This window comes from Ornithodoros turicata, chromosome 2, assembly GCF_037126465.1.
Source record: "Ornithodoros turicata isolate Travis chromosome 2, ASM3712646v1, whole genome shotgun sequence".
Classification (NCBI taxonomy): Eukaryota; Metazoa; Arthropoda; class Arachnida; order Ixodida; family Argasidae; genus Ornithodoros; species Ornithodoros turicata.
In genome coordinates, this window is record NC_088202.1 from 25,634,547 (window position 1) to 25,778,725 (window position 144,179).

The window sequence follows — 144,179 nt, forward strand, 5'->3', positions numbered from 1 at the left end:
TGAGGTTTTTCTGGCGCATGAGCGACTAGGGCTATTATGCGCCAAGACAATGATAAAATGTTATCTATTTAAAAATGGGAATAGTTCAGTTAAAATTTAGTTCCAAGGTACTTGATGCAACCAACATCGTTTAAAAAACTGTGTACACAATTAAAAGTAACCAGGGCTCATCACCCAGCAAAAGTGTGGGATGGAAAGGAATGTTGTATTTGTAAGAGACGGGAAAGTGGCGGCGACGGTGAACTTCGTGCAGTGGGCACGTTATCAGAATATGCAAAACAGAAAACGGTTCCCTGCAAGGCACACACTGGGAAGGGTCCTCCTCCCGTAAAAGGAATCCGTGTGCAAGGTAGGTGTGGCCGATACGTAACAGAGCTGACAGGATTTCGTGAAGCCAGTTACTGAAAGCATGTGTGGGCTTGCCTATGTCATGTTTGATTAGATGGAGCTTATTAGTGTTCTGTGTGTTCCATTGTTTTTGCCATTTGTCATTAATCGTCTTTCGTATCACTGAGCACATGTCTTCAGCTGCCACTTCTGTAAATGCGAGGTCGCCGAACAGTGCCTCGACAGCGGCCTTGTCGGCTTGCTCGTTGCCACGTATACCTACGTGACTTGGCACCCAGCAGAGTGTTAGAGAGAAACATTTGCTTGTAATTTGGCTGGGGGTAGGCCCATTTCTGCAGACACGGGAAAGAACGAGTTGTTAGATCTAGAGAACTGCTACCAACTGGATTCGTTTTCTAATGGCAGCGCCTATACAACTTCCCAAGTGCCATCTTCGTTGTAATCCTCGTAATTAAAAAGCGAGGAAATTAATTTCCACTTATTACTTAGTCAATTGCGGTACAAAAATATTCTGAAACACTTTAGGCTACTAGTAATACTATGCAGTTGGTTTCCTTGCGATGCAATGAGTCGTTATTTTTTTAAGGTGGGGTTCGGGGCTACAACCTAGCTATGTGCGAAAGACAGCTGTAGCCCACAATTAACAGGCTGACTAAATAGGCTAGCTAAATAGTCCAGTGAAAATGGCTTTAAATTCTCCCGAGACAGGACCATATGTGTACCATTTTCAAAAGCTATAGGAATGTCTCCCGAGCCGTCACTTAAAATAAACGGCAGTGATCTTGTTGTAGGGATAGAATATAAATTTCTAGGTCTAGTCTTTGTCAAAAAGCTTACTTTCCTTCTTCACATAAAAACCTTGAAGGCTAAATGCATGAAATGGGGTGTACCCTGTTGCCCACTCTTAACAATAAATCTTTTGAAATCCACGCTAAGAACTCCACCCTGCAAAATCCATCCCTTTGAAATCCACGCTGTCAACATAAATCACATCGGGTCTATGCAGTCCAGTGTCAAGCATGGTTTCACTTGATAAAATCAGTGTTTAAGAGGGTCACATTCCAGATTAACGGGCCTTTATGCTAATTCTGTGTCCTATTAAGCATGTATTTCTAAATTAATCATTAATTTAATTAAGTTATATGCGTAAATAACTACGCGTACGAATACCTAGGAAAACAACTCTTCGGCGATTCGGCTACCATTGGGAACGAGGCTATCTGAGAAAATGGAGTAACGACGGAGCCGTATGGTTCGTATGGTGCTGCATAAAAAGGATAATCACTGCAACCTCTAATAAAGCTTATGTTTCTTCTGCCGATTTCGTCAGGTATTATTCAGACGTGTAACGACTTCGTGTTCTAACACAGCTACATGTCCTGTGTAACCTAGTAATGCCTGTCCGTGGCTGAAGTGGCTAGTTTGCCACAGTACCGCAAATAGGGACACACATGGCCGATAAATCTGCTACAGAATCTGGTGCAAGAGGATGAGCACTTGAAATGATCACAGGTTTTAGAACCATGCAGAGGAAGATAGAGTACCTACAAGTTTTGTACTAATTTTTCTTAATTAGTTGTAATTATGCTGCAGCTACATAGGCAGTAGTTAAAATGCTACTCACAATTGCACATCAGTGGTTGCCCAAACTTCATGCTAGCACTCAATTCTGTTTAGAAACTTTGGTTGGTGATGTGATCTTAGTTCAGATCTTAGTTCATATTAGTTCAGATGCTAACAGGTTGGTGAAACTGGGTCATTTTGTAGCCTTTCTGTTCTGGTGCTGTGCAATGGTTTTTCAAGGGATTTAAATTACAAAAAGGTTAATAATAAAACATTTCTTGACATAACTATTTACACCTACATACATACATGTCCCGGACATCACGTAAAAGACTCAACAGAATGTAAATGTCATCGTGACGTTGGTAGACAGACTGAAACCGAAACAAGTCGGAAGGGGAGAGCTGAGTTCCACGCATGGGCACTTGTTGAAAGAAAGTAGGACCGAAGGTCGCGTGCCCTTTCAGAGACCACCGTAATCCCCTCAAGACCGTGGCCTTTAGGCGCAGCTTTGTCCGCGCCTAGCTCTGAGCGTAGCTCAACTCTACCAAGTTGGTGGCGCTTTTGAACAGTATGATGTCGTTTGTTTACAAACCGGGAGATATCTATTGATGCAGCAGTATATAAAGTCCACATACTTCTGTGCAGTTCTGTCCATTTCCTTAAGCTCTCTGTGTTTCCTGTGCTACTTCTGCAGCTGTCCTGGGGGAGATTCAGCCCATAATTTTGGAAAGGGTACTTATTTCCCGCCCATTCACCATACCCAAATCACAATATGACAATATGTGTTGCCTGTTTGTTCAGCCTTCTACAAACTTATTTATACACACTGCAACGATTATTATGGCTGTGGCAGGAGCGAGCATACAGTCTGCAAAGATTTGTTGAAAGTATGTTCATTGTTTCCACCACCAATAGCATTACGTTTGGCAATTGCAAAAAACCTGTACTTAAAAATGTTGATACCTGAAAAGACGGCACAATATTCAGATAATTCGCACAGCCTAGTGAAGAGGATCTTAGGAGAAAAAAGTATGGATCCTCTAAGCTGATCTTCAGCATACTGTTTAGTGATAAACCTAACAGCCTTCAACTGAACCGTTTCCAAACCGTTTCCAAGCACTTTGTACACGGGTTTTGTATGTCAGCAGAGTAGTGTCTGCAAAAGGCAGTGTTCGTGTGCACTTCAAGAGGACGTTTTTATAAGAGCCTTAGAAGACACGTAACTAATGTGTGATTTCCACTAAACATCGGGAGAGAGGTGCACACCTAAATACCTGAATCCCTCAACTCAATTAATGGTAGGATCAAAATTACAAGGGAATATATTGAGGTTTGTCTTGTTCACAAAAGACACCATTGCACACTCTGCAAAGTTCATCTGTAGTTCCCATGGCCTACATCAATCATAAACACTACAAACGACTCATTGAGCGTAGTCTGTACGCGGAAAGTGAAACGCGTCATTGCCCATTGTGGACATGGCCATGCAACAGTGCTTGCGGCTTTGCATTTGTCACTAGTTTCTTTCATCACTTTGTTATGATATGACTAATGCTTTGCCAATTCAACACGACCATCATTATACTTTGGAACAACTTGTTTGCAAAGCATATGTACTCGTATACACGTTCTTTAATCGCTCCAGGAGGCTTCCTCTCCCGTAACATATCTCAGCAGATGCAGCATGTCGTATAGGTAACACAATTTTTGCACAATATTTTCTTGATATATCCAACACGCAGAGATATCAAATCTTTGTGCCAAAATGGATGTGCCACGTGTCCGTGTAAAGACAAATCACTTACATGGAATATGTATAGCACATTATTGTTGAATGCAAGAAGTTACAATGTTTGACAACATGTATGTCATTCGTTAAATAAAGCAGTATATCACATGCATGAGAAGAATGCCAACATTTCAGTGCGTTACATTTACCTGTTATTCCAATCTTTACTCTCCCTTCTATTGGAATGATGTATTTTAGCCTCATATCTGTATTATTAAATTTTAATTGAGCAATCCTTTCACTTGTCCTGTGATACAGGTTATCAATGTAAGCAGTGTTTATGTGCCTCTCACAACCTGCATTTTTATGTCTGACGCCCTTTTTGCGACAAGAGGGCAAGGGTGCCGGCAACATGGCACACATTCACAAAAATGCAGAACCATAGGCACCACACACAAATTTACAGCACAACACAGTCCCAATCATGTTGTCATGTCCGTTTTTCTGTGTCGTCTGTTCTACATTTGTTCAATTTTTTCGTGTGTAGTTTCAGGATTTTTAGCCCAACAGCACTTGACAGCAACCAGAGGATGCTGAGAACATGTGAAGCATACATTTTCTCATTCTCACATTATGCAGAAAGAGAAAACAGATGAAGTAAACGCAGTATGCGACCAAGCCAAGGAAACTGTCTCGTTACAACTGCAATATATTCAAGTTGTTTTACAAAAATGCAGTTTCAGTGCAGCGCACAAACACTCGGGAACCGAGCTAACGTGCAGTAATGCTTTCCATCAGGTCGTCGCATTATTTCGCACTGTATCATAACGAGACCTCCGAACCTACAGCATACATCACTTGCGCACAGTAATATAACATTTATATTATTTTATATGTGTCCGGGCGGAGCTCAAGCTTCCCAAACAAGCGCACGCGCACACACATATGCACAGACGCAGAAAGATATCAGCTGCCGCACACACAGCCATGCGCATGCTGGTTCAGCGGGGAGAGCTCAGCAGAAGGGAACGTGAAAAAGAGCAACGTTTAGCACGAACCACCATAAGATGACTGCCGCAAGGCAGGTCCCGACCCTCATAAGCTAGCAACGTGTGTAATGCTGGTTACTACGGCCATGACTGGTTTCCATGCCTCCTTCCCTTGTGGAAAGCCTGAACTATTCCGCACCTCCTTTTTTTTCTACATTCCACAGCGGCTTTCCGCTCTAGCAAATTTTCCCACCACTGACAGTGAATACATGCAGTGAAAAGCAGTCGGAGGTGCGAAAGGCAAAGGAACCACTGACAACTTCCCAATCCGTTGAGCAGCTACAAAGGGAGCTTTACTCAATCGTTTTTACCCGAACGAAACGACCGACACCACCTATACGAAAGCAAACGAATGAGCGAGGCGAGGCGACTTTTATTGGGTCGGTATGAATCGTTCCTTTCGAAATGGTGCGGTGGCGCTTTGAACTAGATTTCAGCGCCGGATTTGGGTGGAGCACTGCACAGCATCTAACTGTTTAAGTGGAAAATTCGCAATTACGAGATGAATGTGCCGTATCGCAGCGTTCTTCGCGACCCGCTGTTGGCCGAATGTTTAAGCTGGGACGAGATTGAAGATGTCATTTTGCGATCCCGATTGCGCGAACGGCGGGCGAAACAGACTTCAACATATGGCCGACTGGAGCTGACGGCAATGGATGCAGACGATGTTAGAAAACAGTTTCGTTTCGAGAAAGAGGACATCATGCGACTAGAAGCAGCTCTACACGTGCAGGACGTGAAAGCACAAGGAAGCACTCTAAAAGGGGACGAGGCGCTTTGCATAGCCTTAAGACGGCTTGCCTACCCGAACAGACTTTGCGACCTAGAGAGAATGTTCGGCCGCCACTATTCGACGCTTTCTATTGTCTCCAACGTCGTTATTGAACATATCGCCGAAACGTTCGGGCATCTTTTGAACAACCCGCTATCGCACTCGTGGCTGGAGCTGAAGAACTTTGCACTGAAGAACTTTGCACTGGTAAGCATCTCAAATGAGAGTGCATGCACCAGCGCCTATGTGTTGTAAACATGTTTACGAATTTTAAAACGACATTTCCAAGCAATCTACGAAAAGGGTGCTCCTGTAAAGAATTGTTGGGGCTTTATTGACGGTACCGCGAGGCCCATATGTCGTCCATCTTCGAGTCAAAGAATTTACTTTTCGGGACACAAGCGCGTCCATGCCGTTAAGTATCAGAGCGTTATGTGCCCAAACGGCATCATCGCACAGCTCGACGGTCCCTATCCCGGAAGCAGACACGATGCAGGTGTGATGCAGAGAGAGAGAGAGAGAGAACTCTCCTCCAAGATGAATTTTCTCCTTGTGTGCATGTGCAGCAATGATTTGCACGTAGATATGCTCTAGCTGTCACTTACCAGCTATCACTGGCATAGCCAAAGGTGAGTGGTTTCTGGGGGTTGCAAAATGGTACCTAAGGTAGTGCATTTAGGAGAGGGAAACAAGAGGGAAATCATCCTCTCCCATGTGAAGTCCCTGCAGAACACCTCCCAAAATATTTTTTCTGGCTACGCCACTGCCACTGTAGCCCAACTCAGTTTTGTACATTTTGTTAAGACATTTATGTTTATTTAATTTTCAGGAACCTTCCGTGACAGTGGTCTGTATGGGAGACTGGAACATCTTGTGGATGGACGCACATTCGTTCTGTATGGGGACCCTGCCTACCCGCTGCTACCGCTCCTTTTTCGACCATATTCTGGTGCTGCACTGTCTCTTCAACAGGAGGCATTTAACAAACAGATGAGCACTGTTAGGCAGTGTGTGGAATGGGGTTTCGGAAAAATCATTTCGGAATTCGCATTCCTAGATTTCAAGAAAAACCAAAAGCTGCTCTTACAAAATGTAGCATCTATGTACAAGGCAGGAGTAATATTAACAAATTGCCACACATGCTTGTACGGGAGTCAGACATCTGATTACTTTAACCTTCCACCACCGTCCCTAGAGGAATATCTCAGGTAGGTAGGTGATACATGTCTATACATTTTTTTTTGGCAAACTCCATGAGCAAATTTCAGCAGCTGGAGTTAATTCATTTTAAAGCAACAGTTATTTGCTTCCCCAACAATGGGGTAGAGTACCACACTTGGTGATGAAACTCCCCATTCACCATCTCCAAATAAAGTTGTTGTTGTTGTAACATCTTACCGCATAATAAGAGTGCATCAATTCCTTATGTGTGCAGTATACCAGTCTGGATCACAGGCTTGTATTAAACAAGGTAGAGAGCAGTCTACCAGAAAAGTTCAGTTTAACCTGCTGTTAAAGAAGGTGTTTATTCAAGTAAATATCACAGCATGAACATCCCACCGTGTGGTTGTTGCATCTTTTCTGAGGCAGTGTAACATATCACAGTGTACAGTATATATGTCTTAATCCATAAACATCCAGCTATGTGGCGATCGAATCTTTTTTCTAGGCCTAATGTATCACAAATATAGAGCACTGTTTACTGTATTGTTATTGCAGTACACTAGCAAAAATGAGCAGTTGAACATGAGACTGGTTTACGTGCGTAAAATCAGAACAATTGCAAGGTCGGAGCTTGCAGAAAAAACAAACAAACAAATCAGATTTAATAACAACATCTATGCGGGGGCAGTGAGCATTTTAACAGCAGTGCTGCCTTCAATAGGACATGTCCTCGCAATGGTAGCACTGCTGTCATAACGTTGACTCCTTTGCCGTAGTTGGTGTTAATTGATGATGTCTCTCCTGTTTTTCCTGTAGACATTAACTCCATTCCATTCCGAAGCTCAGCAAGCCTTCAACTGAACCCCTGGGTGCAATAAGGGGAGAAGTCAAAAAATCAAAAACCGAGAAAAGGGACCTGCTCTGATGGTACGTCCCATTGACACACATGCATTTCCCATTTCTTACCCTCCTGAGGCGGGCAAATAAATTGCAATACAGTCCTAAATTTTCTTTGGCAGGTACATACTGGTATGTAGATGTCATTGTAGGAAAAATAGTAAAAAGGGGATTAGTCGACATATCCTCTTATTGCATACAGAGGTTCAATTATAGTGCCCAGTCAACATAACCACCTGCTCCAAAGCAACACTGAAGTCAATTAAAATTAAATACTAAATAAGACAAAAATAGAAAATGCTTCCTTATCAAAGATATACTAGAGCTATATAAAAAACTTAATATACAGAGAAAAGGACTAGACAACCACAATGCACTTGTTAGGTGCACCCTTCATATTGCACACAGTATTGCACATTTCAGTGTGAACTGACCTATTCAGTGCATTCATTCGTCAAAAACAGTTTCAGTAATGCATTTAAAGCTCTCGAGCAAAAAGGAAGAGTAAACATTCTAAATATCACAGACAAGTTAAATTACATACAGTAGAGCCGAACTACAGTGAGTTAGTCGGGACACAAAATATTTACTACGTGAGTATCTTGAAGTTATGGGTCAGTCTCTAGAAACTGTAACTAAGTTACAGTTACTGGTAGCCTGCAATATTAGTACCTCGGTTAGAGACACAGTTACGCTTTTCAAGATGTAGCTATACCACAGTTACTGCTATAGTTACCACACCAAGGGAACTCAGTTACTCTGCGGTTACATCTAAAGGATGTCGAATAAACATAATTTTCTAAAATTCTTTCAGTATTTGTACAGTACAAGCATAGTTATGCACAGGTGAATTCGTACCAGTCAGTCTGAGGTCATCTTTGCTGCATGCGTTATATAAAAATTCGTTAAATTCCTGAGAGAGACAGAGGTTCTACTGTATACACTTGTGTAGAGTACTGTAATCAGAAGGGATTATTAAACTTTGCAATGCTGCATTAAATTTACAAAATGCATTTTCACATCCCTGTAATATGATGAAAGAATTATTTGTTCTTAGGTACTTGAGGCTTTCTCTGTTTGTCCTTCTCTGTGTTCCAGCCTCAGAACATCAATTTCCTTCGTGCCCCTGTAATACGCACTATACACTGACAATTACATAGCTGCTCTACACTTTTAAAAATGAACTTCACCGCATAGCACGCTCCTAGCCAACCATCATCCCGAATGACAACGTTCTCGCCCCTGATTTGTTGAAAACGGGAGGCGTACGCCTTTTTTGTGACACTTATGTTGTTCATAATTGTCACAAAAAAGGCGTACGCCTCCGTTTTCAACAAATCAGGGGCGAGGACGTTGTCATTCGGGATGATGGTTGGCTAGGAGCGTGCTATGCGGTGAAGTTCATTTTTAAGAGTGTATGACAGATACTTCTGGTGATAAGATTCTACAGTGGACCTGACCTTTGGAGCAAATGGTTAAGAAGTGTTTCTAAGATGTGTGCTTGAGAACGAATCCTCTCCTCTTCTAACTGCATTCTGGAAATCTCAATTTCTCGGAAACGTTCTCTATCAAATGCGTGTCTGTCCTCTTCCAGCCGAAGCCTTCTTTCTTCAAGCTGGGTCCTCCTTTCCTCCAGGTTCAGCTGCCTTTCCTTGATTGTGAATTCACGTTCTGCTCTTCTCTCAATGAAGTCCAGGTCCTGGTCCTCAATTCTCCTTTTTCCTACAAAAGGATCACAAAGATTACTGACCCATTTCATACAGCTTCATAGCTTGTGTAATTTGAATACCCCATATGCTATTTATTCTGCATTAGCAATCACCAGCACTATGCATGGGACTTATTGGCCAGATTTATACCAGACACTAAATTGGATAAATAGGTTTAATGGTGTTTAATTGCACAACAAAATTTCTTACTGCGTCGGGTAGCCTGTCCCAGTGAAGTGTCTGGCGCAGTAAGCACGGCATCTTGGGCAGGATGTATGGCGTCTTGGGCAACAGGCTGTGTGTCATGAGTGGCACTGCGCTCTTCTTCATGTGTCACATGCTGTGTGTCGTCTTCGAGCATGTCGTCCATGTGGTCATGTGACTGCCCATCGTACATCCGTGCGAAAGCTGCTTGTGCAGTGGAAGCTGCACACTCAAAAACAGAAAAACAAGAGTCATGAGAAAACTGAAGCAAGTGTGCTGGTTACTAGAATACACGGGGAAAAAACCCTGCCACTTAGGGAGACAATGAAAAAGTTGTCTGCGTGAGCCAGTTTTCCATCGTCTCCCTAGTCTAAGGGTTTTTTCATCATGTATGAAAATTATAGTTCCAATCTAGTCTCATATATTTAGTTCTAGGTTTCATTAGGTTCCTTCCCCAAGTACAATGCGGCTCATGCAACATTGCAACATACAAAGAAAAATCACTGTATAAAAAAAAGTGAGCCATGCTTCAACACAGTCGTTGCATACTGCACAGCAACAAATTGGACCTGAAACAGCAAGTTACTACAAGCAAGCGACTCAGCACAACATTACAAAACCACATCAACACTGCCGGTGTCGTCCATTTCTGGCACTGCTACCAATTACATCAGCAACATACCCAGAAAGTGACCGCTAGAGGAATGCAGAGCTTCAGGGGACACAATATGGATATATTATATATGTTATATCTGGGAATATGGGTACCCTTATGGGTATATGCATTGACACCCAAGCTGTTTTGAGTCATCTCAAACGTTATGGTGGGCATTGCTAACAACCAGGAAGTGTGTACAACACCCTGGGTTGGGATGAACTTACGGGGGTCAACTTCAGCAAGAGCAGCATCACGTGCGGCACTAGCTACGGCTTTCGGTCGTGGTGCTCGTCGTCGAAAATGGCCAAACTCGGTGGCGATGTCGACCACCTCTTGCAGCAGCTTCTCCTTCTCGTCGTACTGCTCCTCCGTGCCTGATCTACGAGTAAAAAAAAATCTAAATTAGTACTTTTCCACCTATGACATGTCAACTCATGCTGTGTGGTCTGAGTTAAACAGAAACATGTTCAACAGATCTAGCGTGACGTAATATACACAGTTATGGCTTCAGACATACCCTAAACGCCGTGTAGCTTACACTTTATGACGATTAGGAAATGCCGGCCTGGTGATTTATGACATAAGTACGATAGCTTACGCGTTAACCGACACCAATAAAACACTTCACGTGTACAAGCATAGATCCTCCGCATGTTCTACCTTGCAAACTGGGAACTGCAACGTTTTTATGTACTTACTTTCTCAAGTTTTCTGTATCTTCCCTTCGAAAGAGCTTCAGCAGGTACTCCGTACGTTCACGCACGGCACGGACGCTGTAACCTATATCCGTCAGCGAGTTCACAGCGCTCGCCACGTCTTGCCATTTTGAGGGATCACGGTAGGGGTTGCAGCCAACAACTTCCCGCAGAAGGTTTAAATCATCCGCCACAGCGAACCTTTTTTTCTTCTGAGAAGTCGCAGCTGCGCTCGCACTCCCACTGGTCGCCGCCATCTTGTTTATCGATGTCAATCGGTCGTGCTCGCCGAATGCAACGAAACGACTCAGAGCGAGTGGGTCGTTAGAACGAAATCGCGCGTCCTACGACTCGCTCACCGATTCGTACAGCGCATGCGCGACGTTTGAGTCGGTCGTTTCGGTCGGAGAAAATGGACGCAGTAAAACTCCCTAATATGTAGTTCCGGACCGCCGACGCTGTCGGTAGGCGAAGCGATCGAGGCGGCGGGAACGATACATGCCACTTTTGGTATTTCGGGTTACGTCTAACGATCGCGTGCTTGGGTTATTTACCATCGTTCAGCTCGTCGACTTGTTGAACGACACCATCACGAGCATCCCAGGCGACGACGACGAAGCGATTGCACGAGCGCGTTCGCAAGTATTTGAAAGAAAAGCAAATACAGGCAATAAAAGATGACGAAAAAAAAACGGCTTCTCTTTTTCGTTTAATTCCTTCTATCTGCGATGAATTCACCGGTCCGCGCTTCACGTCCCACCTCGGAGCAGCTTCACATTATGCTCGACTATATGGGTGAGCACCGTAATCTCTTTACGGGTGGGCTGTCCGCTGGCTACATATCGCAAGACCGAGCTGGCTGAACGTGTGAACGCCAGCGGGGGTGAATTGAAACCTGCCGAGAGGTGGAGAAAGGTGCGTATATTAGTATCAGATACGAAACACCAACAAAAATATCCAAATTCGCGGCAGCAGTGACGACTACAGTATCCCACTGCTTGATTGAAATTGTGTTCAATGGGAACTTTTAGACGTGGACCGACTGGAAAAGCGCCACCAAAGCCAAGGCAGCTCGCATCTCACACCATACGCGGGGGACGGGAGGAGGTCCTCCTCCGAAAGAATCGCTCTCAGAGCTGGAAGAGCGACTCGCCTCTATGATAGGACAAGTGGCGACGACCGGGATGCAGGAGACTCAGGAGTTCGGGATACGGGCACCGCCGGCCTCGGAGTCCGCATCAACAGTCATTTATATGGCACCGCAGGAGGCCCCTTCTGCCTCACAGAGTGATGAAGGCAGGTCTAATCACGATGATGTAAGTCACTAGTAACCTATAAACAATTGTTCCTGTACCACACGTATTTTAAGGATCACGAGATTAGCACCTAATGACACGGATGTGCCATATATTGACATTCTCCCTCGTTCTACTTTTTCTTGTTTGCTAGTTAGCGAAATCACAGCAGGAGCACACTGCTCGTGAGGAATACGTGAGGACCACTTGCAAAGTATGTTACCCGCATGCTTATGGCGCGCAGCGCGCGATGTTATGAAGGGTGGGCACCCGAATTTTTGTCTTCTTCCTGCTAGGACGGCATAGACAAGCCCGGCAACAGGCGCCGGTAGAGTACGGGCAGGAATTCTTGAGAATGCATCAGGAGCAGCACCAGGGTTTGGCTTCACTTGCTCACTCCATGGAGCGTGTGGCCGCAGCTGCAGAAAGGCAAGCAGCAGCGCTAGAAGCCCTCGGATTCATGCAGTATCCTCCAGCAGTCCAAGGTACGTAACGCGCGAGATGCATTCAAAAGTATTTCATAGTACACGTGATAGCTTTTAAATTCCTTTATTAAGAAATGTACGGAGCTATTATCGCAAATGTCACGCGCAGGCGATTGTACTAAATACTGTACTTAATAAATACTGTCACGCAAGTGTTGTGCTTCGTAAGCGCCACTTGGGAAACCTCTTGGGCAGGCCCAGTGTCAAACAGCTCATCTTGCACACGTTCGTCGCTGAGATGGATGTTGTTCCGCACGCAAATATTGTGTAGCGCTGCGCACGCATTGACTATCTTTGAAGCAAACGTAGGGTGGTAGTGCAGTGTCCTGTGCCTCAGAAGGCATCTGAACCGAGCCTTCAGTACGCCGTTGCACCTTTCTATAACGCTTCTTGCCGACCGGTGTACTCGATTGTACCGTGCAATGTCCCCATCAGTCTCGCTAGGTGAGGGGTATGGCTCCAGTGGGTATCCGCTGTCGCCTGGGTCAGGAAGTTCATTAGAAGGGAAGAAATGATTAACTGCGCTGTTATGTCACATAAAGGAGGTGCTTTCCCCCCAGAAGCCCCTTAGAGAGGTGCAGAAACCCCCTTATCACTTGGTAAATTCTTTATAAACGCGCACGCGCTCTCTTGTACAGGCCATCGCGAATCGCATGCAAATAAGGCAGCAAAACCAAGAAGCCGTGAGTACGCGCGTACTCACAGTCACAAAATTTCCTCCATGCCGTATATACCGTATAGAGAAACATAATTCACAACCCCCTTATACTTACGAAATTAGAAATCTATATTGAATTAAGTAAAATGCCTTGTATAAGTGCAAGTATCATATATAAGTGTAAGCCTGCCTATGAGCCAGCACCCTCTCTGTGGTATCATCCCGGCAGCAAATGCCCTCCTGAGGGCGCTATTCCGCCAGATATGTGCGTCATGTATTCGCCCTGGGTATTTCGCGTTAATGCTCAATATTTCGAGATCCGCATCGCATACCTGTGAGGGGATTGATATATGTCACTGATATGCAAAGTCACAGTGTGATGACTCGGTGTGAACGTCTGCAGTCTGTGCCGTTCGTGTCGTCCGAATTAGTGCATCTTGACTACAGTTGCTGGCTGTGTTAGGTGCTCAACCAACGAAATGCGCTCTTTCCACGTCTCCACTAATATCTCATTACTGACCTACATTGTTTTGTTTCGAGATACCTAGAACGAAAACGGGAGTAGACTATTGTACCTCTTCAACTTGCTGTAATCCGTGTTTAATAAAATAACAGCAGTTCTGCCATTTGCTCCTATTTTGTGTTTGAGGCTTACTCACCAACTGCACGTTTAGAGAGTAATAGCCAATTCGGTTGAGGAATAGCTGCTCTGGGCACTCAGGGTCGTTCTTTGGAGGTGCAACTATGGCAACATGGGTGCAGCCAATGGCACCCACAACACCAGGGAATCGATTCCGTTTATAAAAGCCCTCCTTGCCCTCCTGAAGGCCCACCAGATCAACTGGGGACCGTATCCACCTCTCGACAACGTGCGTCTGGATAGCTTCTGTAACTTCATGCAGGAATTTGCTGACTGTTCCTTGGGATATAACGATCCGCATGTCAGGAGCCGTTTCCGAAAAAAATTAAGGCACATATCACCTATTTGTCAACGAGAAGGAACATTAAGGAAATAGTGAACCCGTAGCAGTACTACTTAGCACAAGTTGCGGCCATAAAGGGACGGAAATATGCTATAACCTTTGTTTCGAGAGACAAGCTGATAAGCACCTGCGACCGTGCGCTCAAGTATGGACGTAGATCCTCACATAGCTCCCGCGCTGCGGACTTCGACACACGGAACAGCTCCATAAGAGATGCCTCGTCGAGTTCAAACGCATTATCCCGCGACCTGTACATAGGTTCCGACCGCTTTGGCCTCGATAGCAGCCACGCGAAGTAGCTTGCAGCCATTTCCGTTGAGTGCTCTCGGCTAATCGAGAGGCCAAAGGACTGGGTCCGAGAAACCACTCGTGCACCGACACTCAGCCGACAGCGTCGTTCACAAGCGACACGTTTAGAAGGCAAGGAAATACCAAATGCTCGGTGCCGTCGATACGTGACATCACGTGCCATCGATTGCAAACAACTCGCTTGCTCGTGCGGTGCACCTCGCGATTCAAGCACGCTATCGTTAGACGCGCCGTCGGAATATCAAAAGTTGCATGGGTCGTTCCGCAAGGTCGATCGAGAGCGAGCGATCCTCGCCTACCGACAGTGTCGGTCACGCGCAATCGGTAGCTCGGAATAGGGCCTGGCTTGAAAAGCTGCTCCCGTTTAGTTTCGGTATCGTCGGAAATTGGGATAATGAGGGGCGTCGGAATGGGGGGCAGGAGGGACAGTCCACCTCCCCTTGAGTTTTCACTGTGGCTCTGCTCCCCACGCCCACCCCCGAACTTTCGATTTGAGGATCCCGCCACCCCATTTTTCGTCCGCAAGTCTCATCCGAGACAGATTTCCTTTCAGATCTTTTACCGCAGAATGAAAATGAACACCTGTTGAAAAAGTAGTGCGTAAAAGGCGAGTAAAAACGAAATTCACCCGAATGGGTACTATATCCCCAATTATTATACGTGATACTGCATGTGTCAACGTTACTAGATATATAACGTTGGTATGTGCATACCAACTATGCGGAGAGCTGTGACGTGCCATGGAGTAGCCTTGCTTATAGATGGTACAAGAAAACACAGATTTGCTCTCCATCAAACGACACTGCCTTGTTTTTGGTCAACGCGGGGAAGCCTTCGGTGGAAGCTCTTATCCTGCAGCAAGGGGTTCGCTGGCACGTTTGATGACTCGTGCAGCTTATCTGGCTGTTTTTACCACAACCATGGCTAGAATAATCGATAGAGGTATAGTGCAGCAATAAACACCATTTGCCGAAGAAATAACTGTACTTTTCATGATAACATGAGCTATAAAAAAATGAAGAAACACGCCATCGCTCTCTCACTTCTCTAAATTTGTCTTACCACCTTTACTGAAACCATCAACAAGCATTGCAGTTTCTGCTGGTCTAGTGCGAGTTTTTTCGCCTCAAAGTAATCAAGAACGAGAGATGACTTTCCCAATCAGCATTACAAAGTCCACCGTCATCAGATCACTTGGACGAGGCATTGCTAGTGGATCCTATTTTTGTATATGCCGCAGTTCTAAATCTCTAACTCCATGTCCCGCAGTGCTCTCCTCCAGGTTAGGTTAGGTTAGGTTAGGGCTCGCTCCCCCTTGCCGTGAAGGAATTCCGACGCCCCTACGGATAATAAGGAAAGCAGAATAGTGCTAGTGAGATGTCTCCGTAATGGGAAACCTGATACGGTGCACTACAAAAAGAGGTACATTTGCTTGAGCTTGTTTCTTTCTCAAACTCAAACAAGAGCTCCCTCTGCGGATAATAATTTAATTTGAAGCATGCAGACAGAGCCGTAGCAACAGGGGTGCGAGAGGCGCACTGCTGCGCGTTAGCTTGGTTACCGGCTGATTGTGCGCAGAACTGAAACTGCATTTTTGTAAAAGACTTCAATATAATACAGTTGTAGCGAGATAGTTTCCTTGGTTTTGTCGCCATCTTGCGCTCACTTCATCTGCTTTCTCTTGGGCCCCATTTGGGCTATCGCGGCGTCAATGGGGGTCCTGACACAAGGTTTGGGAAACACTGAGGTATACTACATATTGTGTCATGTGACATATTGTAGTGTACTGAAGCCAGCCCCTTCACTGTTCTATAGTTTCTTCGCACAGTTACTTCTTCAACTTTATTTGAATGAGGAATGCGGAGAATGAGGAAATGTATACCTCGCATGTTCTGAACGTTCTCTAATTGCTGACCCCTGCTGTTGGGCTAAACTACAGCAACTACACAAAAAGATTAACAAATATAGAACAGGAGGCGGAGAAACACGGACACAATGACATGATTGAGATCATGATATGCTGTCAGTTTTTTTCTGTGTCTCTGGTACTACATTTTATGAACATGTGCCACATTGCCAGCACCCTTGCCCTCTTGCTACGAAGAGACCCTCTCGGTAATAAAAATGCAGGTTGTCAAATGCACGCAAACAGTGCTTACATTTTTTGGGGGGTCTTCACTCATTTAATGTTTATGCCGGAAAATGCTCCCCTAGTTCACATGGCATACTGAATATGAGCATGCTCCCCAGCCACGAACTACATTTTAAATTAGCACTGCAGTATGTTCATCGGCACACATGAAACTACCCTTCATAAGTGCATCGATGCAAGCTCATTGATTCTGATGCTAACTGCTCATGGAATAACATGGGGTTGGGTGAAAGACACTGGCATTACATGTTAAGTCACTAGCAGTTACGATCTTTCACTGTATCCTGCAATTCAACGACGTAATTCACATCTTGATTGCACAAAAAGTAAGCACATGTTTGTTGTTACAGTTGAAACTTGTTAATGTGATGACGGTCATTCTCGTTGATTTTGGCAATAAAATCATTTTAGGATCAAGAACACCCGTCAGGTGTAAGCCATGAAATGTAGTAAATTAAGGAAGCTGGCTATAGAATACTCATAGTGAGGCATTTTAAAATACTTTTTTTTTCATTCATCTTTTCAATGTTGACAGACATCTGATTGTGTAACTGTCACTCTGGGCTATTCCAGCCAAAACCAGCCACAGGTGTAGCTTGACTCTCTTAAATATCACTGAAAAAAAATGTGTGGATCTGTTGTGCGATACATATATAGAATGCAAACCTTTCTTTTTTCTTTTTTTTTCTCATCATTTTGTTTTCTTGAAAAATGGGGGTGCATTAAACTGTGCCAAAATATGAACAAGTTGTCCCTTACGAGCTTGCTTCTGACATCTACATATACATCATTTGTGCGCTTTCCTTACCTGGTGTTAGTGGGAAAGCATGGGTCTGCCATCCCAAAGGGCATGTAGAACGAGAATAAATCTGGTGACGTGGTGAGAACTCAAGAACGGAGCACATTTTGGGTCAAGTTTACGATAAATTTCCGGCAAGTTGGCATTCTTGAAGAAGCCCCAAATTATTTATGCTTGTGAACCGCTGCATGGAGATGAGGTTCACATAAGCATATCAAGGTGATCTGTATTCATTGTTTAACCAAGCGTTTGGGAATATAAATACTTGCAAGAAATTACACGTTTCTCCGATAGGATATTCACATATAGGTCGTCTAAAAGAATTCTTCCCCTATTTATATAACTAGTTCTCTCCTATAACATACTGAAAATCTACAGGTTTATTTTTCTTTACAAAAACAGAAAATTTCGTCAACATAATCTGCCGCAGCTTGTTCGTCAGTTGAGGTTAACTAGGAAGTAAAAAAAAAAAAAAAAAAAAAAGGTGCCGTTGTGGCTGTCTTCTGCGAAAATCTTCACAGGTGTATTTGTTCTCACGCAAGGAACATGTTTCATCAGCTCGTTCATGTCCCTCCGTATGACGCTATAGCACAGTTTGAACTATTTTTGCAATCTACTCCTCTGTCCGGTTCTACAGATTAGTTGCGGTCACTGCTTCATAACAGCTTTGTCAACATTTACGTTGACGACATTTATGATTGTTTCCACATACATGAAGTCATCTGAAAAGTGAACAAATCTCATCATTTGAAGCACAGACCCTCACCTATAGCATGTTCAAAATCTGCTGGCATGTGTTTTCTGTTGATCTTATTGCATCAGCTGACCATACTGGCTCGCATCATGTCAGAATGCAACGTAACAGCTTTTGGAAACCATTTATCTTGTTTGCCCTTCTCCCACAACAGAAAAAAAGCACAATCTTTATTTCATTGGAAATAGGTGTTTTTGCTGCATTAAGAGAATGTGGTTCAAAGTAATACTACATCCGTGTGGCCTGGGTGGAGCATGGCTCACTGTGCTTTATGTCCAGTAGTTTCTTCGCGAACCGTACGTCTTTGGCAGTGAGCCACAACGTATGCAGTCTTCAAGCTTTCTTACACCCGGAAGAACAGCTTACAGCTCTGCAGGCACTAGAATATCTGCACGTAGTAGGGAGCAGCGATCTAGCCCTATAGGTGCCAGCTTTTTAAATGGTACTGGGAACACAGTCATAATCTCTATATCTTGGCACAAAGCATTTATGCCGAAGTCATGCTTGTGAAGGCGAAGGTTATCAATTAAATTTTCTGTTTTTGTATGCCGTGTCCGTGCTTTTCTTACGCCCTGTTGCTCAGTGTATGGCTTCTGCCTTTAGCTGGAAGAAACCAATAAGAAAAAATTGTGAGAAAAGAAATATGGGACCTTTGGTCGCCACCGACCAAGCAAGATAAGTCAATAAAGGTGGTGGTGGTTCACTCTGCTATATGATTGCGTTCATGTTATGTGACCTGTTTGGATCTGGTAGTACCACCTAGCTTCCTTGTAATATAACATGTATGTGACCGGATGGAGGACAAAGAGGAAGACTTAGCTAGTCTGGGTAGGAGCTCTCACACTGGCATAACTTGAACAAAAAGAAAATGTGGGCCATACATCACATAAAACACAAACACCAGTATATTTTCAGCAACCACTAGTTAATTTATACTAGGCGCGGTGCATATAGCGTGTCCATGGACTGATTTTTTTATTCTTGGAGAAATCGTATTTTTGCAGTTATAAGGGATGACAACATGTTCGACATCCGAAGTGCATGTATAATTTAGGTTTCGTTTAATTATTGGAAATATAGTGTCGGTTCAAATGCAACGGCGGTTCCCCTATGTGCCGCTATAGTTTTTAAAAGCACGCTCGTAGTCATTTAGAGCGAGGACATGGCCCCGAAATAATGGTTGTGTGAGAGTCAGTCTCAGAGCACTCTTTTTTCTTTTTCACATGAACGTGTGGGAGAAACAACGCTACAGAACTGCAACCAGCACATTTAATGTAATGTCGCGCAGGATGCAAGTTTCATAGGGATTTCATATTTTAGCACCATCTTTATGAGCTGTAAAATTAGGTGCAAGGATACCATTACACACAATGAAGTAGCTGGTACCGTAAATTTTATATGTCTTCTTGTCGTGGGTGCTTAGCATAAAGAGTGACCTGTTAATAAACGTACTTGGGGATATCTGAATGTGAAGATCATAGGAGAGAAAGGAAAGCAAACAAATAGAACAGAGGGTGCCGTTCATCTCTCGCACTTCTCATTTCAGTTACTTGCTTTTCTTCAGTTCCGACATCAGATAACCCGAATTTGCACTGTATATCCATGCGAATAGAGAAGATGCAAAGATTTGTGTGAGAAAATTTCATCGTTTTTAAGACCTTGAAAATGGCATTCTCAGGTTCCAGGGTGTTCAAAGACCAGTGAAAACAAAGTGCTTGAAATATTATGTCTAGGTAAATCCCTTGCAGCTTTTGCATGGCAAATCGTTGTCTAGAACGGTGTAAGAATCAATGTGGATGTTTCTGAAATCCGAATGCTATTTCGTTATAATTCGAGATTACCGTATGCTGGTTACAGAAAATGAGGGCACCTCTGCTGACTTAAGTTATTCATTCGAGAGAAAATTGTTTCTACTTGCAAACAAACAAACAGTTTCTTAAGTCGAACAGTGTACCTCGATAAATTGGTCGTTGTTCCAAAATATATAAAAAAGAAAACTTGGAAATATACACACTACACAAACGCTGTGAAACAGCGCGCTCGATCCCGAAAGTAGTTGAGTAGTAGATTTCTGTCAGTAGTAGAAAGTAGTTCAGTTCGATCCCGAAAGTAGTAGTAGTAGAAAGTAGCTCGTAGCTAGCATCCTCTTTACACGGAAGCCGCTAATTGGATTATCGCAGTTATAAAACAGGACGCAGATGTCAAAGTATGTACATACTTTTTATTTCCAGACGTTGTCACAACAGTATATTGGCGTAAAAATGTTGTTTTTTACAGAAAGTTGCTGTTGTAGTGCTTGATCACGTGACGGCATTCTGCGAGCTGATTGCATGGGCGACTAACGTCATGCCAGTGGGATGACGACATGAGTTTTCTATATATGCGTACGTTTTCTTGGTTTGACGCTATAGGTGTGCCAGCGTCGGCGTGAACCGCGATGTTCAAAATTCGAGTTTACGAAAGCTACAAGGTGCTGAGGCACGCATTTTAGTATGTGAAGTTGCTTTTGTGTATTCTATCGGTAGCCACTGCGGAAAAGTCTCTCCAGCTTCTGGTCAGAGACGCTTTAATGAACTGTGAATTTACACTGAGCTACGAATGCAGCAACTCAGGGAAAAGAGGCGCCGACGCCAGGAATCGAACCCGGGTCTTCTGATTTCCGGTCAGATATGCTACCACTTCCCAACACCAACACGCCGTTTCCCATGAGCCATTGAGTGCCTCAAGTACGGGGGGGGGGGACGTACAACCAACCACCGCTGTTCCCATTCTCTCTTACATCTTTCTCACTCACTCGCTCATTCATACTCGGCCAGGGCAATCTGTAAACGACGAGATTTGGCCGAGGCAGACCACACTTAGGGACGACACGAACATGTAAGCCTCATACGCCCGGAAAGCAACGAATGCAACAACTCAAGGAAAAGCGGCGCTGACGCCAAGAATCGAACCTGGGTCTTCTGATTTCCGGTCAGATATGCTACCACTACACCACACCAGCACGCCATTTCCTATGAATCCTGGCGATCCGACTCCTCGCGTCAGCGCCTCTTTTCCCTGAGTTGTTGCATTCGTTGATTTCCTGGCGTATGAGGCTTACATGTTTGTGTCGTCCCTAAGTGTGGTCTGCCTCGGCCAAATCTCGTTGTTTACGTCGTTTACAGATCGCCCTGGCCGTGTATGAATGAGAGAGTGAGTGAGAAAGATGTAAGAGAGAATGGGAATGGCGTGGTTGGTTGTCCGTCCCCCCGTACTTGAGGCACTCAATGGCTCATGGGAAACGGCGTGTTGGTGTGGTGTAGTGGTAGCATATCTGACCGGAAATCAGAAAACCCAGGTTCGATTCCTGGCGTCAGCCTCTTTTCCCTGAGTTGTTGCATTCGTTGATTTCCGGGCGCATGAGGCTTACATGTTTGTGTCGTCCCTAATTGTGGTCTGCCTCGGCCAAATCTAGTTGTTTACACTGAGGTGTTTTGTTACCCTTTCATGTTTTTTAAGCCACCACTCACCGAAGTTGTTTAAATATGAGCGTTTCAAGTTTTAATTACATTCATCATATTACCTTGTTGTTTGGCGCATTATAGCCCTAATAGCTTTTGCGCAAAAAAAAAGCTCAAATCATCATCATCATCACCGGACTTTGCCATCCTTGTCTTGCGACTCTTGTGAAGGGCAATGATCTGTACTGTCTTCCAGCATTGCCAGGGCGCTCACTCTTCCTGGAGACAGTGCTTGGTCTCCTAACTTCAATGAGTGGCAGATTTTGGGTGTACAAGGGTGTACTGACCTCAGCTGAAGTAGGTATTCAGTTCGTCATCTCTTCTAGAAGTTGTCAGACACACGTTGTCTGTGGTACCACTGTCAAGAAAGGTCAGTCGAAGTTGAAGCCGAACGGTTCACTTGGCATGTTCGTAAGTCACCAAGTAAATAAGGCCGTGTGAGAGCGGCTGGCTCATCCGGGGAGCCGTGCAGATACGTAAGAGGACGAGAGTGTACCGATCCCTCGGCCTCCTGCAAAACTCGTCGTCATTTCCTCAAGCGTGAAAGTGTCCGGGTACCCTACGGAGTGTATTCGTGATTAGACGCACCAGCCGCTTCCACCTGCCACGCACCACACTGCCCTCTCAACTAGGAATCTTCAGGTACGCCACTATTGGCGAACTGGTCTTGCACTTTGTCTTTTCGGATGATGGCCTGTAGTTCTTGAATTTCTTTGAAGGCTTTTTTAAAAGTCAGTACACTGTCTGACTATACAGGAATGGGCAAACCCGGGCGAGCCGTAAAACGGCGAAATGACATGAGGAGTGACTTGACAATAATACTCCACCAGCTCCAACTGACTCTACTGACACCAGCTCCAAGTGCACCGCGCGCGAAGTCGCGGGCATGAAGAATGCAATATCTCGTATATACGACGGGTGTTCAAGTCAAATCGGGACTTTTCATTTTTTGCAAAAGTAAAATGAACTTACAGCCGAGAAATTAGTTTTATTTTTCAACGTAATCTCAGGCTGCACTAATGCCCTTGTCCCAGCGTTTCACGAGGGCTTGGATGCCAGCAGCGTAGAAATCCTTACCGGCGCGTAGCACCCATAATCGGACCACATTCTTGACCTCGTTGTCGCAGCCGAAATGGCGGCCCGCAAGGAACGCCTTCAGTGGCCTGAAGAGATGGGAATCGCTGGGGGCGAGGTCTGGACTGTAAGATGGATGTGGCAGCAACTCCCAGCCAAGTTCCTGTAAGATGCGTGTCGTGAGATGCGCGCTATGTGGTCGTGCATTGCCTATAGGAGGAGGACTCCTTTCGTGATGAGGCCCGGCTTTCCGAAACTGGAGGTGTTCATGAATGATAGTGTTCAACGTTCCCACACAAAGGTCCGTCTTTCGAGCCAGTTCGAGACATGTTATCCGTAGGCCCTTGAGGATCGGGCGCTCCACAAGTTGGATGTTCTCAGGAACTCTGACACTGGGCTCTGAGCCGGCCCGGCCGGGATCGTCCTGCACTGATGTACGCCCGTCTCGGAACCGTTTGCACCACTCAAACGCTTTGCTGCGGCTAAGTGTATCGTGGCCATACTGAGCCTGAAGTCTTCTGTAAATCTCAGATGACTTTACGCCTTCATTCACGAAAAACTTCATGACAATTCGCGCGCGCTCACCTCGTTGTCGGCCATCTTGTCCAGCACGTGTCTTCTGTTTTGCACAAGCTTTGGACCGCCACGTGATGAACGCGGAGGTCTGTCCCGTGCGAAAATGACGGAAAACGAGCAGCGCGAGCCATTTGTACACTCAGGAGACAGAAAGTCCCAGTTTGACTTGAACGCCCCTCGTATTTTGAGATGCGCTTCCAGACAGGATCAGTACTGGACCAAAACCAGACCGAAAACCTCCGGACCGAACACTGGACATTGGACACGACTGGACACTGGACCGAAAACCACCCCTACTATTTGGAAGGACTCCGTGCGTGTCATCCTATCTGTCGCCAATGGGGCCGTTGATGCTGTTGCGACCCTGATACGAAATCTTGCATATGTGCTGCATCGGTGAATTAGTCTTTTTGTCAGTTGTCGAGCACGTGGTATCCACCGCGTTTCCCTTATTTCTGCAAATGTGTTCTGAAGCCCAACGTGCATTGATTTGCGATGAAAGGACTCTGCCACCAGTTTGGTGAAGTGATACTCGGAGGTAGTATAATCGTGCACTTTTGCAGATTCTGCCTCAGGTCAAAGCTGTAGTCTCGTCCTCACACGTATGATGCATTCGTCATCAATGAAGGGCTGTAGATCACGCACCTCTAGTGGGAATGGCTGACCTGTTGTGATCTGCCTGATTTCTTTGCAGTTGTGTTCCGACAGTGGCCGCTTTGCCCAATGCAATTCTACATTCCAAAGTTCTTCGGCCGCTAAAGCCTCCAAAGTTTTTGCGCCGATGTTTACCAGTCCACCTGCGTTGTGAATGAAATGGAAGGTCCAAGCAGGGGCCTTGATCAGGTTCAGATGGGTGCTGAATATCGTTATGTCGCTCAAGGGTGACTCAGGCTCTATATGAATTCGTAGAACGTTGGCCGTTATACTTTTGTCGTCATCCGCCTTGTCATCCCACTGGATACCTGTGTCCGGCCATGTCAGTGGATCGTTTAAGAATCAATGTGGTCCATGCCACCAGATGTACCTTGTCTCTAATGTTGCCGCTTTCAAGCCCCTCGTCAAACCGCCAGCCGGATTCCGCTTACGTGGCTAGTGTTTCCACCTAAGAGGATCCGCCCTCCGTCGGATTTCTTGTACCTGATTGCTGACAAACTGATCCACTGATCCTTTCGAAGACCACGATAGTGCAATCCTGGAGTCCGACCACTGGACCAAGTGGAAGCAATGAGGAATTTGTTCCAAGTAGCTCAGTATTCTTGACCCGATCAGTGCTCTGAGCCTGGCAACGTCAGTTGCTTGAGGGGAGCCACCAGAGACTTCAATGATACAGTTCCGGAGGTCCGTCTTCATTCACCGCCCTGAAGTACGCTACTGCACCGTAGCACCTTGGACTGGCGTCACAGAAGATGTGAACCTATGCGTGCTTGGAGCCATGTGGAAGTAAACAACGACTCACTGCGACATCCTACAGTTGCGCCTTGTCTCGTGGTACCGCCTTATCCCAACCGACCTGCTGGACCCATAGCGATAGGAATAGAAATTTGGCCCGGATCCTAAACGGATTTAGGAGCCAAAGTGGGACAAAGATTGACACTGATGCTTGCAGGGCAGCTCGTTTCGTTCCGTGGACGTTTTATACGAACTGTATTGCATTGAAGTTACATGCGAGTTTGTCGTTCCATATGTCCCACAAGATGCCCAGCAGCTTTGTCGTCGCAGTGCCGCCGTCACTAGCGGTTCCTCGCTCATCTCGTAAGCTGAGATTTTCAACGCCGAGGAAATTTGAAGATCAACTTCTCAGTCGCATCCGTGTACCCTCCACAACAGAGTCAGCGTCCGTGTATAATTCCAGCGCTGTCTTGACATCTCATGCACCGGTGAGCAAGTCGTCGACATAAAATGACTTCGCTAAGATGTCCACGGCGTCTTTCTGCTCCTCGGTAACAGCAGTGAAGTGACGATTCAGGGTAGCTGACAAGAGGAACGGGCTGGCCGTTGTCCCGAAAGGCACACGCGGGATGCGCCATTCGACGACACTGCAGTGATATTGGAGGGGACCTCCAAAATCGCTTAACAATGAACGCTGTCAAACGATAAGAAAGGTAGGGCATCTCTGTCATCCTCGTTTGCAGGAACGCTTTTTCGATATCTGCTGTCATTCCAACCGGCTGTGTTCTGTACATCCAGTAAATCAGGCTGCATCCTTTGCCCCTTGTAGAGGTCATCGTTCAGCGATGCGCCGTTAGCAGAGCGAGATGATAATAGGCATTTTCGATGACGGTGAACTTGGTCGCATGACTTCACGGTATACGTGATTAGCGGCCTTGCCTTGCCTTGTTGGGACCAATTCAGCATGTCCGTTCACCATGTACTGACGAATATTTCAGTCGTACTCTTTCATGAGGGCGTCATTAGCAACGAGAGGGCTAACCAACCGGAAGAGCCTTTTTTTCTGCAACAAGACGGTTGTCGGTCGCGCAGGGGCACAGTTACTTGCTTCCACGGGAAGCCAACCTCAGACGTCCGTCCACTGTGCTTGCGGTACGGCGGAACTCAATAAGGCGGCGTCATCCGCTATCGCTGAAGTGTAGGGTCTTCGCTGACTCCGATGCCCTCGGTCTCCCACATTAGTCTCATTAGTTCCTCTTCTTGCTGGGTCATGAAGTCAACGCCAGTCTTGAGAACGGTGATCTGGCGGCCAGCCAGACGAGCAACGACTGATTTCACAGTGCTTAGGTCCTGGCATGCCCATCTAAGCTTGGAGTTGACGGCAATCAGTTCCTGATGGCTCCATCAACGGCGAACTTTCCCAGAGAAGAACAGCTTCCATACATGATCACAGCTATCGAAGAGGCTGATGCCGTCTACCTGTCGAATTTCAGGAAACGCCATCATGACGGCGACGTGTTCAACGCTGCCCTGCATTGCCCACTACTGCTACTGCCCACTAGTGTCGTGTTACAAGTAACACGACACAACAAGTAACACGACACGCAACCAATTATTATTATCGCAACAAGCTGACCACAGCTCACACACACAGGAGGTATCCCTGTCGCAACCACGCCACCCCTATGGAGGCACCGGTTCTTTTTCACAACTTAAACCAAGACACAAAACAATACGAATACATGAAAAATGGAGGCCCTCTTGGTCTGATTTCGACGTAATACTGAACTTGTGCGCGGGGCTAATTCAGAGAAATGACTGTGCACTTCCTACTGCATAGAACACAGTGTGCCGGGCAAGCAATGCATGCAGTATAGCGCTCGAGTGCCCGCACATACACTCTAAGAAAAAAGGGTGCACACGGTACTCTTTTCGGGGTGTTCACGCCCGTCACATATTTCACTCTCCCATGGGTGATGAGGGTACACCACTACAGCAGGTGTTCGCGTTACACCGTAGATGAGAGTGTACTCGGGACGCTCCTGCTGTAAGTGCTGTACTGAGACCCCTTCCGAAAAGGTCTCCACTGCTCTTTAAGTGAAAGAGGTCTCAGGACGCTATCATGCTTTGTTTCCTTCCAAATCCCCACACGACCGTGCCCCATGGCCATCTTCTTTCAGGTGTTGCAATTACACCCCTAGTATAGGTGTCCTCTGGCACACTATTGGACGGTGCTCCCGATCCTCTTTTCTTTGAAGTGCTCTAATGACATTAAGAGCGTTGCCTTTGGTCCCGATATATGGGCGTACGGAAAGCGCGCCTGGTTCTGGTGTTCTCCCGACTCCCCACTAGACGGTGATTCCCGCTCCTCTTGTCTTTGAAGTGCTCTACTGACATTATTATTAAGGGCGTTTCCTTTGCTCCCAATATAAGGGCGTACTGAAAACGCCAGTTGTTCAGGTCTTCTTCTGACTACCCAGTAGACTGTGCTCCCGCTTCTCTTTTCTTTGAAGTGCTCTACTGACACTCTTATTAAGAGCGTTGCCTTTGCTCTCAATATATGGGTGTACGGAAGCGCCCCTGGTTCAGGTATTCTTCTCACTCCCCACTAGACGGTGCTCCCGCTCCTCTTTTCCTTGAAGTGCTCTACTGACACTCTGATTCAGGCCGCTGCCTTTGCTCCCAATATATGGGAGTGCGGAAAGTGCCTCTGGTTTGGGTGTCCTTCTGATTCTCCACTAGACGGTGCTTCCGCTCCTCTTTTCTTTAAAGTGCTCCGGCGACTCTCAGATTAAGGGCGTTGCTTTTACTACCAATTTTAGGCATGCACAAAGCATCCGTAATTTAGGTGTCTTTCTGACTCCCTATTGGGCGGTGCTCCCGCACCCCTTTTCTTTGCAGTATTCCACTGACATTCCGATTCAAGGCCTTGCTTTTACTCCCAATATTAGGGCATGCGGAAAGCACCTCCATGTTGGGTGTCCAGACTTCCCATTTAGTTGTGCTCCCACGCTCCTTCCATTGACATCCGGCTAAGGACGTTACTTTTACTTCCAGTATTATAGTTTGAATCTACAGGCTGACACACAGGCAGGGGTTAACAGCTTGGTAGCTGTTCATATATAGGGTGTCTCTCCGAAAAAGGGCAGTGGCTAAAGCAAAACGGAGTGCTCTTCACAAATGGAGCCAACTGTACGTGCTTGGCAGTTGTGTGGTCTATCCATTTTTTTTTTTCGCCCCTTGTCAATTAATTATCGGTTTTAGCTCTCAGACGTCAATGAGGAAGTTGTAATACATGTCGAAAAAGACGCATCTGAAGTGGTTCGAGGTCGCTATGGCTTGCGGTTTCGTTTTTTCGCTTGTGTAAAAGTCGGTTTCGGATTCCGGGCGGACCGCAGATCGCTGCCCACAATCCCGCACCCGCGCGCGACGATTCCAGCGCCCTCCGGCGTACATTGGCCTTGAGATTAGCGCTTGTAGACCATCCTTCGGCCACGTCACACACGAGGAAGATATTTCACCGGTTTCACGGCACACCTATCAGAGTGCACTGCAATCATCGCGCGCGGGCGCCGAATTATGGGGAGCGCTCCGTGGTGCGCGCGGCTTCTGAAACCAATTTTTAAACCCGGGAAAAAACGAAACCAGAAGCCATAGCAACCTAGAACCACTTCAGTTGCGTCTTTTTCGATATGTACTACAACTTCCTCATTGACATCTGAGAGCTAAAACCGATAATAAAAAAGTTAGAAAATTAATTACCGCTAATTAATTGACAAGAGATACGAAAAAAATATTTTTTGATAGACCACGCAACTGGGCCAAGCACGTACAGTTGGTTCAATTTCCGTCCGTTTTTCCTTTAGTCTCTGACCCTTTTTCGTTGGGACACCCTCTATACAGTGTGTCCACGCTCAATGTGAAAGGGATCTCTGAAATGATGTGCTGTCATAGGTTAACTGATACACTTCCTGAGAAGCTTGTATAAAGAAACACGTAGATCTTGCAATGCAGCATCTGTTTCTTACACAAGTGTTCAAGCAACGGCATCAGTTTTTCCGCGGCAGGCCGAGTTATGAGAAGTTCTGTTCACATTTAGCGTGGACACCCTGTATAAGGACATAGTGACCCATCATAGCATGTAGAGCACAACAGTTGCATTATGCGTGCACTGTATGCATGATCAACACAGTTAACGTGCAAACATTTAATAACACGTGTTTCGGCTACACATTATAGCATATTAAAACAAGAATTAGAAAATATAGAACAAGCAAAAATGTTAAAAGTGTTCTGCACAGTCCGAAAAACACTGTTACTGTTTTATGCATCTCATAAAGTCCCCGGAGGGGAACGACTCTGCAAAGTTTCGTCAGATTTGATAGACGCAAACATATTTTAAAAACATTCCCAAGTATGTGAAAACTCGCTGGCTCTCCGCTGTCGACAACCTGTTCTGCACGAACGGAAGCTTTCGTGTCTTCGCATTCGGCCACAACCGGCTATTTGGCTCTGCTGCGACTTCGACTCGCGGCATTCTCTTGCGAAATGCTCTTGCAGCGCGGCTCACCTTGACCGAAACCGGCTACCCCCAGTTCGAAAGGGCGCGCGCATGACACGGCTGGCACGGAGGTGTGACGTCGTATTACACACGAAAATGGCGCTTCTCTTTAAACGGCGAAAGCGAAACCGAACGGTTAAACACAATTAATTATCAGTGTTCCGTAACAACCACGGAAACCGATCGTAGCGGGCTATGAGATTTGAGTTCACGCACGCATTATACACCCAACATTACGAAAGTTTCGGTCTCTCTGTGCAGAACTCCTTTAAGTGAAAACACGCGTTACAGTGAAGGAGCATTTTCTCTTTAGCACTCGTAGTGCAATTAGAAAATAATACGCGTGATGATGTAAGTCCACAATCATCTTCTGCAGGAATAAAACGAAAATGTCTTTGAACAAAGATACAATGCGCTGCTTACACGCCAGTCTCATAAGGAAATTGTTCCGGAAAGGCAAAAAAGAAAGAAATAATGTTACAGTAAATGCGCAGTATGCGTTTCGCGCTTTTAATGGCATTAGAAACACGCGTCCGGGCATGAATATCCACCGTCCTGTGCAATATGTCCTGTGCAAATAAAATAAATTGTTAATGAACAAAGCTACAATCTGGTGGCGCCTCATTAGAACATCTTTCTTTTGCGTCTTTCCTGGGTTCCAAAGTGATCTTCTTGTCATTGATGTGGTGAAAGAACGCGTACCCTATGTATGAACCCTATATACGGACGGCTACCAAGCTATTAACCCCTGTCTGTGTGTCAGCCTGTAGATTCAAACTATAATACTGGAAGTAAAAGTAACGTCCTTAGCCGGAGGTCAATAGAAGGGGTGTGGGAGTTCAGCTAAATGGGGAGTCAGGACACCCAACATGGAGGTGCTTTCCTCATGCCCTAATATTGGGAGTAAAAACAAGGCCTTTAATCGGAATGTCAATCGCGTACGTAACGCGTTACGTAACGCGCTCCCCACCCATCATCCTGAAATAAAGTTGTTTGTTGTGGTGAATAGAAAAAAATCGGGGATTTTCCCGGATTCTGTAGGAACAGTCCTTGCTCAAGCTTTTAAGTTTAGGCGATGAAGCAATGTTCCTGAACACGCAGTAACGCATAACGCCGTTATGCGTTAGTTATTAAAAATGTAATGGCATTACGTTACCCATTACTTTTCTCCCATATTTCACTACTCGAATGTAACGCGCTACCGGTAATGCACTACTTTGGAACGCGTTATTCCCCACCTACACTACCAAGTGTGGTTCCTAAAGGGAGAGCACTCAGTGGTAAAACGCCATTGACGATGTTCAAGGCAGTATTTGATAATGAACTCATTCAGCTTATGACAGCTGAATCCAACAGATACAGACTGTGTAACCGCACAAAAAGGAAGCCCACTACGCATAATGAGATGGAAGTCTTCCTTGGAAAGGTACATGTCCGTCGTTCACGTGCCACACAGGCTTTGGTAATCACCAAGCACAAGACAAGACACCATTGCTAATGACACTCAATCGGTGAGAAAAAATCCTGTCTCCCTTCATTTGAGTGACCCTGCATTTTAGAAAAAAAAGTACAGACCCTGGGATTGACGGGCTGCAGAAAGTAAGGCCCATAATAAACATGCTCAATCTCAGCTTCAGCAGCTTGGCAGAAGCAGAGAAGTGCCAAGCTGTTAATGAGCAGATTATAGTGTTCAAAGGCAAGTCACTCGTTGAAAGTGTACATGGCACAGTATGCAAGGCACTCTTTGAAATGTACATGGCTAAGAAACCGACCAAACCGGGCTACAAGGTTTGGGTCAGAGCCGGACATCAGGGTATGTTCACAAACTAGAACTTCATGGTGACAACCCGAAGCGTGAAGCAACTGATGCACCTCCAGCAATAGGAGAATCTGATCGGGTTGTCACCACAGATGTTCCAGTTGGCACGTACCTTTTTTTTTCGACAATTTATTTTTTTTTCGTCGCCACTCACTTGCTTGAATTGTTGGCGTTGGCTGACTTGCTTGAAGCAGAGAGGACTGCATGCGACGTGCACAATGCCCATGGACAGCGTTGCGCAGTGCCCTGAAGGCAGATGTTCATATGGTCGGAGAAGGGCCTGAAGGCTCAAGGCTTAGGTTCTTAGGATCAAAGAGTGAAGACGGGGGCAAGTTGAGGACAGTTTGGTTTTTTCGCGTGGCATTTTCTTAGCAATAATTTTTTCTCGTCTGTGTCACCAGGGTGAGCACAGCCGTTGTCTGGGCTTTGAAGTAACGTGTTAGCGTTCTGCACTTGGCTTTTTAGAAAGACGTCAGACGCTGATTTGCAGATGTGGTCGAGGTAAGAGGGGCCTTTTTTTGTCTCATCTGTAACCTTCGCGAGCATTGACTTCCAGTTGGCTCACTTCTGCTCTTCGGCTAATAAAATATGACATCAGCGTTATGATGCTGTGTCACTGCCCAGTGTTTCATTCTGCATTACTCGTGACTCACCGTTTCGGCTGGCCCATACAAAAGACAAAATTTGAATCCCGCATTAATTTTTTGATGTCCTTAATTTGCCCAAAGGATGGGGTAAGTTGATGAAAATATGTAGCCTGTCTTTTTTGGCTCGTACGAAATAAATACCTGGTTTAGCACCACAATAATTTGTGGATCATTTCTCAAAGGTTTGGGGATTCAGTGAACGAATTATTGTACAATTTAGGCAATTATTCTGACTGCTATTAACAAAATAGTTCAACTGTCTTCAACATAGACCGCCTTACCTAATAACCGGTAGGAGCAACTTATTTATTTACACATGGTAACAAGACTTTCGCGCACGAGACTGGGTAGAATGGCATCATTGTGTGCGAGTGGTACGACAACAGGCTTGCCATCATGGGGTCAAATGTGCACGGAGTTGAGCCAGTTGTAGAGCCATGGTAGATATAGTGGCACTACAGATTTAGTGTTGACCGAAGTGCAGCCTTGTACGTAACGCGTTACAAGTAATACTGTTAATGTAGTTAACTGGTAATCGACTACCTTCGCTTACCCCAAGAAGCAGACTTTTGTAGAAGGGGTCGTCACTGTATGTGAACGGAAGCTGTGGCTATTACAGTGTTCTTGGAATGCGGTGTCGGACGCACAGTGTTTTTTCAGTCGGGCATATGTGACTGGGCCAGACTGTGACATGGTGTGGAGGAGGCTATATACATGGATAACCTCAAGGAGAGAGAGAGAGAGTGAGATAGTACCCAAGTTAGTCGGAGTTGTCAAGAGTTGGAAGCAGCGAGGAGCCATCGACGTGTGATCGAGAGCGAGGGCACGGACCCGGCGAAAAATACTAGTACACTTATATGAACGTTAAATAGAGTGGCGATTTTTAAAAAGTTCACCGATACCGCCCACGAACGGCTCAGCAATTACTAAACTTGCGAGGAATGTTGTGCTGTCCACATTTAGAGCATACATGTGGATTTAATCACAAACTTCAGGTTGATTCAAGACCCGAAGAAAAAATTGCAAGAAAAATTCGAACCTAACGATTGAGTTCTACTGTAGGCCTTGTAGCGACTGGGAATTCAGCGGTTGTCTGCTGCTGTCGACACCAGTTGAAAACTCGCCCTCCCTCCCCACCCCAGACGGCGTAGGGTACCTACTAGGCTCAGTCATGGTGTCGGTACCCTGCGCCATCCGGGGACAGATTTTTCAACTGGTCCCAACAGTCACAGCATTACCTGCCGCCAGCAACGCCTCCGGTTTAGCTCTGTCGTTGGGTTTGAACATTAGCTACTGAAACATTTTCTTGCGACCTTGAATCAATCTCAAGTTTATGTGGGTTAAATCCACTTGTATGCTCTACGCATTGGCAGCACAACGTACCTGCGAGTTTACTAACTGCGAAGCAATTTGTGACGGTTGTCTGTGAACTTTTTGAAGTCGCCACCCTGTATAAGAAAGAGAAAAGGTACACTTCAGTTTCCGATGGTCTTAGCATCTTACGGCTGCAATAGCTCGTGAGCAGAGCACACCTATATGTTGATTTTCAATCCCAATATATGCTTCAGCAACCACAATGTTTTAGCAACTTGTATTGCATATCTGATGTTAAAAGCCAGGTAGGGTGCCATAAGGGAGGAGATGGCGCTAGTGACATCAAGTACGTCAATCTTCAGTGACTCATCTTGGATATGTACGGAGTCGCTGCTGAAGACGTCGTGTCCGCTGTAGACAAGAACCGGATGAACGCGTTCTTGTGCATTGTTTTTGGAAGCAGAATGGAAACATAAACCGGGTGACAATGCCTCATTTTGCTAGTAATCAATAATTAGTGACCAGAAGAAATTAAGATGTGATCAACCCAAGCGTTTCAAATATGCCCAAAATTTCTGACATAGCCTTTCTGTGCGAAAGGACTGGGGGGATCGTTCTTTTTACACCGTCACCGTGAAATACACAGGAATTATAGGAATGCTGCACGTTATATAGGCATACACCACTCGTACCATTTTTGTAAAAGTACACCGGCTTTCTCCCGCACAAGCAATGGCGAGAAATACAGCACCCCCGCAGCAATGACATCGGGCAGAGATGGTGAGATGGCGGAGAAATATGCACAATCATGTTAACTTAAACACAAGCTTTAAGCCTTACAATTTTTAGTTTCATCTGTTATATCGTGAGCTCTGCAGTATATTCAAGACAACCTAGAAAGTATAACTGGATTTAATCATAGCGCACATACAAGCAAGTCCTGCATATGATGCCCGCTGCCACACCCGTCTCCTTTCTCCTCTGCTTCTCCTGTTACCCTACGCAGCGCTCTACAACCGCCGCCGCGCTCTAGTCGCGCCAGTAACCGGCCTGTAACACTCGGCCATCCTAAATGTCGACCGTCCCGGGAGACAAACCATACCGCTCTGGCTTTCCCTTGACGCGCGAAGAACGGCGAGGCACAGCCACGTCGTCATCTTCCGATTCACAGTCCTTGGACGGAACGAGTTCGTCGTCACTGTCCTGAGCAACCTGATAACGCCGGAGTCTGTCCACGGGTGCCACATTGCTATAAAAGCGGGTCGTCCGCTGTATCTCGGGGATGTCCTCTATGCGGTAGCAATCATTAGGCAAAGCCTCAGTTATGACATATGGGCCTTTGTAACACTCCTTCAACTTTCGAGATTCTCCCGTCGACTCTGGATTATGTCGTAAGAGAACCAGATCACCAGGAGCGTAGTGCGGGGCTTCAGCTCTCTTCCGGTTGTAGCGTTCCCTTTGTTTTCGCTGATCCTCTCTGATGTAGTCGATTGCTTTCAAGCGTTTGTTCAACAGATCCGCATCGAACATCTCGTGCATAGCATCCAGCGTATCATCCCCTGATGCAGAGCGCGGTCTGTAGTTCAAAAGCAAACCAAACGGTGTGGTGCGTGTCGCTTTGTGATATGTGTTGTTAATTCCCCACTGTATCTGAGGGAGCTTGTCATCCCAGTCTTTTCCCTTGGGGTCGTCACACAAGCTGGCAATTGCTGGGGTGATCATTCTGTTATATCGCTCCACCTGGCCATTGGCACGAGGAGTCGCAGTCGCATTCTTGATGTGGACAATGTTGAGGTCTCGACAACACTGCTGAAAACTTGAACCGGTATATGACGTGCCCTGATCAGTGATCAAACGTTTCGGTGCCCCGAAGATAGCGACTATGTCCATTAAAAAGCGTCGAGCGCCGTTTGCACATGTATTTCGGACAGCGCGTAGTAGCACGAACTTGGTGAAGGCGTCTACTGCAACGATGATGTACATGTTGCCGCTTTTACTCTTAACGAACGGGCCCAAATGGTCCATATGAAGGGTGTGAAACGGCTCACCCACTTTGTCGATGCTGTGCAATGAACCTGGCTGTTTCCCCGAATGTTTCTTGTAAAACAAACACTGTAGGCACCCAGCGATGTAACGTCGCACGTAGCGTTTCATTCGCGGGAACCAGTAATCACGGCGCAAGAGTTCAAGAGTCTTCTCAACAGCAAAATGCCCAACGTCGTCGTGGCACTTGCGGACGATTTGATGTCTCGCCGCCTTGGGCACCACCCAACGCAGGTGTTCGCCATCGTCGATGTGAACTCTCCGGTACAGTCGTCCGTTGATTATTTTATATTCGCGGTGCAAACATTCACTGTTTCCGTCTTTCGGATGGGCCTGGAGGCCTTCTATAATGCTCCGCAACTCAGCATCCGTCTTCTGTGCCGTTATGAGCCAGTCTTCCGTAGTCAACGTAGTAGCGAGCACATGTACTCCATCAGTAGAGTCGGTTTCCTCCGGTTCTCCATGAGGCATTCGGCTTAAAGCATCAACATGTGGTATGCTTGTACCAGGTCTATGTTCGATGTCGAACTGGAATTCCTGCAACTTCATGTACCACCTACCAATACGTGGCACCAAATCTCTCTTTGCCAATGCCGTTCGCAGGGCACTGCAATCCGTAATAAGAAGAAATTTCATCCCCAAGAGGTACGGCCTCAACTTCTCGATCGTCCAAACAACAGCAAGCGCTTCCAGTTCGTAAGAGTGATAACGTTGCTCTTCTGGTGTCGTCTTGCGGCTGACGTACATGACCGGATGCAGGTGTGTATCATATTGCTCTTGAAGCAGAACACCGCCAAGGCCGTCTTTACAAGCATCAGTGTGCACCTCTGTGCGGGATTGGTATGAGAATAAAGCTAGCGTTGGACTTTCAGTCAATTTCCGTCGTAGTTCCTCAAAGCTATGCTGTTCTTCTTTTTCCCATCGCCATGGTTGCTGCTTTGACATAAGCTTCGTGAGAGGCTTGGCGATACATGAGAAGCCTTTGATAAAGCGTCGAAAGTAGCTTGCAAGTCCGATGAACTGTCTTAGTTCCTGCAAGGTAGTGGGGGTAGGAAACTCCAACACGCTTGCAAGTTTTCGAGGACTAGGTGAAATACCATCTGCCGATATGTGATATCCAAGATAGTCGATATGATTTTGAAAGAAGTAGCACTTCGTAAGCCGCAATGTCAGTCCAGCTTCTCTAAGAACTTCTAGTACTTCTCTCAGATTTCGTAGTCCCTCCTCGACGGTCGCAGAAGGTAGAAGTATGTCGTCCATGTACGCCATGGCAATCGTGTGACGGAGAGGCCCTAATACCGTGTTTACCATTCGCTGGAAGACGGCTGGCGCGTTTACCAAACCAAAGGGCATCCTCGTAAACTCGAAATGACCATCCGGAGTGATGAAAGCAGTTTTCTTCTGCGACGTTTGGGCCATGGGTACTTGGTAGTATCCTGACGCTAAGTCCAAGCTAGTAAAACACATCTTTCCTTGGAGCCTGTCGAGTTGATCGTCAATCAACGGAAGCGGGTACTTGTCTGGTTTTGTGATACGGTTCAAGGCACTGTAGTCAATACAAAGTCTCTCTTCACTTGTCTTTTTGCGTACTAATAGGACTGGGCTGGCATACTCAGAGCTTGAGTCAGTCACAATCCCTGCACTCCTTAGCTCATCGACGATGTTTCGGACATTCTCCCTTTCCTTATACGAAAGCCGGTAAGGTCTGTACGTAACTGGCTTGTCTGTTATCAGTTCTATATTCATTTGTGACGCAGTAGTTAGTCCGATTTCAGACAGTGATTTCGCAAAACAATCACGATACTCCTCAATGAGTCGAAGCAGTTGCTGGCGTTCCTCCGACGATGCCATCTCTCCAACATTGAGCTCATGCACGTCGATGGGCTCGTACTTGTTAGGATGAACGTGCAGTACGGCAGGCAGACCAATGCACGTATCTTCGCTGCATTTATCTCCACGAGTGACTACTTGTCCCTTTCGTATACTCAAGTCTGAGCCGGACACGTTCGCGATGGGCACAACACACTGCGAGTCATCGGTAACGCGCACAACGCAACTTGGAATACAGTGTTCTTTACCCTCGTTTGGTCTGTACTGTGTATCTACAAAGAGGTCCGTTTCCGCTGTATTCTGCGTAAAACATCCAACGAAACCGATGTAGTTCGGTGGTATGACGGTAGAGTCATTTGCCCATAGGCTAACTCGTCTCTGTGGTAATGTTGGGATCTGTATTCTACTAAGCGTATTATCATCTTCGTCTATATCTTGACATTCTTCAAACAGGCGCAGCGTATCCCGCCTACGAACGACGGTTACGTGACGTTGCTCAGTGAAAGGCTGTCCTACCAAAAGCGGTATGGACTGAGAGTGATCTGGAACAATGTAGACTGGGACCTGTGCTTTCGCCTCGTCGATCTTGATATTAGCGTTCGCAATACCACATACAGGTACACTTCCTGACCCGTATCCGCCGATGTTGATCTTTTCTTTAGGAGGCGAGTACACGACACCTAACTCCTCGGCGTCAGAGCGTCTCAAGGCCACGCATTGGCTTCCTAGATCTACGTACGCCTTTACCGGCACGTCGTTTATGACCGTACCTGTTGCAATTAAAGCAAAGAGGTTCCTTCTTCTCATTAAATATCGGCTTGCGCTTCGTCTTCACCTTTGCTGAAGCTTGATTATCAGATGCCCTCGAACGAACGCCGTCTGCTGATTTGTGTTCGTCACGCTTCGATGCACTTCTAACAGCAACAAGTCTGTCGTCCAGTTTTTTGATACACTTGAGAAGGTCTTGAAGCGATGTAAAGGAGGTCACACTGAGACAACGAACTGCCTCTTCATCGTCTAGTCCAGTTATCACGTACTCCATAATATTTTCGTCAGTCAATCCGCATCGCCTAGCTCGGCTCACTTTATCGTGAAAATACTCGTCAACCGTTTCATCCTTTTTCTTTGTTCTCTCAACCATTTCGTGGTGCAGCTTCGGAAGACTTCTTATGACTGGGAATGCGCTCCGCAGGTGTGTTTTCCATTCCTGCCATGTCGTCGGCACTTCCTGAAGTCCTTCATGCCACGTTTTGGCCGGTCCCTCTAACTTTGACACAGCGTGACAGACTGTTTGTGCGTCAGTCCATCCGTACATTGTTGCAATACTGTCCACTCGCTTTAGCCACGTTTCGATTGTGACATTCGTATCACTGACAGGGTTGAATACTGGGACCAGATTCCCGCCATCCGCTAATCGTCCCATCGCTGAGGGTTGTCCGCCTGTCGCAGTCGTTCGAAACAATGAAGCAGCACCCGTGATAGCCTCGCTGACTGCAGCCCGTATAGCCGCTTGCATTACATCATGGAAATCATAGGCGCCGTAGCTACTGCTTACTTGTTGTTCGGTGCGGTGCTCTTCGTTTTGAATGGTGCGCTGTGTGCCGTTTGCATGCGACAAATTCGTCTCTCCTACGTTGTGCTGTTGGTCCTCCTGAGACTCCCGATCGACGTCTTCGTTGTCGTCGGCTACGTTAGTCCCTTGTGAAACAACTGCATCCCTCGAGACACTCTCATCATGCTGTTTTGGGTTCGTGTTCGCACGGGTGGTCGTGGTAGGATGTCGTCGCGGCATGGTCACAAAAATCCAGTTACATCCGCTGCTATGGCCGTCAGAATTGCACTGTGGACTTCGTAATCCCACTTCTGAATTTGTTAGATCGTGAGCTCTGCAGTATATTCAAGACAACCTAGAAAGTATAACTGGATTTAATCATAGCGCACATAAAAGCAAGTCCTGCATATGATCCGCCCGCTGCCACACCCGTCTCCTTTCTCCTCTGCTTCTCCTGTTACCCTACGCAGCGCTCTACAACCGCCGCCGCGCTCTAGTCGCGCCAGTAACCGGCCTGTAACACATCCTTCTGAGCTTCTACTAGTTTCCAGAAGTCTGCGGTGGGCTGTATTCCTACACTTTTGAGCGAGGCCAGAGTCAGCGCCTTTTCGCCATATTGGTTTATGAACCCTGTAACTGCATTGTCGATGTTAACACCAGTGTGCCTGAGGAATTCCTGTGAGAGCTTTACACACGAGGAAGAGAGGGAGCAGTACATCGGAACATGTGAACTACAGTTTTGCGCAAGGCGCAAGAATGGACAGAGAAGTTAGTATGTATACCTGTTCCTCACTTCTTAGCACGGGGTACTTCTCCAGAACTTTCCCGACCACAGGCTTCTCTTCCCTCAGCCAGCACTTGCGGAAAGTGAAAGTCCTGTCCACCGAATGTGCAACCTTTTCCATATCAGGCACAGTTTTCCTCAATTCTTTGTTCAGTATGTGAAGGTGGACTTCAATAGTTCCCGTATCTTCGCCATCGCCCACTTCATTCATGCCGTTTGCCTGTAGCCGTGAACCCAATATGCATATGACTTTATTCCTTAATGGCAACCGCATTTTTCACTTAAAATACGGAGGAAAACAACGCTGTTTTTGCAAAGCGCTTTAAGGTAATTCAGAAGCTCCTTATGAACGGCCCGTGCCTACCACCCGCCTAAATAAGTAAGGTCACATCAATGCAGCATGAGAGCTGTCCTTACGTTTCTCGCTCGGTGAAATGGAGACGGTGACGATGAAGGTGTGCATTGCTTCTTCGATTTTTGACGAGCGTCTTCAAGGGCGGGGTTACCTGGTGGCATGCGCCTTCTTGTGTTTTTAGCCTTGTATCTCAGGGACATAACCCAGGTGTCCTGGAAAAAGAATGTGTTGAGGTGCAACCGCCTTATGTTAAGGCAAAGGTGTGGCGTTCACTGAGGACGAAATATCGAAAGGGTCAGGTTCTCGAAGCGATAGTTGTCGAGTTCGTGCTGCGCAGTCGTCCTCATGTCATTACAAACGATATGGTAACGTTACTTTTATTATTATTATTCCAAAAACCGTCTTCCCCCACCCCCGATACCAACCACATACACCCAGTGCGGGATCGCAATTGCAACCGCCGTCGCAAAATGCGTGCAGCTTGACAATCACTGGTCAGGTATGAAAGCTCAGTAGGGGGATATGTTTAGGACCAAATGAGCTTATACGAAACATGTGTTTTTAATCGCCGTTAAGGAGCGAAGTATCCCTTTCACTGGGAACTGCTGAGAGTCACGGAAGGCTGGAGGTGCAATGCGTTGTACTCACATTGCCAGTCTTCGTGTTGTCCTTGAGTTGAGGATACTTGCGTACAAGGTGTTGCGTGCAAATGGAATACAGTTTTCCAGGAAACCTGCATTAGGCAACGCACCATGAGAAGAGTACAACGTTTGTCGATGCATACGTACAGACTGTACCTTGACAGATCATAGAACAGCCAGTTCACAATGTCCGACTTTAGCCGCACTGACGGCAAGCCATCTTTCAGACTTGTAAGCACTGCACGTATATGTTGGGGGACGATAGGTATGCGGTAACTGGCTGTAGGAATGTCCATTGCTGCTGGAAGGTGTGATACCTGAATCGGACTATAATATTCGCGACATTGCATACTATGTGCAAACGGGATGGTCAACCGTATCAGGATTATACCAGAGGGCTCACCTGCATAATGCTTCTCCAGAGGAAGGTGGATCAACACAGCTACAGGGGTCAAATATTGCGAGCATTATCCCTTATCGCGAAAAAAGTATTTCAGTATGGTCGTGCGTTGGGGGTTTTATGGTGACCACCATACCTTTCATAAGGCGGGTTCCCACTTCCATCAAGCACAGTGCCGCTGGACTGCACCAGCCTCAGGTTTGTCGATTCTAGAACATCTCTTTCCTCAAAGTCGATGAAACCGTTCACCACTGTGTCAAACTCCTAGAATGTGCGCATAGCGTTACACGCAGTACAGGTGCGACATAAGCAAAGTACCTGAACTATAAGTTTGCCGTTGACAAGATAACTGAATGTGGATTGCAGCAAATCTTCTTTGACATCGGACAGCCTCCTCTTCCCTTTTACAACCAGCTTCTTTTGTGAGGCTCCATGCTCCACAATGCACATGATTTCAGAAGCATTAGATATGCTTCCTGTGCGCTCTATAGAGTCAATTGTAAAGGTGGGCAAACTAAGCATTGGAATTGCTAAACTTTTCTTGCATGTGTGCTGACGCCTAGACAAACACATATAGGATCAACTACCATTGGACACACCGAATTGAGGCCACACTAAAAAAACAGCGCGCGCACCTAACGCACCTGCAGCCTCCATGGAAATCGTGGTACTGGCGACCGCAATTCAGCTCACTTAAAGGACAACGGAAACGAAATTTGTCCATTGCAAAAAAGGGACCGAACAAAGTGTAAATATTTTGTAAGTACGCTGTACGGATGGGCATATTTTTGACGATTACGAGCGCGCTGGGCCGCCCACCCGACACGATCGCCCATGGAGCGGGCCAAGCATTGCGGGAAAATCTGAGGAGCGCGTGACGTCAAAAATCTCTCGCGCTCCATGTGCGGCTGCCCGGTAAACGGCACAAACAATGCGAATTCTTAATAACGCCTGAAGATGTTCGATACGGAGATCTCGTGAAAGTCTGAAGGCGATATATCCTATGAGAGATGGGTTCGTACATGCTTCTTCGTCTCCGTTCTTTCCCCGTAGCGGGAATTAGACGTACGCCGAAACGCCAAATGAAAGTCAGGAACTCCAACAGGAGAGCCAACGTGCGTCACTTCCGTGGTCTGCTACGGCGGCGCGGCGACGCTCACCAGGGGCTCAGAGTGCACCACGGCCGAATGTTATATCGAGATTGTGGCGGCATTTCAACTAATATACGCAAATCTAAGTCGAATTCCGGATTGTTTTGGTACACATCGCAATATGAGGCAAATAGCTTTGCAGCCTATTTTCGCTTCCGTCGTCCTTTAAAGATAACCAAGAGTACAGGGGAGTGAACGGAAGAACGAAGATAACAGAGCCTTCGTTATTTTAGATGCTAGACTTACCTAATGTGCTGTATGTCTACAGCTATGAACAACCTGGTCACTCAACGCGCGAACATGGTGAAAACTTTTATCAACGGAAAAGCGCCGCAAACTTGTCCAATGGGGAGGGAGGTTCGGGTGAGGGTGATCGCCCGTCCAACAGGTTCATAACGTACTTTCGGTCATGCTCATCGTCTTCTTACATACACTGATAGTAAACGGCGCGATACGTAGTTGTACGTACGAAACATAAACAGCGGTCTTGAACTGCAAGTTGCAGACGACGTTTTATCAGCTGACGTTGTTGCACGGAGGCATGTTGTTATACACACGACGCACAAGACTTTAATTCTGAACAAAAATGTCTGACTGTGTGTTCCAATGTCCGACGTGCCCGTATTTCACGTGTACACGGCAACGTGTTGCTTTGCATTTGCCAATCGCTCACAGCGGTGAAACGAACTTCAACGTTGTTTGTGATGTGGGTGATTGCAAGAAAACCTACTCCCATATGAATTCCTACAGGGAACACCTCTACAATGTATACATAAACAAGGCATCGGGAGACGCCGTCCCAGATGTGAACCTAGAGAGCGATACCAGCGACTACACTATACGCGACGAAATCCTGGACCGTCCCGATATGGGCAGTGAGGGGGACTGGACACATAAAGGGCCGTCGTATGAATTCTTTGATCTCGTCGAGGATGCTACGAGAAACGTGTGTCGGCTCTTTGTCCGCCTGACACAAGAGCATAAAGTTCTCGAGTCAGCCTGTGAAACTGCGTTTAGGGACTTGGAATGTCTGATGAGTTCCCTCTGGGAGCAGTTTACAAACACGGTAGGCTGCAAAATCGGTGACGAACTTCTGACTACACATGACGACCTAAGACAGCTCCTAAAGTGTGACTTCATGAAACAACTTTTTGCTCCAGTTCGCAAAGAGACACCTTCATTCCGTGGAACCCGTTCAGTGTCACTACGCTGCCGACAGGAACGAATCGTTTCAGTACGTTCCAGTTGCAAGTGTCATCAGAAACCCCAGTGCGATCCACAAATCATTAGCAGTTTCCGTGATGGCACACTATACAGCAACGACGCCGAGACACAAGGGATCCATCCACCATATACATCATTCTGTACTCAGATGAACCGGAAGTAGTGGACCCCATTGGTCTCAAACGGGGTGTGCACAAACTACTAGTGGTATATTTTACCTTCTTGGAACTCCATCCAAGATTTCGGTCCCAGGTAAAGCATATACATTTAGCCATGGTCGCAAAGTACCCAGACACCAAGTGTCATCTTGACGTGGTTCTAGCACCACTGCCCAGACAACACGAAATGATCCCAGCAACATCAGCGGGATGCGAATTAAGGGCTGTTGGGGACGTCACCAAGACATCCGCAACTCAGCCCACAGTGATCCCCATAAAGTAAAAATGAGACACCCAGATATGTCTCGCGGAGGTCCCCTGAACGTCCCCTGCGATGTTTTAGGGATGAGGAGCGGCAATGAATGGAACGTGCGAGGAGGACGCCCTCCTCCCCTCACTAGCCGCAGGTTCTCCCCCCACCCACCCCTACGTGTGAAATTATGGTGGTTAAAAGGCTCACCAGATAATTTAACACAAGAAAATACTTTATTGCACTTCATTCAAAGTAGAATACATAACACAACAGTTTGCAGCCGTACTCCTGCTATATGGTCTAAACTAGCTAAATATGGCGTCGTATTTATTGGGTTTAGTGCAGCCTATGAGGTACAAAACAAGAGGCCAACAATATCACAATATATTTATCTCAAATATATGGGGAATAAATGCTCTCTCAACTTACTACAAGCCTACCTAAAGCTTACATAAGATACAAGTAAAGGAATAGCTATATGCTATAATGACACATGTTCAAATGAAAAAAAAAACAGAACATTAAAATGAACTAAATGAGTAAAATAATGCTCATTACAATACGGGTTCTCATTGAGTACTGCACCCTTCGGGCGTGATTGGCAGGGTACAGTATGAACATGGGTAAACGCTAGTGAAACACGCTCAAGATGACGGCAAATTGTTACGGTGAACTAAGTGGGTAACATAATGCTCATTATAAGGCTAGAAGAGCTCTCCCTGAGTATTGCACACCTGTGTGTGATTGACATGGCACAAACGTCCACAAGTAAATGCTATAATGACACTTGAATATTGTTTATCTTGTGAGCTCTGCACAATGAAAATCTTGCAAAGTAAAAACCCTTAAAACATGGGATAAACATACACTTGGCACGATACAATGTAATTAGTATGATGGGACATCCAAAATACAGACTAGAATGGCATAAGCCTGATGATGGCAGTTATCAAATCACTGCTATATCACAAACTCTTACAAACAATTTGTACTTTGTAGTTTAGTACTTTCGCATACCACCCTATAAATGCAGCAATGCACACTTCCACAATAATATACTATCACAATGTTGCAAAATGCCTCGGAGAACAGGACTCCTATCAAAAGAACATACACGAATAGCTCAACCGGCAGTAGCTGTTTGCACATCAACCAGAAAGTCTGGCACAACTGTAAAAAAGGCATGTATTGTCCTGGCCACTGTTAACCAATCTCCAGTTTCCGTTGCCTCAATCCAATAAGCGCTCGACTATCGGGAAACAGTTAAAACAGCATTGGACCGGTCGGTAGTCATTTTGGGAATGGCCTGGCGCTGGCGTGGTATCACTTTTTGACAACACGTGCGAAAAAAAAAAAAAAAACTGCTGAAGCGCAATGAAAGAAGACTGCTCATCTGAGACTTGCCCGAATGATTTCCTGGGGCTTGTTTCATTGCGCTTGGGCCGTTGTTCTTACAGGTGATGTCAATAGAGAGTTTTAGTGTATCGTACGATATCGCCTTTGCGTACGTAGGGGATAGCGTAGTGGTTCTGCGCAGTGCGCGAAGCTCTCTTTATGTTTTGCGCGTGCGCATAACCACCAACGGTATTCCTTACGTACGCAAAGGCGATAGCGTACGATCCAATAAAACTCACTAGTGTGTGATACCATACCGGCAACAGGCTATCCCCAAAGTGACAGTCGGCTGCTCTCTGGTAGTCAGGCTCTTACTGGAGCGAGGTCACGGAAACGGGACGTGGGTTAACGACAGCCACAACAGTACATTAATGCATTAAAGCTGCCTTATGTTAGTTCAAACAAGGCTTTGAAAATGGTGCCCTGTAAAAGTAAAAAGGTACTCTTGGCACCACTTCCAACAGCACATTCATTCTTGTGACCTTGGTTTGGTAGGCGCAGAACTTCTGGCTAGGCATGAAATCATGTGAGAACTTGTCAAGTGGAGGCAAAGTGTGTACATGCTACAGTGCTGGACAAAAGTTTACGGAACACGCTCAGGCACATTCCTTCTTCAGAGTGACACACTAGCAACGAATGGGACCGTACGGACTTGCAAACAGGTGGCTGGGTTACCTAGGCACATGTGTAAGTCCGCACGGTACTATTAGCTGCTAGCATCTAAGTGAGGAACGAATGCGCCGGAGCCTGTTCCGTAAACTTTTGTCCTCTTGTCTCACCGATACAGAAGCTGCCAAAATGTGGGAACCTGGGCTATAGCTTCATTTATTTTTGTCCGCATGCTGCAAAATTGTGCCAAATTTATAAACTGATCATCATTAAAACATTTTTCTTCGTTCCTATATGTACACTTCATGAAGTTATCCTGTGCAAACGCACTGCTAGACCTCGAGAAGTCCACATATGATTTCGTGTTAGGTCATCAGTTCTGCGCTTGTCAGAGCAAAGTCACGAAGCGAATGCGCGATTACAAGTGGTGCTCAAAACACAAACCAGAAAGACAAACAGATACACTGAATTGCAGAACAGCTCAGTTCACTTGGCTTACGAACAGAGGAGGAGATGCTTCACTGGTCACAACTTTGATTCCCTTGAGTGGCTTGATTCACATCTTTGCGTTGGTGCCTCGCATTCGCCTGCGGAGCATGACGCAGCCAGGACATTGTAGCGTTCTCTACATCCTTCATGTTGCCTGATGAAGAACTACAATTTTCTGCTAGGCAGCCTGCATAATGAAAGGATGACACAAAACAATTAAGGTTGTGTGCATATCCTAGGTTTCCTAATACTGAGGTGGATAGCTGTATACTCGATTCAAATTGAATATTAAATTTCATATTGAATTTCAATTGCAATGAAATCGCTCTTGCGAATCGAATGTGCAAATAAACCTAAATGCTATGTGCGAGCCAAATTACGTAGACATCAAAATCACCCACATGTTACATATTTCCCACAGAATGCAATGGAAGTGTATTGAAATGGACTTTGTTAAGAAGAATTAAGTGTATTATCATAGCTTTGCACACTTTCCTAAGTTCGGGCGTGGCGACTTGCAGTTGCATTTGGCCTAGGGTGCCTCAATACTAGGAAGCTAGTATTCAGGCACCCTATTTTGACCAGATAATTCATTTTCTTTTCTACTATTTCGCCGTGAGGTTTGTTCACTAGCTCACGTCAGCATTTTACCAGTATTCTTGAAAACTGTTTTTTGTGGACACTTGACAGTCTTGAATTCTTTCCTACTACAGTGAAACCCGCGTATACCGATATTGACGGTAATCGCGAATTTCATCGTTATACGGGGTACATCGTTAAACGAGGGCTGACCTAAATAGCGCGTCCCGAAAAGTCTCGCGCCACCCCGCGTGTAGCAAAAGAAAAAAAAACATATGCTAAAAAATAAAAAAATAAAAACACGAAGCTGTGTGACATCGCAGTGGCTTGAGAAAATAGCGAACAGACTCGTGGAGGGAACCAGACAACATAGCAGGACTTCTGGCAACACTACACGTCACCATTCCGCAAGTCGGCTTTACCTAACGCCTGCGTGCTCTAGGAGAAGCTCGCTTTAGAACACTATCGCGCGACTCGCGGGTGGAAAGCATGTGCTAGGCCTTTTGAATGATCTCGCGAATTTGAGCAACATTGGCCAAATACGGAGACATAAAAGTGTTACCACCTACCTCTTTGACTGAAAGTATTGGAAAATGAACAGTCGCTGTCTACTTTCTTGCCTCAATTTTTATTTTGGTTTAATTCTTTTGATGTGAATTTCAGATTATACGAATTTTTTCCGCTACCCCGTGAGATTCGTAGCATCGAGACTCTACTGTATCTTATCGCGGCGAAAATCGCCGCGTGGTTACGCGCACAGGACAGCGTCCAACATAGTTATACGAATACTCGGAACCGCGGTTTCCATCGCTATACGCGGGTTTTACTGTATTTTTTGCACATGTCAAGTATTCACTGCATCAAAGCTAGAGTTCCTTTCTGCCTCACTTTCACTGTGCCTGTTGCATGCCTGTTCCGCTCTGCATGCAGTGTGGTATTCACTTCAGCTCTCCTCGGTTGTACAACAATCCACTTGAGTTTCAAACATCACAATTCACACAGCCCTCGATACAATTAGGACTATTTGTGTGCACAGCGGAGCCAGGTAATGTGACGAGTGCAACAGATAGGAAATGTAGTATAACGGGAAAGTGCAGAGCTCGGTACATACAGCACATAATCTTCCAGATCCTCAAGTCACAAAATCGTCGTTTTCCTTTAGCGCCGTAAAGGCTATACTCCTTTCCAACAGAAGGGTCCAGCAGACGAGCCATAATCCGGAGTGTCCTTTCTCGGCTGGTAGTTCCTCCAATAGATTTCATGTACGTCATCTGAAGTATTTATTTATTTCATTTCATTTATTGATAATGCTGACCGTCTACTGATGGTCTAAGCATGACACAGAACAAAAACAAATGACACAAAGCATAGTGAAAAGCATGGAAGATACAAATTTAGATTATATCAAAATAAATTCAAGGCTACAATGGCGTGGTGTTACAACGGTAGAATTGATAGGGAGAAGACTATGCATACAAATATTAGTAAACAAGCCAAACGACTCATGATGCGCGACATGAACTGGCTGCCAAACTAAGGCTCAGGAGTTGAAAGGAAGCTTTTCTTATGCGTTGTAAGCTAGTTATGCAGAGGTCCTTACCAGTTGATCTCTCTTCTCACTGCTACCTCCAAGTTCCTCTTCGAACGCCAGGAACTCCGCCAACGACTTGAATGGCTCTTCTATTAACATTTGATTTTCTACTGTATCCTTTGAACTTGTGGCTTCAAGTATGGCATTCAGTAGTTCGCTGTGGGACTGCTGCGAGATCTTAAGCGTATGAAGTAGTTTAAGCACCTCCCTTTCAAAACCTGCGAACAACCATCAACAACAAAAACAGATTAACGCCACTCTTTTGTCTCCATTTTGACGTCTTACCGCTGCTATGTTGCCCATCATTATTGACATTCCTGTTGCACGGCACTGGCGTAACCGCCTCATTGGGTCTGTTATAACCTGAATTTTATATATATATATTATAAAAAATAAAATAAGAAATAAAACACAGAGTACAAAGCTACGGGAAGTAAGAAAAAGGGGATGTTCACTGAAAGGCTGAGTGCAGTAAAGGCTGAGAGATACACTGCAAGGAAAGAGTATAAGTATCTTGAAGTACCAAAGTATCGAAAGTACATTCAATATAAATAAATTATCCCATTTTTCTTACTTCGCATACTTTCGTCGTCTGCGCGTTTCATATTTCATTTCTGCTATGTACATTCGAGGTCGTTCGAACCTCTTTCACCTAGTTTTTGCAGTTTGAGTTATATGGCCAGGCGAACATTCTCCCGAAGAAAGTATGTATCTATAAGTACTAATTACCTATTAACTCACGTTTGTTTTCTCTGAATAATTTTCGCTGAAGGTCCCGATACGTGGAACAGAGGTTCCGTAAGCGTGCAAAGTAAAATTTAACACATAGGATGTTTATTTAATTAGTGAGCATGTGAGTCGCTCACTACTCAGTTCAAAGCTGTGGTTACATTCCCAATTATCTTTACAGAAACGAAACTTAGGGTATTTGATGGAGCCACATGCTTACGAATTATTCAGCAGGGCGAACCTTTGATTTTGTGAGCACCATACCTCTCAAAGAGAAGTTTTCATGTTGCCTTCTATTGGCACAGGACGGTGACAGACCTGGCTCAGGAGTGCTGGAAGCTGTAGCACTCACGGCTGGAGAATAGTAGCTCACTGTAACAAATTACAATGACATTTTGAATCCCGTTCAGATACCAAGGTTACCGCTAATACTAGCAAAGGAAAGCTTGGATACTTAAGAGTGGAACCTTGGCAATTACAAAAAACAAAATTATGAAAACATCTTAGCAGGAATGGTACCCCGTGCACAACAACAAATAATGACCGTATACAATACATTATACTAACTCGAAGGACGCTGGTGAGCCACGTCTAACGCTCCATAGGCGGATGCAGCTTGCCCTCCTTGATTCTGGTTAGGACCTGCAAAATTATCATGTCCATTTACACCTCATGTATCAGAGTCTCAAAAGAGTATCGAAAGCTTCTACATACTGTAGGTACGGGCCTGCTCATCACAGTCATGCCACAGGGTATGAGGCTGAAGTTCATGGTGTGAAGCATAACTTTCCTGGGTCGCTGGCGCCGTGCCTGTAGTGAAGCAGGACTATACTGCCACAAATGCATGACATTTGGCAGACTGCAGTACAAAGTGTTTTGCATCTCAGATTATTTATCAAATCTGTGACATGACTAATGTCAGGGAACATACGCTGGAGATAGCATACCCCCATGATGTGGGATAAACTATTTCATTAATGTGCCTGTTCCAAGGTTCTAGGGTGCACCCTTGGAAGTCGACCGGGAAGGTGTGTTAGCCAAGCTCAATTGGTAGAGCCGTGAACCGGTAACGCAGAAGATGTGGGTTCGAGTCCTACAGCTGACTAACCTTTTCAGTGACTTTCATCGTCTTTACACCATTTATTTTTAAGATACAGTTTGTATTGGCCTAGCTTGATACTATTTCCCATCGATTTATTTTGAAGCAGGTACTTTCAGATTTTCATTTGAATTGTGTAATCCTAGACCGCCATTTTTAAGGCTAGTAGATAGACTTTGAATTGGACGACCTTTGGGGTTGGGGATCTGCCACTGGTAGCTGCTTCAATCGATATATAGGAAACCTGTGATGTATCAGCAGCTCCCTTATTCTAAGGAGTTCTCTTCGGCATACTGCTTACAATGTAAAGAGTCACGTGTGCTTGATCCAAAATATGTTGGAGCATACCTTTCCTGTCTTCCCTGAATTTCCCTTGTCGTCACTTCTGGGTACCTTTGCTGATGTGTACCTGTAAAAGTGCACGGACATATTGCCATGAAGGGTGATGATACCTTAGAACATACCATGTGCACTACTATTGCTGTTTACTGCTTGATCATGCCCTCTTCGCTGACCGTGGCCCACAACTGCAATGCAACACAACACACCGTCATTGCAGACAACACGTACTTGTACATTAAAAATTGTCGCTAATAATCGGTCAAACTTTAGTGAGTGGCGAACATACTCTGGCGGCTAGTCAGTGTGGTATATGTGGGAGGCGTTGGCGGCCTTGGCAGGACGCTGACAGGTGTGTCATCCGGAGTGCTGCACCGTGACGTTGCTTGGCTCCAACTCTCTACATCGAAGTCATCATTCCGTGATGCCTTGCGCATTTTCGCTTTCCACGGCCCAAATCCTCGTCACTGCACAGGTCGGAAGTCTGTTCTGCCGTGGCGAGCTTTGCCCTTGCTTCCTCATAAGTACCTTGAGATAGAAAGAAGAGTAGACAAAATATGTGCAGTAGCGAAGTGATGAAATTAAATCAGCTAAAATAGTTATACCAAATAAACCAAGTGTGATGAAGCGGCAGGTCATCCATGAAGGCTGTGGCTGTGCCCCAGTTGAAGTCAGATGCTGCAGTCGTCTCGGATTTTTTTCATTCGGCCAAAGGCAGGTCCCGTCTTTTAGCCACCTGGTATGCACTACGGCCACACTGTCGTCATCGTCAGGAAATTTCACGAGCGCAAAGTTCCTCAAACCTAACAAGAAGGAAGTCTTTATGCAACTATAACACTCAATACTTCAGTTTCAATGTGGTAAACACAGGTCTTGTTCACTCAGAATGAAGTAACGGCAGGATGGCAAACTGGTCTCCAAAAGGTAGCCGCAGGCACTTTTTCAATACATCAGTAAGTGGCCAGAATCGCATAGGGGACAGTCTTCGTGCAGCTTGAATTCCTAATAGTGACGACTTGCAGGGACTATCATAGAGGTCGCGAGTCTCAAGGAACTTTCGCCCAATCACAACGATACCACCAGTAGCAGAGCAGTGCGCAAAGTTCGCAATTACGACGATTGAGCCACAAGCAAGAATACAGGTATTGTCCCGTTTGTGAGTTCGCAATTTAATTTTTTTTGATACGATCACTTTCCTGTATTGAGGACCCATGCAGCCTGTGGGCAGAGGACCGGAGTTGTGGCTCATGAAGCACTGAGACTCATTTGACTCAGGAGTTGGCTGGTTGCTGGCAATGCTACGCTGCTCCATTAAACGGTTGTACAACTGCTCTAGCGGCCTCTCTGGCTTCCGCATCGCTCCCTTTATATGTTGCATGTAATTCTCGAAGGGAAACGAACTCCAAGCATCGAGCCCCGTGCACTCGGACATCATCACTAAGGTGGATCAGGTTGTGCACATTATGAGATACATTATGGGTTCCATACAGGACAATGAAGGTTTCCACAAAGTATAGAAGCAGACTCCTAGCGTAGTCCACATAGTCGTAGCAAAGGGTTGGGCTGCACAGAATGGTTATGGCAGTATGGAGCACCATAAAGTTTGCAAAAAGAGGGCCTGGGACCTTGGACATCAGCACTACAGGGCCAGTGTAAAGTAAAAACAGTCTGAATTCCGTAGCCTTCCACCTGTCGAGTTCTGACAGTGTCCTTGGCTTTCGACTGAAATCTGAGCATACGTACGGCTCAACATTGATGCACGCTAGAGAGATCTGATCTTTCACACTGTTTCCAAGGCGATAGGTTCTGTCACCTCTGAACCAGAGTACCAGTAGCTTGTTGACTACACCTAGACATACCAAGTGCATGTAGTCAAGGGGTACCTGTGTTATCATGTCCATTGGCAATTCTAGCAATACTGTGCTCGTTATGTGATGGTCCTCACAGACTTGCCGCCGAAAGCTGTCGTCAGTCATGAGTGGCGCATTTAGTTCGGGGAAACATACACGACCCTGGACATAACTGCCTTCGGTTAAGCACTTTGTGCAGCTGTGATACACGTTGTGTCCTTTTATGCCTAACACATAGGCCTTTGCAGGTGCATCGCAGATGATAGCTGCAAGTTTCACTCTCACATGTATTCCACTGACGTCAAGGCCATTACCCAAAAGTTCATTGGCCTCGTCAACAAACTGTCGAAGAAATGTGTTTGCACATACATTCTTTGATTTTCCGTAGTACACTCCTATGGGAAATGGAGGGTGCTTCTTGTCATTCTTTATTTGACACAATATGGGCCAGAATTGGTTTTTTGCACTCTTTGTGAGAGGCAGCCCGTCAACGTTAATGTTCAGCAAAACTTCCGGAGGCACTTCGTGCACACCACTAAGTATGTGCATGAGGCCATTTCTTAACCCGAAGTGGCAGTACTGTCCTTCTCCCATCTGCTGAACCCCAACAGCGTTGCGGGGAGTTCCAAGCAAGGTTCTTGCACAGGCAGGAAGGTCCGTGAAAGAAGGCTGTGCCCGCAGCAATTTCAGGAGACTTGTCAAATCAGTGTGCGAAACAGTGGACCCTAGAGCCCATGCCCTAAGCTTCTCTTCGAACGAGACGCTAGGTACAGGATCGACGCTGTGCGGTTGCGGCCACTCACGAAGTCGTGCTTGACGCTGTCCTTCATCGTCTGTAACGCGTTGTGCTTGAGTCTGCTCATCATCGTCTGTAACTCGGGCGTCGTCGAAAGCTGACTGTAGTGATTGTGCGTAAGGATTCACAAACAGAGTTCTGTTAAGACCTGTCACGGAACCTTCGTCACCTACAGCCGCCCCACTGCTGTAACCGGAAGCAACACCTAATGAATTAATAACGCGAAAACTTTCATCCACCGCTCGTCTCACCTGACGGTGAACCGTCTGCCGTGGTCGGTTCATAGCAAAGTTGCAAGGTACATCTACATTCGAGATTCTAAACCTACAATGCGCTGCACGACAAACCCTCAAATGCACCGGTACCACCTCAAGCAGAGTCTATAAATCACTCCGAAACGAAGCTCAACCGCAGTTAGGTCATAATTCACACTTACAGGTCTCTGTCATCGCTTTTGCTTCACGCGAAGAGGGATCTAGAGCGCAATGACTGGAGACTCCACGGCGAACAAAGGAGGTTTGAAATGGCGGCAAACTGTCGGCGGAACCGGAAATGGCCCGGCTTTAACGGTATCTTCCGCCTCTTCCGCACAGAGACTTCACCGAAGTGTTACTGTATACACTCAAAATATGCACTCATGCACTACATATATGATAAGATAAAAGCTCCAAATCGCACTTCTTTCTTGTGACAGGTAAAATTTGAAGTCTGTAACGAGATGGATGCTCACCAGATGACGCCGTTTATCGTTGACCTCTTCCGCTCTTTCCTAACGGCCTCTCCCGTTGGGTTTCTTCCGTTCCTCCGAAGTTTGCCGCGGCGGGACGTTTTGGGGATTTTGTTGCGCGACGGGAAAAACAAGAAAAGCCGATCAAGCACGAAGTCGCGAAATCAAATCCCGTGGACGTCGCACGACCGTCCGTCGCGGGACGACGGACATTGGGATCAGTTTGGGATATCCGAGAAACGCCATGTGTTGTCTGGGGTTAGCGACCTGAATGTGCTTCCAACTGACGGAATGGATATTTCTTCACCACTGGGCTCGCGGAAAATTTTTGTGCGTGTTGTGGGCTTTTGTGGCGACAACCTGTCGATGCACGCTATTGGCGGCTTCACATGCAGTTCCAGCTGTGGCAGGGTTTGCCGATATTGTTTAACGAGGTCAAGTGAACTGGGTGAAGTCAAAAGCGAACGTCACCACATTGTACGGGATGCAAAGACACACATTGTTCAGCTAGAAGCTATACAGGTGAACCCTTGCTTGGCATCTCCGTACGGTGTCCCAGAAAAGTCCCCACTGCTGGAGTTGGAATCCTTCGACGTTATGCGCCAGCTTCCACCAGACGTAATGCACGACATATTCGAAGGCACGTTTGCTGTTATCATGCATTACACCCTCAGAGGACTCGTTGAAGATAACGTCCTAACTGCCGGAGGTATCCTGCGTGCCGATAGTTTCCCGTATGGCACCAACGACAACAAAAACAGGCCTGCGAAGATCGGCGCGTCATTTCTAAGTGATTCCAAATCCATGCGGGACTCTGCCTCTCAAAAATGTTGCCTTTTTCGTCTCATGCCTTTGATTTTCGGCCCCATCGTACCAGACGTGAACCACAAGTGGGAACTATTCCTCATCTTCCGGGAGTTGGCGGACATTATTTTGGCGGAGAAAATGACATCTGAGTGCCCCCAATATTTGGAAGACAAGATCGAAGACTGTTTCATGACGTTCTTGGCCAAGTACCCGAATGCTCGTGTGCCTCCGAAGCTCCATTACATGGTTCATTATCCGCGAGTCACCACTGAGCTTGGGCCCCTGAGGCAATATTGGTGCCTTCGATTTGAAGCAAAACACCAGTTTCTTCAAGAGTCATGCCGCTAGGGTTCACTATTACCGCAATATCCCCTGCACATTGGCAAAGAAGCATCAGCTGTTACAAAGTTACCAGTTAGGTTCCATCTTCATGGATAAACAAGTTTACAGCGACAAATCTACGCCCTGCAGAGCAAACACAGTCACACCCCTGCGCACAGCACATGTTCTGTGGCATGGTCAACATAGCGGATTCTGCCAAGGTCAAAGGTCTTGCGTATTCCAAAGGAGATATCCTTGTCATGAAAACCGGCGACGATCCGAACTTTGCGCAAGTCCAACAACTATACTTCGCTGAACGCAGGTTTTATCTTCAAGTGGAAGAGATGGTAGTGGAGACATTTTGCAGGCGCACGTTTGCGTACAAACCGCGTCGTACAGGCCACATGGCGCTAACACACCTGGAGATGAGGCTTCGTTTCAAAAGTTGGATCTATATTTTTGCGGATTCGTCGTGCCCAAATGGGAAATAATTTTCTAATTTCCTTCCCCACACTGTATCGAGTGAGTTCCTGATACCCCGTTCTGGACACAAAGACTCAATAAAAATGTTCTTTGTTTAACCTGCATTATCAAAAAGGAAGAAAAAAAAAGAGACGTCGCATGCTGCGTGCGAAGTCGTAGCATGACCTTTGCACTTAGAAGGACCTGTAGCACTATCTTCTGCACAATAGAAAGACAATGAACAGGCATCATGAAGACGCACAAGATTAGTTGTTTTAGCTCGGTGCCGTGAAAGCGGTTCTGTCGCCAAGAATCCGCGATGGCAGGCGCAACAGAGAGAAAGGCCCGGGCTACCAACAACTGGCGCTTTTCTTTACTACGTCGAGCCCATGTGCCGCTATGAACCAGCGAGTGATGCCATGTCCAAAAACTTTCGGGGCTCGGTCTTTATTCTTTACTAACAGCATAGGTAATAGAGAAAACATGTGTTGCTCCAAGCATCTGTTTACGCAGGTGGAGCATGCTTATGAGTGCAACTAACATACTGGAAATAAATTCAATATCCGGTTTGGCACAGCGTGATACAACAACTCGGGGTACAGTCTTTAGCTCACTTGAAAACAATTTTTTTTCTTATAATAGTAAAAATGGCGAAAACGCTACTGCCTTCGGGGTGTACTGTCCGTCACATATTTCACTCTCTTGAGGGAGTCATGTCGTGCTTACACTCCAAGTATACAGTGCAGAGGTGGGCACCCTCACAAGGGCTTGTGAGCATGAGGGCTCACTCACCTCACCCTCACCGCACGGATTGAGGGAGGTGAGGTGAGGGGCAACTTTTTCAGCAATTATTGAGGTAAGGTGAGTCCAGGAAAAAAATTCTTAGGACACGCTGAGGTGAGGATAGGTGAGGAAAATTTTCTGAAACAGGTTTGAGGTGAGGTGAGGAAAACTTTCTCAAAACAATTTTTGAGGTGAGGTGAGGAAAACTTTCTTAAAGTCTTTTAAGGTGGGGATTCTTTTTTCATGTGAAGTGAGGACTTTTTCATGTGTTGAGGGAAGAAAAGGAAAAATTGGGCCAAACATTTGTAGGTGATACGAGGCAAGTTGACAAAAGGTAGTGGTTAGGGATGTCTTGTTTCCTTTATTTATTTTTCCGGTGACTGTCGTAAACCGAACGACGAGAGTCGTGCACATCACTAGCAATAATCGATGCTTATTGGCTAGTCCTGACAATGGGTCTAGACGCTGGCTGCATATCCTACGAAAGTAGGGGGCCAAGTGGGGACGACAAGGGTGAAGTGATGACGTGATGCTCATAACATTATGATTCAGAAAGCTGCGCTTCGATTCGCCGGCAATACGACTGTACAGTGTGAGGTGGCCATAAACGCGAAAGAATGCACTAAACCTGACCATGAACTGTTAAGTATTCCTTGGTATACCATATTTCGTTATACCATACCTTATACCAAATATGAGAAATAAACGTGGGTTGCGCACATGGGAAGCTACCGACACGCCTTATACCTATTGCGTTGTTTCTACGCACTCCTCACCCTCCTCACACCCCTAATTAAAGTGGTTTCTGAATGCCCCTTGGAATTGTAGTATGCTATAACACCCTGAATCGAAGTGCTCTCTGGTTTCCCCTCGCACGGGCAATCTTCTGTAGCTCCCTCCATCGACGTGCTTTCTGCGTGCCATCACAAGTGGTCTCCCTGAGCTCCCGCAGTCTAAATGCTTTCTCGATTCCTGTCACAAGGGTGCTCTGCTGGCTCCCTTAACTGAAGTGCTCTATGAATTTCTCTCTCAACGGTGCCCTGCTAGCTCCGTTACTTGATGTGCTCTCTGAAGGCGCTTCACAATGGTGCTTTCTCGTAACCCCCTCCATTGAACTGCTCTGTGGATTCCCCTCGCAAGGATGCTCTGCTGGCTAACTTGTGCTAGCTCCCTCATTCGAAGCGCTCTCTCAAAGCGCCTCGCGAGGGTGCCCTGCTGTAACTCCCTCCACCGAAATGCTCGCTGGATGGCCTTCGCAACGCGGTTCTCAGAGCTCCCTCAATCGAAGTGCTCCCTTAATGCCCTTCGCAACGTGGCTCTCCGAGCTTCCTCCATTGAAGTGCTTTATTGATTCCCCTCGCAAGGGTGCTGTGCTAGCTCCCTCATTCGAAGTGCTCTCTGAAAGCGCCTCGCGAGGGTGCCCTGCTATAACTCCCCCCACCGAAGTTGCTCGCTGGATGCCCTTCGCAACGGGGTTCTCAGAGCTCCCTCCATCGAAGTGCTCCCTTAATTCCCCTCGCAACGTTGCTCTCCGAGCTTCCTCCATTGAAGTGCTCTATCGATTCCCCTTGCAAGGGTGCTGCGTTGGCTCCCCTAATCGAAGTGCTTTATGAATTCCTCTGGTAAGGGTGCCCTGCTGTAACTCCCTCCACTGAGGTACTCGCTGGATGCCCTTCGCAACGGGATTCTCAGAGCTCCCTCTATCGAAGTGCTCCCGTAATGCCCCTCGCAACGTGGCTCTCCGAGCGTCCTCCATCGAAGTGCTTTATCGATTCCCCTCGCAAGGGTGCTGCGTTGGCTCCCCTAACAGAAGTGTCCTATGGATTCCTCTGGTAAGCGTGCTGTGCTAGCTCCCTCATTCGAAGTGCTCTCTGAAAGCGCCTGGCGAGGGTGCCCCGCTGTAACTCGCTCCACCGAAGTGCGCGCTGGATGCCCTTCGCAACGGGCTTCTCAGAGCTCCCTCCATCGAAGTGCTCCCTTAATGCCCCTCGCAACGTGGCTTTCCGAGCTTCCTCCATTGAAGTGCTCTCTCGATTCCCCTCGCAAGGGTGCTACGTTCGCTCCCCTAATCAAAGTTCCGTATGAATTCCTCTCTCACTGGTGCCCTGCAAGTTGCGTTATTTGAAGCGCTCTCTGAAGGTGCCCCGCAAGGGTGCTGTCCTGTAACTTCTTCCATCGAGGTGTGTTCTGGATGCCCCTCGCAAGGGTGCTCTGTTAGCTCTCTTAGTGGAATAACCTTCTGTATTCCACTTGTAAGGGTGACTCGCTGAGTCTCTAACTGGTCTCCCCTCCACGCACTCCACTAAGCACCCTTTGGCATGGGAATCAAGGTGGCACCTCTTGGGGAGGTGGCACGATTGCACCTGTTTTAGATTATCTACAGGGAAGTCCTTTTTTGTCTTTGGACACCTTACTGAGGATTTAGAATGGGGTGTAAGAATAACACTGCTTGGATGGGGAGCGAAGTGACACCTGTGCAGGCATACAGAAATGCAGGCAGTGTCAACACAACCCCCCTCCCCTTTCGTCTGAGAGGGCGTCCGCGTATCGTTTGACTCCTTTTTGACACATTTTTTTCTTAGAGTCTACACGGATGACAGCACTACCAGTGTAGTGTAACATGTTCTCTGTAGCACATTATGCATTCAAACTACAGCCGCCGAGTAGAATGCAAGTGTCTTTGCTTTATCCCCAGAAGGACCGTCAAAGAACTTGCGTCGAGCACACTGAGAAACACTTCATAAAAACACTTCATAATATAGAAACACTTCATAATTGTGAAATCAATGTACAGAATGAACGCCACTTTATTACTTGATGACTCACCTGAGCAAATTTAGGCGGTGTATCCTCGCCGGTACGGTCGGTAAGCCGCAATTGCAACAAACTGCCATGACCGCTGCGGCGACTCTTTTTGGGTAGAGTAAGATGGCGGCCGGTGGCAGCGCGCTCGGGCTCTCTATCCGCGATCAAGCATTTTATAATCGAGATCAGCGAGTTAGGTTAATGCCGTCTATAGCTGTCTATAAAATGCGATCATACCAAGGAAGCGCTACAAGCTCTTTACATCCTGCGGGCGGGTGTGGTCTAGGATAGCCTGGCACCGTGTCTTCGTTCGGCCTGACCCTGCCGGACTCCACCGTAAACCCAAGCAGGCCAATGCGGTTTGTCGCCAACTGCATCTTTCGAGGATTAACCGTCAACCCAGCAGCTTGCATGCGCCCCAACCCCACTTGAAGGGGTGAAAGGTGTTCTGGAATGAGCTTGAAAAAATTGCTACGTCATCCATGTAAGCCATGGTAAAGTTGCCCTTCGCGTCGTCGAGCACGCCCTCCATAATTTGCTGGAAACTAGCCGAGAAACTGGTCTGTCCGAACGAAAGCCGCATGACCTCAAACAGTCCCCTATGACGTCATCAGGTGCTCTGCGAGTATCTGCAGGAATCTTCGACTGCAGTTCAAGATTGTAAACACACGGGCTGATGCCAACGTGTACATGATGTAGTCTATAAGGGGAAATGAATAGGAATCTCTCACCGTCACCTCGCTCAGCCGGCGATAGTCCACGCACAACCTTACAGTTCCATCTTCCTCCGGAGTGAGCACCACCGGAAAGACCCACGGGCTGCGCGTGGGTCTCACAGCACCCGCCTTGATCATTTCATCCAGCCCACCACCAAGCAACTCGCGCTTGTGGACGCTATGCGGGCGCGGGTTGCATCTCCAAGGCCTTGCGTCGCCGGTTTCTATACGGTGTTCCAAGACATCGGTCAAACGCGGTTTTCCGTAAATACCCAGGAAAAGGGTAGCAATGCTTGCTCCAGCATTTCTCGTGGCTCTGAGGTCGCAGACCCTCGTCGCTCTCGTCGCAGACCCTCGCCTAAGGCATCAGCTGCAACCACAGGTGTTCCGTATTCTGGCCCTTGCTGCTATCCAACAGGCAGTGATGATCCAGCGCCGGGAAACGCTCCAACGGCTTGCTACTTCGGTTCATCGCTGTTGCCAATCGATTCCCGGTTTCGCTTTGAGGAGTCGTCCTGAGTTCTTTCACCACTCGGGCGTCGGTCCGCACAAGGGGTTGTCCACTCCAGGAATGGGTAGAAGGTACTAACATGTTCATGTGATGTAGTTGTTACATATTAGATACAAAAGAACACGAGGGACGAAGATTTGACGCTACAACTCCTTACTGACAACTGACAGAAATGTAGAAGGTACCGCTGCATGCATGCTGGCAGCTTCCACGACGTAGGTCCACGACGAGTCCCATTCGGATAATGAAGTCGCGTCCCGTGATTATTGCTCCTGCCAGTCCAGGAAGGTAACGAAAGCGTTCTCTGACCCCATGTCCCTCAGTAAGGTAAGGGGTACCACGCCACCGACAGGTACAACCGCATCAGAGACGAGCCTTAGGCCAGTCCTGGTCGTCCGTAACGAGATGTTCGGCTCCCGGCACCAATCGTGGATGGTGTAACCGAGCTGCTGCGGTATGCACCAGACCTGCAACGCCTTTGCCCATAGCGCGCACCACAATAATCGGTCCAATCTTGCAAATGTCATCTTCCAATCGGCACGCAAGCGGGACCGAGGCCACTGTACTATCAGCAAAGATCGCACGGTTAGAAGTAACTTGCCTCTTAACAGCCCAAGCAGCAAAATGCACTGAAAGTCGAGTGCAATAGGGGTGGACGGGTAGGTGGAAGGCCTTGAACAGACTCGTAAAACCAAGGAGCATTGATAAGACACATACCGTCCACCCCTATTGCACTCGACTTTCAGTACATTGTGCTGCTTGGGAGTGTTTGCGCCGGCCGACGACGTGATAATCGTACCGTGATGTTACACGTCAGGTTTATCTGCGTAGTGTGGCGACATGTTGCACGTGCCGCAGGGTACGACTGCGGATAATTTGGACCACCTGGGGATCTTTTGATGTGCGTCGGAAATCTCCGACACACGGTGCTGGAAGCAATGTTTACCTCCCCCACATTGCTACCGTCCTCGGCCGGGGTCGAACCCATGATCTAGAGCTCAGCAAGGCAGCACGTTACCGGCTGAGCTACCGAGGACAGTCGGCCGACGACGGGACTGCATAATCTGCGGTTACCGCCGTCGGCTCCCGAGTTTTCCGGGGCTTTGTTCGGGGGTGACCGAAGTACGATGCGGGCAGTCTCGCCGGATGTGTCCGTGCTCCCTACAATCGTAACAACGCGGCCTCGTGACGTGGAGTGCATTCAAGCGCGGCTGGATCGTTACCTGAGACCGGACGTTCAGCGACGCTCGTTACCGGTTGAAGTTTATCAGCAAGCCTCGCTCGGTTCCTTTGTTCGTGCGTAAAAGGATCAAGTGAGCGGTACAAAGAACCTGCTGACGCTCCGCTACGTGTCCTGCAGATCGGCGGGACTGCAACTCCGTTGCGTGTGCCAGTCCGCCCCACGCAAAACTAGGCCCAAAAGACAACACCGATCTATAAGGCGGGCGGTACCGCAATTCAGCTAAGATGTCGGCATGAATACTGCGAGCTTCTTGAGCTGAATCAGGCAGGGAAGTAAAGCTTCGACTACGCAAATATGACTTAAACCGAGGCTGGCACTGTCGGATAGCGCATGTTACCGTCTATTTTTCTTCTGCAAGTGGGTCCGCTCTCCGATACAGTCACTGAATCGCCCGAATATATTTTAAAAGGCGCTCCTCACTATGCGTTCGGGCTGCAAGCTCTTCGCGCATACACATTACATAGTATTGGGGGAGGAACCCTTCCCGAAACAGCTGCTGATACGCTTATAGAGAAGAATGGGTGCTGGGGCCTACGCCACAAAGCAACTAAGCTTACCAGTACTGCGGGAAGTCATTGAGAGCCTTCGCCAGTGCAACAACTGTCAGCTTTTTCAACGAAACCGCGGTTTTGTCGAAGGAGGGGGATAGATGTAAAAGGCATTTGAAAGAGACTGTGGAGATAACACATGACTGTCAACCTGATGAACTCAAAATTCGAGAGACTGTCCACAGCGCGACTGGGAGATTTCACATTAATTTCGTGCATTCGGAATATTGAACAGCAGAGTTGTTGCAGACCACGTGTAATTTTCTAATTCCACATAATACTTTCAGAGCACATTTGTTCATAGCACAGCCGTAGCGCTGCGCTTCGTCACAATTCGGGAACATCTTCCGGAACAGCGGGCCCACATGGTCGCTTACGCTCAGCGGCAGGTTGTGCTCAACCAAAAAAGCCCGTGAAAAGGCACTCATGCGTATGAGACTGTTCTTGCAGTAGTCTCGGAGAACACTATCCATACTTCTCTGTTTTTCTTGAGCCAGGAGGTAGTCCTGGTGCTTCGTAGAAGCTATGCGCGCCTTGGTGTCATTCTTGCCTCCATGCGATACACTGACATCGCATGCGCACGTTATACCTAATCCAAATTTATCGGCTTTTCTGGACGAAACGCAGCATGGAAAATCTGTCATTCACTTCCAAGTATTCTTTCTGTTTGAAGAGCGCCATCGCTGGAAACGAAACTACCGTGCGAGACTGAACTGACCATAGCGCGTCTTCTCGAGAAACACGAACATAGTGAGACACGTGATCTGCTGCGACCTCCAGCTCCAGCCGTGGATGGTCATGCGGCTCGCTATTTCCCTTTCGCGGGAATTCCCCAGTTTTCCTCGACACACTATTCCCCAGACACGTCTGTCAGGCTCTCCGATTTTCCAGGAATACGTTTGGGCTGGTTTTAAAGGAAAATGGTGAAAAAAGAAAGAAAAACAAGGCCCCCAAACCCTAATTTTCCGGGAGACTGGAGTGCTCGTCCGTACAATTATGGATATCGAATGAAATTCGGGGGTCTCCCAGATATTCCGTGATACTTGGCAGGTATGAGATAACGCAAGCCAGGGACTGTGTAAATCCCCAAGAACACAGACGGTCCCGATGACAGTGTCATCATGTCCTCGTCCTACGATATGTATTTCCAGTATGTCCTGAGGATGACACTCGAGGATTGTCCGTGAAGGGTCACTCCCGTACATCCTGTGACAGTCCTGGTAGGTAACTCTCGAGATGAGAAATGCCACCAGGCTTGTTCAATTTTTCTGCTAAGACTCTGCAAATATTGAGTGACACATTTGTTTTGCTTTCTGGGCCGATCCTAGCCCTTCTAGATTTCTGTCTTTTCAAATCTCCGAGCTCATTCCCGTTATGGAAAGTACTACACTTTATGCGGCAGTTTGTCAATATGAATTGAGGGTAATCAATCAGTGAAACAGAAGTTCTGATGACTGAGTGTGGTTTCTGACGAAAAGAAATGATGTAAAATAAAACGATGCCAGATTATGTCCCGCTGTGTCATCACACTCTCCTACATCGGTCCTTGATGACCTCCTAGGGACAACCAAAAGGATATTGTAAGGACATCTGAGAGTCCCATTTTAACAAATAAGGGATACCCTGAGGACTGATTTCGCCCTCCCGCGGACGTCCTGCTTGTCCCCGTGTGATAACCGTCGGATATCCGGGGGACGAGAGTGTGTTCTTAGGGATAGGCCATCGTTTCTTCTTCTCGTTCCCCTCCAGGAGTTGTTGGGTATTGAGGACGCTTGTTATTAAACCCTTTACTGTGTTTCATAACGTCTTCGTGTCTGCCCACATGTTCCGTGTCTCTCGGTTTTTCGTTCTTTAATTATTGGACCACCTGCCTCCCAATAGGCTCCTTGCATCCGGGTGTCCGTATATAAGAACAATTCTGATTGCTATTACCGGGGGGTTGAACTGCCGCACAATCAGCGGTGAGGTGTTGTTTGCTGACATGCCTGTTTCTTTTATGCCGTATTTACTTTGATGCATTATTAATTCATATCTCGTTATGCTACACTGAAAAAGACCGGATACAGTCCGTAATCTCCGTGCTAGACTGATTGACATGCTAAACTGAGTCAGAACTTTTGATATGAACCAAAGCATGTCAATGACATGCAGGCACGTGGAAGACACAGCTAGTGTTCTTGTTTCTTTGTGATGAGGCTTATCTCGAGGACTACTCATGGTTACGGATATCCTTATTGTTATTTTTTGGATGATGCACTTCCATTGTTGTCAGAAACCCCCAGCATTGTCACAATGAAACCAAGCACCGCAATGTGCTGAATGTCGAGTGCAATGGGGGTGGACGATATGTGTCTTGTCAATGTTATTTAGTCTCACGGATCTGTTCAAGGCCTTCCACATGCCCGTCCACGCCCATTGCACTCGACTTTCAGTACATTGTGCTGCTTGGGTATCAATGTCGAGCTGGTGGTGGTGGTGGTGATGGTGAAAGAGCTTGCCGTTGTCGGCCTCACGTATGTGGGCAGCGTCACGACTGACGCCCTGGGGAAATGTGCGTCCTGGGCCGACTTCTAGGGGAACTGTGCCGACATGTATCTGAAAGCGTCTGAGGAAAACCCAGGAAAAACCCAAGACAGCACAGCCGGCACCGGTATTCGAACCCGGGTACCTTCTCGGCCTTTTGGCTAAGATCAAAGTGTGGTATCAATGTCGAGCTAATTCAGCCGGTAGGAATAGGTTGTCCAATTGAAAGAGTTAAACTGCATATTACCCGATAGCTCTACACACAAACTGGGACATCTTCGAGCACCAAATTACCGGTATTAGCTTCAATCATAAGATGCCTTGTATACATATGACACACAAACCACCAGAGCAAAGTGAATGAAAACCTTTATTTTGTTGTGTGTCCATGGCAGTGAAATCGATAAAACCCCAGAGCAGGGCTACACTTAAAAGACGATACATGACACTGTTGTGACACTGTACGTGACACTGTTCTGTTGCAGCAAGCAGAGACACAGCTCTGACAGCACAGCTGAAAGTGCTGTGCCTGTGTCGTCTTTTAGGTGTCGCCCTTCACTGTTTGTTTTATCGAGTTTAATGTCACAAAAAACATCCCAATTTATAACCCTGTCCATAACAGCTCTTGCCAGCAAGTTTCGGCGAGGTATAAACCGGAAAACGCAGAAAGTGAAACGATATTCTCGTCACCGATATACAGAAAATGATACATATCGTCAACACCATATACAAAATGATACATATCGTCACCAGTATATACAAAATGATGCATATCGTCATCAGTATATGTAAAATGATACGAAGGGACACTTTATTAGATCTAAATCACCAAAGCGAAACAACGAAGAACGCCAAATGGTTAGAACATTAGGGCAATGCATCGCTGAACATGTCATGACCATCATGCATAGGCAGTGATGGCCACTAACTACTTCTACAGTAGCTTAACTATAACTACTAACTACTTTGCAATGGAGTAGTTTAACTAGTAGTTCAACTACTTTTCAGTGGAGATAGCTAAAACTACTTCTTTAACTACTGCAATGCAGTTTAACTACATCTATAACTACTTAACGTTGTCCATCAACACCAATCCCATTCTATAGCGTTCTTAGACACCTAAATATGAATCACAAGCAGTTATAAAAGCGAAGATTTAGTACACATGCACGGCACAATTGCTCTGTACTTCCGTTCTCATCAAACAAGTAGCTCGAGGTAAAAATTGGAAGCACAATAGTGCCGTAAAGCTTGCGGCAAAATCGGAAGTAGTTGGCGCCTGCAGTAACCTAACTACTGTAGTTAACTACTCGAAATAGTAGTTTATCTAGTAGTTGCAGACTACATTTCTCCAAGTAGTTGATAACTACTTTTTAACTACAATCAAGTAGTTTAACTAGTAGTTTAACTACATCTAGTTAACTACTGGCCGTCACTGTGCATAGGGGTTACCCAAACGTTGTAAACCAGGCGATGGACATGAGTACATTGTGCATGAACTAGATTACATGAGACTAGTCTCATAAAGCGTCCGCACGTTGCTGGACACAAACATATCGTGCTAAAGTCTTGGATGAAGTAGGTTCGAATCCTACCACCAGCTGTACCGCATGAGGTTTTAACTGCATTTTACGGATATTTTCCAGACGAATGTCCGTACAGTTTCCCCTGAAGTCGGCCGAGGACACACAATAAACCCGCTGTCCCCCACTATTCCTGCTGTCTCCTCACCGCGTCTGTACGCCGCTCAAGGCCCCAGTCGCCTCGTGGAGCTAACACCATTATTGACGCACAACCTATTCAGTAAAGAACGCCATTATTGTTTTCTGATTGTATTGTTAATTCACTGCTATCGTAGAAGATATATGTGGAAGCCAGGTGATATGTGTACTTGGAGATACCGTATGAGAATGGTTGTCTCGGGGAATAAAAGCTCATTCGCGGCACATGCGTCCGGCAAGAATAATTAACGGCACTGCGAGAGATATGGGAAACAAGGCTAACCTCCTCAATATCTCTGCGCTGTTCTTGTGCGTGGTAAGTAAATTTAGTTTCTTAGTATACTCATCGTTATATGCGGCTGCGTTAAGGTGAACAAAAGGTGAACGTATATTATACGTTGTAATGACGCTATGTTCTCCATTTGTGTGCTGAAACAAAACATGTAACGTCCACGTTGCACGTGAGGTATGTTTTCTGCCATGAGAATAGGGCCGGAAAACGGATAATGACGGTGTCTAGTTCTGCTTTGCGGTACAAACGAAGAAGTTTCAATAATTGTCCTCTGATTTCATTTTGAGGCATCAAAACATGATGGCCAAATAGTGCACAGATCGCTGTTGCATGTTTCCCCAATACCTTCAATTCCTTTTCTACTGATTATGCACTCATTCTTCAGCACGATCCCCCACCCGATTTCACGGAGTGCCGTTTCGCCTGCTGGCCGAGCACTGAATTTGATTGGCGGCCAATTAATGCGCATGGTCTAAATTCCAAATTACGCAAATTGCGTCTTTGCAGTGGATCTGGATTCAGCTTGATTCCTATTTCTGAAAAGGGACTTCGATGTGAAATGAATCAGTTTTCTCAGGAAGGATTTGGAGTTCTATTGAAGTTTATTATATATATATACACATATATAGACTACAAGTAATGAAGAGACTTCGGGACTTGGGAGGCCGTATAAGGGTTAAAAACACCTCCTGGTCCCGTTGAAGGCAGCGCTGACTGCCGAAACGTCGACCCCTAACTGTAAATCTATTTCTAGTACCCCCTTAATTATGAATGTAATAAAAGTAGCAAGTGTTTTTAACCTTTATACGGCCTCCCAAGTCTCTTCGTTACTTGTTGTCTATTTGTTTTCACGTCCATCTGTACCCAGTTATACATTTATATATATACAGTATATATATATATATATATATATATATATATCGCTCCATCGCTTCATATATATATATATCGTTCCATCATCGCCGATCAGGGCTGATGTTGAAGATGTCCCGTCGGTTCGAAAGTGCTGAAGTAACAGGAAAAAATATTTTTAAGTGTATTCCGTATGGAGGGAGCCGGGCAACCTGGCATAGGCTATCTGCATGTGTGAAAGTAAAATGTAGTGTCTTGAAGTAAAGTAAGTAAAAAGTAAATGTAGTGTAAAATGGCGTGCATGTATGTATTTCGTTTACTTTTGACAAATCTGGGACAATCGCGCCATCATTCGAACTGCCATGAGCATTTTCACATGACGCGTTTGCTTCTTTCCCTTGCACAACATGACGGTATAAACAACGAAGACTGGAATTTGCCACTTTAACCCTGGGATAAGACACGTGACAATTGCACATTTGGACGCATCTGACGAAAGACGTGGATTAGTGGCGTATACTAGTCTTATAATCTAGGAAAGGAAATTTCACGGGCTGTCGAATGATGTCAATCTGAGTGCTGAGGAACGAACCGTTGCGCAGGTACGCGGTCTAAAATGTTGCCTTTTTCTGGAGCCTGTCACGTTCACATTTTTCTAAAAAATGAACTGTACGTAGCAAAGATGTTTAGGGCCTTAGTCACCTATGCGCCAATAAAACACGAATCATCATGTAGCACAAATGTGTAAGTAACGTGACCGTGAGACATTAACCTCTTCTATGATATATATATATATATATATATATATATATATACAGGGTGTCCACGCTAAGTGTGAACAAATTTTGTAAAAATATATATAACACTTTTTCCAAGATGAAATCAATTGCAATATAGCATATGCTAAAGGGCACTCCCTAGCACGGCATTAGCAAAGTCGAAAGGCAATGTCTTAATTAACTTTCATTAATTAACTTTTTAATTATAAAAGCTACAAAGTTGTCCCAATGAGAACATCTGTTCCTTTCGGTCACTTGATATCGTAGCCGTTTTCAGAACAAAAATCCGTTCGATAGATCGCCCGCAAAAGGAACGCCATTTTTTCTTTATTTTGTTCATTGCGCTTCTTAGAAGACGCGTCTTTCTTTCACCCCCAATGTGAGAGGGAGAAAGAGCACACTATCGCCTCTCGCGTCCTGGAAAAAGATTAAAAGGAAACAGAAAATGCAACCCAAGATAAGGCCAGTTCCGATAGAGTCACCCGATACATTTGTTTTTGTTTTGTTTCCGCAACTTAAAGCACATCTTCCACGCAGGAGGCGGCACTGTGCTCCTTCCCCCTCTCCCGTTGGGGATGAAGGAAATATGCGTCTTCTAAGAAGCGCAATGAACAAAATAAAGAAAAAAAATGGGGCTCCTTCACGAATTTTTTGCGGGCGATCTATCGAACGGATTTTTGATCTGAAAACGGCTCATCAGGTGACCGAAAGGAACAGATGTTCTCATTGGGACAACTTTGTAGCTTTTATAATTAAAAAGTTAATTAATGAAAGTTAATTAAGACATTGCCTTTTGACTTTGCTAATGCCCTGCTAGGGAATGGCCTTCAGCATATGCTATATTGCAATTGATTTCATCTTGGAAAAAGTGTTATATATAGTTTTAAAAAATCTGTTCACACTTAGCGTGGACACCCTGTATATATACAAAGGAAAAATAGCCGAAGCCTTTGTATATGTACTTGCTGGTTTGCACTGCGGCCTCCACAGGTGGCGCCGTCACCGTGGAACATTGACGTCTCGCCGAGACGCACTGTTAGCGCCGATCCAAGATCGTGTCACTTCCCTGCGCCGGGCTGACGAGCTCCAAGTAGAGCGAAACAGCTGTCCTCGGCTGGGAGTGCACGATGAAATTGAAATTGTAAACATATATATATATATAAGTAAAATACTAAGACGTGGACGACAGATTACAGGAAAGTTAACAAAAACTAATTTATTTAATGGGTAATTTAACACATAGATTATAATATGCTATGAAACGTTTAAAAGAACGGTCGATGTTTCGACAGTAGCACTGTCTTTGTTAGGACAAAAAAAAACAATAAATAAATTCGTTTCTGTTAACTCTCCTGTAATCTGTCGTCCACGTCTTATTATTTTACTTTTATTCAACTTCGCAGCCGTCTGATATATTAACCTCTTTAACAAATGTCTGTGTATCTCTAAAACCAACAGCTCAAGTAGCGCTCCAAGTCGGTTCCAAATAAAGCGCTCGCAAAAGGCTTCGGGAGTCAACCCCAGAAGCTGTCCCCCGCACTGGTTTCTTATATAGGGCACATTTTACATCATTCTGACTCCCTTTCTACATATTTTTTTTTCTACCGAGCTAAAAAATATGAATTCGGCATATTCTTCGCCTTCAACTGAAACTGTCCTTGGGATTCGGGTCATCGACGGCGTACTGGTCGTCATCGTGTAATGCGAATACAGGGGGGAAAGCAGCACCAACAGCCACTTGTCGATATGCACGAACATGAGGATTTAAGCGGAATGAAACAGGATTTCGGTATTGGCATTCCCTCTCCCTCTCTCCGATATACTAGGAGGCGGCAGCCACTTGTGGCCACCGGGGCCGGCTGGCATAAAGGTGATTGCAGCGGCTTCTCTTCGCGGCAGTGCATAGCACTTGTTCTGAGGAGACGGGGAGAGATGCTCCCAGATACATTGCAGAATACACAAACATTGTCAAAACTAGAAATGATTTTGATGGTATTTCTGCTTCAAATGCAAAAAGAACACAGCAAATATTTTGGGATAATGCACCGTGAGGCACATGGAGCGCGATGGCATGAATTCGGTCTCTGAAAACATGACATTTGGGCTCGTTCTTCTAAATGTTTACCTTCCTTTCCGATCCCTGTTTCTGTTCGTAAGAGAAGCTTCTGCCCAATTTCAGACAATCATTTCATTTCAAAATTCCTTTTGCAAGTACGAAAAGGTCGTCTTTGGATAGCTGGCCAATGGGCTATCTTTCGGTGCAACTTTTGCCTTACGTCGACACGCTATCGGTTTTCATATTTTCTAATAGGGCCCTGTAGCTTCTTATTGGCTCAAGCAGGATCCACGAGCGTATCGTTAGTGCATCAACGTTAAAACGTGTCAAGGTGAGCGAAAATGAAACCCATTCGACAGTTATCTCTTTCCTACGTCAAGAAGCGCCCAGGGTGCAACGCGTACGCAGGCAGCAGTGTGTTAGAGTCCTTCGTTCCGTAAGGTAGCTCGTCTTCAGAATCTGGTTTTGTTGTTAGATCCTGTACTCTCGATATCAGAAGGCTGCCGGAAGCACTCAGGTTTGGTTTCATTAGGAAAGCGTGAGCCGCCTTCAAAACTGCTAGCTAGGCTAGCTAGAGAAGTGGACCCCCTGAGGAGAGTAGCTTTGTTTGTCCCGAAGGGAAAGGAACGAATGCAGCGGAAGGAAAATAGCACAAGAAAATGTTGGGCATTAGTCCTTAGTGCACTTTTGGCTCAGAAATGATCGGAAATTGTACATAAATTATGCGCCAGGAATGTTTGCCTGAGTGATGGATTGGAAATCTTCTTTTGAATGTTGCGAAGGTACATAGCAGAACCGGAACTCAAAATCATGTTTAACTTTATGTCAAATACTACACGAACATTCATCATGAGCCTCCCTTGTATATGAAAGAATGATATCCTTAGATTGTTTTAGCAAATTGATGATGAACTGGTCTCCAAAGAAGCGTATCTATCGAACCAATCCATGGATGTCATTCTGAATCATGTAATGCGGCTACTGATTCCGGTAGGTGCCACAGCATTACTCTCACGCCACCAACGGTCTTCAAAAGCTGCCTCGTTTCATTTTAGACCTGGTTTTCATCGCACGTAGACATGCTTTTTCCACAGCGCGTATTGGGGGCAGAAACGAATTTAAACGTGCCGCTTGACCTATACGGTGGAGGTACCCGTTGCAATTATTGAGCTCTAAAACCTGCGAAAGAAAGTAGTGCATGTTTGTAATGCCATTGAGTGTGGATGTCATTGAGGAACCCACGACCTTTCCTTTCATTTTTCCTAATAAATATATCTCCCCCACACGGACATACTAGTAGTTCGAAATCTTTTCGAAAACGCTGTCGTGTAATACATACAAGGACATACGACTTTGGCGTCCCACTCGTTGGTGGTAGCCAAGGTCATGCTGAAGACTGGGAGGCGGTTGGTTCGAATCGTACCACCGGCAGTGCTGTCTGAGGTGGTTTTCCGAAGACTTTCCAGAGGAATGTCCGCGCAGTCCCCCCTGAAGTCGGCCTGGGACGCATACTAACCCCACCCCCGTGCCTCACTCCTTCCTGCTGTCCTCCCTCCATATGTTTACATCTGTACGCCGCTCATAGCCACAGTTGCTTTGCAGCGCTAGCACGGAATCAAAATAAAAAATAAAACCTTGTGTATATCTTTACGAAATCAAATATTGTGAAGTTTTGAGATTTAAAGTCACGTTGTTTGATAATACGAAATGAAACATGATGTATGAGTCCGAAGTGGTGCTTGACTTGATTGATTAATACAGCATTTCACCGTGGAGCTATGGAGCTGCACTAATCAAAAATAACAAAGACGGTTAAGAGCATCAACTGTTTGCTGTATACATTAAAAACAAGACTTTCGTGCAGTAGGCTGCACTTCTTTAGGTTTAAGGACCTGTTACAAGTGGTGAAGCATATGCACTGACATAGAAATGAGCTTAAGCAGTACAATTCCATGTGTTCTTTTCTGGGAACGTGCGTAATATAACACTATGAAAAATATTGTTTACAGCTCTGTGCATCATCAAGAACGACGAACGGGCACCTACTAACGAAGAGGGAACTTGTTGCAGCCTGCAGTGAGTGTATATCAACTGTCTGAGATTTCTCGTTTGTCGACATTTTCCGGCATCATGATTCACGACCCTTTAAGCGTGCAGCGCATTTCAGAACAGATCGCCATAACGCTTACTGGGAGTGTTACCATGCGTGAAAACAGTCTTTGGTCTCTTTCGACCGCGAATCCCTGTGATATCAATTTCAAACTTTATTTTGTGTGCCCATGAACAGCAGGACGCCTAAATAATGACACAGGCAAAGAAAAGACAACACCGACAATTAACAATTAAATCCGTCATCCGTAAAGAACACATACCTCACCATTATAATTGCCAACGCGTGGAAAACATTTCTAATAAGAAACCGCCATCAGTGACAAAGAAGAGAAGCACTGGCAAAATCTGGAATCAAAAAGACTACGGGGTTATCTTCCGGGGAAATGGATAGAAGAGGTCATCTCAAGGCAGAGAAGCATACCAAGAATGCACTTATACAAGAACCAAATACCGCGGTTGGGTCTATTATTATGCAAAGATGTACAAGTCAACAAATCCTGCAAGCAGTGATGTCAGGAATGGGCGCCTGCCGTTCAACGAAAAGAAAATGTGTAATGAGGCACCTTTTTGTGGCGTTTATTAAATGAAATAGAAGGTTTCGATAGACTAGATGTTTTATACGGCGTCTATGCGTAACTCAAAATAGGGTACAATTCTAAAATGTCACACAGAGTGGACGGCCCAGACTATGCGCTTAAGCCCAACGGCGAATCTCCGTCTCTACCACTGAACTTACATGGGATGGCTCCTCATGCAACAAGAAAACAAAAATAGACAGAAAAAGAAAACGAAAAGTTACGAATCCCTCCTTGTAAATGATGAGAACTCCGTTGACGTTATACGGCGTAACTACATTCTTTTCGTTGATATCTCCAGCAGCGAAACACAATCAGTATCTTCCTGCGATTGAAGCATGTGCTTTCCCTTGCAGCCCCTCCGAAGTTTGATGTCGTGAAAGTGACTCCAGAGCCCACGCAGGTCACCATCAACTGGAGAATGAATCGATTGGATAACGTTGCTAATTGTGGTTACAACGTCAGCATCACATGGAGCCTGAAAGACGGAGTGCTCCAAGAAGACGAAGTGCAAGAAAACGAAAGTCAAGAAGGGATATACATAGTTTCTGGTCTAAAGCCTTACAGCCCTGTACACGTGACTCTGGGATTACGGTACACTGACAAGAAGGGCGTCAACCACACTGGAGAAGCTAGCGTTCTTGTTACCAAGACAGCAGTCGGCAGTAAGAGGACAACTTTCTTCATATACTCTGAGAGGAAAGGGAGTCACAGTTGATTCTCTTAGGAGGAGTCTAAACCTGACATATACATACCTCCTTTTTTTGGAGTCGAATGACTGTTTTGCCTTTGGATATACTTTATCACCTGTGGGCGGTGGAGCTGTTTAAGGCTTAGTGGAGTCATTGACCCACATGACGTCAGGTAGTTTTCCTCTGTGTGTTTATGATCATTTATTGACCTCTTTTTTGTTATTATTCCTGACGGGTGGACTAATTATTAGTACAGCTATCTTGCTGCTCAGAGAGTGTATCTTGTAGCGCTCTATTCTGTAAAAGATCGTGAAGCACTGACTGATTAGATACCCATCACTGTAATGAGGGCATTTTGTAGTTGATCTATGTTTCCAAACCGCGCACTGTTGGTTTGTACAGGAACACGATCACAACATCGCCACCTTAACGTCCGTTGCAAATGATAGGGAAAACAACGTATTGCTCACCAGCTTCGTCTCTCTTCCCGGTCTGAGCGACCACCGATTCCTTCGTTTCTTCCCGTATTTTTCGATGTCTGGCCCTAACCGGCCAAGTCGAAGTTCAGCCGCCAAGGCACACTAAACAATGACACAGCAATGATACAGAAACGAGGGGAATGATGCCGATATCAGCCACCTCTAAATATGGAAAATATGCATATACAGGGTGTCCCAGAAAACGTGTCATTGTATTATAATAAAAAAAAACTACGCCACCTAGAATCATGCGGTCAAGGGCATTTGTTCCTATTAGGTTTTTGCCACCTTGTAAAGTTAATGTCATGTACCCCAAGTTTAATTATGCAAATATTTGCGAACTGAACTCAGAAATTTGCCAAGGGAAGGTCACTTTTTTACCCCACCAATATGAAGAGCGTGCCGAATTCACTCAAATTCATGATAATTGACAGTGATATTCACGAGCTATCCCATCGGAAAAAATAGCCGAATATCATGCTTTTCGGAGCAGCGGACCATAACGCGCGATGTCTTTCTGTGCGCAATCGCTCGCAGTCCGACGAAAGGAGGTTCCGAAGCCAGCCCACAGAGTGAGAGTAGAAAAAGTAACAGTTCCTAAAATTTGGAGAGGGAAAGCATTGTCCCAGCGAAAGTCGGACGTGATAAGCCATGTCTGCGTTATCTCTTTCTGCGATGCCGGGGTGGGCTGGGTTTCCAACCTCCTTTCGTCGGACTGACACAGATTGCGCTGAAAAATTCATCGTGCGCTATTCTGTGCGACCTCCGTAGAGCATGATGTTCGGCTGTTTTTTCCGATGGGATAGCTCCTGAATATCCCTGTCAATTATCATTAATTTGAGTAAATTAGACACGCTATTCACATTGGTGGGGTAAAAAAGTGACCTTTACTAGGCAAATTTCCGACTTAAGCTCGCAAAAATTTACATAATTAAACTTACGTTACACGACATTCACATGAGGAGGTGGCAAAAACCCAGTAAGAACAAATACCGTTGACCGCATGACTCTAGGTGGTGTAGTTTTTTTATTATAATTCAATGACACGTTTTCTGGGACACCCTGTATACAGTTCTACCCACTCACATGACCAGAATTCAGGGACACCTCCTCTGATTCAGGCCCTGCCTAATAGCAGAAGAACGTGTAAGAAAGCCAACTTGAAAGAAAAGTATGCGGCGACGAGGAAGGAAGATGGAAAGAGACGTGGGCAGACGAGGAAGGGAATTTGTACATCAGATATCGCGAGCGGAGCCCGGCTATCAGCAGCAATTGCCCAGCGCAGAATGAAAAAGATATGAATCAGCTCTGATAAGCTTTGCCAAACTTTTCTTCGCTGTGCTGCTGCTCAGAATTGTGGGCTGCTGCTCGTAGCGTGTGGAACGGGGTGATTGCCACTTGTAAGACTAGCCCTGGTCCATTTTTTGTTCTCTCTGTGGGGAATGGGGATGCCTTCGACGATGACCAATGTGTGTCATGGGGCGATTTCTGAGAGAAATGTGCCGGCGTATGTGTGACAGCGTCTGAGGGAAACCCCAGAAATTATCCGACATTATGCTGAAAAGAAATTATGCTCTATAAGCTAAGAAAGCGAATTCAGTAACTGCACCTCATTTTGTTATTGCACCTTGTTACTCCATGATCACTGTATCGTACGCTTCAGTTTGTTCTTGACCTTATCATGAGGAGATTTCAATGTTTAATTCAAAATTTTGCGTGTTAGTCTCCTCCCGGCACCATCAAGAATGCTTGTCGGTTATCAACTCCCTCCCTTAGAGAAATAAAAATAAGAAAATAAACAAGCGGAAGACTGCTTAATTTCAGAAAATCTAGAGGTGAAAGCAGAGTCACGTTCGGCACAAAAAAGTGATCGGAAAACCAACACTTCCTAAATAATGTCGGGCATGCACGCTTACGTCACCTATATGGAGGCCTGCGACCTGCTTCGAGCTTTCTTCTCGTTCGTTCTTTCACTTACTTCATGGCAGCATCCACTATGGTAACAGCAAGCCTTCCAGTGTGACGCAAGGCACAGGCCTTTTCCATATCCTGGAGGTGTTGCTCAAATAGGCGCTCGAATCAAAGACAAAAGGAAGAGAGATGCCCAAGCAACACAATGTACTCGAGTGCAATAGTTGTGGACGGCATGTGTCGTATCAATGTAATTAGTGCGGCCGTTAATTATTTTGTAATGAATCTTCATAATTCCAAATTTGCGCGCAATTCCAAATTTGGAGAGCACAACCCTGAGAAGTCTAGTCAGCAGGAATCGAAACAGTAACACTTCTCTGTGTCCTTAAAAAATGAGCGAAAATGCACTATCGTCGAGAGTTGCGCGAGTTCGGGCAGCCGCTCTTTCCTATCACCCTCACTGTCACCGTTTGACGATACTGACATTACGCTGTTCCTAAAAACATGGGGCCCCTCGCTTCCTAGCGTCCTCGTTGTTTTCTCTGGTTCAAATCTGATACAACGTAGACATTTATTGAGCAGCGGAATGGGTGATTGTGTTTTTGTTATCTGCGAGTTTTTTTGTTGTTGTTTTTTACAGTAATGCATTTGTAGTTTTATTGCGTGACGTTTATCACATCACATCGCGAACTGTGTTGTGCAGATCAAACGAGATAACGACAGAAAGAAAATCAAGTACGGCACGTTTTATGATAATGTAGACTGAGAAACAACATCGCTATTTCCCTCACTCCAGGGACAAAGCGGGCTGTTCCATGATTTCAGGAACAACCTGTTGTCAGTTGAGAAGTGGTGACACCGAGACAAGGAGAGGAGAAATTGCCGCAAAACCCGCATCGTGTTCAATTATTTTGTATGTTCGCACATTTTTTTACTAGAGCGCAAAAAGGCTCTGTTATTTCGGTTCTTGCATGGTAGGCCCCTCAGGGTTATGCTCTACATCTTTGCGGTTACGCAGTCAACGTATTTTCACTAATTATAATGATTAATCGGGAACATTAGTTAACGGGTGCGCTATTTGTTTATACGCCACCACCTTTGAATTGGTCGCGTCCAGAATAGATATATTGAACGCCTTTTGCGAAAAAGGAAGTCATTCGCGTATTTCATCAAATTCATTCAGTCTTACTTCACGTACCCTGTATGCAGGGTATCCCAGCTAAATGTGACCATATTTTTTTATCTATCACTTTTCTGAGATGATATCAATTGCAATATAGCGTATGCTGAAGGGCATTCCCTAGGAGGGCATTAGCAGACTCCTAAGGCAATGTCTTAATTCTTTCAATAAGTAACTTTTTAATTAGAAAAGCTACGAAGTTGTTCCAATGAGAAAATCTGATCTCTTCGGTCACCAGATACCAAAGCCGTTTTCAGAACAAAAGTCTGTTCGATATATCATATGAAAAAAATTCGTAAAGAAACACTTTTTTTTCTTTATTTTGTTCATTGTGCGTCTTGAAAAAAGCGTCGTTCGTTGACCCCCGATGCGAGAGAGTGAAAGAGCACAATGCCGACTCATGCGTCGAAGATTGGCTTTAACTTGCGGAAAGAAAACAAAAACAAATGTATCGGGTGACTCTATCGGAGCTGCCCTTATCTTGAGCTGCATTTTCCGTTTTTTTTATCTTTTTCACGGACGCAGGAGGCGATAGTGTGCTCTTTCATTCTCTCGTGTTGGGGGCGAAGGAAAGACGCGACTCTAGAGATGTGTAATAAAGAAAAAATGGTGTTCCTTCACGATTTTTTTTTTCTGCGAACGATCTATCTAACGAATTTTTGTTCTGAAAAGGGCTTTGGTATTTAGTTACCGAAGAGGTCAGATGTTCTCATTGGAACAACTTCGTAGCATTCATAATTAAAAAGTTAATTATTGAAACTTAATTAACATATTGCCTTAGGAGTCTCCTAATGCCTACCTAGAGATCGTCCTTCAGCATATGATATATTGCAATAGATTTCATCTCAGAAAAAGTGATAAATATACTTTTAAAAAATATGGTCACATTTAGCGGGGACACCATGTATATGACAATAAACACGCATGGTATTTTTAACCTATTCATTATTTTGCTATTAGAACGAGTTAACCCGTAAGGAGGTTACGGCCTTGCACAATGCTGCATGAGAACGAAAAATTTGGCGAGTTAGAGAATAAAGGAAGCTTAAGCCACATGTCCGGAATTTATGTTAAATGATTGAAATGTATCTACACTGCGAAAAGCATGCGTAGGAATTTTTTCACTTTAATTCCAATTACCATTAGAGCGCGTCAAAGCTGACCCGCATAATTGGTTCCGTCGTCATTTGACCTCGAATGAAAATTTGGTGAGTTGTGTCTTTACAGGGAACAAAGAACGTTTAAACCACAAGTTCGATATACATTACATTAAAAAATCTACATTACAAGAAAACATGCTTGTAACTTCGTGCATCCTATTTAGTTTCTCCATTAGGGCGCGTCCAAGTTGGCTTTCACCAGGACTGCGTCGTCACATCGATCTCGATGAATGAAAATTTGATGAGTTCCGCCTTGACAGGGAACGAAGGACGTTTAAGCCACATGTTTGAAATTGATGGTAAATGATGGACAAGCATCTACACTACAACAAACACGCGTGGCACTTTGTGCATTTCAATTAATTTCCCCATTATAGCGCGTTAAAGTGTACCCGCGTGACGATTCCGTGTCAGGTCGACCTCTGTCAATGAAAATTTGATGAGCTCCGCCTTGACAGGGAACGAAGGACGCTTAAGCCACATGTTTGAAATTGATGGTAAATGATTGACAGGCACATACACTACAACAAACACGTGTGGCACTCTGTGCATTTCAATTAGCTTCGCCATTAGAGAGCGTTAAATTGTACCCGCACGACGATTCCGTGTCAGGTCCACCTCTAAATATGAAAATTTGATGAGTTCCACCTTGACAGGGACAAGGACAGGGACAAGGACGTTTAAGCTACAGCTTTTTTCCCTGAGATGTTTGCATTCGTTACAGGTCCGAAATTGATGGTAAATGTATCATGTATCAACGCTACAACAAACACGCGTGGTAATTCGTTCATCTTAAATACCCTTACCATTAGAGCGCGTCAAAGTTGGCCCACATAATTGATTCTGTTGTCACATCGACCTGGATTTTACAGTCAAGAAAGGCCGTTTATGCCACAAGTCCGAAATTTATTTTAAATGATTGACAATAATCTACATTACAACAAACGCGCGTGGTATTGTGCAAAACGGGGATTCCTGTAGCGGTGAAGTAAGTGAGAGTGCAAGGGGAAGTCAACTGCTATTCACATATTAACTGCATAGGCGATCGCACAGCATTAGGGCAACTAAATCAAACTGGACGCCATGGCAGTGTGGCATAGGTCCAGTACGGCATTATTAAGCCAAAACTCTGACGCTCTCGCCCTGCCGTTATTCTCATACCTACCTCTGTTTAACTACCTTTACAAAAAAAAAAGGGAAGAAGAAAAAAAAAAAAAAAACAGAGCCGACCGCGGATCGAACCACGGCCCCCGAAAGAAGTAACCAACATCTTTACCACTGAGCCAACGCTGCCCGTACCTACCCCTTCCAGGAATAAAGGTACAGACGCTTCGCAAGTCACACCGAGCTTGTCAATACCACGACCTACTAGATTATAACGACCATGTCAGGCGCACCCCTTCTATGCGCCGCATTTTTGGAAGGTAGCGGTGGCGCTTCTGATCGTCCCAGTTATTGCTTCCTCAACTTCTACAATACTTTGTACTTCAGCTTACCTTAGTATTTCTGTACAAGCGGTAGACGTTCCACAGATGTTTCATTCTGAGGTTAATTATCATCATCATTCTACGCGTTTTCATAGGGGCTATCGCTGTCGTCTGCTACGGTAGTCGTACACACGCTTCTGCGCGTTCAGAATTCAAATTTCCATCGTCCAATCGTGTTGTGCCGATCAGTAGCGCCCCTGGCGGAACGTGCGGACAGGCTCCTCATAGGGTTTTCTGATTGTGACATGGTCGTTATAATCTAGTAGGTCGCGGTCAATACTTCTTTTGTCGTGGGAACAAAATTGCAGCGTCCCACAACAGCGCACAAAGTTGCAAAGCGTACAAGACAAATTCAACTTTCATGTCCTACATGCGCATTTTCTGGAGAACCCACTGTTTTAGCCAAGTACAACAAAAATAGCACACCAGTGCATTCTGCCCTGAAGCCAACACGGCGAAAATAAGTCCTCCAGGAACAAAACTGCGACGCTCTTCCATTCCACTAGTACACCATCGATGGGCCCCTCACAGCAACACCCATGTGTGGGCTTTTCTTTCTAAAGCTCAGCGTCAACAGTTATTCTAACAAAACCAGGTGGAATGCATTGCTTCAATGGAGGGCAGCGAGTACGCCGGTCAAGCCAACTTTAAGAAACCGTGTCCCGGATTTCTGGGAATGGTTATAAAACCATCCCACCTGTAACGTGTAACACGGTACATAATTCCAAGGTTACTCAAAGAGGACACTGAGAAAGGATCTATGACACCTTCAGAAAGTCTTTGAGAAGGATGGTCGTTTAGGCCTGAAAGAACATCTAAGATAAATGTCTCAGTCAGTCGACCATAAATTAAAAACCGTATGCGCAAGCTAATATGCGTATAAGAATTATTACTAGGATAGCCAGGACCGTCTTCATTTTTAAAAGAAAAGAATGTAGCGCTTGGTATGAGCTGTTTGTAAAAGAAAGTGAACAGGGACTTCAGGACGACTTGTAGCTTATCTTGATCTCTATCCCAAGATACGCCTGGAATTTTCTCTTGACTCAACAGGTGAGGTCCCGTTTTCGTGATTTCGGTGTGAAGCTCCTGCTCACCATTGAGTAACATCTGCAGAACTTCGTTATTAGTCATCCACTTGTGAAGATTCATTCCAGCTTCTTTCATGATCTGCAGTGCTTCTTGATACAAAGCCCACGCTTATTCTACTGAACCTGCTCAGGTGACCACATCGTCCACGTAGAATGACTGCTTAAGTTTTATCGCAGTTGCCTCATAGTCACCAGTTACGCTGGCAAGGTGATGCTGAATGGTAGCAGAAAGGAGAAATGGGCTTGAAGTCGCTCCAAAGGGTATCCTCGTCATCCTCAGCGTTTGAACTCCGTGCGAAACATCAGGAAAATCATCTGGACTTGGTGGCTGCTCCAGCCACAAGTATCGAAACACGTCTGGATCATCTGGGCGAACGTGAATTTGAAGAAATGCCTTTTCTATATCCGCCGTCAGAGCTATTTTTAACTTCGAAAGCGGAGTAGCAATTGCAAGATGTTAGGCTGTAGACAGACTCCTTTATCCAAACATTCAGATTACGCTGAAGCGACTGGAAGGATAAATCGGAAGCTATCAAGCGAAGCCGCAATGGGAGTTCACCTGTATCTTGGTGACTGACTATGGACACCGGTGGTGTATCCATTACTTAACTGGCATACTCACTGGAAACCTCAGAAACTTCAAGCTGCGTCGGTGTTGCTTGTTTGGAAGTTACCGCTCTGCTGTAACATGTCAGAGCGTCCTCTATGTCGAAGCCAGCGGCCTCCCGTTCCGACCGATACGGCCGACTTCGAGTCCTCCTCTGTAATGGCAGCAATGGGTAATAACATTGCATCAGAGGTTACGTGACTCACTCTTGTGCACTCGGTAAAAAAAAAAAAAAAAAAAAAAAAGCTCATTCTGCGCACGTATCTCTTTCGGCACAAGCTGCGGCCAGTGCTGTCAAATAGATTGCGAAGGAGAGAGAAAAACGCGAACAACTCCCCGGGCGTTTTATTTTTTTATTTTGTTGTTGTTGTTCGAGTTATCGAGTTCGATTATCGAGTTAGTTTATTTCATGGTATTCATTTCTCCATTTGTACACACTATGTTTCAGTATGTATGTGCAGGATTTTTCGAAGTGTAAACATTTCAGGTTCAGGTTCTTTCTCCTCAAACTAAGAGCAGTCAAGTAAGAGAGTGTAAGCAAGCTAGCTGATTTGAAGTGTCTATAGTTAACACTCATAACTGAATCGCATTCTGACCCGTGTTACACGGTAACAGCTAAAGTTGTGAGAGCGACAAACTACTTGTTGATAAGCTATTCTGGCGAGTACTGTGCGACGACGGTGGCATAGCTTGAGCTTCAGGGAACGAGATGACACACGAAGAAGTAGACAGGAGTGTGTACAGTGCGTAGCAAGCAGTGATATTGACGTCGTTATGGAGCTTCTCTTGAGTCGTGACGAATGCCCAGCTAATAACGAAAGGAAAGTTAGGTAGCAAGCGAGCTGGTGGTGACGATCCATGACTTGAGAACTCGAGACAAGGTAGAGGATGATAACAGACTAGTACAAACACGGTCTCAATCTTGAGACCGAGTTTGCCTGTTATCGTCCTCTACATTGTCTCGGGTTTTCAAGTCATGGATGGCCCAGCTAAATCGTTGTAATGTTCTGTAGTACCTTCTTATCTGTGATTGTTTCAACAGTTTACTCCTTACTAGAGACATTAATGTCTTTTGAGTTCCCGCCGTCTGTGGCTTTTTTCACTCTTAATGCGTATCACAGCGCGTACGTCCAATATTACACTTTTCACACGCAGAATGTGCCTTGCCGTGCTCACACAGAATAGCGGCACGTTAGAGAACATTATTGGAACTTTAAAATGCGCCCGTCACCAGAGACCTAGGTTGCTAGACTCCCTACTCCACCTACACCGACCATCCTTTGCGAACATTGCAGAAGTAATGGTGTCATCAACTATTTCGCCAGTGATGCAAAGAAGTGCCCGATCTTAGTCGAAACGATTCTGCTTTTAACATCTGGTGCTTCACTCGTGACATATTCAGAACATGGTCCTTCAGTTACTGAGCACCGGTAACTCTTATTTTCAGAACCCTCCCCACCGAGGAACTTCAGAGTGACCGCTTACGGAGAAAAACATATTTCGCTTGAGTGGGAGTCTCCCAAAGTTCTTAACGGCCCGCTGGACGGATACGAATACAGGGTCTGCCCTGTGGATACCTGCGACACTGAGCCTAGTCGAAGCTGCAGTGAGCCTCACTACGAATTGCAGCGTTTGTTTACTCTCAGTCCTGTTAAGCAGCAGCAGTACTACTGGGTTTGGCTGGCAGGGTACAACCTAATCGCAAACGGGAGCGAGCCGGACGGCAAGGTGGTGGGAAACTACTCGGCACTCTGCGTCAGGACAATCAAATCAGGTACACAATTATCACTGCTTTTGGCGTGTAGGTGTTTCACTTTCTGCCATTGTGGTGGCATGGACTTGCCAATCAGACTAATTTAATGGGACCTAAGGTGTTCGCTACATTGGTCGAAATACCAGTAGCCAAAAAGAAATAAGTTCAGGTCTTTCGATTACAACATTAAACATTTGTACGCGTAATAATGCAAAGACTAGATAACTTCACTAGGCAGCTGGTGGAAATGACAACGGGGATCCCAAGGGGCATAGGTGCCCACAAATATATTATTTAAATCATATTTTTAACACGAGATCTCGAGCACAGATCAGAGCTTACGAGATTAAGTAAGATTCCGTAGTGGTCGGCCAGATTGTTATTTCTAAGCTAAGCCGCACACATGGGCCTACAAGCTCCTGCGATAAATCTACCGCATTTTCCGATGTATGGCGCGCCTGTTGTGCATTGTTAAAAGGCAGTGCGCAGACTACACATATTGGACTTTCGCATTATATAGCAGAGGAGATGTCGTGCAATCCCAAACTTCGTGCCTTGGTCCAGTCGGTCGACGGAGCCGCACTTATGTACCGTGTTCGAAAAAGCAGAAGAAGAAAAAAAGATGTAAACGTCGGGACAGGGGATGACAGACGGCGATAATGTGTGGAGGAAGGGCGAACAGAGGCCTCGGACGCCGTGGTACTAATGAACGTCACGTTGGTCTGGCATTAGCTACTGTGCTTGCGCACCTAAAACAGTCTCGTAGGTCACCGACACAGGGCTCCTTTAGCTGCCCTAACCAAAGCAAACAACTTTCGGGAAAGAATACGTCGTCGTGTGCTCGACCAACAATACTCTGAAGAAGCAGGCCCTATTGGGACGTGACCCTTGTCTCTTTTTCTGTACTTATACTTCAAGAAGAAACAATTCGGTTATCTGAGAGTCGTTCTTTGTTCATAGCGCGCTTGAATCCCATCTTTGCCGGGGTTACTCCTTCAAATGTGTTCTTCGATGTTGTTTCATGTTTAACTTTCTAGTTTACTTGTTCACTTGCCCTTACAGCACCACCTCCGCGGTCTATGGAAATCGAAATAGTGAGTGATTCTTCTTCGGAGAAGACTCAGGTTACTGTTGAAATCCCCGTCAATTTCTTCAATCAAGTCAACGGAAATGTCACACATATTGAATGGCTCGTAGCGGAGGAGTCGCAAATAGGTGAGCACTTCCCGTAAAAGCCACTTGTTATATCACCTAACTCAATCCTATAACGAAAGCTGCTACATGCCAATACTATGTGTGAGCGATTCTATTGATGCCCCTACTTTGCGATTCTGCTGGTCATCATCATCTCAAAACAAAGTTGTTGTTGTTGTTATTGATCTCTGAGTAGATGCACACAAGTACCAACATGTCGTTTCGAAAACAAGGAAACCTAAATGAATGTCGAGGGGTACCAGTAAAATATCTGCTGTTATCTATTGTAGTAATCTTACAGCACCTTTTAGTTCTTTTTTTTTTCAGTCTTTTCGTCTCAGAAAGCAGAGATTTATATATATTTTTCTTATATTGCTTGCGGTCCAATATATAGGTGTTTTGGTTCTGTTTTCTTTTCTTTTTCAGAACATTTAGATCGACAACTAAAAAAGGAATGAGAGCAGCACCAATGCCACTTTTGCAGTTGAGCTATAGAGCTAGCAAACATTCCTTCGAAGAGTGTAGGGAACTACTAGGGGACTAACGACAGAGAAGTCATTATTTAACTCTTTAATTAAGGCCCTTCTCTCAAAACTGAGATAGTAGAATTAAATACAATCCTTGTTGAAAGTATTTCATTAAAAAAACCTGAAAGATACACGTGCGTTGAAATATCTACCGCCGATTATTGCTATGCAAATAAACCGAAACCAAAACCTCGTGCGAGAGGAGCGCGTGACCTCTCGTCACATCGTCGGCCTATCTGGTCTGTAAAGCGGACGATGGTGGTGGTGAGTGGTGAAAGGGCTTGCCGTTGCCGTAAAACGGACGATCTGGCCAGCAGATCAGCACCTAGTCCAATCAACTTCATCGCCTCAGAGCACGTGGCCTTCTGACGTGGAATGAGCGCAGCTCTCCCTGCGCTTCTCATAGGCGAGGTTCCAGTTTCGGCTCATTTACCACCACCACCATCGCATAGTAAAATTAGTCTATCGATATTTTAATGCACGTGCTTGCTTCAGGACTGTTGATCAAAGAATGCCCCCGATTCTCCCGATAAACCCTAAGTAAAGAATACAGAAAGGCCTTGTGTAGCATGCTATGTACCTTTACAGAATGCTGTGTAGGGTTGTTAATCCCGAGCCATTTTTGCAGTCCCGGGATTTCGGGATTTTTTGCTCTGAACCCCGGGATCCCGGGAGGGGATTTTGTGATTGTGACGAGTCCACAAGGTGCTTCCAAGTATAGTCCTGCGTGGGTCAGAATTATCGAACCCGCATCCCACCCGTACCCGCAGGTTCAAATCTGTACCCGGCGCGAAACCCGCTTCCCATTATAAATTGAGACCCGCATGCCTCTGGAGCCCGCGTATTTTTTCCGATAGCTCACCCGCACCCGACCCGCTACCCGCAACGCGATTAACGTTGACGAGTAAACGGAGCGTACTCCCTGTTGTATGTCTGGTGTGTCTGTGTGCATGGTTTCTTCTACGGCATCAGTGCAGGGGCAAAAAGGTGCAGGGTTGGTTTGTGACCTGGGGCATGATGATACGAAAGGCGACATGAACAAAGAAGTACACACAGGCGCTGTTGCATCCTAACGGTGTGAGCGTTTGTTCCGCCCTTGTCAGCGACGTTTTACGCCATATTTCGAGCGACTGCAGTACAGACGCGTAAGAAACTAAGCAACTAGCTCGGTGTACTTTCTAATAGTGTTTTGGTAAAATACGTCGGCCGCCCACGACCCGCTGCCCGCTCCGCCGTCAAAAATGACGCGCACATCCGACCCGCTACCCGCACGACATCGAAAACCTAGACCCGCCACCCGCAACAACGTGCGGCTCCCGGGTGCCGTCAAGGACTCTACTTTGAAGTCCATTTATGTCAAGTGAGTATATCGGCATGTTGTGCGCAGTTGTTAGGCGTTTTTGTCAATTCATTCTTTTCCTGAAGAAAACCACTCGGAATTTCGCAGTGTCACCACATTGGTAAAATAGTGACGGCGAAATTCTAACATTTTATTTTGTTTTATTTTCTGCTATAATAATGCCACTCCAATTTTTATTCTTCTGGATTTCACTGTTACACATGAAAAGAAGGCGAGTCCCGCTACACTTGAAGTAACAGGAAATATTACTTAATAATTTCCTCAAATGGTGTAACATTCCACTTGAATGAAAAACAGTAACAAAAAACTAATGGAAATAAACGAAACACTAAACGATTCACAACAATGTCGCTGAGTGCTTACCACACAATGCTTAACACACGACCTGAGAAAGCACAGAGCGTCGAAGGTGGTGTCCCCCAGTTCGGAGCGAATTTTTGTGCAAATACTGGCTGCCGAACTGAAGGTCCGTTCAGCTTCTGCACTAGAAGAAACGAAAGTCAGCAAATATCTGTACGCACGTGCAGGCAGCGGTCCTCTGCCACCTCCAGTCATAAAAAGTGTAATTTCCTTACGGAGGAGTGAGTCTGTGCCTGATGGCCTACAGGTGTTTGGTTTTCCTGTCATACTTGCTCTCACAAAACCCTAGGATTTTTCGGAAGAAATCCCTAGATTTCGGGACGTCAAAAATTGCCCGGGATCGCGGCATTTCGGGATATGGGATGTCCCGATTGACAACTCTAAGGGTGTGTCTTCTAAGAACGATATATAGCACAGGTTATTTTCCCCGAGTTCGGTATAAAACTGACTGTTGTTGCTTGTGGCCTTCGGTCCAAGGGAATCTAAAATTTTGCCCTAGTCTAGTGCCAGTGACGTAAAGATGCACTTCGTTTTACTGTTTTACTTGTCATGTCATCTTAAGAGACCAATCCTTCTTACCTAGACAACTGCCATGCTCCCGCGAACTGGAAAGAAGCCCACTTGCAGGACCCGGTCCAGTGTTACAGTGTCATATCTGAAGGGCAAAGTGAGTGCGTTTCTATTATTTCTATCGAAGAGGTCCCTCCGTAGCATGGCGAAGGCAGCTCGAGTATGTAAATAGCCGCTCCACCTACAATGTATCCGCACCAGCAACACCCCACGGAATATTCTAGCGGATGGAAAAGGAAAAAAAAAAGAAAAAAAGACTGCGTGCAAGGTAGAAGTTCCGCCGCGTCGAGAATTGGCATGGTGCTGGACCACCGGAAGTAGTGACGTAGCCAGAAGAATATTTCAGTAGCGGTACAATGGGGTTTGCGGGTTCGAACTGCACCAGGGGCTCTAGCATCTTGGTGGCAGGATACGTTCCGCAATAGGGACGTTAAATGTGGTGTGCCGAGTGTTGACACTTTAGTGCACGTTAAGGCTGCCTCAGATGCGCAAAATTAATCCACAGACCGACCATTGCGACGTCGCTCATAATCATAGTTGCCTCGCGGTGTAAAGCAACCGATTAGTGGGGGAAGACTATTTTCCCCTCGTTTCCGTCTCCCAAATGCACTCAAAATGTAGGATTGTGGGCATTTAACTCCCTAAAAAATGAGAAAAAAAAGATCAACGGACAAAATCTTGTACGTTCCATACAGCTCTATTGTCTGAGCACTATCGACACCCTCAGGAGCTACAACAGTAGTCTCAAATATCTGGGGTATCATCTAGTGCAAAGCTTACGAGTCTGACTCCGATGCTGCGGGTCTGCTACTTTGCTATCATAAGATATCGATGCATCTCAAGCGCAGAATCAATGGACAATGTAATGATGCTTTGCTGCGAGCTTTGTCGCAGTCAAGGTACTTCCAGTTTATTCCTGATACCATGACACCCCTTCTAGACGCTCTCAGGTTCCGCTTTCACATCCTTTGCACATCTTATCGGTCTGTCGGACTTCCAAAGAGATTTAAAGGGACGGTGGCATGCGTTCAGTCAATTTGAAAACTCTGAATACCGTGATCGTGAGCGACGCCACTCTGGTCGGTCCGTGAATTAATTTTGCCCACCCGAGGGTTCTTTTAACGCTGAAATCTCAACTCACGGCACACTATATTCAGCGTTGGTCGCGGAAGACTACGTGTCAAAGCAAGTAGCACCCTGCCACATAGTTACATGGCGTCATCGGCTGGATTCGAATCCACGACCTCGTGATCAGTAGGCGAATACGCTGCCAACTGAGCCTCCGAGGACGGTGACGTAATTTGATTGCTGTTGGACGGAGTACGCGACAAGAGCAGACGCCAGATGTTGAGAGTACGCTGGAATTCCCTCTCAAGAAAACCGCGAAAGAGTCGTTCCCTACAGTACCGATCCGAACACGGCGTTAAGGAAAGTGATACCGCGGGGGCGCGGGCGTCTGGGAGGACGCCCTGTCTCCGGCCCTCCCCTGAGCGACACTCCCCCCCCCCTCCGCCCCAGCTCTCACTGCTCCTGTTAGGGAGTGATATCGCACTGATCTCATTGTCGTCGGAGACTACGCATCTGCGGAAGCAGCGCTGATTTTTTAAATTCGCCCATCTAAGAAATTTTACGACAAAACAAAGTAGCCAAGTAAACTGTTGGCCGATGCCGAACGTAGTTTTTATGCGTTTCACGGATGGGTTTCTGGATGCGGCCGTCCCTTTAAGCAAGGTGCACAGCCTCATCATCTTGTTTACCTTAACATATGATAGGTATTGTTCTCAGAATACCAAGTTTTCGCCCGGTGTACGTCGGCCTAATAAAATAATTATATCGTCAAAAGAAGCAAACCCCCATCCCTCACTTTCCATTCCCAGTCAGCTTAGAAAACGACAGTATTATTCCAGAGAAGCATTGGAAGCTCTAAGGGCGCTCCTCGAAAGAATCCCACATGAGTTCAGCGAAAGGCCTCAAAACTCAAAGGCCATAAAAATGCCTTCTCTGCTACGAACACGAGCATAGCGGTAGAAAAAACTACCTTCACTACCGCAGACGATAAGAAACTTCATCGGGAGCCTTTTCCTAAGGTGGTTTCTGGAGGGTTGTGCGCTTTTTTTTTTTTTTTTTTTTTGTCTTGTGGACTAACCTACACTGACTCCTTGTTGCCTTTTTCTGTTTTCCTTTCAGTCTGGAACATTACAGGTTTCCCACCGGGATGTCAAACCTCAGGCGATGTCGTTCGGTGCGTGATAGGTACTGATGAAGACTGCGGTTCAACCATCTGTAATGGTAAAGTCAAAGAGGGCGTCACGTACGGGTGAGTCGCTTTTACGATACCGATTTTGAATCATGCTCGTTTCAAACTAAGCTTTCCTATTCGTAGAAGGTGTTCCATTTGACGTGGTATAAATATGCAGCTCTCTGTACTGCACTCACGAAGGTATCGCTCCATAAGTGTCACCCTTCGGGAAAAAATGAACAGGTTCTGAACAGGTTTCTAGACACATGAGGGTAGCCCACGTGCGTCTCATCCTAAATGCAGCGAAGTGTCTCGAATTTACACAGTGACGTAATAACAAATAAGACATGCGACTGAGCTCACAAAGTACACTGGTCGAAACTGTGCCACCTGTTCCACGTCTTAGCATTAGCGAGAAAGGAATCCTTGCGCTACTACTTAGCTTAAATGACAAGAAAGCCATAGGCAGAGGGTATCCCAAACGCTTTTTTAATTCGGTACCCCGAGTGGTGCACTAAGCATCTTTTTCTGATTTTTAACGTAGCTTTGACCCGTGGGGAGCTCCCGGATGATTGGATCATAACCAGGCTGTTCCAATTTCTAAAACAGGTTGCAAACTAAGCATTGCAAATTACCGGCCGACATCCCTTCTGAGCACACGTAGTAAGGTATTAGGACATATCGTATACAGGGTGTTCCAGAAAACGTGTCATTGAATTATAATTTTAAAAAAATCTAGGCTGCTTTGAAGCATGCGGTCAACGGCATCTGTTCTGACTAGGTTTTTACCACCTCCTGATGTCAATATTAGGTAACGTAAGTTTAATTATGCCAATTTTTGCGAAATGGACTCGAAAATTTGCCAAGTAAAGGTATCTTTTTACCCCACCAATGTGAAGAGCGTGCCGAATTTACTCAAATGCATGATAATTAACACGGAACTTGAGGAGCCATCCCATCGGAAAAATAGTCGAATATCATACTCTTCGCGGCACCAAGAGATAGCGCTTGGTCACTTTTTGAGTGCAATCGTTGTCCGTCCGACGAAAGGAGGTCGCAAACCAGCCCACAAAGTGATAGTAAAAATATCAACAGTTGCTGAAATTGGGAAAGGGAAGGCATGATCCCAGCGGAAACAGGACGCGATAAGCCATACATGTGTTATCTCTTTCTACTATCACTCTGTGGGCTGGGTTTGCCACCTCCTTTCGTCGAACTGACAACGATTGCGTTCAAAATGTCATGTCCATAAATGGGGTTCTACAGAAGGTTGCTTTACCCTGTACGTTTATATACAAAAAAAAAATCATCGAATATTTTTGCATCATATTGTTGTTGTGCCTTGTTTTACATTTTTATTGTACTGCAGGATAAAGCTAAGGGCGTATAATAGCGCCGGATACTTCGATTCCCAGCCGTCATTCTTCAGAGATGGAAATCCAGCTAAGTCTCGTGAGTTGGCTCCCCCAGTCTTTTAAATGTATATTGAAACCACGTACTAGCATAATTATGCATCCAGAAGAGTGGACAATGAACATTCCTATTATGATGTGATTTAAAAAAGTCTCATTAGTAACAAAAAGAAAGTACGTGTGTGTTCTCGATCAAAGAACTACGACGCGTGCCACGCAGTGCTGAGGCGCTGGAGGAACTATCCCAAACTTTCCTGAAGCGCTCCGGAAATATCGGAACGCTTTAAGCCTTGGCTAGTAGTGACCTATACATCGTGTCCTGTTAATTTCAGAACCTCCGTCGGCGCCAAGGAATTTCACGGTGTCAAAAAAGGGACCTGAAGGTGTCACAATGATTTGGGAGGAGCCAGAAAATCCAAACGGTCTACTGGAGGGTTACACCTACGTTGTCTGCAACGTCGATTCGTGTGGAAGCGAGCCTCCCAAGAGGTGCAGCGATTATCGGGAAACACCTGAACGTACCGTTACGGTGACAGCTACTCCAGATCAATACTACTGGGTTTGGCTAGCGGCGTACAGGAGAGACAGATGGACGAACCAAATGATCATCAGCGAACATGCAAGAATTTGCTTTCGAACTGCGCCGCCACGTGAGTTTCTTCATGAAACACTACCAGCGGCATGGCCGTGTGGGTTAAGGCGTCCGCTCGTTGGTGGTAACCAAGGTCGTGCTGTAGACTGGGAGGTGGTGGGTTCGAATTCTGCCATCGGCTGTGCTGTCTGAGGTTTTCCCTGGGTTTTCCGAAGACTTTCCAGACGAATGTCGGCACAGTTCCCCTTGAAGACGACGTTGCTTCCTCACCCCAGCTGCAGAAGGCCGATCGCGACAGTATCGTTGATGGGACGAAATACTCGGCTGGGGAGCTTGCGATATGAAGGGAACGACTCTTCTTAACACGGTGTCGCTAACACGATGTCGCTACTGAATTTTATCGGCATTCTTCTAGATTGGGCCACCGGGTTGAGAAGCCCCACAGCACGCGTGTTACTTTAGGGCATTCCATCACCGTCGATCAGGTATCGTGCACGGGAAACCACCTTCAAATACATGTTAGGGCTAATCTCAAGACTGACACATAAGAAGAGATCTAAATGGCAGCAACATAGATTGTTCAATCTTGGACCTGAACAACATGACCTTTGGAACAGACCGAACGTTGCAGACAGGGGTACGGGGTTGAAACACACTTACATTGAATGTTGCAATGTTAAGTGCTTCAACCATAAAGAACCCCGTAAGAACGACACACAAGCCCCAGGGGAATGTTCTTTAAGATAACTCCTTAGACATCATGGCGGACGGAGGCTCCGTAACGTAGTCAAGTGAGAGGACACGGATGCTGGAATAGACGGACCGTTTGCGCACTGAAGAGGCATGCCAGAGTATCCGTATTCCGCACGACGTTAGCAACTACTTTCAAAGTCTTGGCAGTTGAAGAGCTGCCACCACAAGAGTCGCAGGACCTCAAATTAGGTTGCCTTACATTTTTATTCCATATTATTCCATGTTCCGAAGCAACTGTAGGTATGAACTGAGTACAGATATAGAGAGGACAGCAGGATGGACTTGGAGACATGGGGGTTTAGTGTACTTCCTGGGCCTAGTTCACGAAAAACTGTGTCTGCATTCGTCTGGAAAGTCTGCCAGAAAATCCATGGAAAATCAGATTGCACAGCCGGTGTGGATATTCGAACCAACCATCTTCCGGTTTTCAGCACAACTTTGAGTACCATAAGCGAACGGGTGCCTTTACCGACTCGGCCATGCCGTTGATGCTTCATAATTGAGGACGCAACAGGATTAACCATGTGCTTGTGTGCCGGCTCTGCCTTGTGGCACGGTTTACGAACAATAACTTTATTTTACTGATGATGATTGGAGAGTTTCATCGTCAGGTGCGATACTCTACCCATTGCAGCAGTATTGTGGTGAAATGGAATAATGCGTCGCCTCACAGTCAGGACCGAAGTTCAAGGGTTAAGAAATGTGTAACAAATTACTATAAAAGCTGGGAGAATGTGTCAGTTTGATATTATTACAATGTGATAACCCTTGCTCGCGAGCAACGATGGAGATCCAGAAAGCTTCCAGAATCATGGTTCATCAAACGTGATTCATCGGCCTGAGACAAGAACCGTGGCACACTGGCAGATACTTACGACTCTTTGGTACATGATCAGGTTGATTCTCACCTTTGGCTCATTGTGTGCTATTCACGTGAAACGTCAACGATTTTTTTTTTATTTTCTTTAAGCCGTTGTGTGAAGCTGGAGTAAACGACTGTGTTACCTTCGGACATTCCATCACCGTCGATCAGGTATCGTGTACGGGAAACCACCTTCAAATACATGTTAGGGCTAATCTCAAGACTGACACATAACAGGAGATCTAAATGGCAGCAACACGGATTGTTCAATATTGGACCCGAACAACATTAACCCCCTCCCCCCCCATTAGGGTCTACTACAAGTCTACAACTACAACTACTACAACTAAGCGAACATCCTCCATGTTTGGCACATAGAGTTTGCATTGTGTGTTTAACCTGATGGGTAACGAGAAAAAAGCCCCTCAAATAGAACACTTCCCAACTTTTCAATAGAATGTACGGCATCTTAAGTAATTCCATACCGCAGGAATAGCTAACTTTGATTCAGCCTTGAAGGAGCAAATACGCGGGCACGAAGTCACGTAGACGCGACAACCACATCTTCATTTCTTCCTGCCATCGTATACTTGCTCCTTCAACACTGGATGTGCACCAACAAGACAACATTTATCCATTGTAATTCTGGTTACATTGATATCATCGAGCCTAGAATATAAAATTCGCATGTCTTTTGGAAGCTCATGTCGTTTCCCGCCTGTAACACGTTACCTCACTTATGAATTACCAATTGTTCATATCTGTCTTCGTTTTTTTTTTTTGTGTGTGTGTGCTGCCTTGCGTTACCATAGAAGCACAAACCGCCATGGGTCCACACTTCGGTTTTGCAAACTCCACATGGCGATATTCACGTTCGTGACCTGTGTTTCGAGAGGTAAATTGAAGACAACTCCCTTGATGTGCTAGGCTCGTTTCCTTTAGTGCGAAATGCAGGTAGTGACAGGCACTACAAGGAAGGTACACTGATACAAACGCTTACCGTGGGGCTTGTCTAGCGATCGACAGTACTCATGTTTTGCCTTGCTGTCAAGTGTGGCACACTGAGTAAGTTGTTGTTAGCTTATTTATGTATAGTGATTTCCCACTTTTAAGTTTTTTTTTTATTTCCTAAGTTTAGAATTGAAAACATATTTGAACATGGCTCAATTTATATAGCTGCCTGATAACATGCGGTGATCCTCTGAGAAGGGCTCATTGTTTCATTCCCCGTATCACCACCAGAAACGGGGTAGAGTATCGCCGCTGGCGGAGAAACTCCCAATTCGTCACCTCCTAATAAAGTTGTTGTTGTTGTGGTTATCCTCCCAACTTTCATTGCTGATATTGCAAAATGTAATAGAAATCGGCCACGCAAACTTTCAATCAGAAAAGGTGTTTTAGATGTATTTATTTTACTGCATATTGCGACACTGAATGGTGATGAGTGAGCTGGGTGAATGCCAACCACTAGGTTTATCAAAGCGAGGAACCTATGCTGGCTGCAGTCTAACGCTGATGTCTTGGTCGTAATCGATACCATTCTGCCGTTCCATTTTGATGATATGAAAATTCCCCCACGATCGAGACGGAGAGATATTCTTCCGATGCTTCATTGCTCTTTCAGAGTGTTCAATTGCTTAAAAGACGCGAAATCTAATACTTCATCTTTGCCAGTTGTAGTTTTAGGTGTTTTGATCACCCTCACATGGTCAAGTGGATTTACCTGTGTAATGGAAATTAGTGACTCGAAACGGCCACCACGCAACAATCGAAACCACTTTTGCGCTAACAAAATCACGAGGGAGATGATTCTGAGAAGATGTTTTGCACTCATTCGTTTCGACAGGCACACGACGTCAACACGTCGCCCGCGGAGGAATTCCTTTCGAGAGGCACCAATTAGCCAACCTTTATAAGTTCTCTTATTGTTTGTGTGTGAGTGAAGAGGCAGATTGAAAAGTGAAAAAAAGAAAACAAAAAAGAAACAAAGAGTAAAAAAGAAAAGTGCTCTCTCTGGGACGTTCATAACACGGGTTTTTCAAAACCATATATTTAGCTGTGTAAGTCAAATTAAGATCAGAGTGTAGTGCTGGACAAAAGTTTACAAAACACGCTCTGACGCATTCCTCCGGCAGACTGACACGCTATCAGTGAATGGGGCGGTACGACGGACTTACAGATATGGGCCTAGGTAACCCGGTCACCTGTTACAAGTCTGTAAGGAGTCACTCCCTGCTGGTGTGCCACTCACAAGAAGGAATGCGCCGGAGCGTGTTCCGTAAACTTTTGTGCAACACTGTACATATACAACCTACGTTACAGGATGCGCGCCTGGAAATGAAAGGGGACTCAAAGGTGGCTCCACCTAGATTACGTAGTGAGGCCCATCGATAAGTTGCTGCAATGGCTATTATTTTCAGGACTTAGCGCTCCCAAGAATTTGATGTTGACTTCGGCGAGCCCGCAAGAGGTAGCGATGAAGTGGGAGTCACCCAATGATCCAAGCGGTACCTTGGTGGGATACGTGTACGTTATCTGCAGAGTGGAAAGCTGCTCGAAGGAGCCTCCCACGACGTGCAGTGACCTGCGCGTTACATCGGATCGTAGCCTTATATTAACAGCACATCCGAACAACTACTACTGGGTGTGGATGGCCGCGTACAACCAGGACTCGGATACAGGCAACAAAGTCCTAGGTCCCTACGCTCCACTGTGCTTCCGAACACCACGTAAGATCTTCAATGAGACAACTCTACGTAGCGAATCCTTTTACTCGCACATAGTTCTCTAGAATAAAACGAGGCATCACGGGGTGTCTCACGCAGGCCAGCATCCTATACGCGTTTACAGGAATGTGAGAGATGCGCATCGTATATCCAGTTATCGCAGCGAATCTTCTTCCACCAGGCCATGTCAACCAACCGCTAGAAAAAAATAAGGCAAGGATATGCGGAGCGTATGCACGGGCGTTTTTTTAAATATCTTTTACATAATTAAAAACAAAACATTTGAAGTCAGCACAGATTTCATTTTTGCAGTTGAGTTATTCCGCTGGCAGACTCGAAGGGAGTATGTAACTACCAGATGACTAGTCACCTAATATTCTTTAATTAGCTCCTTCATCGGGGCATTTGGGACAAAAGCCAGGTAGCGGAAATGAAGACAAGCCAGGTCGAAAGCCATTCCATTTATACGAAAATCTTGAAACGCGCACGTGCGTTGAAATATCCATATTCGCATTTTACTATGCAAATGAGCCGAAACCGTGCCTGTCGGGAACACACGAAGCACGGCGCTCATTCCACGTCAGAAGCCACGTCAGGGACCACACAGACCACGTCAGATTCCACGGCAGGGGTCTTGGAGAAAGTGGGGAAGATTGGCGTAAGTGCTGATCTGCTGGCCAGATCAACCGTTTTGCGGCCCAAAAGCCTCCGTCGGCGAAGGTGATGCGCTCCCTCTCGGCTCATTTGCGTAAATAAATTTGGCGATGGACATTTCGCGGCACGCTCTAGATCCCGGATAGTTAAGAGATATAATGCATTTCAACGGTAATTGTCACGCATTCTGATATCCTCCTTTTGCCCGAACTTTCTCAAGGTTAACTAAGGGTTAACTAACGTATTTTAGGTAATTAGTCATCTTGTAGCTACGTACTTTCTTCCAGAGAATATCCGCCTTACGTTATCGCTCAACCGTAGAGACGTCATGTGTACTGCTCTCATAGCTTTTCTTAATACATAAAACATTCGTAAAGGATTAAACAAAACTCAAAATAAAAGCAATTGCTATGGTGCGCATCTGTCGGATTCATGTGAGTGCAGCTCGTGTGCCGTTGAGTAAGTAGTTAGAAATGTCGCGCTGTTGCCGTCAGGCAAGCTGTCCCTTGAGCGATAGTTGGTTCTTTTGCGGATGCTGGCGGATGTACTTGCCCAATTTTGCCAATTCCCCGCGGGCGACTGTCTAGACCTTCGTCTTGGCTACAAAGGAGAAACACTCCAAATTGGTCGTAATAACGACAACAACCAGACAAGATAAAAGACAAACTGTTATTGTCAAGGAAGATGACATCCTTGTGACAAGGATGTTGTATTGTACAAGCGATGAGCCCACGTATATTGGGTGCGACTGAGCGACTAATTTAGTCAGGTATTTCATATGTAGTGGTATTAGTGAACTCGTGTCACAGTATGCGGGTCGCGTTGCGGTGATCGTAAGCAGATACGCTTACGCTGCCGACGAGTATTTACAGGCCGTTGCATTGTGTGCAATGATTTCTAACCTCATGTCACTGCTGAATCATTTACAGCCGATACGCCTTGAAGACTTCACCCGGAAGCGAAGTAAATGGCGCGAGATCGGGCTGTGGACTTTGAGTATAAACGTCGTCAATCGATATCGATATGCTTGGGATCTTGGCTATCGGGAGACTCTACAAGATCGTGGTGACGGGATTATTGGTGGTTAAAAATAAAGGTGTCTGAATCTTGTTCTTGTGCGGTTTGCTGCAATTTCCCCTCTGTACATGCAATGACATTTTGGCGGAATACTGGAAAATCATTTGTCACAAATTTTAGATTGAGACTTTTTCAATGTCGATGCAATTTTGTTCGAATTCGAAGACATTTAAAGGTCAGATCTGGTGGCATCTTCCCTTGTTGGAACTGTAACGACATTGTAGGGGGGGGGGGAGGAATCTAATATCGAACTGTGTCAGAAACCACCCATCATTTCGAAATAACTGCCCCATATATTAAAACATCGTGAATTAACCATTTTGAAACAGACATGGGAGCCATCACTTCTATGACGGCAGTTGTTGAGACGGTGTGTACCGTTTCCGTGAGCGATACCAGCGTTCAAGACTCCCCTCCCTCTACGGAGATACGGGAATGCAGATTGGCGACGGCAGCAGAGAGCATCTGCTCCATCAACTTAGGCTTCTTTCTTGCCGTGTTTCTTTTCTACTTTTTTTTTGTTTTTTGAGGTGGCTTGCAAATGCCAAAACACGTTGTCGCTACCACCTATGTAGTTATGATTCGTGCAATTGTGCTGTCGCGCTGCCGGCTGCGGCTAACTGGCGAAGAGCACCACGAACGTCAAGTATTGTCAAACCAGTGTGCTATGCGTACATACGAAATAGATATTTCGGTTGTTGTCGTAGTTACCTTTCCTCGAGGAAGTCTGTTGCTTAACTGCAGGGCTTCACCGTCGCATCGTTACGGCTGAACACCGCTGCATCACTTGCTGCCTGAAAAGTCATGCACTCTGTCTCTCGAACGCGTAAACGGCACGGCGTTCGATGTTCGAGGAACAGCAATTACACTATGGCATTATAATCGTGCGAACGAGTTGTATTTGACAACAGAGTGGTACTGTCTACACGCTGTAGGGACGTACGTCGAAACATGAGTTGCAACTTTAGCGACTCCTATTCCTGATGTATGTATTTTATATAGTTTTACAAACATGCAGTGTACAGATCGCAGAGTTATTGCATAGACAGAACTGGCATAGAACTATTCAGAAGTCATAGAACTTCCTCACTAACTTGCATAGTGCCCATCACGGGTAACGGGTAAACAAGTACACTGCAAAATGAACGCAACCGTAGTGCGGTTGACGTGTTCAGTGGCCAGTCTTACGACTACTTCCAGTTTAGTAGTTACCCTTTTGATGAACGGTTAGCTCCTTGGGGTGTCTTATGACACATCTCCAAGCTCGACTAAGAGCTTGAGGTGACTATATTCAAGGTTGCCTCTTTATGGCACTGCTCAAGACTGTCGCCTAGTTAGTAGTACTTCATCATGCCGAGGCTACGGGGATGAGAAACTTAGACATTGCCACCAGGGCAGCGACACCGTCGTTCGCGTATTTTTCCCCGCGCGGCGCGTGTGCGGAGGGTTGTCCGCGCGCTTATCGGCCGGGGGAGGGTTGCGTGCGCGCTTACCCGCTCATCTTTTTCAGCCTGGGCCGACTTCTTTCATCATTTTTCAATCTGTTTCGACTTCAATCGCATTTTTTTTCACGCTACAACAGGTGTGCAGTAGGCAATGTACATGCAAAGGATAGCCATACACGAAAGTACAAGTGATAATATATTTATTAAAGTCATTAGTGTCAGGAATTATGTTATGACTCAGTGTGAAGGAGAAAACTTAGCCAAAAATCTGATGCAATAGTATTGAAGGGATATCACAATTTTCTTTATTAGTCATAATCACGTAAGTTTTCAATTAGGCAGAGGGAGTAGCACATTTTAATCAAAGAATATATTTTTAATCAATACGATTACAATCAAAATTAAAAGTATTATTATAAAAAGTCTAACATGACCACCATAGTGGAGCTTTAATTACAAGTGCCGAGATGTAGTTAATTGTGGACAGCAGAGAACCTGGAAGAACATGGGACAAGAATGACACGAACACAAGACAAAATAAAATCTATAACACTATATTTAACCAAGGAAGATATTCTTAATCAAAACAACAGAGGAGGAGAATAATCTATCATTTTAACTATCATAAAATCATCCTCGTGACTTTATCTAGTCGAACGCCATACAATTTTCATTCCAAGAGACACTACAAACCTTACTTTGCTTTCTGAATCCAACACAGAAAATATATTAAAAATGAACTTCACCGCATAGCACGCTCCTAGCCAACAACCAGCTCTAGTAATATGTGCCCTGATTTGTTGAAGACGAGAGGGGTACGCCTGTTTTGTGACAGTTATGAACATTTTGGAGCGCAATAGGGAAGATAAGTTGATTATTCCAACATTACACAATTAATCAATTTCTTATTAAGTAAACAGATAGACATACGGAAATAATGAGAAACAAAACGATCAACAGCCAGCATTAATAGAGAGCCAAAACAATGCACAATCCGACGTGTAAACAACAGACATATGCAGGAAAATAATTGAAAAATAATCTATCAAAACGAGAAACATGCACGGATGAATAGCAGAGAAACACCATGAACGTCACACCGTCCACACGTAAACAATAGGTACATGCAATGAAATAATGAGAAATACAATCAACAGCTAATACAGAACCAAACATATGCACCAAAGCAAACAAGAGGTACACAGAAGAGAGTAATTCAAAAACAATCTATCAAAACGATAAACATGCACGGATGAATAGCAGAGAAACGCTTTGAATGATGCATCTGCGAACATGTAAACAACACACAGGAAAATAATAGCGAAACAAACTATGAAACATTACAATTTGAAATTGAAATAATATATCTTTTGAACAACCAGAAAATCAACCTTGCGACCTAACAATATAGAATTTTCATCCTACTCAGGCACTATAAACATTACCTTGACAGAGCTATCCAAACACGCAGCACAGCTATGCTTTACACAGTACAACCAGACTGGAGACCCGGTGGGGTCACTCTCTCCCTCTATACAGCCCAAAGCGAGGAAACCGAACGTCCTTTGTCAATCTGTGGGGTGGGGAAACCCTTTCTTTTTCACATTCTTTCCTCCAAATGGAAATATTCTTAGGACTGGTGTACAGAGATGCATTTTTTTATTGATTGCAAATAGACATTGGAATTATTCGACTCTCAAGAACACAATAAGAATTCTATCTGAAACAATAGCACGCAAAAAATCTCATAATAGACTTTTATGTCAGTGCAAACTGGTTTTAGAGAAACAATATCTAAGCAAACGACAAATATTATCGGCGCAAACAATACTCCACCAAAACGAGAAACGCTGCATTTAATGTATTTCAGATCAGACACAACTATTACAACTAACACATCACATCTTTTTTGTAAATTGACTTTCATAATTCTAACGTCAGGTGGATATTAATAACATTCTAAACGCGATAACATAATAAATTTTTAATAAATAAAGTTAGCACCGATATGATTTAATTAAGTGTCGAGGCACACCACAAAACAGAATAGACAATTGCTATACATTGAAGAGATGGACGGATTTTGTACTCGTTACCATAGGTCATGGGAGGACCTGATAAAAAGCTGCTTCGAAAAGGAGGAGCCTCGAAATGAATCAATTATCGATGCATTTCGATACGTCCTAGACATGATCGTATTCGGAGATATGGTGCAAATTATGGAATTCAAGATGCGAGAACTTGTATGCCGAATCTACAATAGTTATAAAAATATTTGCACGTCAACATCGGAAGGACTACTGGGATTGATGGTGGAGTTTTTGAGGTTTGCTAACGAAGAATTGAAATGCAATCTTCAATCTAATCATAAGCTGTTTTCGTTGCGATGTGTAGAATACATTACAATGATGACAAAGAATACAATTATTATTTCAATTATACACTTGTTTATTTTGATAAATTACAGTTCTATTCCAAACTCTGAAGTTTTTGTTTGTTTCTTAACTGATGAATTCCGAAGGCATCAAGTAGTTTATTCTGATTATTGGGCGCTTGATTCCAGCGTTGATTAACGCAGGTGATATGTTGTCGGCATGTTCGTATTGCCTCAACAACTTGCACTTTCTCGCGATGAACTTGCACAGTCTCTTATTGATGTTTCCTTTCTTTGTATGAAGATTCATGAATGGCGTACAAGACAGTATTAGATGAAAATCGTCCGGTGGTCCACCACAATTGATTTGTTTGTTGAGTTTCAATAAGTGATGATACATCAGACCTTGCACGGCAATATTGAACTTCTGTTCATTCGACATTATTGACTGATAGAAGAAAATAAATGTGGTAGAGGCTCTAGTGGAATATATCACGTGATAAGATTTTTATGTACTTTCCATTTCAATTGTTAGGTGTAATTTCAACAAATCCGTAATTAATCGTTCGATATAGACTGCTTGTATATGATAATTTAATCTGATTGCTTTCCTGACTAATGCAATGCCCATTGCAATGATTACAATTACATTTGGTCTAGTGTATTTCAATTCTTCGTTAGCAAACCTCAAAAACTCCACCATCAATCCCAGTGGTCCTTCCGATGTTGACGTGCAAATATTTATAACTATTGTAGATTCGGCAAACAAGTTCTCGCATCTTGAATTCCATAATTTGCACCATATCTCCGAATACGACCATGTCTAGGACGTATCGAAATGCATCGATAATTGATTCGTTTCGAGGCTCCTCCTTTTCGAAGCAGCTTTTTATCAGGTCCTCCTATGACCTATGGTAACGAGTACAAAATCCGTCCATCTCTTCAATGTCACTTGTCTGTTCTGTTTTGTGGTGTGCCTCGACACTTAATTTAACCATATCTATGCTAATTTTATTTATTAAAAATTTATTATGTTATCGCGTTTAGAATGTTATTAATATCCAGCTGACGTTAGAATTATGAAAGTCAATTTACAAAAAGATGTGATGTGTAAGGAAAAAACGTGTGCTTTCAATGATTCTACGTACAGGACAGCGACCCTCCTAGAGACCCTCCTTCCCTAACTTGACTTGCAGGAGTCAGTTTATGGCTTTCAACTATATATTGTATACCAAGACCATTGTTGGATTCCCCTATACTCCCTGCGGGCGTAACCTTAACGAAAGTGTACGGGAACGGAGCTTCCCTCTCTCACTTCGTTTCCACTAGTGGGTCCTGAATGAAAAAGACATGTTTCTGTGATGTATATTTGCGCTGCGTGGTTACGAAAAATGTTTGCCTAAATTAATTACTGCTTTTGACTTTGTTTCAGATGATCACTCGATTGATACTAATAAAAATATTCTACTAGTTGGGAATGTATTTTTGAGCTGTTGAGCTGTTGATTTTCGCTGTAGCAAACACAATAATTTGCATTTCAGATGAGTTGTTTCTGGCTTCTGTGTGTAGAAATTACTGTTGCAAAGTTATAAAAAAATATGTAATTAAATTTGTTTCTCGTTTTCGAATTAGTATTGTTTCTGTCACTGAATAAACTTGACTTTCACTCGATTGATATTTTGTGAGTTGAGAATAATAAATGCATAATAGTTGTGTCTGATCTGAAATACATTAAATGCAACGTTTCTCGTTTTGGTGGAGTATTGTTTGCGCCGATAATATTTCTCGTTTGCTTAGATATTGTTTCTCTAAAACCAGTTTCCACTGACATAAAAGTCTATTCTTAGATTTTTTGCGTGCTGTTGTTTTTGATAGAATCCTTATTGTGTTCTTGAGAGTCGCATAATTCTAATGTCTATTTGCAATCAATAAAAAAGTTCGTTTCTGTACACCAGACCTAAGAATATTTCCTTTTGGAGGAAAGAATGTGAAAAAGAGAGAGGGTGTCCCCACCCCACAGATTCACAAAGGACAATAAAAAAATGGCTAGGAAGCAAGCGAGCTGGTGAATATGATGCATAATGTAAAATCCCGAGACTAGGGAACACGAAAGGACAGATACAAACACGAAGTCTCAACACGAAGTCAAACACGAAGTCTTTTTGAGACTTCGTGTTTGACTTCGTGTTGAGACTTCGTGTTTGTGTCTGTCCTTTCGTGTACCCTAGTCTCGGGATTTTACATTATGCATGACAAAGGACGTTCGGTTTCCTCGCTTTGGGCTGTATAGAGGGAGAGAGTGACCCCACCGGGTCTCGAGTCTGGTTATACTGTGTAAAGCATAGCTGTGCTGCGTGTTTGGATAGCTATGTCAAGGTAATGTTTATAGTGCCTGAGTAGGATGAAAATTCTATATTGTTAGGTCGCAAGGTTGGTTTTATGATAGTTCAAAAGATATATTATTTCAATTTCAAATTGTAATGTTTCATAGTTTGTTTCGCTATTATTTTCCTGTGTGTTGTTTACACGTTGGCAGATGCATCGTTCAAAGCGTTTCTCTGCTATTCATCCGTGCGTGTTTATCGTTTTGATAGATTGTTTTTCAATTATTTTCTTCTGTGTACGTCTTGTTTGCTTTGGTGCATATGTTTGGTTCTGTATTAGCTGTCGATTGTATTTCTCATTATTTCATTGCATGTACCTATTGTTTACTTGTGGACGGTGTGCCGTTCATAGTGTTTCTCTGCTATTTATCCGTGCATGTTTCCCGTTTTGATAGATTGTTTTTCAATCATTTTCCTGCATATGTCTGTTGTTTACACGTTGGCAGATGCGCAGTTTAGAGTGTTTCTCTGCTATTCATCCGTGCATGTTTCTCGTTTTGATAAATTGTTCTTCAACTATTTATCCTTTGTGTACCTCTTGTTTACGTGTTGATTTTTGGCACTCTTGATTTTGGCTCTCTATTAGCTGTTGATCTTGTTTCAATAATATTTTCCTGTCTGTTGCTTACACGTTGGCAGATGCGCCGTTTAGAGTGTTTCTCTGCTATTCAGCGTTAGCTCTGTGCTGTATTAAATTCATCATGTGCACCAAAGTGTCTTTCTGCTATTCATCCGTGCATGTTTATCGTTTTGATAGATTATTTTTCAGTTATTTTCCTGCATATGTCTGTTGTTTACACGTCGGATTGTGCATTGTTTTGGCTCTCTATTAATGCTAGCTGTTGATCGTTTTGTTTCTCATTATTTCCGTATGTCTATCTGTTTACTTAATAAGAAATTGATTAATTGTGTAATGTTGGAATAATCAACTTATCTTCCCTATTGAGCTCCAAAATGTTCATAACTGTCACAAAACAGGCGTACCCCTCTCGTCTTCAACAAATCAGGGCACATATTACTAGAGCTGGTTGTTGGCTAGGAGCGTGCTATGCGGTGAAGTTCATTTTTAATATATTTTCTGTGTTGGATTCAGAAAGCAAAGTAAGGTTTGTAGTGTCTCTTGGAATGAAAATTGTATGGCGTTCGACTAGATAAAGTCACGAGGATGATTTTATGATAGTTAAAATGATAGATTATTCTCCTCCTCTGTTGTTTTGATTAAGAATATCTTCCTTGGTTAAATATAGTGTTATAGATTTTATTTCGTCTTGTGTTCGTGTCATTCTTGTCCCATGTTCTTCCAGGTTCTCTGCTGTCCACAATTAACTACATCTCGGCACTTGTAATTAAAGCTCCACTATGGTGGTCATGTTAGACTTTTTATAATAATACTTTTAATTTTGATTGTAATCGTATTGATTAAAAATATCTTCTTTGATTAAAATGTGCTACTCCTTCTGCCTAATTGAAAACTTACGTGATTATCACTAATAAAGAAAATTGTGATATCCCTTCAATACTATTGCATCAGATTTTTGGCTAAGTTTTCTCCTTCACACTGAGTCATAACATAATTCCTGACACTAATGACTTTAATAAATATATTTTCACTTGTACTTTTGTGTATGGCTATCCTTTGCATGTAAACTGCCTACTGCACACCTGTTGTAGCGGGGAAAAAAATTGCGATTGAAGTCGACACAGATTGAAACATGATGAAAGAAGTCGGCCCAGGCTGAAAAATGTGAGCGGGTAAGCGCGCACACAACCCTCCCCCCGCCAATAAGCGCGCGGACAACCCTCCGCACACGCGCCGCGCGGGGAAAAATACGCGAATGACGGTGTCGCTGCCCTGGTGGCAATGTCTGAGCTTCTCATCCCCGTGGCCTCGGCATGACTAAGTACTATTTTAATATATTGGTATGTTCACAGTGTCTCAAAGAAATGAAACTTGGATGCCAGCTGAAGCAATTGAGTAAGTGAATCTGCATCTGACCCACGCAAAGCCCCTCTACCATCAAGTGCCTGTCACGTCGCCCAATATTATTTTCCTTAGCTGGGTAATATGATGGTAGCTGTAGTTGCTTAGGGAGGTCGTACTCTCATACAGGGCGTCAAGATTCAGAATCATTATCAATGTGACTGAGTTACAGATACAAGTAACGACACATAAATATATCTGATATTTCACTGACTTTCACTTACCACCATATGTGCTCCTTACGGTTTCATGAGCAGCGTTCTCCGCATTTTGTCTTGCCACAGTGAAGGACAGCCGTCGTACACAGTGGTCGAGCACAGCGTCAATAAGCCTCTGGACATAGCCTCACATGAAGGTTAGCATTTTGAGAACTAAAACTGACGGAACCGACCTGCGTAATAAAGAAACAATGCAATTTGATATTTCAGTAGTTTTAATGCGTGCATTCCTGATGTGGAGATATAATATGTGGTTCACAGATAAGGTAGAAGCGGTACTCTGATGTCTAAGATAGATGACCGAGAAATAGCATGGGAAGGAAACTTGTGGAGCACACAATGCCGGGATGCCTTTCAAAAGGTGAGGTACGAGTACATCCACTATCCTCTCCAATTTTCTTAGTGTTTCTGTCCCTATATCAGTGAGGAATGCAGGACAGTTGGTTAGTAATCCGTGCCAGCTTGAAATATTGCGAATCATCTTCATGAAGTCAAAGCCGCTCTCCACTTCTCCATGCACGTACCTTGCATGCTCATGAATATGTGAGTGATCCCAGGACCAAACATCCACGATATGCCCTAATATCGCGTGCAACTTTGCCAGGAACAGTCTCCCATCGTCATTGCTTGTCCGCGGGCACTAGTAGAGGTTGGGTTAGAACGCCGTGGGGCCATTTATGTAGCACCTGGTGTTGCTTCACGTGTGATGCTACATGCAGGTTTTTCCTGAGTCCTGAATAAGCAGAGATTGTAATCACCTGGTATGGCCATTCCTGATGACATAATTAACATATAACATTCCCCATAAATGTGCAGAGACCATCCATACATTTAAGCTGTAAATGTGAACAGCAATGTTAACACCAGAACATGAGGGCCAACTGTAACCTTTCTAATATGACAGATGTTGTCAACACATACACAGGCTGGACTGCACATGTGTGGTAGAAGGGTGTGCACTACACAGGAAGCATGGGTTATTACCTTTTGCAACGTGCCACATGTCAAAGCAATGCTTCACAGATGGATGAGTCTTTTTCATGAAGAACTTCACCTCATTGTGTCTATCAGTAATGAGAATGCTGACTGTCGTCCATGCCAGTGAATCCAGTGAAATCCAGTGAAATCCATGATTGCTTTCCCCATCCAGTTGCTGGACTCAACTTCATTTCACTAGAGAACACAGTGTGAGTTGATGGCATACGGCAACGTTGTATCACAACTTGAACACACAGCACTCACAAACACATTCCGGCTGCCTTGTAAATGAGATATGTGGTAGATTCATAGTCGAGGAACCCTAAGTCTAGGCATACAGAAGACAAAGCGAACACAGAACATGTCAAACCAGCAACCCTCAAGTTGTTGCTGATTTCATCTGCTCTGTAATTTGTAATGTAATCTGTAATGTAATTTCGCAATCAATTTGCTTGCATTCTCTGAGAAACTACGTAGTTCTACGTACAACCGCGGACTACAGGGCTCAGGAGCCCCGCATTTGTTGTTGATATGTTGGATTATGCGTGTAAGCCCGTGCGAACACCTATACTCAAAACGCACTCTCGCACGCGATCTGGATCGCTGCGCAATCCTGATGACCACAAACCCGGTACACACGCCTGCGCCGTCCGCAGTTCAAGTTCGTGATCCAGGTCGACTCAAGTTTTCATTTCACAGCGTCTGGCGAGAGGTTGGCGCAATGCCCTTTGAAGTTTCAAGTTAAAAGGAAACATTGGTTCAGTGTGTCTGCCTGAATAAAATTCACGATAAACCTTTACCTTCACGTTGAAGCTATTTCGGGGTATGTCGATGTAGCTTTCTTCGTGCGGCCCACATCGCCGCCATCCTGCCAGCACGGAACGGGTAGTGAGAGTATCGAGCACGCGCGGGAGAAAGGGAGCCACTGCGCGTGCGCGAACTCTCCCTGAAGTGAAATAGAAGCTCCCCATGCATTTTAGGAACTGGCTCCACCAAATGTGATATTTTATTTCATAAAAAGCTCATACAACGTGTGACTTCGTTGTAGACACATTGATTTTCAGAAACTTTACTTGTGATTTTTTTCCCTTCTAATTAAATTAACTCAACGGGAAAAGCACACTGCATGTTGCAGAGCACAGACTGGTAATTGGCGTAACGTATTAACAATTGAAATGCGCATTCGAGTTCATATGCACTGATGTTGTTCAGTCGCTTCTTTCCTCTGTCTGTACCTGAAACATAAACAAATGGAAACCCGGATGAGAACAACGAAGATGACTGCTGTACAGTACAGCAGTTGTGCAGCTGTAATTGTTTCTTCAAGGCTCGGATATAGAAATTTTACCTCAGTTTAATTGAGATTGAGCGTCCTGTTACATGCTGGTGTGAGGTTGTCTCTGAGGAGCACTTATACCGTTTCTCAACCCTTCTACTGCTCTTGAGGGAGAGACCGAGTGGACCTGCAAGAGAGTACATTCTTGTGCGTTTTACGACATTAACCAGCGTGTCAGTTGAACAATAGGAGAGGAATTTTAGTTGTTAGAAAAGGCGTGTGCGTCATTTCTGCTGCTGGCATTGTAGTCTATGGTACAGCCTTAAATGTAAAGCAACGAAGAGGAAAAGCGTGCATGCGAGGCTTGAACAAATATGGTCATGACACACACTCGCCAACTGCTGATCGCAGTTCTGCATCTTCGATTACCATCCCTCAATGGCGCGGCTTCGTTGAGACTGCAATGTCCTGCACTGTAAATCGAGGTAAGCGCACATGCGTTCCATACCTGTTCCTTTCGGCCTATGCTAGGTTCTGATGAGAGAACCGCGACTTTACTGTTTCCGCAGAATTCCACCTCAGCTGGGTACTTCCGACAAATTGCAGGAACGCATCCGGGCTGTCGGCGCTTGCACCCAGCGCTGTACGCACGTCTTGCTTTCTCTAAGAAAGGGTTGAGGATTGGGCTAGTTGGTTGGGCTTCCAACTAAGTTTATTGAAGAAAATGAGCAAAAAAGCAGAAACCCCTCCCAGCACACGTGTCACTTTCTGGGCGCACCGGTTCTGAGCACACCGGTTCTGAGGAAGATCAGTTCATTTTCGGTTAGAGATAGAGATGATCTTCCTCAGAACCGGTGTGCTCAGAACCGGTGCGCCCAGAAAGTGACACGTGTGCTGTGAGGGGTTTCTGCTTTTTTGCTCATTTTCTTCAATCAACTTAGTAGGCAGTTAGCGCCCGTCCTGTCTATTTCTCCGTTCTTTGTCCGTGTATCTTGCGCATTCAGTTCAGTTGCTTTCTCTGGCTCTGCTTTTGGCTCGCAGCTTGCTCTGCGGAACGTTACGTGGGATCCAGAAACGCTGCTGCAGCTGCATTCTCTCTTGGTGTCATCAGACCTCCTCATTTCCAAGTGCAGATATGATAAGGCGTTCTTGGTACCTTTCCGGGGCATATTTTCGCCCGCGCCAGCCCCGCATTAGGCACTGCCTTCCACTAGGAATAACACGACGTCAATGGGACATATAAAATGATGTACGGTTATCTGGGGAACGACCTCGTAACGTTCTGGCACAAAATGCTGCGAGCAAACACGACTGTTGTTGTCTAGAGTTTACCTTGGTAACCCAGACAACCATCAACGTCCCAGGGACGTCCCAAACTTGTCCCGACATCCTAGTCCCGGTGTAACGTCCCCAGGGCTTCCGTAGGAAGTCACGTCAGGATGAAATAAACATCCGCGACCAGTCATCACCGGATGTTGTATCTGATGTCCTTAGGACGTTGCTGGGATATCCAGAGCTGACGACGTTTCGAATATTCAAAATGTATTCCCAATAATGCAAACACACAATAATGAAATAAACATGCAATAATAAAATGCAAACACGCCTTAGTTACAATCATCTTCGTTATGCCGCTCACGGATCGCAAGGGTATTAGAGGAATCGCAGAGCAGCTTACTGCAGTTAAGTATTATGACCGTAGCTGAATTTGTATAGTACAACAGGCACACAATTTCAGCTGAAACCTGTCGTGAATTTCTCCCTTAGCGGAGAAGCTGGGGCGGCGACGCTCGCATTGACAAGGGAATCCGCATCGCAAGGGAGAGCTGCGCATCCGCTTCCTCTCCTTTGTTCACGGAAGCAAAAGGCCGCGTTGGACAAAGTGCAACCTGCGTTTGAAGATTGGCGCTGGTGAATCGGCGTAAGTGGAATGAACTCTCACTTTCTTTGACTTGAGCAAATATGCCAAAGGTGAAAAATAAGCGTTACATCTACGACAAAGCTGTACGTGAGGCTAATAATGTATTTGCCGCCTTGCGTGACAACGTGGACGCTTGTGGACACGGCGGTTCATCGAGCTTCGCTGTCGAAACTCCACATTTTGCTCAATACAGCATAGAAGAGGGATCAGACAACCAGTTCAGTGAATCAGTTTCTGGGGAGAGCTATGCTGCTGACAGTTCAGATTCAAATGAGTGGCAGGCCGGTGTATCCTCCGATATCGGAGGACACAATGATTTGATGGAGCGTAGCAGTTATCACAGACGAGCAGATATCTTCGAAACATCGAACTCTCAGCCTGCCGAACCGACCGCCGAGTCTTTGCTAGACGGACTCAGAAACTGGGCTTTGAAAGAAAATGTGACACACTCTGCGATAAGCTCCTTACTGAAACTCCTTCGGACCCATCGATGTCACGTAAATTTTCCTTGTGATGCTCGTAGCCTTCTTCGTACACCACGAGGTACAGCAGAGCGTACGATAGCCTTGGGCAATGGAAGATACTGTCACTTCGGTACATCGAATGCCCTTCACGTTGTGCTTGATCAGAGACGCGACGTGCCCTCTGTTATTGAATTATCTGTTAATATCGACGGGCTTCCAATAAGTAAAAGTTCGAAGCTTCAGTTGTGGCCAGTTCAGTGCCAGGTTCATAATATTACTGGGGAAAGGCCATTTCTCATCGGAGCGTACGCTGGCCACGAGAAACCGTCTCCAGTAAATGACTTCTTGAAACCCCTCGTGGAGGATCTCAGAGCTCTGCAGACAGATGGAATCACCATCCAGGAGAGAAGTCATGCAGTCGTGATCAAGAGCATTATATGTGACGCACCAGCTCGCGCACTTATTTTTGTAACAAAGGGTCACAATGCTCAGTCTGCCTGCTCGAAGTGTACTGTTGAAGGTGTATATAAAGAAAGAAGAATGTGCTTTCCAAATTCAAATGCGCCATTGCGAAGCGATGAGTCATTTCGAAACCAGGACGACAGTGACTATCATAAGGGAACAAGTATACTCACAGAGCTGGACATTGACTGTGTGTCCTCAGTGCCTCTCGATTACATGCATGTCGTATGTCTTGGAGTCATGAAAAAACTTTTGAAACTTTGGGTTGCCGGTCCTAAATGTTCTCTCGGCCCAGCTGATAGACACATTCTCTCCCAGAGCAGTGCTGCCCTTAAAAGTTGCATGCCGCGAGAATTTGCCAGAGTTCCCCGATCCTTGGATGAGCTAGACAGGTGGAAGGCAACGGAGTTCCGCATGTTTCTTCTCTATACTGGACCTGTCATCCTTAAATCTGTGTTGCCTGGCAACTTGTATACAAATTTCCTGACACTTCACTGTGCGGTCTCTATCCTTGCCAGCAAAGATCTGTGTCAGCACCACGCTGATTACGCAAATGAACTGCTGCGATGCTTTGTGGACCACTTCGCTCGTAGCTACGGGGATCATCATGTATCCCACAACGTGCACTGCCTCATTCACCTGGCTGCAGACGTAAAAAAGCGTGGTCAACTGGACTCCTTCAGTGCTTTTGCATTCGAGAATAACATGCAATTTGTAAAGAGACAGTTACGGAAGAAAGAATGCCCACTGGAGCAGCTGTACAACAGACTGTCTGAAAGACGAAGCAGTCTTCAGTGTTTGCAGCCAAGACACCAGAAGTTTGGATTTCATCGTCCACACTCCCAGGGACCTCTTGTACCAGAATGCAGAGGCCCGGAGTACCATATCGTGGAGTTCGAGGAGTACATGTTGGGAACAAACGAAGGGGACAACTGCTGCTCGCTTGGAGGCCGAATCGTCATTATTTCAAATTTTGCCACGTTACGGTTGACAGGAGAGCCTTGTGTTGTAGGGCGGGAGTTTCGAGACAAGTGCGACTTGTACCGCAGACCGTGTGACTCTTCTTCCATTGGCATTTACACTATATGCAACCTTTCTGATTTAAAGTGCTGGCCATTAAGACAAGTTAAGAAGATGGTGAAACTACCGTTTAGAGACAGGCATGTTGTAGTGCCTTTATTGCATTAGAGGTTAGTCTACTTATTGCTACTGCGCAGTGCTTATTGTTTCCAGTATATTGCAGCAAATGTTACGTGAATTTCATGCGTTCTTGTTATTTAATGTATGTTAAGTATATAACCACTAACATTCAGAGGTTTTAATATGCTTACATTTTTGCAGATGTTTTTGCTTGCACACTTTCCTGAGAAGAACGAAGTCGAAATCGTTCCTGCTAGCTGGGTTAACGGAACAAAATGCAAGTGGCCTAAACTACCTGCCGATAAAGCAAAGAAGCTAATTTTAAAAAGCACTCCTCCAAGTACTACATGGGAGAGCTACCAAGTTACAGTCAAAGGGGTATTTTGTAAGTAAACCCATACTGTCCACATGAATCGCCGTTATTTTTTATTGAAGAAAGTCGCGTGAGGTTGGCAGTTACCGATAATTTCGCAGTCTCTGCTTCTTCTGGAAGCAGTGGAAGCTACTTTCCATAAACTTGTGCCTTAAATGGCAAAGTTAGCTTTGTTGTCGTAAGTGGCTTAATGTTATTAAAATGGCACCGCATATTTTGGTTAATAGGGAAACGCAAACGAGCTCTACCGCCTCTTGACGACTCCGATGAGGACCACCATGTAGATTCTATGGATCTTCCTCACGTTCCTCCTAATTTTCCTCGGAGCTCGTCTCAATGTAAGACAAGTCTCAACAGCATTTAAATTTGTTAAATTTTATTGCACTTCCACAATACTGCATATGTCTCTAGGTGATGAAATTGAAGGACCAGCTTTCACAGCCCGAATGGGAAACGTTATCAGCTCAGGAGATAACAGAAATGGTGAGTGCTGTATATGGTTATTAAATAAGCTATGCTCTCACGCCCTATTCTCCGTGAACTTTGTCACGGCAGACACAACCTCAACCGTTTCCTCAGAAGCTGTGCTATCCAGAATGCAAGGTATGTTTCCCTACACTATATATAGAGTCAGAAGTTTTCTGGAAATACTTTTTTTCTGAATTTGGGGTAAAAATCGAGTTATATGTGGATGGGCAAATTCAGTTGATAACAGGACGGTCTTTTCAGTCTGCTATTAACAATCGGGTTTTGTTCAGTTTCTGTATGCTGGTGGCAACTATCATATTACCATAACATGATGTGCTGTAACAGTGTTGCTGCTTGATACTTCCTACAAAGACCACTACATAATTTGCTAAGTTTTATTTGTTAACAAATCTTGAAATGTGGGTTCAGGAAAGCAGCTAGCATGCAAGTTTCCTTTCCCATGAAGTTTCCAGAAATTGAGTACACCACTGACCCGTTAAGGTTGACAAACCAGCCTGAGGACAGACAGGACAGAGTGCAATAAGTCAAGTATTGTATCCAGCAGCACCCATAATGCCTTGAAGTGAGCTTCATGTAGTTCACGAGAGCTTGTGGCGAAAGCCTGCTTACAGAGTAGCCTTGCTGTTCATTGCAAGAATAATAATTGGGGGTTTACGTCGCGAGGCAACTGACATCTGTTCATTGCAATCAATTATACGAAAAATAAGAATTTTCTGATATGTCTATTTGATTTGAAGATAGAATCAACATTCAAGTATCCTCATATATCTGGTGCTCACAGGCTGCTCACGGGCTTCTCATATGTCTGGTGCTCACACTTATGAGCTGTTAGGAGCATGTGCCATATATTCTGTTTTTAGTTTGCCCAGCAAAAATTTTCCCAGAACCACAAGTGTACTATTAGCACACTACACTTATAACAAAAAGTGGAGACTGTTTCCGGGACACCTGATATAATACTATAACAAAGCTTGTACATACAGGGTGTTTAACCTAAGGTGATAAAAAATTATAACTGGCGACGTACTCGCCGGAGGATTGTGTGACTTTCGGCAATTACCTTCTAGAAACTTTTGCCACCGTTTAGGAAGACTTTGGCCAATTTTTAATTGAGGGAAATTTATTTTGTTCAATTGAACTCTGAAAACTGCCAAGCGAACCTCACTTTTTTTTATAGAAATATGAAGTCCTCCCCGGATAACCACAGACCCAACAAAAACTATGCACAGTATCGCAATGGAAATAGTCGAAAAAAATAGTGAAAATTACGCTTTAGCCCCGCCTGCTTGATTTTCGTAAAGAAGAGCGCGCTGTAGATGCGTGGAGACGAGGAAGTGCCCCCGCCTCTTGTCTTAACTTTCGTTCCCCCGCTTTGACCTTGATGCTGGTGACTACTGACTTATCACAAAGAAAACAAAATAACCGTCTTATCACAGGGAAGGAAAAACAAATGACGGCGGGGACACTTCTCCCTCTAGACGCACTTGTTGCGCGCGCGTTTTTGCGAAAATCAGGCAGGCGGGGCTAAAGCGTAATTTTCACAAATTTTTTTCGACTATTTCTGTTGCGATACTGTGCATAGTGTCCGTGGTTATCCATGGAGGACTTCATATTTCTGTAAAAAATGTGAGGTTCGCTTGCCAAATTTCAAAGTTAAATTGAAAAAATAAATTTCCCTCAATTAAAAATTGTCCAAAGTCTTCCTAAAGTGTGGTAAAAGTTTTCAGAAGGTAATTGCCGAAAGTCCCACAATCCTCCGGCTAGTACGTCGCCAGTTAAAATTTTTGATCACCTTAGGTGAAACACCCTGTATAAGCTTAGGAGCAGAGTATGAACATTTCAAGCCTTTGCGCTCCCATTCCTCTGTATCATCATGTGAACGTCACCAATCTTGGAAAGCCATTTACCTGTTTTCTAGACGGTCTGGATGGTCTCAGTAATCTGGGTCAACCTTCAAAGAGGGCAATTCCGGATGCTGGTGAGTAATTTTGTTTTGAGTGCTGTTATTCCAGGTGAGTCTACTTATCTGGGCATAGCAGAATTGGAACCGCCCTCTCATCCGTGGAAGCTTTCTGCGATTGGCTGCCAGCCTTATCACGACGCCCCCGCTTCGCGATGTAGTGCCGGCTCTCCCTCTCCCCACTTGGTCGCGCCACACTACATTCGCGCGTGCAGAGCAATTCTTGTGTGGGGGAGGGGTGAAGTGTATGACTTACGTTGTCACTGACTATAGTAACATTTCATTTCATCAGAGTTTAAGAGTAGTTTCGCCTGATCTGTACAACCTTTGTTTTAGAATTTCAGCGACAGATTCTGAGACTTCTCAACCTCGTCAGGCTAACACAGCAGCTACACACAGATGTTCTTCAAGCAATTCTTGATCGCCACCTTAACGTTGATACCGGCGTCAACCCTGGTGCTGCTGCCGCTGCCCTAATTGATGGTCCGTTTTCTACTCCTGAAGGTCTTGAAGAGTTCTGTGCTACGCTTGAGAGACCACAAAAAGCACGACTTGTAAGCAGGGCTGTCTTAATGCAATTTTCAATTGATTTTCTGCTTGTATTCTTTCTCATTGTGTGTGATCTGAGTCCTTTTGTTCTCCAGAAATTTCACTAAAACAAAATGAAATACAGTGCATGCCTTTTGAATGCATTACTCTACATGATATTAAGCTTCTACATACTCATGAATGTAACGTCACTTTCAAATCATGGGAGCTAAACTTTTATTGTACCACAACAGGCTCGGGAGCTCTCTACGCTTGGAGGAGGAACAGTGGGACAAGCAACCAGGAACATGCTGTCCTACCTAATGACTGATGACGTCGCAAATCAATACAGCTGGTTTGGCCAGAAAGGAAAGAAGAAGTTTGCTGCATTGAACTTCACACGTGTTATTCTCGGTGAGTGTTACCAATGTATCACAGTGGCAAGCCATATACAATATGACCCGCAATATTTCAGACGCCCTCAGAATGAACAAAGCGTTTACGTCAGCATCTATGAGTGAAGTGGAAAGTGCCGTGAAGTCATGGCTGCGCCATGCAAAAGAGAGGATGACAGCACGGGAGAAGCTAGCATCACGTTTAGAGGACATTTCTACATGATCTCATTCATTTAATTTAGTATGCTTCAGTTCTGTGTGGTACGCTGTATCAACTTAAGGGAGACAGGGCAGCTCACATTTGCTGTGTACTTTCACACATCGTCTGGGACGATTACATAAGGGCGTTTGGACTTTTTGCTCTCTTCGTGCCAAGTTATCAACAAGGTTAGTAAAGTACAGGGTGAACTTAGCAAAGATAACACATTGCGATCATTTCGAAAAAATAGAAGGTGACGTCTCTGGCGCTTCAAACTTTGCACACTTAGTCATTTATCTAAAGTTTTATCCAATCTTTTTTTTTTTTTTCAAACGGTTTCATTTCGTAGAAAAAAAGTTAGAAACCAAGCAAATTGCCACCCCATTCATTTCCAATGGCCTATACCGCCCGAAAGCTGCCATGTTTTCCTCTCTCTGCTTCACGTTCACATCACCATGTATAGGTGGTGCTGCTTCGAAACCCTGCTTCTGGTCCATCCGGTTACTGGTTGTTCCATAGGTACTGATTTTGCTTCGTTTTTTGCTTCGTGCTGGTGATATGAACGTGAAGCAGACAGAGGAAAAAATGGTAGTTTGCGGGCAGTATAGGCCATAAGAAATGCATGGGGTGAGGACTTGCTTTGCTTCTAACTTACGTTATGGCATCTGAAAAAGAATAATAACAATAATAATAATAACGGTAAAACTTCGGGCGAATGACTATCAGTTTGCAAAGTTTGAAGCGCCAGAGACGTTATCTTGTGTTTTTACGACTTGATCGAAATGTGTAACTTTTGCTAAATTCACCCTGTACTTTACTAACCTTGTTGTACACAGAATATCCCACCTACTGTGTCGGCCCTCATTAGTACGGCGGTGAAAATATGGGATCAGCCTTATTTACCGTTTACAGATTTACAAATATGTTCCGATGTCCAGAGGATCAGAGATGTTAGGCACGCTTCAGTTAATTTCCTGTGTGGCAATTAGATCGAGCTGAAGAACGTTCTATGCCATTTTTTTGACACTTCGTATAGTTATTACATTTCGTAACATTTTATATTATAACATTTACATTATATTATGTTAGTTCTTCATACCAGTCATTTTTATAGCGGAGCTTTGTTACCGTTTATGATGTCAGTTGTTCATTACGGCTATAACCCTAGTCAAAGCACTGTATATACGATGGTACCCTTATTAACACCATCGTTACAGTCGTTATAATAGTATGTAAATTTTCCATTATTCCATAGATCCCTTTGTGGCCATCATAGACATCATATTATAGTGGCTGTGATATTCTGCAATGTGTGTTATGGCTACAACTCTCGTCATATCATTCTCAATACCTTTGTACCCTTATTTGTCAGCCCATTATAGCACACTCTCCTTTAGTCTATTGTTTCTGTTATATTATGTACACTATTCATGTACATCATTGTAGTCGTTGTCATAGTAGTCATAGCTAGGTCCATAATAGTCACTGTGATATCCTGCACATGATGCATGAGAGCTGCTTGACCTTGTGAAAATGTGTGCTACCAACTTTGGTCAATGCATTACTGTCGTACGCTTAGTAACTGTTGCCAGTTAGTGTACTACAACAGTGTTCCTTCAGTCTGTTATGTTGCGTAAACGTTCCAATCTTAAAGTTTCCTTAACCATATAAGTCATATAATATATAGTCATTGTGATATTTTGCCACATGATGCATAAGGGCTGCTCTGCCTGGTGAAAATGTCTCATAATTCTAGTCACAGCATTCTCTATACCACTTTATGCCTTATTAGCTGTTATTCTTTTGTACTTTTACATAAGCATATTATGTGAATTAATCTTAGAAGACCTCTGTAGTCTTTATATAAATCATATCGCCGCATCATGCATAAGAGCTGCGTGACCTAGTGAAAATGTGTGTTTAACATCCGCCAAATAAAACCATTACTATATTATTCTACATGCTGTATGTCCGACTTAGTTGCATGCAGCTTTTATACCAGGAGGCCTAAACTGCAGTTCGTTCTTGGTAGGCATGGAACATGTTGCATATATATACGTGAAATTGTTGGTAACGCTACTGGTAATACATATTAAGGCCCTATACCGCCTTCATATGCATTCCCGCTGGCATTGCCACTGCAGTATGCAACCCTTGTGCCAATGCTCGGAGGGGTGGCAGTAAAATAACCAAATAATAGCCTAGGAATGTCCCACTGGACGTCCGCAGGATTATTACAGTACGTCCCGGGAAGTGAGTAGGATCGTCCGAGGGATGTCTTTCGAACGTCTTTCGGACATAAACGGATCTCCTGTGGACGTCTGAATGTCCCATACTGGACGTCCGTAGGATATCTTCCGGTCGTCTGTGGTTGTTTGGGAAGTTCAGAGCACTCAACGACTGGTATCGTACCACCGAATTAACTGGGAACTTGTGTACGAAACATCTTTGCTGTTAGCGTGCCTGTTCGTACAGCGAAGAGCACGGCACTTTCACATCGCATCCGTTACAATTCGTCACTCCTGAGACGAAGTTGTATGCACCGACCACCAGAAGGAAAACAACGATCATCAAATTTAGACGCAGAGAACGCTGCTCGTGCGTGGAGAAGACGCTCGAATTCGCTTTCACCCTGACGACTGTGACGTTGTTAGTCAGTAAGCAAGCCGAGAAGATCCAAAGCGAAAGACGCGCGTATCGTCAGGGGTTTAAGTGGGCGGTCTGATGTGTACTGGTAGAAAAGCAAAAAAAAAAACGTTTTCTCTGTAAGCACAGGATATTTGTCCAAACTTTTTCACAGGTACATTAAGTAGGAACCGACGAACGTGCCTGCTCATTTTGATCCCTCGGATCTGACTTGAACCACAACGTAGCATTAAACCACAACTATAGCAAGATAGAGGCGCTTACGTGGTCTTATTTGACGGCAGGTTACTTTTAGTTGGTGTAGGGAAAGATACATTGGAGAATTTGGCACTGATGGAGACAGCCGGCTACTTCTGTTCCATTAAATATCGTGTGAGGTAAAGAATATTATGCTGGATGAATGGAAATGAAAATAAATTTGCATTCCTGTCATATACGTCACATGATTGTCATAGTGAGGTCAAAATCACTACACATTCGCCAGCTGAGTATCTGTGAAACACTTCACGAACGGCCGCAGGGCTAAGAACCGTTTGCTAAGAACCAAGGACCTTCATTGCATCGAAAGGGCGCCCTTGTGTACGATTCTCGTTACCGGAACAGGAACTAGAGGAAGAGCATCCCAGAGCAACTCTGTCGGTTCCAGAATAGACCTCACCTTAGCTCGGCTGCTGTCACAACCGGGAGATAGGTAGGATTTACGCAGCCATCGCTGACCATTTTGCGTGGAGAACATCGGGGACGTGAAAGTCGTTGGGTATGCTAAAATCAAAGGTATAACACTTAGTAAGAATTACGATACTCAGAGCCGCTCGTTGTCATATCGCTTGACGATGCGCAAAGATGCGAAGACAGAACACACGATTCCAAGGATTCCAGCTCTTCAAATATGTAAAGCTTAGAAGAACTCCGGAAAGGTATTTTTGTGTAAAACGCCGGTGATGACCTGGAGACCTTGCATGAGTTGTGGTGGTGTTTGCCCACAGCATAGAGGCAGGCGTTTTCAGAACTCCATTGCGCGAAAGCCTCCGTCTTGGCACAAACAGATGGACAACACCACCACGAGTGTTTTGTGTGACTGCGTGGAAGCTTCCGGGCTTGGGCCTCCCAAAGATTTTCTGGAGGCCAGCCCCCCTCCCCCGAGTAGTCAGGCAGCCAAACTCGACGCTCTCTATGGTGCTCTGAGTTGCCCAGGAGAGAACTGTGTAGGGCCGCACAAATCGGAGCAGAGAGGCGTTCAACTTGCATTTTGAAAACTGTGTGCGCCCGTTGCACTCCCTTGTGTATAACCGTGAGACATTGTTTCGGCGGTGCTTTGAGGTACATCGTGGTCAGCTTGCCCTGTGGGGAAACTTCATGTGTCACGAAAAGAATTTACCGCGCCGCCTTGTCATTATTTCACGACAAGTCTCACTTGAAATCTTTCGTTATTAACTTGCTAGCACTCCCGTGTCATATATAAAGGGCCTGCACTGCCACTTGCATTTTCACCGTGGCACTACCGCGTCTAAAAATATTCTCCGAGTTTTTCTTCATAGCCTAACACTCACGCGAAATCAGCCGTTAGTGGTGGTGGTCGTTATTTAACTGAGCAGTCTGCCTCCCTGATAGATGACCCTGATGGTCTGAATATTGCGCAGTGTACATTTTTCTACTTCTTTTCAAATTCATCAAGTGTCTATTTTCAATGTCAGCAAATAGAAAATCATTTATTGTTCTTCTGTGGCACGGGTCCACTGCCCGAGGCGTTTTTATGAATCCCCACTACATGGTGTCATTAGACGAGGGCGCTCTCTAGCTCGACTCAGCTACGCGAGGTACACATGATGTCGTGGAACCGGGTCTTGTTTGGTTTTACATGTGTCAGAAGTCGCATGCCGATGGAACGATATCTGATTAAGAAGCGTGCACCTCCGGGTGAAGACGGGGCAGACAGGTATTTCTACCAGTACAGAAGCTTCGACATACGAACTTCGCAGCACCGGTTCAGGCGCTGCCGAAACGACCTCCTTCAATCAAGCTGCTCCCCCAACTGCATGCCTTCAGGGAAGCAAAGGATGACGCCACCAGCTCAGCACTTTTCCAGTGGCTCTCATATGATATCGCCACAGAAAAGACGTTCTGTGCAACTTGCCGTGCTGCTTCGGAGAGGAACGTGCCTCTTCCGAACACTTCAAACAGGATCGGAGTGTGTAGCTGTCACCCAATCTAGCACTGGCCTGGGCAAAGACCTGAAGCATCCCTGTGTCACCCCTTCTCTTTCAAGAGTGCACTGAATACGAAGTCGCCGCCCTTACTGACATCGTTCATGCACACCTTCTTAGGGTAATGACATTACTTAATGGTATGAGTAGTCACTACTGCTCACGACTAGCCCACAGGGCACAGACTATCATGGACACCACTAAACTAGCAATTCGAAGCAATTACAGATGGTGACAACATAAGGCATACACTTGACCCCGCCCCCACACAAGAATCGCTCCGTGCGCGCGAATATAGTGCGGTGCGGCCAAGTGGAGACTGGGGGATAGAGAGAGCCGCCACTACATCGCGAAGCGAGGGCGTCGTGATAGGACTGGTAGTCAATCCCAAGAGCCTTCCATGGATGAGTGAGCGGTTCCAATTGCAAGACTTAAGTTGTCACTGACTTTATAATAATTACGATCCTCCAGTGAGTAATTTGCACTAATTGGGGAGCATTTAACATGGGTCCAGACTTGTCCATGCACTGTGGGCTAGTCGTTGTCGTAAAAAAAGAAAAATAGATAGAAATAGAGTGGAGAGAAACAATTTATTTGAAAATCAACTATGGCATCGCGGAGAAATGACACCGGAACGAACACTAACCAGAGGCAGCCATCTAGGTCGTGGGAGGCAATTGCTGGTTGCAGAGATCGACGACAGGTGGCTACCTAGATGCAAGGCATCACTACTGTCCTCCTTATGGCAGTTTGTGTTGAAGACGGACTAGCGGTGGGCAAAAATTGCGAAAAACACAGTCACTGCTAAAGAAGTGTAGACATGCGACAGCACATAGAAAACACTGCTCATCTTGGGAAAGGCTCAAGACAAGCGCCCATGCCTAATCGGAGAGCTACGTATCAGGAAAAATGTTTCGCTCAGGCCTAGTCGCAGTAAACATGTGCTGCCAGGCACAAAGTGAACACGGGAATAATGCATAAACAAGAACATATACAAACACTGGTCTTTCATTGAGGCTAAATTGTGTAAAGTGAAAACTGGTCATTGTAACTGTACATTGCTATGAAACTTAACGACAAACACATAAGATGCTCTGCCTAGTCACTCGCGAAGTACTCATCGCAGTCGTGGCTACACATTGCAATGATGGACGAAAGTCACCTTTTGGGGCAGATATCCATCGAAGCGACAGAGCGAAGTGATGTGTGTCCGCCCACGTCGACAGGGTCAGTTGTTGTTTTTCTCAGCTTTCATCATGGTGTTTGCAATAATGAGTGAATGTAATTCATACCTACTAAAATTATACTTGCATGTTGTATGGTCTTCAATAAAGGTGGCGAAGGTGCTTTTCTGTAACAGTTGTACTGAATTTTCATTAAGGAGTGAACGGTAGGTTGAAGGATATAATCTTGTGATAGTGATTCAATAAATAATAGGAGGTCTCTTGTCTAGAACGCAGCCGTATACATCCTTAAACCATCCAGGTGAAGCTTCAGACAGGAAGTAATGACGTAATGCAGCGTACTGCTGTATTGTTTAGGGTGGATGTGTCCATAGCAGTTGCATTGATCACTGACCGTCAGTGGAAATAAACAGTGTAGCCTCAGCAAATGGGAGGTTCGCCTCTCGCTGGGTACATGTGTTGCTCCTCACTGGTGAATGCTGTGCATTGATTTCAGTGGATTTTGTGACAAGCTTATTTCTGATGAGGACTGTTTTTAACTGAGGGGAGTGTGTATATGTTTAGAAATACTTTGATTGTTGTGAGTGTCCTTCCCGCTTTACTCAAGTGTACCTTTGTTAGGCCTACTCTGCTAAGCAGTCCTTTCTCTGTGCTTGCTTTCCTTTGTTGTTTAGCATTCGTGTGAGTCTGTATTTTTTCCTCCCGTTACAGTACTGATTGAACAACGTCCAGACATGCCCAGCCCTGTCCCATCCTGTCTCTCTTTTATGATGCATGCTTTCGCTTTGTTGACGCATGCCGCTGGGCACATTCTTGTTGAAGCAGTACCGTTATTTTCATGACGATGACAATGGTGCTTCGACACCTTTGATCGAGATGACAGCAGTGTTGGCATGATTATTAATAATTTTGTGAATAAATTAGTTCACAACCGCTACAGGGGAGATGCATGACTTTATTCAGAAGAAAAGAGTTATCACTATTCAGTTGTCTGCCTGGCTTTGGAACAATGAAGACATGCTGCACTGCGCTCCTCATTAACATTGCTGTGGTGGGCAGTGGGCTGAATTGTTGTGTGCGTAGTCCTAGTTGTTAGCTATTGTTTGCATCCCTTGTTAGCACGTTCTGTTCTTTTTTCCACGAAAGCTTGCATTCCTCTATCTCCTTGCTTGTTCAGAGCTGCCCTAACCTGTGCAAACCAGCTATGATGGCTGGTGCCGTGAGGTGTGTGCAGTCTTAGAAAAAAAGGAGTAATATATCCCTATCGAAAATGTGTCTAAGAGACCTCTCAAAATTTCCTGAGAGGTCTGAGAGGAGCTTTCAAGGAATCTTGAAAGGTCTGGTAGGACCCTTTACCACTTCTGAAGTGTCTGAGAGGACCTTTCAAGAAATCTTGAAAGGTCTGGTAGGACCTTTCAGGCAGCACAGCGGGGTCTGAGAGGACCTTTTAGAGAAAATCTAGAAGACGTTGTAGAATCATTCATGTAGCCCTGAGGGGTTTGGGGGGACCTCTCAGACAGCTTTGGGACAGTGCGTCATGCAACACCTCCCAGAGCAAGTTGCTACATGTTTTTCCGCGCCGCGGGACATGCTACCTCGTCCGCTTTGGAAAATAGTTCGCAAGATTTCACATGTTTGCGCATTATTCCTCCAAGGAACACGTGCCGTGATAACGTTGTATTACCGTTCCCCCTTGAAGCCATTGTTCTTGCAATCCGTGCATTATTGCACTGCACGTAACTGGAAGCGTTTCGGCCAGTCGCCAGCTGTTGAATCAGTCTGTTTTGAAGTGTGAGGACGTCGGCTGCGGATCTCAAGTAATTTGCGTTTTGTCTTCGGGATTCTAACTGTTTTTGAGGTATGTAGACGATGTGCCAAATATGCTTTTGTGAGTGACAGGCATTCCTGTTTACTTTACGCTTTTACCACTGTTCGCAGACACGCATTATGAGCGCCGATACGAAGATTATCAACCAGGTTAGGTTACCAACGACGCTTTGTGCCAAGCGGTATGTTATATATTTCGATGCCTATTCACTGACTTACACTGACATTTTGAAATTGTATTTCTTACAGATGAATCTCGTACGAAGCGACAGGTGGTGAGAACCCAAGGTGGTGAGAATCCAATCTCGCCAGTTAGTTTGCGCCTTACGCAAGCAAGGGAAACTAGACGATGCATCGCGAGTCCCCAAGTATACGTAAGACAGACGAACTTGATCACTGAGAAGCAGAGTTCCCCAAGAATATTTTTCATCGCCGCTGTACGGACATTACGCCTATATGTCCCATGAGTTTACGCTTTGTGGAATACGACAGTATGCTTTGATGATGACTGTATGCTTTTGTGGGCATGTAAGTCCTAAATCTAATTTCTGTTGCTGCTATTTACCATTTCGTGTAGTTTCTTGCGAGCGATCCTTAAATATTAGATATTCACAATTCTGCAAGACATTTGAAATAACTGTTAGATAATCTGATAGCAGTGTGCATGCCTTGAGTGTATCCGTACAATCGAAGGAACTCAATATATGTGGAGTTTTGTGACATGTACTTCTCTGTATCTATGGCTGGTTTATCATAGCAGTGTATGATTGTACCACTAAGACGACGGGTGCAGCGTAGACGGCGAAATTGAACATTGATGTTCCGATGTCAGATCTGGGCATTAGCTTCTGAGATGTCCTGAGAGGTCCTGTCAATCTGAGAGGCCCTCTCAGGCTGAGAGGACCTCTCAGTCCCATAACACATTAGACCTAAGGGGTCTTTTCACTAGGGAAACGGGGAGTAATTACAGCTGCAATGACTCCCCATTTTAGTCCCCCAACCCGACATTTAGTCCCGACATTTACTCCCCAGGACTGCAATTTGTCGCTGAACTTCCCGAATGGTCTCCTGAATGCAAGAGTCTACGTAAATATGTGCCCTTGGTCAATTTGAACGACATCAGGCTGTGTAACTCAGACAACGTAGCAATTTTCCAGCCACACAGTGTAAGAAACAGTTAGCGCAGTTTTCTTCGCAAATTGTACCCTATGTATGGCGTAAGATTTTATGTCACTCGATATATCACGGTTGACGGTTTTCTTCAAAGTATTTTCATGCATGCACACGAATTATGTACCTGGGACACTTACAACAGCGCGTGAAATGCGGTATCCACTCTGTGACATTCATTTAGTCCCGTGCATTTACTCCCGAAAGGGACTATTTTTTGTGGCAACGCATTTAGTCCCCGAAAGGAGTAAATTTTTCTTCTTAGAGTGTGCCTGACACATGCGCGGCAAGATAACATCATCGGTGGCGCTAGGAGCGCCATATATACCGCGCATATACCCATGCGTGGGGGCGCCTGATATCAGATCTTTCTGTTGCTCTTGACGTAAGCGGTCACCTGTTACTCCGCTCTAACGCTGTGATTGATATTTTTATTTATTTATGTGGGAAAAGTGCGTTTGGTGCTCTCTCCGCCGCGATTGGTATCTGTATGTCGTGTGTGACTAGGCAGAGCCTCTCGTATGTTTGCCGTTGAGGTTCGTAGCAATGTGCAGTTACGATGAGCAGTGCTCGCATTGCACTGGAATTGGGCCTAAGCGAATCCTTCTTCATGGTGATGATGGTATTTGTACGCATTCTGGTTGATGCGAATAGCAGTGTTTGCTTAGTGCATGTCCGAACATGTTTACCGTGATTAGGCCTGAGCGAAACATTTTCCTCAAAACCTACCTCTGAGGTGAGGCTTATTTTTTTGTATGCGCTGTCTCATGTCTGGGCTAGTTTAGCAGTCCCTTTCTTGTTGCAGTTTCTACCCGCTGCTAGTATTTGTCTTGTTCTGTCTTCCACGCAAACAGCCATGAGGGGTATGGCACTGCCACATCGTATGATGCCTTGGAACTAGGTAGCCACCTGTCATTATTCTCTGCAACCAGTCGTTGCCACCTACGAGCAAGAGGGCTGCCACTGATCAGTGCCTGTTCGGGAGTGATTTCTTCGAGAAGGCAGTGTTGATTTTCAAATGAATTGTTTTCCTCCACTCTATTTCTATGTATTTTTTTTATGATCATGACTAGCCCACAACACACAGACTGGTCTGGACTCCAGTTAGGTGCTCCCCAGTTAGTGTAATTTAATCACTGAATGATCCTAATTAGTATAGGTGTTCTAATTGCTAAGTAGTGGCGTTTGGACTAGTCTGCGTTGTGGGCTAGATGACACAGGATGTATGGGGCCGGAGGTGAAGAACAACACAGACGGCGCACTTTCAACCATTTAATCATACTGAATGTAACTACAAAAGTCATGCTATGAGTGCAGAATCTACCCCCCCCCCCCCCCCCACAAACACTAAGAAAAGATAACACCTGATGCCAGATACTGGTATCACCCGAACCAACAACCCTTCTTTCTCACTTCTTCCTACTTCTTTGTAAGCATTGCGATAGGGCCACTAACACAATCTCGACTTTTTTGCTGCAATGAGTTGTGTTTACACAATCTGCCTGACATACACATCCTTTGACTTGAACTTTATCTCGGTAGCTACAAGCTTCGGCTCACAACCGCAACCCATTACATGCTCTGCCAAATGCGAGGAGTTGCCCTCTCCTTTCATTACCTTGTTTACATGCTCTTGTAAGCTCTCACTCTGGGCTAGTCGTGGTTAGTAATTACTACTCTAATGCAGCACTTTAAAAGCATGATTGGTTGCTTCTGTGGATATACCTAATTCTAACCTAGATCATCCACATCTTAGAATAGTGACTATGTAACAGTTTCTATTCATTGAATTGTGGTTTCACCATCGTGTAAGATATTTCCTCGTACACAGCATTCCTTTTACGAAAGAAGCAGCCTTGTACTTGGTAAAACATACACAACAACAAAGCGAAAGTGATCGTTGGCTTGCAATGTCACAGTACAGACTAACCGCTTCTAAATTTGGATTGGTGATGCGTAGTGAAAACTGGACACAGCTAGGGTTGCACAACCTAACTGCACGCAAAGACTTAAAGAGATGCCGACCAGCTGCATAGGGAAGAAAACGGGAGGACCGGAAGAGCACTGTTGCAGAGCCCTGGAGAATTTGGGGCATGACATTGCAGTTTCCAACCGGAGCATCGCTGTGCATACCCGAGCTGCCCTTGGTTAGGTTCATCATCTGATAGGTTTGGTTCCTGCACAAAAAAGTACCCAACCCACGGGGTTGTCGAAATAAAGTTTCCTTATAGCCTCAGGCACAGTGAACTCTAGCATGCTAAATAAGAGTTGAAGCAAATGCAGTGCGCTGAAGACGGTCACCTCATGCTAAAGAGAGCGACTACTATTACCAGATACTAGGACAGATGAGTATCACAGGGTTGAAGTGGGGAAGTCGTTGTGTTTTCGGAAAATTGGATGATAGTAGATATAATTTACTTTGATGAAAACAAATGGAAGAATGTAAAGCGAAAGCTTGATTATTTTTACTTCAATCACGTGTTGCTTTATTTCCCTAAGAACTGATTTTTTGTTATGCATTTAGTAATGTGTAGTCTACTTTGCTCTACGTTTATGTTAGTTTTGCTCCACATTAGTTTTGATAGGATATATTTTAATGATTTCATACTAAACACTTGCTGACCTGCACTCATTCTTTTTGTTGTTTTTTGTTTTTTTCCCTGTTGTTTGTCTTCACTTCTGCCTGCCTTGATTTCGTTTTTTCTTCTATTTATTGTATATTTTTCGACATCTTTCAGCTGATTACTTGTAATTTTCTGCAATAAGATTATAATACTCTAGCCTGCTTTGTCTGAAGTCGATTTTAATTTTTTATAAGTTTTTTTATATAAGTTTAATTTATACAAGATTTCGCGTGGAGGACCACGCTTCTTCAGGTACAAAGTAAAGTGGTCACGCGCATAAGTATATATGTATAGTATAAACACATACACACGACTAACCATATTGTTGTACAAAGAGGAGGAGAGGAGAAAGTATCTCTGCTGTTCAATACTTCCTTAAAACTCACCCTTCCGATATTCTTCCCATATCCGCTGTCATTCCCATTTTAGAGCTAGTTCTTAGCTGTAATAACTTCGTATTCAACGATCAACACTTCATCCAAACTCATGGCTCTACCATGGGCTCTAGGGTCTCGCCTAATTATGCCAATTTATACATGGGTCACTTTGAAAGCTCATCCCGTAATTCTTTCCCCCTTAAGCCACTTATGTATCTTAGGTTCATCGACGACATTTTTATCCTCTGGTCTGGTGATGAGGCATCCCTGCAGTCATTTTTTGATCACTTTAATTCACTGCACAGCAAAATTAAAATTAACTGTAACTAGTTAAGGTCATCCATCAACCTCCTTCATGTGACAGTGTCATGTAAATCCGGTGCGCTGACCACTCAACTGTGCACGAAACCAATGGACATGCACCAATACCTCCAGTACGAAAGCTATCATCCTAATCACCAGAAAAGGAGTATTGCCTATGGTCAGTTTTTGCGCCTGAAACGAATCTGCTCAGATCAGAGTGATTTTGTGAAACATGCTCAGTAAATGGTATCTGATTTAAAAAAAATAAATTACCCGTCTGAACTCATCCATGACTCGTTTGTCAAATTCTCAAGCCTGACCACGGAGTCCTTATCCACCACATATCATAAAGCACTTCTCAATACCAATTCCGTTCTTAGACGCCATCTCAATATCTTACATGCTGATGAACAGTTAAATGATTTTTTTCCAACTCCCCCAATAATAGCTTTCCGTAGATCTAAAAACGTGCTGACATCGTCACGTCATCATGCATGATGAAGCGCTCGCCGGGTTGCTATCCCTGTGGTGGTACACGGTACCAGACCTGTAAATTTATCACGCCGTCCACCATTGCCCGTACACTCTAAATCGTTTCACACCTTTAAAGGTGTAAAATAGGTGTATTAACAAAGATCACACCCCTCTCACACCCTACAACTTTGTTTTGGAAGTTCCTGAGGGTGTAACAATGGTGTACTACACCTTCAGGTGAAATATGGTGATAAGTGTGTCGCCTGGGTGTATAAAGAGAGTATGTTTATTTTCGTTCACATGAACAAAAGTAAATATATACAACGACAGGGAACGGGAAGTTACATTACAAAAGTGCATCGCGTGGATTTACAGCACGTCTACCATCTGATAATGTATGCAGATTTAGAAGATCTGTTGAGATAATGCTTAAATTTCTTAAAACACGTTGCTCCTCATTGCAAGACAGAACAAATACATGATAGTGCTCATCATACTCAACTGCAGTTAATGTTTGTATGAGAAAAATGGTATCAGTGTTAATAACATACAGGGTGTTTCAAAAAAACGTGTCATTCGGACTTCATAAAAAAAGGGGGCGACGGAAAAATACGGCGTAAACGGCATTTGTGTGGCAACTGAATTTGCCATCTTGCAAAAATATTTTCATTTGATTTTAAATTAAATAAATTGAATTTCTCTAATTAAAATAAAAATTTCCCAAGTCAACCTAGCGGTTTTTTTTTCTTTTCTTTTTTTTTTTTTTACAGAATTAGAGAGCTCGTAGCGAACTTAGTCAGATCCACCAAGAAATCCGCTCGTTATTGCAAATGGCACTGCCAAAAAAAAAAAGTCCCGAAATTGAGGCTTCAAAGTTTCGAGTATTCAACGGCGCACCAAATCAGTCGCAAAGATGCGCAGAGACCAGCACATGCTTCTGCCCCCATGAAAGATAGAAAGTCGAAAAAAAAGAGGGCGGGAAAAAAGAGGCGGAATCATTTTTGTTTGCCGCTTATCAACGTATGGTGCAATGTCAACCGCCTTGTTATCGGCACGTCTTGTGCTGCACGACGGTTCGGCGATAAGTTGTACTAGCTTCGTGAGGGCAGGAGCATGTCAGACTCTCCGCGCGTCTTTGCGACTGATTTTGTGCGCCGTTGAATACCCGAAACTCTGAAGCTTCAATTTCGGGACTTTTTTGGGGAGTGTCATTTGCAATATCGAGCGAATTTCTTGGTGGATCTGACTAAGTTCGCTAAGGGCTCTCTAATTCTGTAAAAAAAAAAAAAAAAAAAACACACGTTAGGTTGACTTGAGAAATTTTGGAGTTCAATTAAAGAAATTCAATTTCTTTTAATTAATATCAAATGAACGTATTTTTGAAAGATGGCAAATTCAGTTGCCATGCAAATGCCGTTTACCCCGTATTTTTCCGTCGCCCCGTTTTTTTATGAAGTCCGAATGACACGTTTTTTGGAACACCCTGTATATGCCTGCAATTTCAACGAACACGGGTAAGTGGAAAGTTCTTTTGCAACCGAAAGTTTTCCGAAAGTTCTTTCGGAAAGTTCTTTTGCAACAACACAGCCAACAGCAAATTTGTTATCATTATCAACTGCACTTTTCACATAGACTATAGATTCTGCGTGAATATCACGGTCATGAATGTTACTCTGAATTGCTTCTGGGGCATGTTGAAGTAGTATCTCCTTGGAACCATCAGTAGATGTGGCATTTCTGATGAAGGGCAGACCACACATACATTTGATCAAATTGATGTCTTCTTGCTAATGAAAGGGTTATGTTCTAAAAATTTCGAGTGTTTCTAGCAACATCTTTAGAATGCTAGTGTTTCCCTTCAAAACGCGTACACCATAGAGCTAGGAGAGGACCAAACATCCTGATGAGTCGCTCATAATGAACAATGTAATGCATTTTACAGGGGTTAGATATTTGTAGGTACCACACTGCAAAGCCTTGAAGAAACGAATAAATGCAACGTTCTAAGTAATGAACATGCATATATGGGGGAGGTGCCTGCTCATGAGAAGGTCTACAATTCCACGAAAAGCTATATACAGCTGCCATGCTTCATTGCCATGCACAGCTGCCATGCCATACATGATTGTCTGTTTGTCGTCTGTGCATGTTTACACACATATTGAATCACCTTGATGTGCATACATATATGGACCTCAATGTGATTATATGCAATATGCTGATAATTGTGAATACACAGTTACCAGCATATTGCCACGAACCCAGCAGTTTTATTCAGCGTTACACCCTTTACACCCCAATTGCCATGAGGGTGTTAAAATACACCTTAAAAGGTGTGCGCCATGAACATTTTGATTTACACCCTTTAAGGTGTAAAATGATTTAGAGTGTAGCACATCGCGTGACTTCATTCTGAAAATTCGTCGTTCGCTTTATTGTAAATCACCCAATATTTGTTACCTGATATTCTCCTGCAAGGGTAATTCACAATACATCGGTGAAACTTCAAACACAATGAGAAAAAGGGTTTACTGCCATAAATTTGATATCCTAAATGCCCGCCAAACTCCTGTTGCCATTCATTTCAATCAGCCTAATCACCATTTTGAAACTGACCTGAAAATTATATTGCTAGAATAGGGGTTCCGCCCCGTAAGCACCGCACTGCACGTTAAACGTAAGAATAGAGACTCTTACTAAATTTATAAATTCAAGTGCCTAACACCAAGTGGTCTGAATCTTAGTCCCAGCTCGGACCAGCTTAGGTAAATTTAATACTTCTATATCTTTATATATATGTGTACCGTTCTTGAATCTCCGCTTTAGTCATCGTCTGGCTCTTAGTTACATAATCCGTAACCTGCGCTTTTGTCCATTCTTAGCACTCGTTTCCCACACTCTTGAACCCCTCTTTCCACGAAGCCAGGTTGGCGCGCCTTTCCAACTTTGTTCACAATAACATCCTTTACTCTTCTTAAACTGTTAGAGGTCAGCACTTATCCGCCTGCTCAGCAATTACCAGTACACAGGCAAGAGGTACCATATCTCCTCTCCCCTTTTTGTACAAGATTGTGTTTCGTCGTGTGTGTATTTATAATATATATACTTATGCGTGTCACCACTTCACTTTGTATCTGAAGAAGCATTGTCTTCCACGCGAAAGCTTGCATAAACTAAACCTAAATAAAATCTTCAGTGTCAGTTTCTGCACTTTTGTTTATGTGATCTACAGGACTTGACTCCCCTCTTCGAATACACTTTTGATTGTGTAGCGACAATGTGATATTTCGTAAGTGTACCGCATTCGTGATTTTTTGTGTTTCACTACCACCTTTACATGACACTCGATGGGCAGGCCCCAGGGCCTCCTCTCCGGGCGACATTGACGATGCAGCGCGCGCGCTGACCTAAGCTTGGAACGAATTTATGGTCGACATGTCTACGCCGCTGCGGCCTGGCTTGTACTACCGTCTGAGCGAGCGCCGCCGACCCTAAGTCTCACAACAGCCTCAATATTTCCGTCTTTTTTTAGTATCGAGTATCGTTAAAATACACGATACACTAAAAATGTATTTTCGATACCGATACTCCGATACCCTCATTTTTGGCACGCGATACTTAATACCGATACACAAAATGTAGCGAAAGATTGTATCGAAAATACATGTATCTGCTATACTGCCCACCACTGATTGGCAGTAAGGCAGTTTTTAAGGTCGTCTGGTGGTACCTGAACTTTTAAGGACGGTTGTCTTGGGGAACTTCCTTAATATCGACCTAAAGCACGCTTATGTAAGCCACCTTACGCGATATGGTGCACATTCAGGGGTTTCCTTCTTTCAGGACGTCCTTAAACCATTTTATGCAAACGGGCCCAGTGTCTTAAAATCGAAGCCTTTACAAGGCGTCACGTGTGGTGACCTCATAGAAGTACTGTGTAATATTTTGTTCAATTTTATGTTATGCTTTTAACAAATTAAAAATAATGTTTTGATGCATGTGTAAAGGTTGTTTGTCTGTGGCTTGGCCGATGATATAAAGCAAAATTTTGTATTGGTACTGTTTCTATTTGTATAGGAAAAAGCATATGTTTCCTTTGTACAATAAATGTTACCCCTGTTTCCATTTTGGTTTTGCACCGGATGAATGATAGCAGAGGCTCCGGAGCCAAGACGGAAACTAGGAACAACCACTGATCTCGATTGTAAAAGGTTCGATCGCGGATAGGGAGCGCGAGCGTGAAGAAACCGGCCGCCATCTTACTGTACCCACAACAGTCGCCGCAGCGATCATGGCAACTTCTTGCAATTACGGTCGTACCAGCCGTACTGGCAACGTTACAAGGCCTAAATTTATACAGGTGAGTCACTCTTTCTCGAGGAATAAATAAGCGTCCATTCTGTATATTTAGTTCACCATTATGAAGTATTTTTTTGCCCAAAACGAGCACTGGATGCAGGTTGCTTGATCGCTCTTCCGACGTTCAATCGATCACACTTGCATTTTACCCGGCGGCAAATACAGTTTGAGTTCATAATATGCTTGAAAGAACACGTTACACCACACAGGTACACACACAGTATGACAGTATGACACACACATGATACACAGGTGGTGTTGTCATCAATATATGTGCGAGCACTCGAGCGCTTTTTTGCATGCATTGCTAGCATGGTACGCGGTGCTCTCTGCGGAAGCATGTGCCACATTCATTTCTTTGAATTACCTTCACGCACAAGTTCGGTATTACGTCATAATGAGACCACGATTGTCAGATTTTTTCATGTATTGGTATTGTTTTGTGCCTTGGTTTGATTTGTGACAAAGAATCCTACGTAACGGTGGTGTGGCGCGACTTGAATAACGCCTTTGTGTCTGAGCTGTATCGTCAGCTTGTTACGATAGTAATAATTTGTAGCGTGTCGTGCTATTTGTAGCAATTTTTAAGGCAAAAGTGGTCTCTCAATACAGGTTTCGTCATGAGGGCTACCCAGTGAATAATCTGTGCAGTGTGATACGGCTGGGTGTACAGGTAAGTATCACGTTCCTCATCCACTGGTTTCTACTTTACAGGACGGAACAACCTCAGTGCACGCACTGTGTTTGGCCTCTCTCAGTTTTGCATATTTTCTTACATGTTCACCCCATCAGAAACACACCTTACACTTTAGGCTCCTTCACCCAGCAATATAATAATTAGAGATTATAATTCTTTTTAGAAGAGTTCCTCATATTCTTTTTAGAATAGTTTTTAATCTTTTTAATTTTTAGAAGATACAGGGATTGTAAACCACGTTTTAAACTGATGTTTTACATTTGTCCAATGCATTTGTTAAACAACATATTCATTTTTAACTGGTTGCACCCAAACCAATGTTGTGATGTATTATTTCCTTTGTTGTCAATGCACCATAAAAATTGGAATAATCATCATCAATGCAGGTTACTTCACAGCTGCCTCGACATACTCAAGAAATGGGTGCAGAACCTGCGTAATGCCCACAAACTTTGACTACCAGAGCACCCCCAGAAAGTAAAGGCATATGTGTCACGTGGGATTTTTAAAGGCATTCACAGTATATAATACCTTGTATGAACTGTTGTAGATCTAAGCAGCCTCTACAGTACTCTCTCAGAAATTAAAACTTGACAGGGAACTGTGATAATTGTTTCAGTTAATAGGCATGCACATATACGCTATAAGAAGAAAATTATTTATTGAGAATGCACTTCTCTGGCTACTCATGTTGTTTACATCTACTGTTGATCACATTCATTTATCACATGTTATATTCTTATATATTATTATTATATTATCACATATTCGATCACATTAAATTTAAAATTTAGCATATATGAGAAAATATCAGGAGGGAAGTTGCTATTCATTGCTTATTCCAACCTAAAATTGAGTGCTAGAAATTTAGAGAGCGTACCTGGCCATTATCATTCCTAAAATATATATTGCCATTGTAGCAAGGTCACAAAACAATAAATGCAGTCTTTTGCGACCTCCCTGCACGTTCATTGTATCTTGAAACGCATAAGTGCAAGAAATAAATCTTGAACTTGAATAAACTTGATGTTGTATAAACTTGACATAAAATGTTGAATAATATAATGAATGATATAAAATATTGAATAAACTTGAACTCGTATATTCTCTTTACTCATCATCAGTGATCTTCATTACAAAAGCATATCGTGTTAGACTTTTTGGTTTGCGTTTCACAGACTGGGTACACGAGGGCCAAAATGACAAAATCACAACTGTTTCAAGCTCCAAATAGTCCTGTTGCAACTTGAAGACCATACGTGGGGCTGCAGTTTTTGGAACATGCTCCACATAACAAGCATGACAAAGTCAGCACTGGATAGCAGGACCCCGTCCCCAAGCAGCTTTTCCCACGCTGCAGTTGTATTCAACAAAAGCATGTGAGTGCTGGAGAAGGACATTCAGTTTGGCACAACCGCGCCTGCAAATAATCAGAACAAATAAAGGAAGAAGCAAACAATCATAGAAGGGCTGTACTTCAAAAAGAGATAAGTCCTGTCCTAACGAGTGTGATCTAATTGCATGAAGTAATTATTTGCTCTGCTTCGGTGTGTCCATATTTGCGAGGCAAAGCACCGCTGTCGTTTACTAAAAGGCTCTTTCTAAGGCGATGCTTGATATAAATCATACTAAACGCATACACGGCTAAAACAACGGCTGTGATTCTACAGAACGATCTCTTTCTGCCATGCGAGTATATCTTTTCCCGGACCGTTCTTTATGGAACAATATTTGTTCAGAACGCAGTACGGGATATTATATACATGGTTGCTGTTAACCTCAAGTCGTTTCTTATTGAAATATTGGCTGGGAAACGTTCTGTAGTACAATCCCCAGCGCTGCACTGCGGTGACGGTCTAGTTTCGCAATGCAAAACATAACATAATTAAGAATCGAACGGCGGCACACCTGTGAAACACTGTTAGGATACATCAGTATACTGACACCTTACAAAATTGTGTGATGACAAACAACGATCAATGCTAGCAGCGCAATAAATACTCACAATCTCTGTTGCCTCCCATTGTTCTCTATGGGCACACACAGCACTTTAGGGCCCACCAACATGGCGGCCCGAAGCCACGCCTCTCCCCCACGAGCCCCTCTCCCATGCGCGATCCAGCCTTTATACATAGAGATCAATGGGAACAACTGCCGTGTTGAACGATCAGCACGAAGTGACTCGTGAACGTTATTTCACGAGTCCTTTACTTTCGTCAATACAGCAAAGTAAAAGAGAACAAAGTGATGATGAGTAGAACTGTGAATTGATACAATGAGTGGTTACGACATTCTCCCCCTCACGCTCATTCTTCCATTCACGGTGAAATGGAAAGTCCACAACGTACGGCGCAAAAGTTGTTCTTGACTACCGGTTTCGTCAGGTAGTCGGCAACCATTTCTGTAGTGGGAATAAACGATACATCAAAAAGTCAATCTTCTATTTCTTTCCTTGCAAACAGATATCTGAACCCGATATGTTTGGGCCTTTGGTGTTGGACGGGGTTTTCGGAGCGTTTGATTGCGAATTGATTATCACGATATAGTGCTGTCGCATCTTCGCATAGATAGTCAAATTCCAGCTGACAAAAAAAAAAACTTCCTAAACCACTTCCCCTCCTCCATGGCTTCGCACAGAGCCACATACTAAGCTTTACAGGTTGATAAAGCGACCATTCTTTGTTTCGTGGATTTCCAGGAGATTGCTGCTCCCGACATTATAAATGCGAATCCCCTCTGAGATTTTCCACGTGTCATATCTGAGTTCCAACTAGCATTCGAATACCCGTGAAGCCTTTCGTTGTTCGCTTTGTCCCTTGTAGGTATCTCAGCACTCGCTTTGCCATTTTCCAATGTTGGATGGTGTAGGACGATTTGAATTGACTGATGTAGTTGACCGCAAATGCTATGTCTGGCCTTGTGCCCTAGAAAGATACATGAGGCTTCCAATGAGGCTTTGATAGGGAACGGCCGGCCGTTCTTCCACCTTTTCTTGTTTCTTGACGGTATCTTCTTGGCGGGTTTCCATGGCCTGCATTCGTCTATGTGATACCGATGCAGTATCTCCTCGATATATTTCTTCTGGCTGATTCTAATTATCTTCTCGTCTTGGTTTCGATGGACCTCGATGCCGAGGATATTGGTACGATCTCCCGGGTCTCTCAAACTCACTCTCTGGTTTAGAATGCATAATGCCGTTTGCAGCACTTTGTCGCTATAAGCGAGAAGTAATATTGCCACGTAGCGCCTTGTGGTGCGTGGTTTTCTTTGTAGAGGACACCATTAAGTAGGGAAAAACTTGGGAGTGATCTTCTGAAGGTGGGAGGAACATTGTCGGCGCGACCCTGCAGATAGTCGACGAGTGTCTTCAATTCAGGGTCGTTATACTGCTTGGTAGACATGGTAGTCGCGCTCATTAGACCGAGGAAGGCCTCGTCGTCCTCGAGGCTGTTGTCCTGTCGCTGGAGTGGTGCTCGGGACAGGCAGTCGGCGTCGTTGTGTTTTCTTCCTGACTTGTAAGTGACGGTTACGTCATACTCCTGTAATCGGAGGCTCCATCTCGCTAGGCGTCCTGAGGGGTCCCTTAAACCAGCCAGCCAGCACAGAGAATGGTGGTCTGTTACCACCTTGAACGGCCGTCCGTAAAGGTAGGGGGGCAACTCCTCGGCCTAACGACATCGAGTCTCCGCAACTCCGAGCCTAACATCGGCACTGCTGGTGGACACGTCGTAACACCGACTGGCCGATGCACGACAGTCATACAAGTGCGTGACATCCAGTACGTCGTCAGCTTTGCCGTCTTGCCGAACTGCCCACGGGATGTAATAATCGGAATGGACTTTCTAGTCGAAAACGAAGCAATCATCGACTTCTCAAATGGAGTTATCTCTTTTAAAACGCCGGAAACAGCAGAAGACAAGTGGTGGGCACGAATAACCCCGGAGAAACGCGCAAACACGGACGTAACCGCCGTGACGACTCAGCACGTCAACCTGCCTCCCTTGTCGTCAGTCCTTGTGACCGCTACGTGCGAGAGAGCACCGACTGGCTCTTTGTTGGCTGAAGGCAACACGCAACTTCTCCTCGAACGAGGAATTGGGATAGCAAGAGGAATTGTGCCCGTAAGAAACGGAATATTCGAACTCCTGGTCACAAATTTTCGCCCGGAGCCACAACACCTGGCGAACGGCACGAAGATAGCCGTCATCGTAGACCAATACTCCACCACGGATGTTTCCCTGATGGACACTGCTCGCATCACGGTCGCCACGGAACACGAGGACGAACATTTCGACGTAAACCCTCAACTCAATACAACTCAAAAGCAAACCCTTCTCCAGATGCTCAACGATTTCAGTGACTGCTTCGCTGCATCGTCGAAAGTAAGACAAACGCCCATTGAGAAGCACCGCATCATCGTCGACGAAAAGGCCCGTCCAATTCACCGCATGCCGTACCGGGTCTCCTGCAAAGAGCGAGAAACGATACGAACGCAAGTAGAAGAGATGCTAAGAGATGACATTATCCAGCCGTCGACCAGTCCGTGGGCATCGCCGGTGGTATTAGTGAAGAAGAAGGACGGAACACTCAGGTTCTGCGTCGACTACCGGAAACTCAATGAGATGATTCGTGGCAATATGTTTTCGACATTGACCCCAAGTATTACCTTGTCTTGAGCTTTTTCTTGAACATAGACGCACCTATCTGTTTCTAATCGTCGGTAACTTGCTGCTGCCAGTGTTTTATCCAGTGTGCGATACCATGTTCGACCTGCTTGTTTAAGTACGTATATAGACTTGCGTAGGAGGCAGACTTCCCGTAGGGCTCCTGTTGGATCCGTGCCTGGGGGTAGTTCCATGTAGACCTCCTCCTCCACAGTGGAGGTAAGCTGTTTTAACATCCAGTTGGCGCATCGTAATGTTTCGTTCGTTAGCGAGTGCTAACAATGTCCGTAGGCTGGTTAATTTTATGACTGGTGAAAAGGTTTCGTAATAGTCCACGCCACGATCTTGCTTAAATCCATTTGCTACTAGCCTGGTCTTACACCTTGTGCTTCCGATACTTTCGTTCTTGATACGAAACACCCATTTGCTTTTTACCACCTTCATTCTCTCTTTTTTGGGAACCTTTTCTCATGTGCACATCTATCTCTTCATGGGACCTTAGTTCATCTTCAATGGCTTGTTGCCATTTGTTGCGGTCTGGTGAGGATAAAGCATCTTCGAAGATCTGCGGTTCACTGGGGTTCCCTAGGGAAACTCTGGGATGTCGTTAGCTTTGCGAAGTCCGGCTTTGTTGGATCTACGGTCAATCGTTCCAGTTTTTTACGAAGTCTCTTGGACTTTCGACCTTGAATGTCGTTTTGTGGGTTCCTTGCGGGTTCTTTGCGGGTATGTCAGAAACCGCTTTGGGAGCGGTTTGTAGTTCTTCGTGACATATTGTCAATGGAATCGTACTGGAATCTTCAATGGCACTTTGTTCCAGAAGTTCTGATCCTCGTCTGTCTTCCCAAAACGAAGGTTTCCTGCTGAAAAACACTTGGTCTTTCGAGGTGTGTACAGCCTATACCCCTTTCAGTCATAAATGTAGCCTACAAAGATGCATGACTTGCTTCGCGAGTTCAACTTGCGTCGAAGGTGTGAAGGTACCGATGAGTGGGCGATACAACCGAACATCCTGAAGTAACTAACAGACTCTTTTCGCCCGGTCCAAATTTCTTCGGGTACCATGCCATCTAATATCCGCTTAGCGCAACGATATTTGACGTACACAGCAGTGTTCATTCCTTCAGCCAAGAATTTTTTGGGCAAGTTTGAGTCACATAGTAGTGTCCGCCCCGTTTCAACAATGGTCCTGTTAGCCCGCTCAGCAACACCATTTTGTTTCTGGTGAATTGGGAACGGTCCTTTCGTGTACAATAAATTTCTTCCTGAAGAAATCTTGTAATGGCTCGCCCAGGAATTCTCCGCCGTTGTATGTTGTATCAGTTTTGTTTTGTTCCCAGTATTACTCATCATCACTTTGTTCTCTTTTGCTTTGCTGTATTGACGAAAATAAAGGACTCGTGAAGTAACGTTCACGAGGCACTTCGTGCTGACCGTTCAACACGGACAGTCGTTCCTTGATTCCGTCTTGGCTCCGGAGACTCTGCTATCAATGGTTATGGACGCAGTTTGGGTTTACGCCATACGCACGAAAGCTTCTATCTCTTCAGCTGCATCGTGCTTGTGCTTGAGAAAACCAACAAATATTTTCTGGCTGTGGTCGTCGATGAGAGTGAGAAAAAACCTGCTCCCGTCTATCGAAGCTTGACCGAAGCGCGAAAATGACCGCAAATATCCATGTGTACAAGTTCCAGAGTTTCGTCCCGTCGCCCTCCTACGTTAGGGAATGAGCTGCGTGGTTGTTTGCCGTGGAGGCAATTGATGCAGTGAATGATATCTCCAGTCAAGTCTGCGAGTCACCTAACAGTATTCAGGCGTTGCATCTCAGTCAGGGTTGAGTAGTTGACGTGCCCCATACGCTTGTGCCACAAATTCTTCAGGTCTTCTCTAGATGTGCGGGCATGTTCTGGGTCTGGTGGGATGACTTTGGCATACAGCTTGTAAATGCCGTGTCTGTCTTCAGCGCTGAAAACAAACTCGTCTTCGCAATAGACTTTGCACAGGCCGTCGCGAAAGAGAACCGTGAGCCCATGTTGTGCCCGTTGCCATACAAAGACAAGGTTATCAGCCACATCCCTGGTACATGAAGTACGTTCCTCCCTGTTAATGAGTTCACCTTCCTTCCAATCGTGACTTCGAGTTTAACGTCGCCGACTCCCAGTGCTTCCATTACTCGTCCGTCTGCGAGTGTCACTTTTCTCTGCTCGCTCTTGTAATTTCAAAGCACGTCCTGGGATCCTATCATGTGACTACTTGCTCCAGAGTCAACCGTCCAACAGTCATTGGATTCAGTATGTTTGCAGGTGCCGAAAGCATATTCGCTGCGTGAGCCCTCTGTTGGGACTTCTTCACTGGTCGAGTTCGCTATCCTCGCAGTCTGGTTTGGCCTGTCCCCTCTTCAGTTCATGAACGGTGATGGGGTTCCTCTCTCTAGATTCCGCGGTCGTGGTCCCGACGAACGGCACTTTCTGGCAAAATGGCATGGTTTACCACAGTTGTAACAATGCAGTTGTTCTATCACTCGTGTTCCTCTATTCATGACTTGCGCTTTGTGTGCGGCTTCTTCAGTGGTATCCCTGCGTCGTCGTAGCTCTTCCTCTACTATGGCGTACTCTACTCTCTATGGCGTCAAATCGGATGCGCTGCAAGCATCAAAGCTCCTGGCCATGTTATAGTAAGCCTTCGGGAGCCCCTGAATCGCTAGTGAGGCCACATCGGCGTTGTCAATCTTCTAACCTAGTACGCGAAGTTGCTTAGCCAAACATTCGAATCGCTGCATATACTCAGTAGCAGTTTCCTCATTTTTCCACTTGGCGTCCTTAACGTCCGTTCAAGGACTCGTCCTTTGTTCACTTCCTTCTCTTTTCCCAAATTCATTTTGTTGTCCCTTGTTTATCACGTAGCTGGTCTGATTCATTCCGAGTGACTGGATGGTGACATTCATGGCGTCTGCATCGCTTTTGTTCCATTCTCGAATGACGTCAGACGTTGACATTTGGTGAGGAGATGTCGAGGAGGTTGTGGGTTGTTAAGGAGGATCATCCGTGATCACATGCCATAGCCCTTTGGTCCTCAAGTAGACCGCAACCCTGTAGCGCCAAGTGAGATAATTATCTTTGTCTAATTTCTCCAATTGACCCACTGCCTGCGTCATCCTTTCTGATGAGTCGGATACAGATGTCGCTAACTGGTAAATACGTCCCGTTACCGGGTTCCTGGGCCCATAACCATTGAAAGCAGAGTATCCGAAGCCAAGACGGAATCGAGGAACGACTGCCCGTGTTGAGTGATCAGCACGAAGTACCTCGTGAACGTTACTTCACGAGTCCTTTATTTTCGTCAATACAGCAAAGCAAAAGAGAACAAAGTGAGCAAAACTGTGTATTGATACAATGAGGGCTTACAACAATGAATGCATACCGCTTGCTTAGAAACGATGCAATCAATAATTGTTCCAAGTCCTGGGTGTGGTAAAAAATTATTTATTGTGCTTTGAAAACCTCCTCGACTGGCTTGTCTTTTTTCAGATGTTCTTTGCTTCACTGGCATTGTCACTTCCTGAATATTCAGATTGACATGCACCTGATGTGATAATACATTTCGCATTCTTCCGTGTGCTGTGTGTCGCGATTTTAGAACTTTTAGAACTTTTTCTTTCAATTGTGTTCTCTGCCCATTTCGTGCTTGTGAAAGTAGTGGTCGCTACCCAATCTTGGTTAAACTGTGTAGAATTTGGTTGAGATAGTTTAATGAATTCATAATTACGCAAACAGGATTTAAAAAATGTAACGCGTTTTAGCACAAAAAAAAATGCATGAGATAACTCAATGCTACCATGCTTTCAATTACACATCTTCACTCTGTGATCTCATTCCCCACCTTCCTTGTGTCGTTGAAGACGCAAATACCTTGCTTCTCCGTGTTCTTCTGTTGACAGGAGTGGATGTTCATGGTCGGTGGGGAGGCTGCCGGCTAGAAAGCGCTCTGTCTGTCCCCTCTCAGTTTTTTGCATGTAATAGTGTTGGAATATTTCGTTTTAATCACTCTAACTGATCCCGCAGGACAACGAGAAAGATATATGCTGCCTCTGTAGAGACACTTTTGTACTGTTCCCATGGTGCTTTTGCAGTTGCTGCATGTCGATTTCTTAGAAATTACGCAATTAATTGTGTCACGTCCCAACTGTTACCGTTGTCCCAAAAAATTGTTTATTGCGCTTGCATAATTTCCTTGCCTTTGTTTCGGATGCAAACATATCGTAGAACGTGAAAAAAAAACAATGTGCAAGTTTCCGACGATAACAATTCACAAGTATAGAGAAAACGGCTGAGAGCATTAAACAGTTTAATTTACGAAAAACGAGACTTTCGTGCAGGAGGCTGCACTTCTTCAGGTTTGAGGACCTGTTACAAACACTCAAGATTATATCAAACCCGAGTCGCAAAAGACTAGAGGGCGAGGGTTGAGAAGAATACAAATAAATGTACTGCAAAGGAGGTGGCTAGACAGGTTCGTGCAGCACAACATATGAATGGACACAGCGGCCAGAAAGCACGAAAAGACCCTTAGACGTTTCGGGGAATTAGGGCTCAAGGGCGAAGGACTGAGGACACGGAGCACCTGGCTGCCAAAGAGCTTCCAGGCTCTGGGAAAATGATGCAAAGTGCTTGGTTTAGTGTTTGGGCAAGATGATGTAAAATGTGAAAAATTGCAGACCTGCAACAAACAAGACAAAAAGAATGAAAGAAATTCACAGTTTAAAGTTGCAGCAGGCCGCCATACACGTTGATGCCGTGCGGTTGCAAGGTTGCGAATTTTGAAATGAAATAGGATTCTCGTTTTTTTTCGCTTGATGTCGTTATTGTGCATAATGTAAAAACCCCGAGACTAGGGAACACGAAGGGACAGACACAACACGAAGTCCCCAAATGGGTGGTTTTACCTTTCTTTCACAAAGTGTCTCACAACTTGTTAGCCGTTGCGAAGAAGTTTGAAATCAACATCGTTTTCAAGAACAACTTCCGTCTTGACCGCCTCACGCCTTTCGCCAAACCTGAAGTTTTTTGCAAGAATCACCGGAATAAATTTGTCCCCTGTTCTTCAAACGTTGTTTAACAGATCCCCTTAGCTTGTGGTTTCTGTTATATTGGCCAGAGAAAACGTTGCTTAAATTATCGTTTGAGAGAGCATTCATTAAAAGTAAAAAATAAAGCCTCAAACTCTGAAATTGCAAAACATTTGGAGGGATGCTCAGACTGCTTCCCTCTATGGAATGAAACAATTGTAAAGGTATCCGAAGTGGACCCTCACAGAAGGCTTTTGAGAGAGACCCTTTTCATAACTTCTTGTGGGAACTGTGTCAGCAAACCTTCCGTAATCCTTGGTCCGACCTTGAACAGACTGCTCCTTCCCCCGAAATGACCTCCTATTTTGTTCTCAACTGGTGTTCCCATCCCTTCTGTTTGTATATATTTCTTGTTTGTGAAGTAAAATTTTCAGCTGTGTTTGAGACTTCGTGTTGTGTCTGTCCCTTCGTGTTCCCTAGTCTCAGGGTTTTTACAGTACACATCATCT

The 144,179-nt window shown here is 44.9% G+C and overlaps 4 protein-coding genes, 1 long non-coding RNA gene and 1 other non-coding gene across 7 annotated transcripts; 4 read left to right on the forward strand and 2 right to left on the reverse strand.

Annotated features, from left to right (window-relative positions):
* Positions 1–21,156: 21,156 nt before the first annotated feature.
* On the reverse strand, positions 21,157–21,227 carry Trnas-gga (transfer RNA serine (anticodon GGA)). Its single transcript has one exon. It is a non-coding gene; the product is annotated as a tRNA-Ser (tRNA).
* Positions 21,228–45,611: 24,384 nt separating this feature from the next.
* Positions 45,612–53,583, reverse strand: LOC135383240 (uncharacterized). Its single transcript, XM_064612781.1, has 12 exons — positions 53,410–53,583; positions 50,933–51,130; positions 50,617–50,855; positions 50,453–50,515; positions 50,290–50,397; positions 49,604–49,699; positions 49,457–49,531; positions 49,154–49,261; positions 48,446–48,523; positions 48,170–48,378; positions 47,681–47,840; positions 45,612–46,177 (listed from the first exon to the last, which is right to left on the reverse strand). The coding sequence occupies exons 3-12, from the start codon at positions 50,762–50,764 to the stop codon at positions 46,020–46,022; spliced, it is 1,203 nt and encodes a 400-aa protein (XP_064468851.1). The 5' UTR covers positions 50,765–50,855; positions 50,933–51,130; positions 53,410–53,583; the 3' UTR covers positions 45,612–46,019.
* Positions 53,584–53,691: 108 nt separating this feature from the next.
* On the forward strand, positions 53,692–54,855 carry LOC135384421 (uncharacterized). Its single transcript, XM_064613623.1, has one exon. It carries the CDS (start codon positions 53,692–53,694, stop codon positions 54,853–54,855), a length of 1,164 nt encoding a protein of 387 aa, XP_064469693.1.
* Positions 54,856–66,351: 11,496 nt separating this feature from the next.
* Positions 66,352–97,524, forward strand: LOC135383241 (phosphatidylinositol phosphatase PTPRQ-like). Of its 2 annotated transcripts, XM_064612782.1 has the most exons (11): positions 66,352–66,456; positions 72,129–72,195; positions 73,163–73,471; positions 82,858–83,184; positions 84,226–84,378; positions 87,188–87,271; positions 89,362–89,491; positions 90,783–90,865; positions 91,158–91,475; positions 95,453–95,761; positions 97,342–97,524. In XM_064612782.1, the coding sequence occupies exons 1-11, from the start codon at positions 66,367–66,369 to the stop codon at positions 97,353–97,355; spliced, it is 1,884 nt and encodes a 627-aa protein (XP_064468852.1). In that variant the 5' UTR covers positions 66,352–66,366; the 3' UTR covers positions 97,356–97,524. The 2 variants fall into 2 exon arrangements, with proteins under 2 accessions (XP_064468852.1, XP_064468853.1); XM_064612783.1 differs by lacking the exon at positions 95,453–95,761.
* A 15,208-nt stretch (positions 97,525–112,732) lies between these two features.
* On the forward strand, positions 112,733–114,970 carry LOC135383242 (uncharacterized). Its single transcript, XR_010419768.1, has 4 exons — positions 112,733–112,843; positions 112,917–112,988; positions 113,061–113,108; positions 114,913–114,970. It is a non-coding gene; the product is annotated as an uncharacterized LOC135383242 (long non-coding RNA).
* Positions 114,971–115,201: 231 nt separating this feature from the next.
* On the forward strand, positions 115,202–116,296 carry LOC135384422 (uncharacterized). The gene is made up of 4 exons (XM_064613624.1): positions 115,202–115,226; positions 115,291–115,508; positions 115,737–115,896; positions 115,958–116,296. Exons 1-4 carry the CDS (start codon positions 115,202–115,204, stop codon positions 116,098–116,100), a joined length of 546 nt encoding a protein of 181 aa, XP_064469694.1. The 3' UTR covers positions 116,101–116,296.
* Positions 116,297–144,179: the final 27,883 nt, after the last annotated feature.

Coding starts and splice junctions, on each gene's coding strand:
- LOC135384421 (XM_064613623.1), top strand. CDS start 53,692: ATGGATGCTCACCAGATGACGCCGTTTATCGTTGACCTCTTCCGCTCT.
- LOC135384422 (XM_064613624.1), top strand. CDS start 115,202: ATGACTTACGTTGTCACTGACTATA. Junction 115,227..115,290: donor TTACGTTGTCACTGACTATA/GTAACATTTCAT, acceptor CCTTTGTTTTAG/AATTTCAGCGACAGATTCTG. Junction 115,509..115,736: donor GACCACAAAAAGCACGACTT/GTAAGCAGGGCT, acceptor GTACCACAACAG/GCTCGGGAGCTCTCTACGCT.
- LOC135383241 (XM_064612782.1), top strand. CDS start 66,367: ATGCGTCCGGCAAGAATAATTAACGGCACTGCGAGAGATATGGGAAAC. Junction 72,196..73,162: donor GGAACTTGTTGCAGCCTGCA/GTGAGTGTATAT, acceptor TTTCCCTTGCAG/CCCCTCCGAAGTTTGATGTC. Junction 91,476..95,452: donor CTTTCGAACTGCGCCGCCAC/GTGAGTTTCTTC, acceptor TATTATTTTCAG/GACTTAGCGCTCCCAAGAAT.
- LOC135383240 (XM_064612781.1), bottom strand. CDS start 50,764: ATGCGCAAGGCATCACGGAATGATGACTTCGATGTAGAGAGTTGGAGC. Junction 49,700..50,289: donor CACACGTGACTCTTTACATT/GTAAGCAGTATG, acceptor GCTTCACTACAG/GCACGGCGCCAGCGACCCAG. Junction 46,178..47,680: donor GATCTGGAAGATTATGTGCT/GTATGTACCGAG, acceptor TTCATTATGCAG/GCTGCCTAGCAGAAAATTGT.